Here is a 104391-nt window from a genome sequence, read left to right as displayed (position 1 = left end):
TAACTGGCAAAATCCTGCTACGGTACTAGTAGGGTAAACAACAAAATTTCTAATTCTCTGCTACTATAATCATACAGTTTACAATATTGGTGCAATTTCAATTTCCCGCTACAACAAATATATAGCAGTTTTTACCAAGAACTTTAATCAGACAATACACCATGAAAAAAAATATGTAAAAAATAATATAATTCAAATATCTAGTAGAGCTAATTCAAGCAATTTGATAGATTAAGCCGAGACGTTCATATATCAATGAACTCCTTTCAGCATTTTGACATCCATGCTTCAATACAGAAATCGATAAAATCTGCGATAACTTTCTTATTTCTGAACGTACCACGTGAGCACTTATTTTCTTAGATTATTTCCTATCAGATCATGGTTTTTTATTCAAAATTTATAAATTTTTGATTTTAAGAGCAGTCACTAGAAATAAAAAGTTGGAGCGGAAATATGTTTACTTAGCATTACAAGGCCTAAATTTTAGTTGTTGTGATCATACATGTCCAATTCCTGCATTTACCGCACACATTTAACATAAAGCCACCTCTGGACTTTAGTCAATGTGTGCGTTAGTCGGCAGGGTTTACACGCGCCTGAACACAAAAATAAATTCTAATTACGAGTATTATCAATACAATTTTAAGTGAGCAATTTCATTGATATATTGGCGAACCGGTTCTCTGTCATCTAAAAGTAATAAATAAAGTCTTAAAGTCTGCATGTAAGACATTTCTAGAGCCATCCACAAGACAGCACTGTAATGATGACGGCTGGAAGAAAGCACCGAAAACCGACCCACCAAAGTATATGAACACTGGCATGAATACAAACAGATACAAGGAAATTCATTGATGCAAGCATCAAAGACGCCGCCAAGTGTTGTGTCTGAAGTACATTTATTGCAATATGAGAAATCACCTAATCATTACTTTATTAGTCTGACTGGCTACAAGTTATCAACATTAGCACATAAAACAATATATGTTATAAACAGTTTAAAACATGAAGAATAAACATGATAGAAAAGTTTTACCATGCAATACAAATCCTCTACCTGCAATGACATTAACATTGCGAGTAGGTGGTCCCTTTACATACATCCTGTGAAAAGTTCTTATATGCAGGAGCGTGTGTATGAAGGTTCACAGAAATGCAGTTTGTTGGGAAATGAGGAAATGTTGAAATTATTTCGAAGTTGTGGTACACAGAAACCATTATTTTTATTATCATGTAATGTAATGAGTGTTTTCTATTTACTGATGAAGTTTTATGGACCTTAGTCACCTACATTATAGATTTCAGAATGCAGATTAAACACAGTAATTTACTGTTTCCGTTGCCAAAAACAACCAAAAATTTTGTCCAAGAAAAGAATGATATAACATAAATAATCTCTATATTGCCCCTATTCACAAAGCATGAATCTTTCTTATATACTTTTGAATATCATAGAATTCATTTTTTTCGGACGAACGATAAACTTGAAGTCCTCGTTGAACTGTAAGGTTACTAGGACTATGTCAGTGTCTAGATTCAAATGTAATATTACAAGAAATTTAGCAAGCATAAGAAAATATTTCAATGAAAATGTTTTTTTTTTTTTTTTTTTTTTTTTGTTTTTGTCAGGAATGGACAAATACAAAACTATCTATTAAGGTTTCGATGGAGGCCTTGAGAAACAAAAATCACACAACACCAAATCATAGAAAGAAAGAGTTGTTTGACATGAAAATTGAACAGCATGTAAAACATGTATATTACTTTACGAAACAAGTGTCAGTATACTGATATAAACATTGAATTCCGGAAAAGGGCTGCCTAAAGGGGCTCCACTTCCGGACAGTTAAACGCCTTTAAAAACTCACCATTTTCAAAGAACAGTTACACATGTTTGTTTTGATGTATTTACAATAGCGTGCGAGTGGTGAAATTTCACGTTACAAGGTGGAACATAGTTTTCAGCAATTGTTTATCTTTTTTTCTTTACAAATGGCATTCATTTTCAAAGGGAGACAACTTTTTCTCAAAGATTACTTAAAATAATCGGAAAAAGTTGTTTCCCTTTGAAAATGAATGCCATTTGTACTTAAAATAATCGGGAACAGTTGTCTCCCTTTGAAAATGAATGCCATTTGTAAAGAAATAAAGATAAACAATTGCTGAAAACTGTGTTCCACCTTGTTATGCAAAATTTCACCACTCGCACGCTATTGCAAATGCATCAAAACGAACATGTGTAACTGTTCCTTGAAAATGGTGAGTTTTTAAAGGCGTTTAACTGTCCGGAAGTGGAGCCCCTTTAGGCAGCCCTTTTCTGGAATTCAATGTTTATATCAGTATACTGACACTTGTTTCGTAAAGTAATATACATGTTTTACATGCTGTTCAATTTTCATGTCAAACAACTCTTTCTTTCTATGATTTGGTGTTGTTTGATTTTTGTTTCTCAAGGCCTCCATCGAAACCTTAAATTAAAAACAAAAAAGAAAAAAAGAAGCAAGTTACAAGATATAGTAAAACCAGGGCAATTGACTAGTCATATAAGATCAATGAACATATAAATTCAACAAGGAATTCTATTTTAAAGTCACTGATGCTTTGATAAGTTATGGTCCCATGGCTTTTGATATTTCGATCTAACCACATTTTAAGAAGTAGCTTATTAACTTGTCACTGACAAATTCAGCCAAATGCTCTTTAGCCTATTGCACACCTTAGTTGACAGTGTATATCTGTAAACAATGAGTAGATCTATATGACACATAAGCAAAAAAAAAAAAAAAAAAAAAGAAAAATAAAGAACAAAACAAAAAAAAAGTAAATAGAAATAGGAATTTGCAAAAGTGTGCGCATTCTGAAATTACATCACTTTACCTATCAACAAAAAAAGTAAGACAAAAGGTTAAAAATAAGTTAACAGCGGCACTTCCTTCGTTCATTTCAACATATCTATGCTTATTGATTCCTTTATTTACTTTGTAAATACGTTTTTTTTTTCCAAGGAATTTTTATGCAGGCAAATTGTAATTTTCCATATTTTTTTTTTAATATTCTCTTCGAAGTTATTGTAAAATACACGAACGCTCCCTTGTCCAGGCGATTCACGCGCTGCAGTATGGTATATCTGCGGTGTGTTCTATTTATAGAAAATGAGATAGGTAAGTAGGTCATGCTAAGAATAGAAATAGAAAACTTGACTTACAGAGTAACCTCCTTAATCAATAAATCGGATCAACATTTTTGACGAAATTGTAAATACAAAAAATATGTTCTGCTCTACAAATAAGGAGAGGAAAGACAGACAGCATTGTTTTAAATCACATAATAAATTGCGTTACATACATTTTTTATGTTTTCTTTTTACCATTTTTTTGTTTATTCACTAAAATGTATTGTGCAATATCGTTGATCCTTTTACAAACTATTCACTGTGTTCAGTTTATCACTCCGAAACTATTCATTACCATCTTTACAGGGTCCGAAATAAAAGTGTATCCCATATACTCGACACCGCCTTCAGGGCGGCGTCGAATTATAAGAAGCAAAGAGGTTACAACACACTAAAATAGTTGTTGTTCTTTATTCTATATAAAACTGACCTATAACCAATGACCGCAGCACACATCAGGACCCATTTTACATGTCTGTAACTTATATTTTCTTGAAGAATATTGTCAGTGCTAACTAAAAATCAAAAGAAAAGTGGGGGTCATGTTTGATGCAAGAAAAATAATTCCAGTCAAACACGCAAACTGCAAAATCAGCTAAAAAATGAGTCCCCAAATTATACTGGTGGTGTATGATCTAAGTTTCCATGAAAAATTTTGTCATGTTGTTATTTCATTATGAAAATGCTACCAACATGTCAAGCATAGATCTGTCATGTGATTTTAGCAAAAACATTGCAAAGAAAATAAGGAAAATAGCTCTACAGAGCAAAAAAGCTGAGGACTATTTGTATTCGCCATTATGCGACTACCATTTTTTTTCGCGCCATTTTTCTATTTAGTGTCTGTATGCCAAAGAGCACCTCAAATGCATCGAAAGCCGAGCCACCCATAGATAAATACTGTTATGTAAAAATATTACAGACGGTTGGAAACAGAACACATCCAACGTATCGAAGGCAAGTCACCCACAAGTCAATTCTTTCATGTAGAGATATTACAGGTGACTAGAATCATAGAGCACCTCAAACGCATCAAAAACTGAGCCACCTACAGATCAGTACTTTCATGTAAAGATATTCAAAACGGTTGGAAGCAAAAATACCTCAAACGTATCGAAACCCTGAGCCACCTACAAATCAATTCTTTCATGTAAAGATATTACAGATGGTTGGAAACATAGAGCACCTAAGACACATCGAAAATCGAGCCACCCACAAATCAATATTGAACAGTTTTGGTAATATTATGCAGCTTACGTTCAAGCTTTTTATGTTAAGATATTACAGACGGTAGAGCACTACATATTTGTAGTATTACTCTAACAGACAGATTTTTAATGCTGAAACTACATGTAAGTGTCAGATATCAGTAAGTATAATGACAGGTTGTGGATAAAAAAAGTCAAGGGAGACGGCCCATTACTCATATATTTGAAGGTTCAAAACAAAGTATAGCCAAAAAGACATAATTATAGCAGAGGTCACTGCAACATACTGTGTTATTTTTCTTATTATTTACACCACCACGCTTGAAAGGAAGTTGAAAACAGAACCTAGTGATGAGACATGCTAAGTGATATGGATCAAAAGTAAAACATATTGTCAATATTAACTTTCCTACTATGGGGGTTCCATTGGCCTTGGTTAGGTATTGCTAGCTAAAGTATAAACACAGGGGAAAACGCCATGCACACAAAGATGCGCAATGGAAACTATGTTTCTTTCTTTAAAGAGTCATATAATTTACAGTAACAAAGTGATCTGGCTTGATAAAAATAGTCAAATTCTTAACATTACATAACTGCTATGTACATTCGTTGAGATCTTCTGAAAAATAAAAGAGCTACAGTGTGGTTCTAAAATAACAGGGAGATAAGTATGAAATAACTGATGGAATCATTTTAACCAAAAACCTCCCCAAATATGGTTTTGTAACAACTACTAGTATGTAAGTTAGCTGGAACAAACTTTGCAGGTGCATGACATATTGTAAAGATTTACTAAATAACTGAAATAAAATACGTCTTTGTTTGTTTCCATTGCAAGCTGTTGATACCGCCCTTTGTTATTCCTACAGCCTGTCAATGTTACTTCCTATGTGACATGTACTAGCAGTCATACTGCTAACAGTCTAATTTTTATTTTACTAACTTCTGTGCATTAGTTGATTCAATCTGTTTGTTATTATACCAAACCAGTTCACCCTGTTTTACTTAATTCCATAATTAGATACAGAAACTGTCACAATTGCCAAAGCATTTTCTCAATTTGATCCGGTTTCTATTCAAAACACTGATCCCTGATTTAATAAAGGGTCTGTTCAAATGCGCCTGTAGTAATTATATATGATTTTTCATGCCCAGAAGTAAACCGTGCATTATTTGCAGGAGATTAAAACTGATATTTGTAGTCCTGAAGATATATATAGGGACGTTGTCTCGCTTTTCGTAAATATATCTTGAAAGGATCATTCTTTATTTTTTCGGTTCAAATAACTCTTCTGTACGATCTATTTTCAGATTGAAATTTGACGCATATCTAAATAAATAATGTATTATTGAAGAGAATATATTTAGTTTTAATAGTAAGTGCCACAGAGAAATATCACAACAAGAACTATTTTAATTATCATTTTCTCTGTCTTTTAAGCCAAATAGCGATTGGTGCATTTATAAATATTTCAGTTTTTAAGTTCCAATCTCATGAACATTCGACATAGTTACATGGATAATTCATTATTCTGCTTTAGATTTATAGCATTATAGAGGTAGTAGCGTCCATTCCAGTGTGAACAATAAGGTATAACATTTCACTATAAATTTAATACAATCTAAAATTGCAACTAAAATAAATAAAATCAATTAGTTCTATTTATGTTGAAATATAAAAAGTTGATACAAAGTATGGCAGCCACCTTGTTTCAATGGCTTACGGAAACAAAATAGTTGCCCTTTTTATCAAAATGTTGATATGTTCATACCATTCCTCATCACATGACAGACAAAACGAGCGTGAGAACTGTGCCTGTCTCTTACAGAGATTACTCCGTGAAATGTGTACACGTTTTATATTGCCAAAATAGGTATGACGATTGCATCAAATAAAATATTTTTCAAAGAAAACGCATTTGGTGATAAAAGTTGCAAAGAGGTTGTGAATACTTCGCATGCAGTATAAGGAAGAGAAAGTTTCATAATACAAAGGATACAGCATTCATCCTGATACTCGTTTCTGGAAAGTCTTCATCTTTGAATGGCTATTGCATAATTTTATAGAAGAATTTCAGTCTGCACTTGGAAATAATCAGCAAGTAATTTAACGTACGGTTGTAAAGATTTCACAATGATTGCACCGCACTTATATAATTTGATTATAATTGAAATCTAGAGTGCAATAAAGAAACGCTACTGTGTCTAAAAGTCCAAAAGATGGATCACAGGCATTGGACAACTGATAATACGCGGTAAGAAAAGCATTAATTGAACCTATGTACAACTTAGGTGATTTGAAAATACAACATCAGTGCATTTGCTTACATAATTATATATTCTCCGAAGCTTAAAATAAGATTACAGCACGGGTATGCAGTTTGTATGCAGTTTGTATGCAGTTTAATTTTTCATTTAGTATTGACCTTTTGATTTTAAAAATCGTAACAGAATATGATATTCAGTATATATTTTGTGTGGAAAGAAAAAAGCGTTTATCGCTCTGAAAATTCTTTTCAAAATTGGACACCAAAATTTCAAAAAGAACAATAAATTATAGCTAAAACTATTTTTTCTCACGGTAAAGATCAAAATTGAATCGAAACAGCTACATGGTTTTCACTGGATTTAGTGATATTTTAAAAAAAAACAAGAACTGTATTTTTTATCAGAAGGTGAATTACAATTAAACGCGGTTGGGTCTTTGTGGCTGGTCTATTTGGATGTTGAAAAGATCGATATCCTGACATACATTTTGATTTTTTTGTACCCAGGGAAAGCAAACCACTTATTTCTGTAGCAAGCTACAGTAAAAATGTAAATGTAAGAATTCAATGCTATTCTCTATGCGTTTATACAGATATAAACCACACTGGGACTTAGTGCAAATCATCCGAGAATTACTAGCGCGTTTCATGGATTTGCAAGAAGTGACAATGTGGTTTATACCCATATAAACACATAAAAGATAGCATTTTTGAAATTCTTAAGCATACACAGAAATGTTGTTTAGATATAAGCAACATGCCGTGCATAGACAGAATAGTTCAAGTGACTGTAAACGGCATGTAATGTAGGAATGCTTCGTGTAAATTAATTCACCAAAATGACGGTAAATAAAACAAATCGTATATAACATAGTTTGTAACTTATTTTAACAAATAAAGTCGACAACACTTAAACAGACTTGAAAGCTATATGATATGTTCAAGAACAAATCCGAATATGAGATAATGACAGTTACTGTGTGTAAATGTGTGCAATTTAGTAATAGATTAGGGTACAAGCTGTCCATGTTGTCATGACGAACGAAAATTCCGCTTTGTTCAGAATTCTATAGCAATTAACAGGACAATGATCCACTATCCTAAATTCCTTGAGATTTCTCTGACACAATTCCCATAAACTCTTTTTTGCTTGACATTTTCACTGAACGTCTTCGCCGGCGGCCAAAAAATCTTTGAATGCGACCTGGAACAGATGTACAGAAACTAATATATATTCATTTACATGCCTTTCGACAATACATGAGCATTCCCTAGCCTACATTTAAGAAATAATGAAATATACAGATCGTTTAGAAACGTAAGATCATTAATTAAGCCAAAAACTATGGCCAACAGAGATGAGCATTCACTGCTCCCAGTCGATGGGACACTCTCCCAATGAAGCTGAGGATACAAGTATTACTCTTAAAAGACTGTATAAAATGACCCATAAAACTGTAACTACACAAAACTGTAAACTAGACTTTTAAGCACAATCCATTTACTGTTCTATTTTGATTTGTCTTATTTAGTTTTATGTCTGTATTTGTATATTTAAGTTAATTTATACAGCAGTTTCCAGCAGTTTTTTGTAAAACACAGTTAAACGTTATTATACATAAAAATATAAATATCAGTTTCTTAAAGCATATAATACCAGTAGATTTGGCCATATGAAGACACCACATTTTAATCTAGCTTTGCTTTTTCCTGCTAAAGTGCTTCTATGACAGGTAAATCGACTACCAGCACACTGAGGAGCTAATATTGAAGTTTCAGTTGAAGTTAAACGTTATCAGCTTAATCATTCGAAGATACTGAACAAGGTCAGTTTTGAAAGAACTGTTAAAAGTCAGTCAAGAAATGATATAACACCACAATAGTAATATGTATACCTGCACAGAGACCGCCAACACAAGCTTCGCCTCGACCACACCTTGAGCACCGTCGTCCAGGTATAAATGGGTATTGACCAATATAATTACCACTGAAAAATATTACTTTGAAATACGTAATTGTTTGATCATTAGATGTTGTAAATGATTCATCCAAGATAATTATTCTTGATTTTTATTGAACAGGAAAAGCTTCAAATATACCATTTTCACTTTAAAGTATGACATTTGACATAAAATCAAGTTTAGGCCTCTTCTGTACAACATACGCAGATACACAAAATGTATGAAATGTTTAATAGTAAAATCTATGGTCTTTTCTATTTGTTTTCTTTCGAATGAAAAGTTTAGGTGTGTTTACTAGTAAGCTTAAGGCTATAAATTTTCTATATAAACGATCCTAAATGAAGGCTAATAAACAAAACACTTTATATTCAACACAAATATGTAGGAAACTGCACCTGATACATAAACAGTTTTGAGCATTCAGAATGTCACTCAGTCTAAACACAGAATTGAGTTTTGATAAACAGACAAGAAGTTTTTGTATGTCCAGTTTGACTCTGTGACAAGAACAAAAATTCGTTAGGAATAGTTTGGTTCTATGAATGCAGTCACATGAACACGAATACTTCATAGACAAAAGTCGGACAAATAGACGGAGACAAAATAGACGAGGACAAAACATACAGCATTGAGGACAAATCAAATATACAACGAGGACAAAACATATAGCACCGAGGACAAATCAAAAATACAACAAGGACAAAGCATATAGCATCGAGGACAAATCAAATACTAGTATACAAAGGGGACAAAATTGATAAACAGCGAGGACAAAATTAATAGAAAACAATGACAAAACAAATATACAACGAGGACAAAATTAATAGACAACAATGACAAAACAAATATACAACGAGGGCAAAATAAATGGACAACGAGGACATAACAAATAAACAACGAGGACAAAACAAAAAAAAAAACAACAAGTGGACAACGAGGACAAACTTAATGGACAACGAGGACAAAACATACAGACCACGAAGACAAAACAGATGCACAACGAGGACAAAATAAATAAACAATGAGGACAAAGCAAATAAACAATGGGGACAAAACAACTAGACAGTGAGGACAGAACGGACAACAAGGACAAAATATATAGACAACGACGACAAAACAGATAGACAATGATGAGGAGGACAAAACATATAGCATCGAGTCCAAACAGACATTTGGACACAGCCTTGGAATGGTCAGTGGCATAGACAAGATTGATCAATTTATTTCGGTTATTTGTGCAAAATATTTTACACTTAATTTCTTCCATGACATAACTTGCACAGTTTTATAAAAAAATGGTTCTTGTTCTTTACAATCTGGGAACGTGTAAGGACTAAGAAGTTATTGACAAAAAACAGATATCTCTTACGCTGGTGCATAGAAACAAGCAAAATACATCGCATTTCTTTGAATCTGTCCTCGACCTACCCTCATTACCGGACAGAAACTTAATGAACATCCAACTCTTGACGTTCGAGCCCATATCAACTGAAAAATAAGGAAATCACAATAAGATTACATAGGTAGCATGATACTTATTCGTACGTAAAAGTATGAGATAGAATTTAAAAAGTTGAATGCAGACAAATTCGTCTTTAAGATTAGTATTTACCGAATAATTTTATAATAAGAGTATATTGTTAAGATCTAATTCAATTCAATTTTCTCCGCATAAAGGAAAGGGTAATTTTATTTTATTTTCTTTATTTCGACATCTTCAAGAAAATGCTGTATTATCTATTTATTCAAGACAGTTCCGACATATTGAATATGTTACGCTGATCAAAGTCAAGTTGTTGTAAATGGTTGGTAACAGTTAGATCAGTTTCTTCCTTTGTGCTATAATTGACCTATTGGTATATCCCTGATAGTAGGTTTCACGTTCATAACTGATGTTACTTTTTAAAAGATTACAACTCTAGTAGATACCTGGGTATAGTGACAGGCAGCCCCACACCCTCTAGACCAACGGTAAAGACGTTTCTCAGCAGCCCACAGTCCGATAGACCGCTGTATCACAGATCGCGGAGGGACAGGACGCCCAGTACTGCTAAAGTAAGATAAATTTTCTCCAAGACCGCCTCTTTGATGTTCAAAGTAACACGTTTCACTCCACCTGGCAGCTCGAAGCTCTAAGTAACGGTCCCATCTCTACATACGAGCATTGGAAATATAAAGAGAATTATGCTTTAATTTGTTCATAGCAATTTGAAATAGTTTAACAATATAGGGCTAATTTTCAATTCTGCTTATTACTTACTTTAATTGGGCATACTTTAAGGTTTTATCAATAGGATACGTGGCATATTCTTAACTGTTGCATGTTTGTCAGTGTGAAAAGTTTGAGGTGCCTTGGTGATATCTAAAGATATCGTTATATAAAAATGTTTTATAATTCAACATCAAATCCAGCAAAAATCTTTATTTCTTTTAGGAACGTCTATTAAATTGGACAGTGATGATTGCGTATTAGAACATTCAGTTCTGTACATGTTAAACATTAGCTACAATTGGGTCTGCAGGATGGCAAAGAGCTGCGATATTTACACCTGGGCCAACATCCACCAGTGTTTACAGCGTGCGTTTCTGACATAGACCTTCGGACATTTCCGTCAGTTGTTACTGCGCAACCTATGGAGCAGCGGCCAGTCCGTGACTAATATATATTTTTTCTTTTAGATAAATATAAAGTTAAATTATATTCAGATGATATCTTTTCGCGTAAATGGAAACAAATTGACTGTGAAAATGTTTTAGTCGGTAAAAAGCTAACTGGTCAATTGATATCTAAAGAAATGGCAAATGTAATGTCTATTTACAGGTAAAACGCAGGGAAGTAAAACAATGTAGCCTTGGGTACGAATAAATGAGCCGCGCCATGAGAAAACCAACATAGTGGGTTTGCGACCAGCATGGATCCAGACCAGCCTGCGCATCCGCGCAGTCTGGTCAGGATCCATGCTGTTCGCTTTTAAAGCCTATTGGAATTGGAGAAACTGTTAGCGAACAGCATGGATCCTGACCAGACTGCGCGGATGCGCAGGCTGGTCTGGATCCATGCTGGTCGCAAACCCACTATGTTGGTTTTCTCATGGCATGGCTCAAATACAAGTACAGATGAATTCTTACTCATGTTTAAGTAGGCTTGTGTGTTCCATAAGAAACATGTGTAAAGAACGACTTTTTAATCAAACACCAAAAAGAATGAAACAATGCTGGCTGATAGCAGAGTTATGGACCATGGCAAAAATAAATGAAAAATCGAGAAATATCTAAATATCGCAGATACATGGTTACCCATGAGTTTAATGGTTACTTTCTGATGTACATGACATAAGCTACTTACACAGTAAAAGAAAGAGACAAAAGTTGTCAGTTGAAAAAGATATGATAAAAATAACCATGCAGTTATCCTGTCCATAACAAGAAAACTGGCATGGTGACATAGTATACCCTAAAACAATGCCCTTATAATCGCTGAAAATGATATAGAATACACTGAAGTAAATTCATTTAAAATAAAAAACTCCTTCCATAGAAAATAAATTATAGACCTTATGTCCTTAAGAGTGGAAAATATTCGATTCGCAAGAACTTTCGTATTTATCGAACATAAAACTAATTAATTTTCACTGAGATATCTGAAGTTGTCTAGGGCATTAATGCCAGATGTATGTTATTTATTAACTCGAAATTTCGAGTTACGTATCTCGAAATTTTGAGTAACTAAGTCGAAATTTCGAGTTACGTATCTCGAACTTTTGAGTAACTAAGTCAAAATTTCGAGTTACTATGTCGAATTTTCGAGTTATTAAGTCGAAATTTCGAGTTACTTACTACAATAGTTTACGTTGATGTATAGGTCCTGGCCAAGATTAGGTACCTGGTGTTCCCATAGGGTAGCCCTACAGATTAAGATGACCGGGCAGCGTTTGCTCATAAAAATATCACTATTTAAACCATGTTTAAATCTGGAAGGTTTTCGACCTAATTTGAGTCAATATGGCAAGGAAATATAGACATACCCGACATGAACGTGTAGTAATTAGTCTGACCAGATCTTGATTTTGAGGAGAAGTCATAGAAGGTGACTGGGAAGTATTCAAATTTAGAATATTTCAGTATTTGACCATGTCTTAAAGGTTTTAGACCTGTTTCGAGCCCCTACCACCTGAACATACTATACATGTAAATGAAGGTATATTTCCTGGATACAGTTTGAAATTTGGTTTGACTCTAGAGGCTATGGGGTAGGTCATACATTGATGTATAGTAGTATATATTCAAGTCGCTACATGTTCGATACAATATATGGATGTGCAGATTGATGATTCCACATGAAAAATCGAGAGTTTTCCATTACATTTTTGGCCTTTGACAGACAGACAAACGTTCAAATTTTGCGGATAAAAGGGCAAGATATGAAGTCGAAATTTAGTGTTATTAACTCGAAATTTCGACATAGTAACTCGAAATTTGGAGTTAATAAATAAAACGCACATGGCACTAATGCTCTTCTACGGATGATCATTAGTGCCAGGTGTATGTTATTTATTAACTCGAAATTTCGAGTTAATTTCTATTAATTTTGAGTTACGTATCACGAAATTTCGAATTACTAAGTTAAATTTTGAGTTACTTAACTCGAAATTTCGACGTATTAACTCGTAGACTTTAACTCGAAATTTCGAGTTAATAAATAACATACACCTGGCACTAATGGTCTTCCATAGTCTTGTGTATATTCACCCAATGTTCCTTTACAATCAATAATTTAAATAGAACAGTTACGGAGCAAACAGAAAATTTGGCATTTCTAATTTCGGACTTAACACTTTCATGAGTACGGGTCCCGCATATTGGTACATTGAAAGAATTCGTCAAATGTTGGGGTTTGTTTAATCCGAAAGTTTAATCCAGAAATATTCGCGTTCCTTTGCCATTTTGTGAAAAATGTTAAATGCGTGATAGTGAATCACATTATATTGACAATATGAGTCATCGTCTTATTCTTACATAACCCGGTGGATGTCAAACACCGAATCATTTCTATTTCTTAACAAAGTGGATTATAGTGTAGATGCACATTATGTGTGAAGCTTCAGGAAGTTCAAAGAGGGTTCATGCCTTACTTCATAGTTTTATAAAATAAACAAGAAAGCACTAACTTACAAGAAGTCTCATGTTTGAGGCAGGTTCATTTCGTCTGTAAAAGTTGTGCGCCTGTAGAATTGCCCTTTGAAATGGACGGATGTTGAGCAATACGCATGCGCAATATGGCACCAATGACACAATCAAATATGTCTGTAAAGTCTTCATACTTTAATCTGTTAAAAATCATGTATGTGCTTTTGAATACACAAAAGAGAATGCATAATGTATATAAAATATATTCGTTATTGATATAACTCCATAATATTCCGTTATAGTATGCACGCTATAGCCAGTTATCTTCGGTGAGAAATGGATGGCATTAAAAATCGATTCTGCAGACAATGTTAAAAAATCGTAAAGCATCTTTTTTTTAAAAAATCTATTAAAGAGATTATGCATAGCAGTTTATGTTTAGATGTATATTTAAGCAATACGAAGATGTTACACGCTAGTGGGATGATTTCAAACCCGAGCACGATCGGAGTGTTAAAATATATCAAAACATAGTCCTGCTTCATTTTTGTTTCGATTCTAAAATGTCTTTTTTGTAAGTCAGTAGAAGAAATAGTGAAACACAATTTCATGGCGCATGTGTGGCTCAAAATAAAGTTAGTCCACATGACGTCAATGCGTAGCCATGATGGTCAGAGACCATCAATTCAGAAATGAGCGGGGTACTTACTGGGAATAAGGTAAGCGTATACCTGGGAATAAGGTAATGTTTGTCCGTTCTGATTGGCCAGTCATTTAAACAACCCAGAGAAGTGATTTTTTTTTCAAAATTGAAAGTTTTTACTGCATTTACAGTATTTTATTATACATTTTGGAAAATGTTGCTACATTTTATGTGTATTGAAAAAAAAATCAAACGAATTTCTTCCACAATGCCAACTATGTAAACGAAAATTATTTAGATAAAGTATCACTATGCATATGTTTTTCGTCCAATAATTTGGTAGAACTAGGATAGTTCGTAAGATATACATGTTTCAATTTAAAGAAGGCCGTACACGCCATAATGTTATAATGGGAGTCTATTGGAAACCAATTGGTGTTCCCGCTAAATCATGACTTTTGTCGGAAGCCATTTCAGATAATGTTAGTGGTCATAAATCTGTTTCAAATGATGTTAAAAGCCGTTTTCACACTAATAAGCGTGACCTTTGAATATTTTTTTAAGATTTTGGCATCTGTTTTGGACAGATGTGTCCATTTTTTTAACCATAAAGGCTATTTTTTATCTCTGTTATGACAGAGAATAATCAAAATTGACATGATTTATTTCTATTTCTTGCGGAAATGAAAATCATTTTATGAACCAATGGTAACAGATGAAAAATAGGGTTACAATGACTGCGTGACTAGCTTTCGAAAGTTAAAGTATGAAATTAAAACATCTGACACGTTAAATAATTCCAAAAATATCTTAGAATTTGCTTTAAATGTGTGGATTTCTTTAATCGTGGGCAAATAACACATAGACCTTCAAATCTTATTTCACCATATTACAGGACATATGTTTATTTAGGATTGTGAGAAGTTTCTTTAAAATTCACATCGTAGAAAGAATTCAACGATATCAAGATTGTGATTTTCCCATGGACTCCTATTATGAAAACTTGTGTGAGGTAAATTTTTTTTCAAATCATTCTAGTAAAACAATTGAGCACACGGCCCTATCTTTATTTTTATTGGCTGATTTTTTAAAAATCAGGGTTCAGTAGAATTCTACATTGTAGAAAAAAAAATGATCCGAAAATTTGTACTTGTCTTAAAATATAGTTTCTATTACTTTCTTAATTTTTCAGTAAATTGTGAAAAAAAGAAAACTAATTGATTCCAAACTTTCTACACGTACATTCTAGGTTCACTCAAAAGCATTCCAAATTATGAGATTCTAGAGCTGTTAAGTATAAACGTATAGTACATACCTTATAAACAAATAAATATATAAAAAAATAAATCAAATCTCTATCTGTCCGAAGTAGCTTCTAACAAAACAATAATAGTCATGTTTTCCACCTGTAAATAGTTGTCTATTTATATATCTAGGTGTTTAGGCAAAGAGGTTCTCCATGTTAAGGCTAACCTGACAGCCATATCGTCTGTTTACATGCGGTATAACAACATTTCTGCGGTCTGGTCAAAGATGTCAAATTATAAATTCATTTGAAAGGTGAATATATGATGAACCGTTTGGAATAGACCTGTTTTCATAGTGTACATAATATGTCATACAACTGATATTTTAAATTTTTCAGTTTGAAGCAAGACAACTGTACGTATCAGAAGTGTAATATTGTGTATAATTAGTTTTGTTAAATCGCTGTTAAATGCAACATTATAAGATACGAAAAAAAAAAATATACGAACACGCATTTTAAACTGTAAATGTACAAAATAACATGACTCATTCAGTTCAGAAAAGGGGAAACAAACGTAATAAGTCCTATCTAGCCACAGAGAAATCGGTTTTGTTTCTTTGATCAAAACAGAAGCTGTTATTTTCATGAGAATTTGTTTCGCCCGTTTTATATTTATTCGACTCGGCTTTCATTGGATTAAAAATAAAGAAAATATGAGAAATATCATATAAACAAATAGGTAAAGCTAAGAACCAAACAGTTTTTGTATGACTACGGACAACAAGGGAGAAAGAGACAGACATACATAAAGTATATACATTTTTATTATTTGATACAGATCCATGATTTATTTTCATAAACCATACGAAAAATGTAACTACACACATGTAGTTAAGAATTCAATTTAAAATTCGGCAACATTTTATAAAAATATTTTTGCTACTTTTATGAGAAAAAGTTCACCGTTTTAATATTAATAATAATAATAACTAGAGCTATCACTAAAGGTGATGAATGTACCCCACGCATGCACTGACACAGTACATTGCAATTTGACGCACACAAGATTGCATAATTATGTGGACTGTATGTGTATAGACTGTATGTATACAGTATAGTAACAAAAACAAAGTCCCATAACTATGCAGAATATTTATCTAAAAGAACGTAACATGCACCATGCACAACTAGGATTGGTACTGATCACTTGTGTGAAGTTTCATTTAATTGTGTGCAAGGGTTCGGAAGATTAGGTGCGCACAAGATTTCATATGCAGACTGTATGTACATAGTATGTTAACAAGAAACAAAGTCCCATAACTCTGCAATTTTTGTTGTTGAAAGAACCTAACATGCCCCATGCACAACTACTATTGTTACTGATCATTTGTGTGAAGTTTCATTAAATTGTGTCAAGGGGATGAGGAGAGATGGTGCGCACAAGATTGCGTCTATGTATATAGTATAGTAACAAAAAAAAAACAAAGTCCCGTAACTCTGCCAATTTTTTTCTGAAAGAACCTAACATGCCCCATGCACAACTACTGTTGTTACTGATCACTTGTGTGAAGTTTCATTAAATTGTGTGCAAGGGTTCGGAAGATTAGGCGCGCACAAGATTGCATATGCAGACTGTATGTACATAGTATGTTAACAAGAAACAAAGTCCCATAACTCTGCAATTTATGTTGTTGAAAGAACCTTATATGTCCCATGCACAACTACTATTGTTACTGATCATTTGTGTGAAGTTTCATTAATTTGTGTCAAGGGGATGAGGAAAGATTGTGCGCACAAATTGTGTCTCTTTATATAGAATAGTAACAAAAAACAAAGTCCCGTAACTCTGCCAATTTTTTTTCTAAAAGAACCTAACATGCCTCATGCACAACTACTGTTGTTACTGATCACTTGTGTGAAGTTTCATTAAATTGTGTCTAGGGGATGAGGAGAGATGGTGCGCACAAGATTGTGTCTATGTATATAGTATAGTAACAAAAAACAAAGTCCCGTAACTCTGCAATTTTTTTTTCTGAAAGAACCTAACATGCCCCATGCACAACTACTGTTGTTACTGATCACTTGTGTGAAGTTTCATTAAATTGTGTCAAGGGGATGAGGAGAGATGGTGCGCACAAGATTGTGTCTTCAGACAGACAACCTGAAACCAGTATCTTTGATCAAAACAGAAGCTGTTATTTTCATGAGAATTTGTTTCGCCCGTTTTATATTTATTCGACTCGGCTTTCATTGGATTAAAAATAAAGAAAATATGAGAAATATCATATAAACAAATAGGTAAAGCTAAGAACCAAACAGTTTTTGTATGACCACGGGGCAACAAGGGAGAAAGAGACAGACATACATAAAATATATACACTTTTATTATTTGATACAGATCCATGATTTATTTTCATAAACCATACGAAAAATGTAACTACACACATGTAGTTAAGAATTCAATTTAAAATTCGGCAACATTTTATAAAAATATTTTTGCTACTTTTATGAGAAAAAGTTCACCGTTTTAATATTAATAATAATAATAACTAGAGCTATCACTAAAGGTGATGAATGTACCCCACGCATGCACTGACACAGTACATTGCAATTTGACGCACACAAGATTGCATAATTATGTGGACTGTATGTATATAGACCGTATGTATACAGTATAGTAACAAAAACAAAGTCCCATAACTATGCAGAATATTTATCTAAAAGAACGTAACATGCACCATGCACAACTAGGATTGGTACTGATCACTTGTGTGAAGTTTCATTAAATTGTGTGCAAGGGTTCGGAAAATTTGGTGCGCACAAGATTTCATATGCAGACTGTATGTACATAGTATGTTAACAAGAAACAAAGTCCCATAACTCTGCAATTTTTGTTGTTGAAAGAACCTAACATGCCTCATGCACAACTACTATTGTTACTGATCATTTGTTTGAAGTTTCATTAATTTGTGTTAAGGGGATGAGGAAAGATTGTGCGCACAAATTGTGTCTACTTATATAGAATAGTAACAAAAAACAAAGTCCCGTAACTCTGCCAATTTTTTTTCTGAAAGAACCTAACATGCCTAAGGCACAACTACTGTTGTTACTGATCACTTGTGTGAAGTTTCATTAAATTGTGTCTAGGGGATGAGGAGAGATGGTGCGCACAAGATTGTGTCTATGTATATAGTATAGTAACAAAAAACAAAGTCCCGTAACTCTGCAATTTTTTTTTCTGAAAGAACCTAACATGCTCCATGCACAACTACTGTTGTTACTGATCACTTGTGTGAAGTTTCATTAAATTGTGTCTAGGGGATGAGGAGAGATGGTGCGCACAAGATTGTGTCTATGTATATAGTATAGTAACAAAAAACAAAGTCCCGTAACTCTGCAATTTTTTTTTCTGAAAGAACCTAACATGCTCCATGCACAACTACTGTTGTTACTGATCACTTGTGTGAAGTTTCATTAAATTGTGTCAAGGGGATGAGGAGAGATGGTGCGCACAAGATTGTGTCTACAGACAGACAACCTGAAACCAGTATAACCCCCCCCCCCCCCCCCCCCCCCCAACAACTTTGTTGTCGGGGTACAATAAACAATTTCAGACTCACAAACTTTTAAATTACAGTTTTGACGTCTTTTGTGGACTTATTTTTTAAAACTTTTCTGGACATGATTATATTATCCCTATAGTTTTCTTTTCGAAATTCAAACTATTCCGACTAACTCTCAATGATATCCCAAATTATGTAAATGTTTTATTTACATTTAGTCCTTGATAGATATACTGTACAGAAGAACTGTCCATACTACCCTGTTATATAATTGGTTAATCAAATGAAATCGGCAAAAAAATATCATGCAACATCAATAGATCAGACAAAATCTATTTGTGTTTAAGTTAATAATATAAAGATGAGTAGTTCCATGTTTGACCTAAATCTTCCATAGTTACATACGTTACAACAGCGGGAAAAACTGTGTCAGTATGTTAATAGGTCAATATTTAAACAAAATATAGATTTTAGATGTTTAACACGTGTCTGCCATCTTAAAACATATTTTACAGATCACAAATTTATTAATTTTATGGACTTTACATGAAATTGTAATTAATTATGTACAACTATACAATAATTATATAATTCAATAATAGGAAACTGGCACAGAAGTCAAAATCCATATTGATGTAAAATACAAACAATACATTAATGTCAGACTTGTGTATCTGTTGTTTGTTAAAGTGATCTATAACGCATTTTGTGACATTAAGCACTTGTTCATTGACAGTTCATTCATCTTTGGAGGAAAGTGTATGTAAACAAGTTGACTGTCGTATGCATAGGTACGTAGAACCCTAGTTCGACGCACCTTTCATGTACATTCCAATTAAATATACCAGACACATTTTGACAATGTTCATCATTTTCGCTTCATACTGAAGAATTGGGCAAAAATCGATTCTATTATCTTTCCTTGTTTATTGAGATCAACGCTATACCTTGTTGTCTCCCTTCGACCGTCTAGCTAAATATCGATCACTATCGGATATTTTTTAGATCGTTATGGTTCGGCTATCTCCGCTTATCGTATCACGGGAGGTGCCGATCATAAAAAAAACAAGGATTATAGATTAGAGATCTGCTGTAAAAACGTAGTGGGAAAGGTGATTTATTTTACACCAATTTTAAGTACCGGTAAAACAACAACAGCAAATATAGTCATCAACTTGGTTTAATTCTGTTTTTCAATAATGTAAATTAAGGAGCGGAAAAAAGAAGACACTACGTTATTTATTCTTTTATTTTGCACAAAGAGCTATAAAAAAAGTGTTTTATACTTCTTTGGCATAGTATATGAAAATATGATCAACACTATATTGTCTTCTTTATATTTTACATTAAAGAAACTGAGACATAAAAACAAATATAAATACACAAAATCATGTATATTTGGCGAGCATAACATACATGTACATGAAACTACTATTATCTTAAAAAATAGAAAGCAAGAAAAAAAAATATTTTTTAAAAGTGCTTACAAACTTGACAATTTCATTTTCAGTTATTATAGATAGATGTGAAATGCGTTTTTTATTATTGTTATTAATCATATTTAACTTGATGTCAAAATTAAGTTTGCTATGTAATGAACATTTGAAAAACATATTGTCACACACTGATGAAAAATGAACAGAAAAACAAACTAGCAAACATACTTGACAATGTAAAAGGTATCTTTTTATGACACCAGAGCCTGTTAATTGGAAGTGTGACCTATTTGCCCCCGAGCCAGTCATCGTGTAATAAAGTATGTGCGAATTATGACTTCTCAAGGTTTCTCAAAAGGGACTGACTGACTGATTTAATAAATGTCAGATTTTTAAAATAAAAAGTGGAAAACCTAAGAATAAAACAAGCACACCATAGAAAAAAGTCTTTTAGAAACAATTTATGATAAAGTGACACTAATGTAGTGTAAAGGTTATTCATAATAACTATCACGAATATGTTTACTATATTAACCGGGGATTACAGATTTTTCGTATCTTTTAGCGCGTGCTATACCTTCTTGAGATTAGCTGTGCGTACATTCAGTTCAATTCAATTTCGATTTATTGCATAAATACAATGCCTACAGCAAGTGAAAGCATTATATAATATGGAGCAGAGAAAGTACATAATAATTTTCAGGAGAGACAATAAACCAAAGAGCTATAAAAAATTAAAAATGTATTTTATACTTCTTTGAATAAACTAATAAATCAATAAACGACAATTTTTCACAATGTTGTCACGAAACTTCTATAGTATAATATATTCACTCTTAGGCGAACTTTTAACACGTGTTCTATATATCTATACTTTAATATCGAACAATTAACCTGTATTCAGGAAAAAATACTGTTAATCAAATACAAGTAAATACTCAATCACTGTCCCATTATCTTATGAAAAAAAAATTATTGTGTTCTCGTTCATTAAACATGTTACAATTTTCAAAATGTTCTTACGCAGTCACCGAGAAGATTATTACCTGTGTAATAAAAAGACCTGATCGTCCCTAATCCCCTAATAAAAAGGTGTTGATAAGCAATAAACTTGCAAAAAGCTATTAATTGGTAATAAACAACTATCGAAAAGCGCTTTAATATGGCTGTTTCAGAGGCTCTGAAAACAATTTACTCAAATGTTGCATTATATAAATTCTTTATAACATATTTATGGTTAAAACTTAAACTAAGGGGTATAAGTATAATTAAACGAATCTTTAAAATACGAGACAGTGGTTTAGAAAGAAATATATATAGTTGCAACGTGCATCATGTCTTATATTTTTTTTTTATTTATTAACATATGATACGTCAGCATCTTTCTCTGTAACATTTATTTTGCGGAAAGCTTGTAATTCCCCAAAACTATGGTTCGCCTTAATATAACTGAAATTATTCCCGCACTGTAATGTAACAATCATATTTTCTGTATCATCGGCAGTTAAACTTCGGGCGAGTTCGTGCTTTTCCGCGCGCGTCCGGAAATACCACGGACACGGCAAATAAAGAAATAATACAAAAATCACCAACTTTTAAACGTCTAGGGAAGCAAGAAGACATTAAAATAATTTCAAAATAAAAACATATATAAAAAGTTTATTGTCTGTAGAATACTTCAATAGGATAATAAATATTCTCAAAATATGAATAAAGTGGCTACAGGGAAAAGAATAAGATACGTATCACAGGTTTTTGCTTATTTTATTCAGTAACTATATGCCGTAAACAGAGACTGATAGTGATGTTTTTTAATCGCCAAGGGAAGCATTAATTCTTCATTTTAGATAAATAATTTTTATATTTTTGTAAAGAGAAAAGAATGACGAACACTTCAATAGGATAATAAATATTGTGTGTTCATTCTAATTAAAACAATATTTGTTCAAACTTTTTTCCTTCTTTGTTTCTATTGGAAAATATCAACCAGATGAAAATCGATATCGCACTACCAGGTGATTTCAAGGGGGATAATTTTACCGATAAGACGACAAATTTTACCTAATTGTTGATCATGACTTTTCATTATCAATGAATCAACATTTCTACAAACAAAAATTGTTTGCCTTACTAGTGTGTCCAATTATAAACTACTCTTCGGACAAAAGTTTTCGGCGAAGATTTTGGACTTAACGTCGCTTTATTTAATTCTTCTGAATACGTTACAACTGAATCTGGCTGCATTTTAACCTTATTCAGCATGTTCACTTGCGGGGATGTAGAAACTCCACCCGTTGTTTTTGAGCATAGGCCGCCATTACAAGTGTCGCCATAATCACATTTCGTACATTGTTCTCCAAGAGTATAAGGATATTTTCCAACAAAGTTGCCTCTGCATAAGAAAAAAAACACTATTTAGTTTGTAGGAAAATAATTAATAGAAGTTTAATTTTATTCACATTTCAACATAGTGATGTCATATTTATATATACATGTAGTTGTGTCATCTGGACTACAAGGAGTGGACATGCTTCAAATGCCACAGCGCTGATTTCCAAACGTGTACACGGTGATTATTTCAAACAATGGACAGAGAAAAGATCTTTTCTCGGTGTTAGAAAAATGCTTTATTTTTTTTTATTTGACAGCACATGGTATTGGTGAAATGGAATTTATATTGCCTTCTATCAGTTGGTTTTGTTTCCCTACACCAAGTTTAATACAGCGATTGCCTTACTTAATACAAAGAAATGGTTAATTCATATATATATATATATGTATATAATGTTCATCCCGTAAGTCTTAAACATCGGGACAGTTTGTACGTCAGACTCCTGAGTTTCACAAACTTTATTTTACATTTTCCTGATTAATAGCATATTTTGCTTGCTACGGTATTTATTAAAATCTACAGGATTATTTAAAACTATATAAAAAGAAACAGTAAAGTAATGACGTATTACACCGGTAGGTGAAAATTCTAATTTGCTTCGATGTATCAAGTTCACTTAAATTTTTATGGCATGATATATGATTTCAACACTAATGAACGTAACATATTTGTGGGGGTGTTACCTGTTAGTTTGTCTATCAAAAATTCAATACCATGTGAAACTTAATAAACCAGGATAAAATTCCCCGTTAGGGTTACCTTGACAATCACGCTATCAATGAGATGATAATGAGCCGCGCCATGAGAAAACCAACATAGTGCGTTTGCGACCAGCATGGATCCAGACCAGCTTGCACATCCGCGCAGTCTGGTCAGGATCCATGCTGTTCACTAACAGTTTCTCTAATTGCAACAGGCTTTGAAAGCGAACAGCATGGATCCTGACCAGACTGCGCGGATGCGCAGGCTGGTCTGGATCCATGCTGGTCGCAAATGCACTATGTTGGTTTTCTCATGGCGCGGCTCATATTTTTCAACAGCATTCAAGCGATTACTTATTTATTCATACTTACGGTGGATCGTAAAAGCAGACGAAGAAATCTGAATTATTGAATGACCGCCCAGAATCTGTCCTTAAACTAGAACATTTACTGAGGGCACAACCAATCCTCTCCGTACTACCCCATATCATCTGTAATATAATAAAAGTTACACCTATATGAATAAAATCTATAAGAAGACTTGTGAAAATACGAAAAAAGGTCGAAATGAGGATTGCCTTAATATAAGGAAGTGATATTTGCAACAATTTACGTCTGTCTTAAGATGGCGACAGTTCATACTTCAAGCTAAGGTAGTTCTGCACGTCCGGATCAAAATGTTTACTACAGTATAGAATCTGAATTAACTCTGACTTTTCAAAACTTCAGAATATACTTAGGAAATTCAGCAAATAAAGAAGTCAGGGTCGTGTTTTTGTTTTGTTTTGTTAGAATGATTTGAAAACTTGGACTTCTCACAAGTTTTTACAATGAGAGTCTACGGGAAAATTACAATTTTGATGACATTTTCGTCAACAGAATTTTCTTTAATGTAGATTGTAACGAAAACTTCTTTCCGTCGTAAATAAACATATGGTCTTTGATATTGTAAAATAAAATGTATATTTCCGTGTGTACTTTTTGAGATGTTGGCCCACGACCTAAGAGATACGCACATTTCAGGCTGATTTAAGAGACAAGTTAGAATTATTTGACGTGTTAAACTTTACAATATCATATTTTATCTTTGAAAAATGACTTCGTAAAAACAAAACAGATAATAAAACGCGGTTTTCTTGTCCAGTTTTAGTAATTAATGGTGTCGTAAACAAAACAATAACTCCTTTAACGATCTTGCAACGTGTTTATCTGAATATTACCAAAATTAGTTATGAATTTAGTGGCAATCTGCATAGTGCATGACTTTGGCTGCATTTAAACGAAGATTTATTGCACATATGCATGAATAAATTAACATATGTTAAATTATATCTTTGTATCAAATTTTACAAAACAGTCTCACCGTAACAACCTCTCAAAGGCATTAGTGGATTAAGTGAATAACTTTTTAAGACAAGACAAGACAAGACAAATTTATTAAGACTTGCACAGTGTACATCGTCTAAACACATGAAAATTTTAAACATATTTGGTCACAAAATAATGAATGTATAATAATAACAGGTATCATATTAACACAGTTGTGTGCCTAGATTTTAATGAAATGTTAAGATAAACAATTTTACAAACCAATATTCTGGAGGATAACTACTTATAGTTATGTAATAATATTAAGACAATTGTTTCTTAAAACTAATGCTTCTTTAACAAAGTTTGCTAATTTGACAAGTTCTGATTTATCAGTTGTATTTAACAATTGGTGGAATTTTAAGGTGCCGTATAACCTTTTATGAAATTTTATTCACTGAACTGTTCAAAAGCTTGTTCATTATCATATTTAGAAAGTTTATAATGTTTAAACTTATAATTGTTTAAACATTTTATGTATTGACATACATTTTTCTGTAGCTAGAAGGGTTATGATCAGTTAAGAGATTTAAAAAACTTATTTATAATCGTTAGGTAATTGTTAGAAGTCATTACCACAGTTTTCAATACATATTAAACCAGTGTAAACTGCCGATTGGTTTGTTAGCGGTCTTTAAATGCTAGAAATGAGGAATACCTGTGTATAATGGCAAGCCTGTCCACAGTCAGTTGACCAGTGCCAGTCGTTGACCTCCTTCCACCAGTTCTGACAGGACTTAATTATGATTTCTAGAGTTGATAAACCAGGTCCATTCGTCCAGAAATAAGCCAGGTTTTCCCCTAGACCGTCTCGCTGGTGGTCCCAGAAACAATTCTCTGACCACAGCTCAGCGCGACTTTGTAGATAAGGATCCCATTGCTACGGAAACAGATTAAATAACATCGGTGTTACAACAAACACATTAATAAATTGGCAAAGTTTATATATGTTACCAAATTTGTTACGCATAACAAATTGGTGCCAACTTTTGAAAATGGAACAGGTGCATACTAAAACTAATAGATAGATCAAAGCCCTTATGTGATAGGTTGGTGGTATGCTACCATTGACAATAGCGAATATTTGGGTAACTGCAATTTTGACTATGTTTAATTTCACTGCAGATCGATTTCCTTTTAACATGACCAGTAATGTGCTGCAAAATCAAACAAAACAGCTTAGAAACTGACATTTCATAAATTTCACCTTGCTGTTGTTCATCCAGCTCTTCCATTCAACCTAACAGTGAATGTTGATAAACATAATTTCACTCGATAGCATAAAAATTGGAAAGACTAACAATAATTAAAGATTTAAAAAAGATGCAAAAAAACAACCTTTAAATAAGTCAAAAGTATGAATCAGCTTTTAGTTTATATTACCTCTTTCTTGTATACATTGATTCTGCATCCAAGATAGATTGTAAAAAGCTAACAATAGCATAAATGCCTAAGTGCAGACTATTGGATGGGCCTAATAAGTCTAAATTGAAACAGAAAAGAATGTTGATATCAAAAGAAACCATTATCTGTAGCAAATGTTTTCATTAAAAGTAGGTAAAAGCAAACCGTAATGAAATTCAGAAAAAGTACCCTTCTACTCTATCTGGTAAGCCATACTGTTGACCAAATAACATATACTATAAAAGCCCATATACACGATCATGTTTCTAATTCCTTAATTTCTTTATACCTACAGCTTGCTCAATTTTCCAATTCCTTCGCTTTTACAACACACTCATCAATTCCTTCGTGTCCATATTTATAGCGCACTCAACGAAACATTTCCTTTGTAGCTACAGCACACTCAACTTACTAATTCCTTCATATCCGTATTTACAGCTCGCTCAACTTACCAGTTCCTTCGTATATACACAAATTCTTTTAAATCTACGGCACGCTAAACTTACCAGTTTCTTCCTATCTATACCCATTCATATTTATAGCACATTCATAGGACAGTATCTTCGAATCTATACTAATTTCTTCATATCTACAGCACACTCAACTTCCTTCGTACCTACAAGCCTGCTCAACTTACCAATTCCTTCATATCTACAGCACACTCAACTTCCTTCGTACCTACAAGCCTGCTCAACTTACCAATTCCTTCATATCTACAGCACACTCAACTTCCTTCGTACCTACAAGCCTGCTCAACTTACCAATTCCTTCATATCTACAGCACACTCAACTTCCTTCGTACCTACAAGCCTGCTCAACTTACCAATTCCTTCATATCTACAGCACACTCAACTTCCTTCGTACCTACAAGCCTGCTCAACTTACCAATTCCTTCATATCTACAGCACACTCAACTTCCTTCGTACCTACAAGCCTGCTCAACTTACCAATTCCTTCATATCTGCAGCACGCTCATAACTTCTGTAGAAATTATGCACTGTTGCAATAAATTCTTTATATGTCCTGATGTCTTTTAAAAGTCCTTCCGTTGTAGCCAGCAATACGCATGAGAGGCAATAAGTAATGTATACCTTCATCTATAAGTATATGTTTTAATATGCTTGTTAATATATCATAAACACCCAATAAATCTAAACTAGTACGAACACTACTCCTTATTTATATTTATAAATTACTTTTAAAAGTTCTGCATTCCGTGGTAGATGCACAGTTCATCTGGAATATTCAACACAAAGACTTTAAAGCTCTTTAAAACAAACATTTTTTTCTGTACAAAGACAACATCAATATGTAAATAAGAAAATGTGAGTTACCTTGAGATCTGTTTATCTTATCATTTCATCTCTCTGTAAATTAGCTTTTACATTTGATGCATATAGTTGCCTTTTATTATATATACTACTGGGAACAAGAATCTTGATAGGCCAAGACAATTTTATTGGGTTAGTTACAAGTTTACTACGTAATAATTTTGTACAAATAGGTGACATGCAGGTACTCGTTATGTTTTTGGTTGCGGGTTTATCCCGCTACCAAAGTTAAGTGTATTTCTGACAATCATGTAGCATCTTTATTTGATTCCAAATCACATCCAAAGGAATTTGTTCATGTGCTACACAAAGTAGTCCCATTCATGAACAATGTGGATGAATTATCAATGATCAAGCAGTTCTTATTCATCCTCTATCCATTCACACTAGCCACTTAGATTATATAGGATCTGTCAATAATTAGGTATTCCAGCCCATGGTTACATCACTGACTTCCAGCTGTTCATGTAAGGTCAGGCAGAGTTTATCTTAGATATGAGGCACATTAGTATTTGTTTCTTATACATGTATATTTATAGACTGGCATTTAAAATGAAAATAACTCTAGCAAACCCGCAACCACCAGACATCTCAAGGCTTTGTTTGTTTTTAAGCGACATCTCGTAGCTTTTTTCACATAGGTAGCTTAAGGTGCAAACATCAGTGATGTTTTGTGCAATCATATAACTTCATTTGCCGAGTATTACACACAGAAATGATTAAAAGACATAATCGTATTTTTTATGAATTAATTTGTTGACCGCCACACCTGTGCTCCTTTATGAAATATGGAAAATGTTACTGAATCTGTCTGTAATGATGATTTTGCCTATAACCTACCCTTCCGCCCTCGTTCTCAACCAATTACCAGAGTGGAAATTCCATATTCGCCTTTTTTCTTCATTTTACCGTTCATCGAGTGGTTTCAATGCCGTCAAATAAAACTCCTTTACTGCTTGTTGCTGGATATAACAGAGAACCGTTTATGTTCTCACACTTAGCCATGTAAATGTATATTTCACTTCGGCCTAAATGTTTAGATAAAGCCGCTTTGTAGTTTGGAGCTTTACCGTATCTAATTGACAGATTTATTGATATAATTGTTTTATGTGAAATTTTAATGAGAATGTATTCATTAATCATTTTCAGCGACAAAGCATTGACACCAAGATGTTGCTTTTTCTTTGATTACTGAACACACACTTAGGTAACCAACAGCGCTGTGAAAACTTTATCTCTTTATAGATAAACAACATTTGTACTCTCATATTGTTAAATATATATTCAAGTACGATTAATTATCATGAGTATAATAACGTTTATTTCGAAGTTAATTTCAGTTATGTATTGTAATATATGCAATATGCAAATATTAAAGTAAAATTTAAGTGTAAAATAAAAAAGTGGAAAACCACAGGTCGCATAGCACGACATAAACGAAAATGTTGCAGATTTGTATTGAGCTTGTTCATGGACGGTAGTGGAAGTACAAGCTACCGTCCACGCCCTCTAGCCCCGGGTTGAGCAGAACTCAATATTTACACATGTTATAAGTACCGGAATATAATTTAGAGACATTCGCACATGGAACCTTCAATGATGCACAGAGTGCAATTCCATGAAAAGCGGCGTATGGTCCCCATTTATTATTCAATGATAATCGTTTATACAAGAACAAAAATAAAAACACTTCGCGTTTATTAGCAAAGAAGTCTGACGATAGATTAAAATTACCTGTCGTAGAACGTAAAGAGTAAAAAAAATGTGGAATGATTTCAATCTGCGAAGAAACTGACACATCTATCAAGCAAAAAGAGTTACAAGATATTTCGAAACTACCACGTTTAATTCTTACGTTTCCATAACATTACTAGTTTGATCTCTCAATCAAGTGAAAGCGATCCATGACATCGTCTAATATGAATTTAAAGGCTAGAAATATATCGAAATTTACAGAATGTAATAACGGACTAAATACTTTCCATAAAATGACATTTTTTACTCATTACCTAATACGGAAGACCCGACGTTTGGCTTATTTATGTAAATGAAAACATTACGCTCATTTGAGCAGATAGCTGTTTTGTTAGAAAACTTCTACAAAATGAGAAGATTAACGAATGTCAGATAGCCATATTTGGTTAATTTGGTTCCTAGATGAATGACACTATTCATTATTTTATAGAAATAACACTCTCCCAATTATCCTAACATCACAATAACAACAAATAAAAGGAGCTGCAAATGAAAGTTAACGTTATTTTATTCACAACATACAAGCTGTACAGAATTCGAGATTGGCACCGTTTCTAACGACACATTTTACTGCAATATTTTGCTTTTGTGATCTTCATATTTTAGTAGATTTTCGACATAATGGCGTAAGTATTTTGTTTCTTGAGTACATATGTATGCTTTGAATTCGATTTAAATAAAATTATAACCCGTCTAACAGACAATATTTGACGTTTTTTTGTAAATATTGAGACTGTAATATAAATCTGAGACCATTTCTTTTAAAAGTAAAATATGTGTTTACATTTTAATTATATTTCTATACTAATATTATAATCAATTGGTAACACAATAATGATAATAGTAATATTGTTATTTCAGAAAAATGATTTCATTTTCAAGCTGTGTTGTTGTTTTGTCAGCAATACTCCTCTTGGTGAATTCATTCCCTTTCGACGAGATATCCATTCCTTCAGAAGGCCTGTCGAATGAGTTATGTTCAGTGGATCACTGCGACTGGGTCCTGCACAACTGTGATCTCAGCTGCACAATCAGTTACGGAAAACACAAAGTTGGAAGGGCTGGTCAAATGTTTCGTCAGTGCTTACAGGAATGTGCTAATGATTATATCGTCTGTTTGCAATCGTGCTAAGAAATGCATTTACACCTATTTCATAGGCAGCGCATATGTTGGCAAATCAAGTTGAAAAACAAACACAAAAGGACAAAAATATTAATACATAATGTGAAAGAATAATGACAATAATTCCAAAATGTGCGGAATAATGATACTAAAGATAAGTTAGTATGACTATCCAGTACAAAAGTTTTGTTTCTTGATTTTTTCCACAACATAATTTAATTTCTCACTGGTGTTTGTGTTTCGGTTAAATATGTTGTCAAAAGCTTTACAAAAAGTTATATCTTAATGTCTTTCCTTTGTCTAATGTCTAATTTTGTAAAGGCTACTTTCTACTTTATTACCATACATCAATACTACGAGTTTATATTTAGGATCTGATCAAGTTTTTGAACTTCTTTTACAGTTGTTACCCTTGTACTGATTGACATGAGCCATATTTCTTTAAATTGCATGTACATTGCCTCATCAATATAGTATCAGAAGCATAAAGACACCCTTGTCATTACCATTTTAAAACAGTATCTTATAAAAATCCAGCTTATCATGTGTATAAAAGATGCAAGACACTTTTCTGATATGGAAACGTCTTTATACAAAGTTACCTACATAGGATTTTTCATTTCCTTCATAATAGTTTCGATTCAAGGTTTTGATGTTCACACGATTCCCGAATCGGTTTTTAGCATCTAAATTTTATTTCTTGTAATCATATCTGTCAGACATTATATTGATGTTAAAATTGGCATTGGCGCTAGTAAAGATCTATGTGGGACGCAAGAGGAAGTACCAAGTGTCTCAGGTTACAGTTTTAAATTGTTCAGCTGGCTGCTAACTGGAAGATGTGAAATAAAATCAAATTGTACTTTTATGAGAAACTGATCAAATGTTAAATGAGTTTCGTGTGTCCAGTAGAAAACTTTCTCATATGAATAATGGCTTTGTCAAAAGAAGGTACAGAGGGATTTTGCTAGCAGTTCATAATATTTGGCGAAGTAAGTTTGTATTTCTATCGCTAGATGACTTTTCTTATAAGATTTATGACAATTGAAATTGTTAATGTAAATTTGTATTCTAATTAATATCACACTAAATTTAACAAATTTATTTTAATATGTCACAAATGTACTTAATTTTTGGGTGATCCCCGGAACAAATTATTGCGAAAGGGCACATACAAGGAGACCATTATCGTTCCTCATACGTCTTGGGAGAAGGAAAATTACTTGCTTTGCTGTGTTGCATCTTCTGCGTCGTCTCTACATAAGTAACTATGCATTTTTTATTGCACAGTTATGTTTCTATATTATCATTATTATCCCTACATGAGCTGCCTGTAATATGTGTCCTTCCGCAATAATTTGGTCCGTGGATTACACTTCATTATAAAGTGTATTAAGGTTTCGATGGAGGCCTTGAGAAACAAAAATCAAACAACACCAAATCATAGAAAGAAAGAGTTGTTTGACATGAAAATTGAACAGCATGTAAAACATGTATATTACTTTACGAAACAAGTGTCAGTATACTGATATAAACATTGAATTCCGGAAAAGGGCTGCCTAAAGGGGCTCCACTTCCGGACAGTTAAACGCCTTTAAAAACTCACCATTTTCAAAGAACTGTTACACATGTTTGTTTTGATGCATTTGCAATAGCGTGCGAGTGGTGAAATTTCACGTAACAAGGTGGAACATAGTTTTCAGCAATTGTTTATCTTTTTTTCTTTACAAATGGCATTCATTTTCAAAGGGAGACAACTTTTTCTCAAAGATTACTTAAAATAATCGGAAAAAGTTGTTTCCCTTTGAAAATGAATGCCATTTGTATTTAAAATAATCGGGAACAGTTGTTTCCCTTTGAAAATGAATGCCATTTGTACTTAAAATAATCGGGAACAGTTGTTTCCCTTTGAAAATGAATGCCATTTGTAAAGAAATAAAGATAAACAATTGCTGAAAACTGTGTTCCACCTTGTTATGCGAAATTTCACCACTCGCACGCTATTGCAAATGCATCAAAACGAACATGTGTAACTGTTCTTTGAAAATGGTGAGTTTTTAAAGGCGTTTAACTGTCCGGAAGTGGAGCCCCTTTAGGCAGCCCCTTTTCCGGAATTCAATGTTTATATCAGTATACTGACACTTGTTTCGTAAAGTAATATACATGTTTTACATGCTGTTCATTTTTCATGTCAAACAACTCTTTCTTTCTATGATTTGGTGTTGTTTGATTTTTGTTTCTCAAGGCCTCCATCGAAACCTTAAAAACCTTTATGCTTGATATGCCACTGCATTGAATTTTAGCCTGGTACGATAGTCTGATTGACAGGTGCGGAAAAATAATTTTATGGAACTGAAATTGTCAATGAAATTTTGTGTTAGATATACTGAAAACCATTGTTCACATGTCATTACGATGTATATATGCTATAAACCTCTTCACGTGTTTAGGTGTTTAATAAACAAAGGAAATAATATAAAGTGAATTGTGTTTACCACATAAAGGAAAGGATATCTATTAAATTGTGCTTTCTGGTTTTAATTACAATGAGAATAAAAATTAAAATACGCTATAAACGTACTGATATTCTTAATATGGATGTCAAAAAAAATATACCAAGTAATGGGATAGAACTTATCATGATATTTCCGGTATTCTTCAATACAAAACAGTCGTCATGTATTCCATCAAAAGTGTGATTTATGTGTCATGTCATACATTTTGTCGGTTTAATATGATGATTTAACATGTTCTTTTAAACGAACATTGGAGTCACAAAATAATTATTATGATGAACGATGCTGACGGCAAGTAGAAAATACTAATGTACATGATAAAATCGTCTATATTTTTTAATACTGATTAAAGTGGAACCTTCTTAAACCGATTGTCTGATTTAGAAAAATTTCCGGTGTTGAGAGGCTTTGCAAGCAATACTAAATGTATTATTTATGACAAGACGTATCTTTCCTCTGAATGTTAATTTCAGTCAAAATATTATACATTATAAGAGAAAATATTTTTGATAGAAAAGTATGAATAATTCAACAGTTTGGCACAAAATGTTCAGAACCACCGAATCCCAACATATAGGTAATTAGGAGCTTCGAGTTGCTGAAGAATGATACCAAAATGTCAAACATTTCTTTTACTACAGACAAGGCAGGTAATTAGTTTTTTCTTGGTAATATTGTAAGATTAACTAAAGACTGGCTTGTCAAGTACAATCAGCATATTACAGGCTCATGTATGGATAATAATGATAATATAGAAACATAACTGTGCTATAAAATTACAGAGTTATTTATGTAGAGACGGCGCAGATGCTGCAGCACAGCAAAGTAATGTCAAGGATGTCAGTAAATTTTCTTTCTCCGCCCCACCCCCTCCCTCCAAGACGTAGGAGGAATGGAAACGCTCTCCGTGTATGGCACACGATGCGGAGATTACCCTTAAACTACTGAAGATATTTTTTATAAATATTTACACAATGACGGAGAACATTACGAGAAAGCTTTGTTTGCAAAATTCGTAACTTTACCTTGCTTACGTTTTCAATCATCTCCCTTTATAAAGTTACGTGTCCGTGGCTTAACTTTAAAACTGGCAAAGGGAATTTATTCAAACTGAAGACTGATATAGAACACATTTCGGGAAAATGAAATTTCTGCGAACCATAATTCTCCTTTATCTCAACTTCATTAAATTACTTTTATTTTATCATACCTGTCATAAAGATTATTCTAGAAGAGATTTGATTCAAATTTCTACAGCGTTGGAGGGCATTGAGAGAAAGAATATTGTACAAATACGTAACTCACTTTTGTGTTCTTATTTTTTATCTAAATCCCTTTATTCTATTTCATTATACATGTTCAGAAGAAACTCAAATGTTCACACAATAATAGATGAGTTAACAGAAAGTGAAGTATGCACGAACCATACCACTTCTGTTTGTCTTACATCAGCATTCGCTTTGTTAATGTTCCTCATAACAAGATTTTGAAACACTTCACGCGTGTCACTTCGATGAGGTTCAAACGGATGTAATATTAAGTAAGAATGGAGAGAGAGTTCTTAGTAACACATTGCACTAATCAATATGCATACTCTTATGTACTACAAAATCTATAGATTTGGGTGTACTATTATTTTCTGCAGTGATTTTTCTTGCATTTATAATTATCTTTACGAGTAGACAAATATCGTTCGTATCCGAAGATGGTAACAAGATTTTTTTTCACATAAAATTATTTCAAAAAAGAAGAAGTGGATTACCACAGGTCGACCAACACGACATAAATGAAAATGTTGCAAGCTATGTTTGACTGAACCTTTTCATGGACGGTAGTGTAAATGCAAGCTATAAATCCACACCCTCTAGCCCTCGGGTTAAGCAGAACTCTACATTTACACATACAACAAGTACCGAACTTAAAATCCCAGTCACACATACGTTTAGCCACGGATAGAAACGTAGTAATCCGTATCGATTCGTACCTGAGCCGTACCTCAAAGTAGTAATCCGTATCAATCCGTACCAACACTTGGTCAAAATGTATTCAAGACTTATTCCAAACTTGCAAGTTTCTCCAACTTTTGAACATGCACAAAAGTTTGAGCGATCTATAGCCATTTGAGCGTGACTTTAGTCCAACTTGGTTGAAACTTAGGTAGCAGGGTACACTTCGAATTTTGGCCCCCGTCAATATTTGTAATAATTAGAACTTCGTGATTTTGGATGTCTGTAAATTACAGTGAGAGATAATGATTGCTAATTCTTTAGAAAATTTGAACAGCTGATACATGTAAAATTCTTATGTCAGTTGTAAAACTAACAGCTGCTAGCTTTGTATGAATCGACGAGTCATCTTCGGCGCGGGAAATTCAAATCATTTAAGAGTTCCATGTTTGTTGACTGGCACTCGGGTACATTTTTGCTATTTTGTGAAAAAACAAAACAAAACGAGATGGCTAGGCCGACATTCCATTAATATCCTGTAGTTCAGTAGTGCCTATTGAATTGAGAAATGAAAAAAAAGGACATTGTTCCTGCAACGGGATCATTGCAGGCTGTCCAAAAAGTGCAAAATTGATGATTTTGGAGTGTTATTTTTAATGGATGGGGTACAACTTTCGTTTTGATAGCTTTCTGAATTCTTGTATGAGAGTCCTGATTTTGTGATTAATTAAAAGCACAAAACATGCACGCAATTTATAAAGTGGCCACTTTGATTCTGCACAATAGGGAAGTGCCATATTACGACTCGCTACATGCAAGCCTGACCGTGCCCAAAATGTTCGAATCCAAGTGTACCCTGCTACCTTATTCGTCCATAGTTAAACGTACTAAAACGTAGTTATCAGTACTGAAACGTACCTTGCTGTAGCTGAACGTAGTTATCAGAGGCTGACCGTACTTAAGCATTGTTCAACGTAGTTCACCGCAGACCCGGCCAGGCGAGTTGCCAGGCGCAGTAAAACGTAGATCAACGTAGTACGTCGTACCTATCCGTAATTATTCGCCTCCTGTATTATTTTTTGTTCCTCGTTTCTCACCATTTTTCCTGTACTAAGACGTACTGCTCCGTACTTATCCGTGTCCGCCCCCACAGACCAATCCCATCGGTACCGTACCTCAACGCACGGCTTAAGCTTAAGCTACAGTCACACATACAGATATGTCCGTGCGTTGAGGTACGGTGCGGATAGGATTGGTTTGTGGTGGGGGCGGACACGGATAAGTACGGAGCAGTACGCCTTATACCCCAGTCACACATACGGCGCGGATAGCTACGTTCAGCTACAGATAGAAACGTAGTAATCCGTATTGATCCTTACCTGAGCCCTACGGGGAACAAAAAATACAGGACGCGAATAAGTACTACGTTGAACTACGTTTAACTGCGTCTGGCAACATGCCCAGCGCGTGGAAGGGTCTGCGGTGAACTACGTTGAACTACGCTTTAGTACGGGCAGCCTCGGATAACTACGTTCAGCTACGAATCAATAGGGCAAGGTACGTTTCAGTACGGATAACTACGTTTACGTACGTTTAACTACGGATGAATAAGTTTCAACCAAGTTGGACTAAAGTCACGCTCAAATGGCTATAGATCGCTCAAACTTTTGTGCATGTTCAAAAGTTGGAGAAACTTGCAAGTTTAGGATAGTCTTGAATACATTTTGACCAAGTGTTGGTACGGTCTGATACGTATTACTACTTTGAGATACGGCTCAGGTACGGATCGATACGGATTACTACGATTTTATCCGTGGCTAAACGTAGCTATCCGCGCCGTATGTGTGGCGTAAGACCACAGGTATTTTTACTATATGTTCTATATAGGCACTGGACACTATAGCAATTTTGCATGCATTCCAGCCCCTATAAAAATACCTGAACTCAACAGAACTATTCAAGAGAAAAAATTCCAGCCACAGTAAACATTGGGTTGACCGGCTCTTTTTTCCACCATTTTGAACCAAATCACATGCGTATGAAGAATACTCACTAGATGGCCGCTAACAGGCAAAACAGGCCCTATCGAAAAGTCATGTTATGCATATTCTGACATTTTCATTCTGTCAGATTGTACATGTACCTACTATTTCATATCTCCTCTATTAAATCATGCCATTTATTGCAGGTCTTTCAGTCAAAAATTCACCAATATTCACCATCAAACAGAAGAACTATTTTCCGCGTAACCACTTCCAAGGGCAAATAACTGTGGTCTTGTGCCGTGTGACTGGGGTATTAAATCAATTGTATTCATACGGCGGTGTACATGGAACCTTCAAGTGTACACAGAGTGCAATTCAATGGAAAACGGCATATGATCCCCACTTGCTATAATAACTTTGCCCTAAACGAGAAAACGCACAAACTGGAAATTAAAGGAGATCTGAGGTTATGGAGCCTGCATATCATAGAGACTGCCAAAGGACACAATTAAAAAGGCAACATAGCCTAGGGGTTTTTAAACTGTACCAAAAGCTATTGAAGCCGGAGTATTGGAACCACCTAAACCGAATTGTTCAAGCTAAAATATTGCACAGTACACTAACACTACATAAATGTCGTGCTGAACGATCTGAAGGGATCGAAATATAACAGCTCGGAAAGACTTTTTTACGACCGCCACACGGAACAGAAAACGCTGCTGTGCTAATTAAATAGAAAAAGTGGAAAACCACAAGTCAAATGCCAATATTGGTGAAGTTACATACTTCTTATTTGGTTTCACTTTCCACAATGACATTCATATTTTCGTGACGTTAGTAACATTGATATTTTTGTGACTGTTTTTATTCCTGAGTATTTATCTGTCATGTCTACATCACATTTCGTGTTTAATGACAATATTATAAAACAATCATGAACGAATAGAATGACAGAATTGGGGTATGAATATATAGATAACACTTATTTATTGTACTTCGTGACTAAGTTAATCATGAAAAAGTAATACGTGCTGCTGTTCAAAGGTTTCCATTAATATTTTGCAGTTTATACTTTTCGAATCGTTTAAAGATACCGTTAATTATCAGGTGAATTACGAAGGTGTCTCTCATGTCACAAGTTCTCACATCACACGCTGCGTTTGTTAGCTCAAAATAGACTTATCGCATGAATTCAAGCTTCCATTTTCCGTCGTTAGCTTTTACTTGTCAACACTATCATTCCTCAATACAATTTATGTTGGCACATGATCCAAAAACACTGGCTAAATAAACTGACGGCCGTTTAGCAGCTAAAATACTGTCAAAACGATATTAAACAAAACTCATTGTCAGCTTTCATAACCATATCGCTGGCTTATCGATGAAATTGTCTCCCTTGAAAATACGCTGACGGCGTTATTGATTTCTCGATCCGATTGATTTTGCTACTATAGAGATATATAGGCAATGATTTTTTAAACTGTAGTAACTTTTATTTATTTTTTATAACACATAAACAAAGTATTATTGCAGACACTGTAGTACTTTTATATTTTACAGGATTTTAGTGGTTATAACACATTTTGTTAGAAAATACTGTCAGAAGTATGGGCTCTGAATTGTTTTGTCTAAACACTGTTGCGGACAACAAAACTTGCACAGTACAAGTAGCTATGTATTTAAGTACAAATGCATGGTTTCAACATTAAACATGAGATACCCTATCATTACTGCACAAACATCGTGCTTTTATGACTATACTTTGAAAGCCTACTTCTTAATATTACATTTTACCTCGCCTTCTACAAATTTCATGCATTTCTATTGGTCAATGGACGTAACGTGCAGACAGGGTATATTCCATATCCTTATGAATTTAGATTTAAACGAAATGGCTGCCGCATCGCTGGAGTAAAGTAGGAGTATAAAAACGACAAGAAAATACTAAATTTACTCAAGGAAACGATATCTATAGCTGAAGCTAATAATCTGACTTGATTCAATTATTAACATCCATACTGTTCGTTTATCCCCGCATCCATACTGATCGTTTCTCACGCATGCATAAGTTTATCACGCATCCTTACTGACCGTTTATCACGCATCCATACTGACTGTTTATCACGCATCCATACTAACGATTTATCAATTTCAGCACTGGCTTGGAACTAATAAGCGAACAGTATATAGATCTACAGATATACAGTCTGATCTGGAACCATACTGTTCGACCTAACATTGGTTTACGCACAGCGGCGCTCATTTTCAAAATAATTAAAGAGGATATACAGTAATGTTACAAGTGTTTAAGTATAATGAAATAATAAAACATATAGCTCAATATAAAAAGTAGCCTTCCTTAGCCTTCATAACGGATTTGTTACATGTTTTTTCTTCAGCATTCTTTTTGCGTTATTAGGAACTACTGGATGTGAATTATCAATGTTTAGTTTATCTGGTGCAGATTACGGCTGACAATCAGTTAGATTTACCTTTGTTATAACGTATAAAGCATGGAAAACACGAGAGCTGGGGACAATTATAGCAAAAACTGTGACTGACACACTTTCACTTCATTTTCTTAAAACTACCCTTAAGGATCTTCTTACAGATTTTATTCATAGATACTTTCACGTGTCTAATTTGGAACTTATCTTTCTTTACGTATGTGAACCTTAAAGAAAGTAGAAGTGCTATTAAGAATGTTTTATTGAAATTCGATTTTAAGATATCCAAACTCATCCTTCTATTTGAATATCGAATACTCATTTATTGATTTCATTGATAAAACTTAAGATACCTAAAATATATTGAATGATATCGTTACACAGATCTAGTGATATCACAAAAACAAGCCTTGTAAGAATATCTTTATTTTAATTAATAGCATGTTAAGTTCATTATGTGGTATCATATATTCATTTATGTATATCATACAGATATCATTAATCTGGATATCATAACTTGTAGCATAGCTCGGACGTTTTTATCAGTTGAGCAAATAAGTAAATCAAGCATTTTATATTTTGCAATAACAAATGATTGGTGCGCGGACCAATGAGAGAACATTATGACGTCAAATTACAATACTAGTATCATATTGCCACAGGACGTCCGGTTCATTTCTACTCGGATGAGTCAAGTTCAGCATATTTATATGAAAATAAGCAATGCAATTTTGTGGTTTATCGTCTGATTTACCACGGGTCATGGTTCATAAGGTTTGATATTTAACTACCTGGGCTAATGCCCACATCGTTCAATTCATGTACATTTGAACTCTGAACCGTGGTAAATCACACGATAAATCACGCAAACGGTTTAGTTAATTGATAACTGATTTTAAGATATCAAATAATGGATTCATAGATTTCTATAAATCTTCATGCGATATCTTTTTAAGCATTTAATGATATCACAAATATTTATTGATATTTCAAAATAGATATGTGATATCAATAAATGAAATAATGACTTAATGATGCCTCATATTCGTTAGTAAACTGATGTATGCTCCCAAAATATTATGGATACAGGAAGTGTGCTAAGATTTACTTATAGCACACGGTTGAATGACCTTAAAACAACATAAGAGGTGTGTTTTTGCAACTAATGCTGAGAAGTTGTAGCTTTAAGTGCATTTGAACACCCATCTTTACATCATCATGTTTTATTCAGTCTGTTTCATGAAAAGAAAAAAGTATGCAGTCACATTGATATTTTTTTTCCGAGGAGAACTAGAGCTATCACTAAAGGTGATGAATGTACCCCCCGTATGCACTGACACAGTACATTGCAATTTGACGCACACAAGATTGCATAATTATGTGGACTGTATGTATATAGACTGTATGTATACAGTATAGTAACAAAAAAAAACAAAGTCCCATAACTATGCAGAATATTTATCTAAAAGAACGTAACATGCACCATGTACAACTAGGGTTGGTACTGATCACTTGTGTGAAGTTTCATTAAATTGTGTGCAAGTGTTCGGAAGATTAGGTGCACACAAGATTGCATATGCAGACTGTATGTAAATAGTATGTTAACAAGAAACAAAGTTCCATAACTCTGCAATTTTTGTTGTTGAAAGAACCTAACATGCCCCATGCACAACTACTGTTGTTACTGATCACTTGTGTGAAGTTTCATTAAATTGTGCCAAGGGGATGAGGAGTGATGGCGTACACAAGATTGTGTCTATGTATATAGTATAGTAACAAAAAACAAAGTCCCGTAACTCTGCAAGTTTCTTTTCTGAAAGAACCTAACATGCCCTATGCACAACTACTGTTGTTACTGATCACTTGTGTGAAGTTTCATTAAACTGTGTCAATGGGATCAGGAGAGATGGTGAGCACAAGACTGTGTCTATGTATATAGTATAGTAACAAAAAACAAAGTCCCGTAACTCTACAATTTTTTTTCTGAAAGAACCTAACATGCCCTATGCACAACTACTGTTGTTACTGATCACTTGTGTGAAGTTTCATTAATTTGTGTCAAGGGGATGAGGAGAGATGGTACGCACAAAATTGTGTCTACGGTCAGACGGACAGACAGACGGACAGACAGACAACCTGAAATCAGTATACCCCCACTTACAACTTTGTTGTCGCGGGGTACAATAAAAAGCTCGTGCGGAAAAAAATCTCTCTAGAAAAATATATAAATACATCTTATTGTTACAGTGTCTAATAACTAGAAAGTACGTTGTGTTAAAGATGATTGACTTTATTACTATTAAACTACTTTTGGTAAAATTGCGCATTTCCGTCAATACCATAAATAGGTAAGGACAATGTTGTTTTAACTAGGTCTCTTTAAATATTTAACATCGCCTAATGAGAAAGATATTAACCTTTCTGTGACAATGTAAACAGAATGATGGATTTATTTATTAGCGTATGGTATTTACTTATTTACTTAATTTTGGATAATAATTTATCATTTTTTCCAGCTTGAATAATAAAACTATCAATATTTTATGTTAATCACAAGAGGCTGTATTTATTCACACCTCTGAAAGACTGTTGCTACACAAGTTGCCGTTTTACTATTTATTCGCTATATATTGATGTCCTAAATTCATAATTCATGTTTTAAATATTTAATGCATTTGAAGATATCACAAAATGATGTATAGATGTATATAATTCAGTTACTTCATATCTTACAAGTAATTTTATCTTATAACATCACTAATTCAATTTAATGATATCTTTAACTCTATCTGATGACATCCATAAATCAATATATGTTATTACTGAATATTTCACATTAAACAGAATTAAGAATATCATTAATATTATTAAATAGATTGATTTTGCGATATCACTAGATCTATTTTGATATGATTTAATAAATTTTAGATGTCTTAAATTAGATATATAATATTATTCAACAAATTATTAATATCGATATGAAAGAAAATCTTAAAATCGAATTTTATGATATCATTCAATAAGTAAAAATCATGTAAAACGAATTTTATCTTGCATATTTTGAGATATCATTAACTTTATTTTAGACATCATGGAACTCCAGGACCACAGTGAACGGAAATAAGGGGATTCACATTCCCCTTCTTTGTGTCATCCTGGGTATATGAATACATGTCCTGGTACATTTTTGCAATTATTGGTATTTTATGTTAGTAATGATTCTTAATTGTCTTTCAATATGTTTTAATTCCTAGTCATTGTATATGTGATATTTGAAATTCTTAATTTGTTTTGTACCATACCATGTATTTTATATACTGAAATAAATCAATCAATCAAAAAACTAATTTAAGATATAATTAAATCAAGTTAAGGATATGAAAAAATATTCGCATATATTTATGTATTCTTTTTTTTTTTTTTGTGTTATCTTTATATTAGTTTAAGATGATACAAAATATCATATATCAAAATTGAATGAAGGATGTTTCAAAATGAATTTAGGATATTACAAAATGATGAATGAGTAGTAGAACGGCACCCCATTTTGCTTTACAATTGTGTAGCAGTGTGTAAGGGGCGATATAAAAACACTAACATAACCGACATCATGGCTAGACATTTCCTTATATTAAAAATTGTCATTTTCTTTCAAAAAGTATTCTGCTTTAAAAATATTCCACAGAGTCATAAATGGTTTCTGGGAGACTCCCGAGTGAAATAACGTAGGTCTTAAGTAGCTACTTCACTTTGAATTTTAACTATTTTTACATTGCAGCTGGTTTAAATCATCAATTTTTAGATGTGGCCGTTTTCAGTTTTTACTACAGTAGCACCGTTTAACATTTAAAACAACTCCTCAATAAGGGTATACACCTCTCAAATGTATCATTCAGTAAATGAAGCTATACAAGCTTCTTCCTGGGGCTACAGATGTCTGCAAAAAGTATAAATCATAAAAAATAAAATGTGAAAATGTAAACTTTTTACTTGTACTTGTGCTAAAAATCGCTTCCCTCGTAGACCAAAAGAAGACAAAAGTTCAAACGAGTTTATGGGCAGGAGACAAATGTCAAGCCTGTTATTATGATAATTGTTAACGATGGACAACAACGCAAAGAATCCCTTTGATGAGAATGCATATTACAACTACCACTTTCATTTCACGCCTTTTTATCGACTCATCATTCATACCTATACACAGGATATTATGATTATCTTAGCATAATTTGAATTTTCATAAAAGATATAACGATATATTTTCGTATTTTCTGTGGTCTTGTAAAGGTTAACATTAACTGGATAGACTTTCAAGTTAGTTTAGTTCAACATCAAAGTTTATTACTAAACAGTTTGCTAAATCTGATATTTACTGACCTTTCTTTTGTGACTAGTGCAGCATCCAGGACTGGCTGATGTCGTGTAAGACTTAAATACAGCATGTCTTTTTTTTTATCATAGTCTATGAAGTATAACCCGAATAATCACTATTGTAGAGACTGTAAACTTAGTGATGATGTCATATATAAACTTAGTGATGATGTCATATATAAACTAAGTGATGATGTCATATATAAGCTAAGTGATGATGTCATATATAAACTAAGTGATGATGTCATATATAAACTTAGTGATGATGTCATATATAAGTTCAAAAATTCTGATGACTTTTAAGAGCGTATTTGAAACAAGAGGGCCATGATGCCCCTACATCGCTGTCAAGAATTTTACAGCTCAGACATTTCTGCTAAATTACTTTGAAAACTGGCCTGCAGATTAAGAGATTTTCAAAGTTTTCCACAGAACTATGTAAGAAAATTTCTATTGTTAGTTTTTTGACGAATTGGAATAATTTCAACATTCTTAATAAAGGTTCACCAGAGAATCATCTGTTTGAAATTATCTTGAATTCACACAGGCAGGTTCTGATAAGAAGATTGTCAAAGTTTCCTCATTTTTACTAAGCGTTTGTTAAAGACACATATCAAATAGCAGATATTTATTAGTTTTGGTACCAAAAACTGAGACGATGTCTTTTAATCTCAAAGCTTTTTAGTGATCTATCGTCCAAAGTATCTTCTCGCTGACAAGAAAACAAATTGGAACGCGGTGAATCCTGGTCACGTGGTGGTTTTTCCCAATATTATGAAGTTATTCCGGGCACTTCTATTACTGCGACATACATAGGCCAAAGGAAATTCGTAAACTCAATCAAATGATGTCTTTGACGACTGGAGGAAACTGTTACTGCGGAAGATAACTACATAACAAAATATTTATGTAACGATGCAATAGAAAACAACTGTTATTACATACTGGTTTCTATTCTCCGTTAAGATACAATGGTACCGGAAACGTCAATATTTTTCCATACACTGACGCCTGAATTTCGTATCGGGTGCGTGACGTAATTCAATGTGGGTCTTCGTATTAATTCTTTATTTAGTTCAGTATTGTCAATCTTAATCAGGCTATTGAACAAATTCATAATGTTTACGTTACATCTATACATGTAGATACGTATGTAATAAAAAGGTTATTATCTTTGCATCAGGAAATATGCACTCGTTCTTTAGCGGAAGAATAAGTATTTCCACTGCAGAACTCGTGCATATTTCCCGATACAAAGCTAATAACCTATAATTATTGTTGTTCAATTCTTGCTCTGTTATCATTCTGCGACACTTCCAAAATTGGCTTTAAATATTTTGATGTTTTTTATCATTGCTGAGGTAATCAATGTATTATAACAATAACGGTAGTCCAAATGCCGCTCAAAACAAAAAATCAACGGAACATCGTGTAAGCTCTTAAAGATATTTCCCATGTCTTTTCAAGTTTTGACACCAAACTGTGTTCAGCAAACCTGGTAATGTCAAAAGAAGTGGAATTGTCGAACTGGCATAACGATCTGAATGGTATTTAGCATAAATAAATCTTTTAAACTCACAGAAACTGTTTAATTTCGTGTCAAATGTTCCAAATTTTGTTTTTATCATTAATGTGATTAAAATATTTCGACTTAATTAGTTATTTAAACTAGAAGATTTGATCTTTTTGTTTCAAATAATTTGGATCTAAGAATGAAAACTGAATCCGTAATAAATTTTTATGCAACAAGTATGTGTTAATGGTAGAAATCAGCAAAACTTAGGTATTGTTCTCCTTTTTATACTCAAAAGAGGCCATATTGGACAGCTCCAAACATACCGATACCGTTGCATTTACCATATCGTGGTAACGACAAAACTAGTGCTAACAATGAATACATTCGGTGGCTATCTTTATGTGTTTTGTCAAATTATGTCCACAGTTTGTAACCTCTTTTTCTGGAAATTATGCCATGATTTGTTGTCAGTTTAAACTTGAACCGGTTAGTAAACTCGGATTACTTTTAATGTAAATCTTAGACAAGAGGGCCATCATGGGTTTAGTTGCTTGTGCCCCCCCACCCCGCCCGGACGGGGCTAGTTTTAACCCCATGGGAATAATTAGAACAATCTTGGTTAAGGACTACTACACGGTACTACATACCAACTAGATGCTTATGTAGAAAATCGTATTTCTTCCCCAATGCATAGTAGTAATAGGCAAGAAGTCAATAGGGGACAGGAGCGAAAGTCAAAGAGACACTGATGGTTGGCTGTAATAAGGATCATCTACCCGGCATGTCCAATCATCCCACAAACATTCTGGGCCTATTGGTTCTCAAGTAATGGATTGGAAACGGTTTTCCATGTTCTGGCCCCTGTGACCTTGACCTTTGATCTAGTGATCACAAAATGATTAGGGGGTCATCTACTCTGCCTCTCAAATCATCCTATGAAATTTCAACGTTATGGGTCAAGTAGTTTTCCAGTTATTGATGGGAAAGAGTTTTCAATGTTTAGACCCCTATGACCTTGACCTTTGCTCAAGTGACCCCCAAACCGATAAAGTCATCTACTCTGTACGTCCTATCATCCTATGAAGTTTAAAGGTTCTGGGTCAAATGGTTCTCAAGTTATTGATCGGAAACCGTTTTCCATGTTCTGGTCCCTGTGACCTTGATCTTTGATCAAGTTACTCCAAAAGTCAACAGGGTCATCTACTCTACATGTTCAATCATCCTATGAAGTTTCAACACTTTGGGTCAAGTGGTTCTCAAGTTATTGATCAGAAACGGTTTTACATGTTCAGGCCCTTGTGACCTTGACCTTTGATCTAATAATCCTAAAATAATCGTGGTCATCTACTCTGTAAGGCCTATCACTCCATGAAGTGTGAAGGTTCTAGGTCAAATTGTTCTCAAGTTACTTATTGGAGATGGATTTCCATGTTCTAGTCCCTGTGGCCTTGATATTTGACATATATCAATAAGGGTCATCTACTCTGCATTTCCAATCATCCTATAAAGTCCCTAGGACCTGTGGTTTTTGACAAGAAGATTTCAAAATTTTCCCTATCTAAGTCTATATAAAACATGTGACCCCCAGGGTGGGACCATATTTATTTTTTTTTATATACATAATTTATTTTAGGTCGATTGCGAAGGAAGTTCTACAATTTATATTAATCACTCCCGACACCTCATTCCTGATGGAATCCATCGCCACGAGGGTATGAGAGAAGAGGCCAGTTTCCCTTTTAATGCTGAGCGCCCAGCAAGGGAGGTACTGGTACCATTTTCACGTCTTTGGTATGACGCGGCCGGGGATCGAACCCACGACCTCCCGTACTCGAAGCGGACGCTCTACCACTAGGCTATCGAGTCATTCTAGGATTACAGATTTTCCATGTATTCGGTACAAAATACGGGTTTTCATTAGCATAATAATTATAGAAGTGAACCACATAAAAATTAATGTAGATAAGTTATATTTTGAGTCAGATACAACAAACACTTTTGTTCAGTAAGACATATATCCACGTATATCCGACTTTAAAAAATATCACAAATAAATAGTATATTTATTTCAAATTGTTCCAATTTATTAAAATTTTAGCACAGAATCGCCCAATCGGGCCTGTGGCGCCTGACTCGGAATAATTCTTGGTAGAGGGTTACCTATGAAACATTTCTTTAAAATTATTCCGAAATTTTGTCATTGTTTAAGAAGGAGATGTGGTTTTCTATTTCAAGCACTGTTGATCCAGATGCAAAACGGAGCAGAACAGTTTGCATGTTTTTGGAAGAGGATCTCCGAATGAATATCCAGGTCAAGTTTCGTTACTTTCCAAGTAAAGATTTCAGATGACATGCCGTTCGAAGTAAATGTTGACTGAAACCGAACGGGTGAACAGGAGGATGGACGTCAGGTGTTGACTGGTCACAATAGGTCACAATGAACAAGTTGAACTGTGGTGAGCTGAAACTGCTCATTGTAATGTTTCTTTACACGAAACGCCATAACATCACACCACATGAATTAAAAGTATTTGTCCTTTGTCAGTAATATTATCTATTTCAGGTCATACCACGTATAATACGTAGACAGTATCTCGCCGCAACACTCCCACTGATTTCCAAGGAACGGTCATTTCACATTGATTCCCAATTAATAAGCAAACATGACACTCCCGAGACCGATGAAAAATATCAAAACGGTTTGTCCTATACATTTCAGTGCAAGACGTAATGGAACACCATTCTATAGACATTTAGCCTTATCTAAACAATCTACCCATTGTGTATTCGTACAGTAACCATAATGTCATTTGAACAAGTTATGTATTCTAGTATTGCTACTTCTTTGTTACTTTCCTGGGCGTTTTACTGACGCACAAAAGAAGCATATTGTTCAAAAGCGAGCTTTTCTTCAATATCTGCGGTTGGTGGTTGTCGTTATAAAAGACTTCCTAAACTTCGTCTATGTAAACTATACCAGAAAATTCATATACATAGATCAAAACAACACTAAACATAGGTAGACAACTGAAATGAAGTTTGCTGATTAGTTAAATTAATCATACAACTGTTACACTGTTAACATATTTTATTTTAATTCTGATGTCTTGTGTAAATTACGTATTCTTGTCTTATATCAAACTAAAAAAAGGCTAGGTAACCTATATGTAGTATGTGCTTCGACAATACTATTAATTTTTCTATAGACTTGCATTGTAAACTAGAAATAGTTAAATTTAGGTAATTCATTTCTGAAAAGTATTCGCGCAAAACAAATCTATTCTGATCATTCTTTTATTCAGTTTCAAACTAAAAACATGTATAATATGCAGGAGAGCAAATCAGATATATATATGGAATTATCTAAAAATAATAGTGTTCCAGTAAAACTTATTTTTCCTATTCTATTATACGCGGCATCACATTATACAGTGCCGTCTGGCCCTTTAAGATTGCTTAAAGAATGTAGCTGGAGCCGAAACAATGGATTAATGCAAGTGAAATAGCTTAAATTATGTTGCGACTCAATATCCATACTGATCCACATTATGAATCAATGGTTCTGAAACAGCATTTTTCTTGTTGAGCCTTAAGGTATTAGAGCCCTAATAGTAATGTTTACAAAATGGCATTTTGCTTGGTATATTCTTAAAGGTGGCCGTGCTTCGCACTGTGTTGCAATTTTTAAACAACTTTTACCGTGCCGTTTTTTATAAATTTTTATAACTTATTGTACCTCCTCAAGCTCAAGTAGAGACAAATTTCAGAGTGATGACCACTATCCAAAACGTTTGCAGAGAATTTATTACACCATTAGATTTGATAAAAGAAACATCAAATTATTGGTAAACAATTGTAAAACACAAAATAAAAATGCCAGTATCATTATGTGTGGACGGATAGCACAGTGGTTTGCACACTGGCCTTTCAATCCTGAGATCGGGGATCGATCCCCGGCAACTACTCGGGAATTTTCAGAAACGCTTTTAAGTGTTTCCCAACCAGCTAGAGGTGTACTGGTCAGGAACCCAGGCAATCCTTGCGTGTATCAGTGCTATACACTGGGCACGTTAAAGAACCAGTAACGAGCTAGGCTAAGTTAGCCAGACAAGCCTGTATCTGATTTCTGATCTCTCACTGCGGGCTTTGTCTCACTCTGTCCCTCTGGTCAGATCGCCCTGTGTCTGTACTAGCAGAGGATGAATTATGCGCCCTGTGTGGCTGCATTTGAACTATGCAAAGCGCCTTTGAACGTGAAATTGATCATGAAAAGGGCGCTATATAAATCTGGTATAATACATATAAATATTTTTTCTAGGGTGCCTCAAGTAAACGAATTTGATGAGACAGAATTCTAACTCCAACATTGAAAACTTAAGGTCGAATCCTTTGGTGCTGTTTTGAATTTTGCTCACTTCATTCAAAAATAACCTTGGGGGAGACGTAAAACCTACCTAAATTTCTTCAACAATATGTAATCTAAAGAGTGAAGGCAAAATAGAGAACTTTTACCGCATGTAACTCAATATTTTTAAAGATGTCTAACTGTACCCATTCTGTTTCAGAGGTAAATTCACTTTGAACAGCAAGAAATCTCTTATCGAATTAATTTTTCCCACTTTTGTACAATAAATCAATTATAAGTATTGAAAGAAGTAAAAACTTACTAGAAAAAAAGGAAAATAAGGGGAAAAAATTGGTCTCAGTAGGGGTTGAACCTACGCCCCCCCCCCCCCCCCCCCATGAGAATTGCAGTAAAAAGTAGGTTTATGGTAGGAATTTAATACTCTTCAAAAAGGAAGTACTCTATATTACGCTTCCAAACATTCTTATTATCAAAAATAAGCTCTTCCTGCTGAAATATACACATTTCGCTTTTCTTTACCTATTTAGACCAAGTCAGTTCGGCCAACGTCTCTTAGACTTAAAACGACGTCAACGTCAAAGTTTTGTTACACAAGTGTAATGCAAGCTTTATGTAATGGCTTTATTTCATTTTCAGGACGTCAAACATGTGACGAATATCATTTTATGTGTTACTTCATGAACATTTGTGATAAGTTTATCTATTCTGCAAGTTCAAATGTATTCTTATGTTTAAGCTTCAGTATAAGACATGACTTTGTAGGACCCCCTCAAAACATCCATTGACCCAGAAGCTCATGTTTCCTTTCAACTAATTTTTGCTGTTTCTCTTACTACTGACCTTAATAAAATCTATTTAAGCTCAAATTCACACTTGTACGTATTTCAATAAACTTCAAATTTCAGCATCAAGTATACAACAAGAAAACCAGAAAATATTTCAAACTGCACTTAAGATATTTTCATGATCCAGTGTAATACATTTTAACCAATTAGCCATTATCTTTTGAATCTTACGTTGTTTTTTTTTCAACCAATGAATAGCCACTATTCAATAGCAACATCTGACCATTTATTTCAGTGTACGAAGATATCGTTCAGGGGTTCTTCTATTAGTAAATTATACAGGCTTTCCTTAAAAGTATTCATACAATACTTAAGAAGCTATATGCACATGTTTTGATACTGCTTTATTTGAATTATAAAGTTATAGTTTAACAATTACATGATACATACAGGTTTTGACAATGCCTAATACGTTACCTATAGATATTTAAGTCAAGTAATCATAAGAATGTTACTCAATATGTTTGATCTACTCGTTGTGGCGTCCTTTGACATACAAAACCTACATTTACTACTGATTACAAAGACACAATATTTAGAATACATGACAAATTTTCCTAATAATTTAAAAGTTTTTAGAATTATATATTACGCATTATTAGTCTACACATCACCATCCTTCTTAAGAAGATAATTCATAACATCATTCCTTATTTTCGTTTCGTACCGGGACTTAATCTGGTCCCTGTGCACCACTTTTCCATCATACATTATTTTTATAGATACGGAAATTTTACTCTTGTCCACTTGCTGATTCCTTGTGCTGGAGTATTTCGGGGTGATTACTTGCCCTATTAATTCATCTTCAATTCTTCTTCCTGCAACAGATTTCGTCGAAAACATCAAAGTTTCAAATATGTGAATGTATCGAATGTTTAATAGTCGCGTCATTTTTTCATCGAACATAGTGACGTAACACAATTTTTTAAATTGAAAAAGTACAGACACATAATTATATTAATGGCACACTCGAGGTGTCTTTTTTCATTTCAGTCTTCCTCAAACGGTTCCTGTCTCTTTGATTAGTGCAATTTTAGTGTCTCAAAAGCATTTAACATTTACTCAATGTAAAATTAAATAAAATGCTTACACGTTATTATTGTAGCATTTAACAAAATGTTCATACGTTTCTATTGTAGGCTTCAGCAAAATGTTCATTCTTTGTAGTTGTAGCATTTAACAAAATGCTTACACAATGCTACTGTAGCTCATGTTTTGGTGAAAGGAATATTATAAATAGATTTTATACTTTGGACAAATACTATTAACAAATATGAAAACCATTTCATTGTTACTCAATAAATTACCTGAACACTTCAATAAATATGCAACAAAATAATTACATTTATTATATACCTATATAAATTTTGTCAAAAATACAGTTTGCATTTCACTAGGAAATACGAACAGGCTGAAAAACAAGATGGCCCTAGGTCGCTCACCTGAGAAACACACCATAACAGTGTAAACATGTTTGACCTAGTGATTTCATGGAAACAAATATTCTGGCCAATTTTCATTAAGATTAGACCAAAAATGTGGTCTCTTGAGTTTAAACAAGTATTTTCTTAGATATGACCCAGTGACCTAGTTTTGATCCCAGATGATCCATATTCAAACTTGACCTAGATTTTATCAAGGCAATCATTCTGACCAAATTTTATGAAGATCAATTGAAAAATAAAGTCTCTATCGCATACACAAGGTTTTTCTTTTATTTGACCTAGTGACCTACATTTTAACCCCAGATGACCCATATTCAAACTCGACCTAGATTTTATCAAGGCAATTATTCTGACTTAACTTTATGAAGATCAGTTGAAAAATACAGCCTCTATCGCATACACAAGGTTTTTATTTCATTTGACCTAGTGGCCTAGTTTTAAATCCCAAATAGTCCATACTTAAACTTGACCTAGATTTTATCAAGGCAATTATTCTGACTAAATTTCATGAAGATCAATTGAACAATACAGCCTCTATCGCATACACAATATTTTTCTTTGATTTGACCTAGTGACCTAGTTTTTAAACCAAGATAATCCATTTTTAAACTTTTCCTAGATTTTATCAAGATAATCATTCTGACAAAAATTCATGAAGATCAGTTGAAAGATACAGCCTCTATCGCATACAAAAGGTTTCTCTTTGATCTGACCTAGTGACCTAGTTTTTAATCCTAGATAACCCATTTTCAAATTTTGCCTAAATTTTATCAAGGTAATCATTCTGACTAAAATTCATGAAGATCAATTGAAAAATACAGCCTCTATTGCATACGCAAGGGTTTTCTTTGATTTGACCTAGTGACCTAGTTTTTGACCCCAGATAACCCATTTTCCAACTTGGCCTAGATTTCATCAAGATAATTATTCTGACCAAATTTCATGAAGATCAGTTGAAAAATACAGCATCTATCGCATACACAATCTAAATGTTGACAGACGACAGACAGACAGGCGACAGACGCCGGACATCGAGCCATTACAATAACTCACATTGCTCAGGTGAGCTAAAAATCCAGTACTGTACCTTCCGTATTGTATCTGGCCGGACTATATTCATTAATATGCATAAGCTGACACAGTTATATAAATAGCGCACACAAAAACATCACTCATTTCATTTTAACATCAACAAACATTTAAGATTTCGTTCGATTACAAATAAACAAACAAAACGATGGAAAAAGGTCATTACAACAGTCGCTAATCTGGGATTTTTTATTCGGCTCTCGTAGATTTCTCAAGGACGGACCACACACGGCGCATGCGCGCCTCGTGAGATCCGATCTGGCAAAATCCACGAGACCCGAATAAAAAATCCCAGATCGAGCTACTTGTCTTACTACAAACGATTAACGTAGTGTATATTACCCCTGCATTCCAATTTATTGACACATTTCTATTTGTAATATATAAAAATATCAGTGTGAAATAAGAGTATCTGAAGTCTTACTTCTTATTTATGACCTTACTAGACGATTTCTTGAAGTAAGTCATTAAAAATATGTAACGAAACCTGGCTTAAATTCAGTTTATAGTCGATATTGCTTTTTTTCCTATGGAATAATCATTTTTATACTTTAAGTGTTAACGACAACATGCTCAGTGTCTTAAATAAGTGCAGGTTTTAACTATGCACAAAGAATGTACTAAATTATTTTAATACAAAATCTGAGATACAAATCAGAAAAGTCATCAAATTAACAATCACGCTTAATTCAAGAATTTGATTTTTCCACCAATGAAGTAATTAACAGATGCATTTTGTACACATAATGACACGGAAACCACCACCTCTTACTATAGTAAGCAACGGACTGGGACTGGGACGCTATTCGGTAAAATCCAAAGGAACCTTTAAATGCAAGGTACAGATAAAATCCATATAATAATGATAATAAAAATAATATCGATAATAATAATAATAATAATGATAATAATGTAATAATCATTCAAGAATGAGAGGAAGATATAGCATATTTTGAAGTCCTTAAACTTTATCAAAACATATTTTGTTCTTCAGCGGAATATATTCGAATTTCATAGCATGTGCCTGACCGTTATCAGTAGGAACAATGAACGGTTTAGTACTTCGATTAATGACGTCAAAGAATGAAAATGAAGAACATAACAACAATAAAACGCCATACATGATACTCTTCTCCTCTCTATCTCAGCAACAAATAACGACTCAGTCTCTATTTATTGCAGATAAAAAGGTAAGAACTAATAAAGATTATTCTGGGGATTTCTAATGTTTAAAAGCAATTTTCGTTGATATCGTTGATATTGTTTGTCTGCATTTTAGTCATGCTGGTAATATTACTGTAGAGACAATTAAATATTTGTTTCTTCATACCGTAAATTATAAAGGTTTTAACAGGAATTTTCATAAAACTAACTTTACAAGAATAAGCTTTACGAATATTGAAGTATTTTTTGACGACAAATGTTACAGAATATTTAGAACTATATTATCAAAGATACCATTTGGTAAATACTGGTTATGGTGAGACTTGGCTTGAGAGCAACAAAGACCTTTACGGCATATGTCTGATTTACCACATTTTGTACAGCGTTGTCCGTACCAAAACGGGAACTGTCCGTAGTAATTGCCTCTGTAATACAAATATAGTAAAAGTGTTGTATGCAGAATTAAGCAAATTGAATATGACAAGTCAGTTGTTTAGCTAGATTGTGTCATCTAGACGACAAAACATGGGTACACCTCAACGAGCCAATACAACAAAATTAATGTTGAACATAAATTCAAAATCAACTAGAGCTGCTTTTGAGAAAAGCGCATGTCTCCCACAACTGCCTGATCATCTTAATAGTAAGTCGATCTTTATATACTGTTTACTCACTACAAATATACCTTTGAAGAGTAAAAAGGCTGATTTTGGGTAATTCAAGGGCCATAACTCTGAAGTGCCTTGGGCGATTTGGTTAGTTAATGAACTTGGCCGAGGAGTTATGGTCAAAAACATTTGGTTCAGGTTTGGTGAAGATCAGATGAGAATTAACTGTTCGACTTAGAGCACAGACAATAATAAAAAGGCCGATTTTTGGTAATTCAAGAGCCGTAATTCCGAAGTACCTAGGCCGATTTGGCTAGTTATCGAACTTGGTCGAGGACTTAAGAACAAACACATTATGTTCAAGTTCCGTGAAGATCGGATAAGAAATGTTCGACTTAGAGCGCGGAAAAGAGTAAAAAGGCCGGTTTTCGGTAATTCATGGGCCATAATTCTGAAGTGCCGAGGCCGATTTGGCTAGTTATCAAACTTGGCTGAGGACTTATAGTCAAACACATTTTGTTCAAGTTTGGTGGAGATCGGATGAGAAATGTTTGACTTAGAGTGCGGACAAGTGTAAAAAGGCCGATTTTCGATAATTCAAGGCCATAATTCCGAAAAACCTTCGCCGATTTGGCTAGTTATCGAACTTGGCCAAGGACTTAAGGACAAACACATTTTGTTCAAGTTTGGTGAAAATTTGACATAGAGCGCACATAAAGGACACACAAAAGATCCATATACTACTAATGATTAGTAGTGCCTGGGCCGATTTGACTAATTATCGAACTTGGCCGAGGTCTTATGGTCATTTTGTTTAAGTTTGGTGAAGATCGGTTGAGAAATGTTCGACTTAGAGTGCGGACAAGCTTTGTGACAGACAGACAGACACACTGACAGACACACAGACAGGAATAAATCAATATATCTCCCACACCACTGTGTGGAGGGAAACATGATTCAAAGTAACTGTCGAACAAAGCATTAACATACAATCACTATGCAAAAGGTACGCTGTCATCAATTACGGCACTTACAATACTTAATAAAAGATGCTTTTATATATCAAAGAAGAAGTATTCTGGCTAGAGGTCATATGCATTGCCGGTGAATTATGAGCAATTATTGCCCTCTTGTAAATAATTGTCAAGTGTGTGTATCATTTTACATTCAGTCATACAATTTGCATGTTAATTATACCATCTAACCTTTCTGTTTGATACAAAATGTAGCAAACTGTCAAGAATTAGCATCAGGTTCTATCTTATATCTTTCTAAATAGTTGTTTTCAGACATCAGCGATACTGAGATTAAGTTTCTAAATGAATAACAAGTGGTGTCAGATTTGTCTGGAGAACTTTTCTTTCCCCTCCTTTGTAACAAAATTAGTTTCATATTGCTAATATATAATTGAGAGAGAGTACGACGAACGGTCAGTCAGTCTGTAAGAGACATTGTTCCTAACTTCCAAACTCACCTCTCAAATATCCATTTCTATGTATTGATACGTCTAGCCGAGGTCACTCATTGACAGGAACTTTGATTAGCTTTAATGAGGTTTTGTTTACACTCAGAGTATTCAAGCTAACGGAATGATAGTTGAAATAAAAATTTAAAAACTCGTCAAATGTATAGGCTATGCCACGTAGTCCCCATTTGTTTATACATAAAGGTGAATTTTCAACATAAAATATTCTTTTTGATTAGAAATAATGTAAACTTAAATATGAAATTCCGAGAATTCTGTCTGATTAAAATTGTTGCTTGCCATACTATATTAACTATGTACAAATGTTTCTGTTAGGTTTCGCGCCGTTTTTCAACATTATTTCAATTACGAAACAGCAAGCTGTTAAACTAACCAGTGTACCGGTAGTAACCTTTATCTACAAAACACTGCCAACTTCTTCACGTGAATCAGAGGACTCCAGACACAGTGTCTATCATCAAAGGAGGCAGTAAACAGTTTTCAGCTGTTAGTGTCGAATTGGCCAGGTCAAATTTACAAATAAGAGGCAATTTACGGAATGAAGTGCATATTTGAACTTCTAAATAATAATAATTGCTAGAATTGAAGTTTCCGCGGCTAGAATTGAGTTTCACTTATTTAAAGAAAATCAGTTGAGTAGCTTTGATCTTGATAGTATGACATAATGACTTGCAGGAGCGTATACTTGCTTCCTCTGAGCTAGCTTAAAATGGGGTTGTCATTTTAGCAGGGGCCTCAGGAAAAGTGGAATAGTGAAAAAAACGATACGGATGGCCCATATATTTCAGCTTATTTTCAGATTTTACAGTGTTACTGCAGTATGGAACAGTGTAGCAATTAGGCTATCATTTTCAGGGAATTTTCTGCAGCGATTGAAAAATTGGCAAATTTAGCTTTTTTCGTCATCAGTTTCCGCGACCGGGAGAGCACAAAATTCAGGTCTTGTAAGCAGAAAGCTAGATATTAGAGATGTCTTGCAGATGGTTTGTGACGATAGACATACAGTGATGTTAATGTTGCAATATTTTTATTTCAGGTGTGTGGTTACAGACTTTTGTGTGAGGTTTTGAAAGTTAGGTAGGCGACTCTAGGCCGAGAAGCTCAGAAAACTGTTTACTGCCTCCAAATTGCCACGGACAATATACGCCTTGTCGAACTCACAACTATAAGTTGGTGGGCTACGTATAACTGAGTGCACTTTGAAAATTATTGTTTCAAATACATTAAATGACGCTGAATAAGACATAAGGGAACTCTCGTCCAAACAGACCATGTTGCAAAAACTACTTTTAGACACTGCTTTATGACTAAGAAATTATTCTGACCACAGACATCTTATTTCTATTGATTTTTATAGACATACACTGGTTTCAGTTTTTTAAAACCCGCCAATCTAGAAATAGTTTGGTTACACATCCATAACACATGTATATCTTAAAGACGTTTTAGATGCGAACATATTTGCTGTTTGATTTTATCTTGAGTTTAACAAAATACGATTGTGAAGATCGTTACTAAAATTCACTGCAGAAAACGAAAACAATAGTCATATGCTTATATACAAAATAAACCTCTTTATTTATTTCTCGACTGTGACACTTTTATGGTGTCTTATGACAGGATATACAATACTAAAGCGCTTTCATTGTTTTCTAAATGTAAATTTAAGGACGCTCGCTACAGTTTCGTAATTTTTTTCTCAATAATAGATTTTGATGAAATGTTTTGTATGAAAAGATCATGTTATGATGTATTGAAAAAATGGAATAAAAATACTAGGTCACCAGCTTTGTTTCAATTTAATTTGCCCCTAGATATGGTGCTATTTTAAACATTTTTCAAAATTTCTGTAATCCTAAAATATATTTCAGTAAGTACAATAATCTGCATAAATTTGATTATCTAAGCATATTTATAACGGAAAACAATATATCTATTTGAAACATACTCAGAGAAATCAAAAGAACATGATTCTGTAAAGAAAGGAATACTTGTTCAGCAGACCCAAGGGCTATTTTTGCATATTTTTTGTCAGTTTTAAGTTGGTACTTCTGATTTTTTATCGAGTTTCACATAATAGAACTTAATCAAACTCTGCACATACCTTTGGTTATGTCTACCTAATCTAAAACAAAAAGATAGGTCACCATATTAGATTTCGCTTAAATCAAATTACAACGAGGTGGGGTGTGGCGGGCATTTACACAACGCAGGTTGGTACGATATACTCTTTCAGTGTTTGAGCAAATGACATAGAAATATATATATATAATTATAAAACGGAAGATTTCTTAATAAGCAGATTTTACGGTGTTTCCGAACCATTTTGATGGCATAGAACGATGAAAGTTTCTGCTTTTTTTTAACAAAACCTATAATTTACGAATGTACGGTACGGAATTAGAAACAGCTGTGACTCAGTGCAGAGTTTGAGCGTTGGTATAAATAACAGACTCCAGTATATGTCGGATTGAAGCAATTTGAACTAAAAGTACTTTAAATGTATATATTTTGTAATCATGGTGATACTTACTCTATATTTTAGTCAGTATATTATATATTTTGTACATTAAATGCATGCGAACATACAATATTTGCGAATTTTTTAACGTATGCGACATTAGATAATCACTTCCGGGCATGCGCAGAAGACCGCACCAACCCTGCAGTGAGCTACATCGAAACCAATTTGGCACGGTGTTGGGGTAAATATCGACCCGTCCGGAAAAACTGTAGCGAGTGCCTTTAACTCATTAAAGCTGTGTGGAGGCTGTATGAGATCATAGAGTACACTCAGTTATACTGTATAATAGAGGTGCTTTGAGACATGATCTATATCACTACCTCTCATCTTTCATTTTGCTTCGGTATTCAAAGGATCTTTTATAGCTATGATTATAATTCTAGAAACACGTAACGTCTTTGTGTAGGTCCGTGTTAAATGCTACATAAAATACTTTGTTGGGACAACACTAAGAGTTAAAATGTTATATTAATGATTTAACTTCTTTTGAAGAAGAGGCCGTCCTTTTAAACCGGTATGTTTCAGTCACTTATTGGAAATAACAATTTGAAATAACAGCATAAGTTGTTATTGCTGTCCTGTGATGTTTCTATTTTTTAGTGTAGCTTTCAACAAATTCATAGAAAACAAGCTACTTGACTTTAACGTACTGATTGTAATCAAATTGTGAGCAGAGTCATTATCTGCTGTGAGTAGTTTGACCTTGTCACGTCCAGAAAACAGCCTAAGAGGGCATACATGCTAATTCACAGTGCGAAATACTCTGGATATCAAAGCAATAACCTTTTAATAGGAATACAAATAGAGGAGTAACAGTAAAAAATTCCAATAGGAACAGGTATATGATACTCACGGTGGATTGTAGAAGCATACGAGATAATGTGCATTCCTCACTGGAGAGCCCGTTGTCCGGAGCTGATTACAAATGCTGTAAGCGCATCCGACCTTTGTCGTCTTTGCCCACACCATCTGAAAAACATAAACGTTTCTGGAATATTCAGTTAATACTACATATAAAATACGTTATACATTTCTCTATTATCTTGATGATTAATGTTCTTGTAAACACATTACAAAATGCAATAGTCTGTATTATATATGTTAAAACCGTCAATCGAATGATATTCCTTCTGTAAATGCGTAATACTTTCCCTACTCTTACAGTATAATTTTGTACAATAATTATTCATAATCAGGGTCTGTCTTTTTAAGTTCTGAACATTCAGCATAATGAAAGATAAAACAAACACTTGCACTTGTTTTGCAATGTGATGATATGCTTTTTTACTACTTTATTAAATTGAATATTTTAAAAAAAATTGTTAAAACTCTAAAATAATATTGTTACTTATATTTACTGCCGGTCAGTCTCTAATAGACACAATTGAATATCAATTATTGCGTTCATTTTTCTTTGGTCAATATGTCCGCCACTCCTCATCAAAGATGCACACATGTGAAGTTAGTACAGTTTATGAAATTATCGGGCACATTAATACGAAAAGTTCATGGCAAATTGACTTATTCCATAACTAAACTTTAAATGAATAAAACGTGCTCATAAAAGAAACTATTTTCCAACTGTGAATAATTTTATTTCGAGTATCATAGAAACCCCATAGCTAATGGAGTTGTCTATTTTATTTGGTTGAGGGGGAAAAAAGCGATTTCTTAAATGAATACCTCATCTAAGTTATAACATCAAACAAACCATTTTGGGGGAGAAAAACACTTAAGTGTGCGGAAATGTAGTAGCATGTTTGCGGTAATGTCCACCTCAATGTTGTTGAGAACAATCTAACAGGCATCGATAAAACGTGACGAATACAGATAATGTTACAACTACAAATCAAACATTAGTAATGGAAAACAACTTAACAGCGTTTAAGAATAGGAAATAAAAACATGCTAGGATTGACAACGGTAGTATTATTAAGAATCTAGGCTACTGGCGTTTATTAATGGATATACAAAGGTTGACAATGTTAACAGTTGTATGTTGGTGACAATACATCAATCACAAATGAGGAAAATAATCAGGTCGATACATCTAAATCACTGACATTTATGCAATGGAAATTTGATCAATAGTATGCAAACTAGAAAACGCGCAATAAACCTTTCATGCATTTTACTTTTCCCCCCTATAAATTAGAGAAAAAACTGCATACGACTACAACTTTAATCTTTTTTTATTCAGAAGTGAAACTTATTCAAAGCGATGAATAAAATTCTATGTAATTTATTCATAAACATTTCCGGTTTAATTAAGTTAGTTGCTTTGTTCTATCTATATTTTGTCACAACGAGGCATTGTTTATAGTCTCGTGCTCCGTTTTATTACAAAAATAATTTGACTTATTTCTTTTGCCATCGTTTTCCCCACAGTGCCGCTTCACCATGCACGTGTCAGAAATGTTTATTAAATATATTTCTAATTACGACGCTTTTAAAAATTTTATTATTGTTATCGTTATTATTTTCCATTTTGCTACCTATGTTACGATGCTGTAGGTAAATTACAATGTATTGTAGCTCCCCTTGAGATCATCATAATCAGCATCGGAAATTCTCACAATCACTGTGCTGGAAAAATAGTTATGCTTGTGCAGATACAAATACTGTTTTTCTAACATTTCCAAGAGATTAAATACAGCAAATAGTGCAAACAAAGCATGAGGTCACTCAAATTACCTATGACCTTTAAACTTATGCGCTGATCAATCTAATCAAAAGCAGTTTCCTTTAAGCATTTGAAACCAATGTAAATGTTGAAAGAGCCCCTTCGGTATTCCGTGTATGTCGAATATAAAATATTTCTGACGTCATGATTCTATAATTAACGTCAGCGACCAAGCAACCAGACGATAATTTAACAAGCTGTATAGATTACTCCTTTACTATGATCTTTATTAGTTTAAGGATCAACCTGACTTATCGCGAATACTGAATACTAGCATTGTAAAAATAAATATAAAATGGTCCCCAGAGGCAGATGGTGCTAATGGAATTTTAGAAGGGCAATCAATATTTCGCATTTTAGAAGAAATGTAGAATTCTTTCAATCCAACACTATATTTTCGCAAATAAAGACCATGTTACAAATAGACACTAGTTTCAGTAAATCATTAAACGTCTATCTTGTTGAGGTTTTTGCCTAATTATGAAGATTTAATGAGCATAGAACGGCTTCAACAGATGAGGTGAATAATGGTCTTGCTGAAATTGTATACATAAGTGTTGTAACTGTGAATTTATTTCAGGCGTTGCCTGCGCGTAATTGCTTGCTAGTCGAACTATCCGTGTTCTTCTCATTACACTGGCACGCTATCGTTAATGAAATAACATTTTGGCTAGTTAATATCATCAAATCAATTACCTGATAATAGAAAAGAATGCAAATTAAGAAGCTTTAATGTATTGTTTAGTTAAAATTATATTGTTGTTTGGCTTCGTCTCCACGGCGTAATGATCCTCCCTATAAGAGCTATTACTTAAGCATTTGTGGATTATGGCGGTCTTTTACGACAATGGCCGTGTTAACATATTTTCGTTTTACACATTTATAAAGTTTAGAAATCGTTATAGAGTGTTCAATATCAGAAAAGATATGACAGCATCTGACCACAAGGTTGAATGACTTACTATATCAGAAAACAGCATGAGCAAGTATGCAAGTTTAATAGACTGTTTATATAGTGTTCCTTCTTGTTTATCTTTTATTCTACATTAAGAGTCCTCTCTATTGGTCAAAACACAGTCACGTGATAAAGAATCGTATCGACTCCCCTCCAACAGTGACGTCATAGCAATGTGACATGACAAATGCTGCAAACATTTGGGTAAGTACGCTTTTCGAAAGTAACGTTTGAGTTGTTGAATTTAATAATAAAGTTTCCTTTTCGGTTCGGTCAATATGAGGATATGTCGATCTGGAAAAAAGTGCTACGCCATCGACCGATAAATCATGATATTGTCCTCACTAAAGGCTATAATGGACTTGTTGAACTTGCAAATATATTGGGAAACAAACTGTTTGACCCTGCCAGCCAATAATCGAATCCTTGTCATCTACAGGGACGAGTCTAAATCTCCCTTTTCGTGATAAAAGAATGTCTATAAATAGCTTGCAATTGTGCCAGTACAGCATTAGAAGATTCGATGTGAATCATTGTATCGCATTTAATTTGTCAGACGTACGAGTATTCTATTAGACAATTGCTAAATTAAAGCCAAGAAACGTCATATAACAAGAACAAATATTTCCTCAGGAAGCGAGCTATTAGCGAAGCTTTTAGTCGTTCTATTTTGTTTACTTTTTATGCAGTTCATGCTTTTCGTCAGAGTCACACATTATGTTTAAATGAACTGTATGTAAGTTAGTAATATTTTAAGCTTTTATTGTATTCAAGACTGAAGTTAGATAACTACGAATAATGACAAAAGTTAAAGACTGATTCTATTTATTAATTAGAATTGTAAAAGTGGTAACAAAAGAATGAAACATATTACATTTCTTAATGTTTACTGCAGACTTCTACAAAACAACAATATTAAATTTAATTCTGTTATACATGTAAAAGAGGAATCAATTTGCATTGTAAAACAACATAAAACTTGGAAAACCACAACTTCTCTTAAAGATATATTTTTTAAGCTCAAGTATTGACAGAAAAAATCTCAAAGTGTAAGATATGCAAGAAAATAATGTTTGAAACTAAGAGGAATCTTGTTACATGCAAACGAAAATCAAAAGTCAATCTGATGACGTAGAAAAAGCTAAGGAGTTGAATTACCTATTTTTTACAGGAGGCGATAGTTTGGAAATGCCTATTCTATTATAAAAACATATTGACAATTCTATGAGTGATACATTTGTTATTGAGGATAAAGTCAACCTGAAAGCTGAAATTAATCTAAAATCATGAGGACCAGATGATATGCACCCTAAATTTCTTAAAGAAACTGTAAATGGTATTGCATTTACTATTACTATTCTGTTTAACATTTCTATTTCTACAGGAACTATTCCAAATGAGCGGAAGTCAGGTTATATTGCAAGTTTTTTTTTTAAATTGGTGATAGAACTAAAGCATGTAATATTAGTTTAACTATCATTTTATGCAGACTCTTCGAAAATATAATAAAGACATCTGTAATGCCTCAATGTAATGACAATATTTTTAACTGACTCTCAGAATTGTTTTAGAAACGAAAGAGGGCACATACTGTAATTGTTCAAAGGTTTTGATAATTGATCGAAATGTTATTTCCATAGATATACAAAAAGATATTTAATATGTTCCATATGGAAGGTTTAATTTGAAATTGAAATAGTTGGATATATCTGGTAATATATTGAAATGAAATAAAAACTATTTTATAAAAGATAGAGCATCAGAATGGACGGAAGCATCAAGTGATGTCCTTGTCACTTTGTTATTTATCTTATTTACCAATTGCCAGATAATGTACAATCTTACTGCAAATCATTTGCTGAGGATGCTAAGCTTTGCACAAATTTACACAAGTTTAAACAATTTTCAGGATTTTGAGACAATTCATGATAATCTGAATGGACATTCAAATAGCAAATGGCATATGTTTTTCAACAGTGACAACTGTAAAGTTGTGTACATTACAAAAGATAACCCTTTCTTTGATTCCGAAATGTCAGTCAAATAATACCATTTTAGACACCTAGCAATTGTTGATCATGAAGACAACTTGGGAATCTATCATGAAAACGATTTGAAATTTAATATTTAACAAACACATAAGCCTTAATGTAAATTGTGCAAATACGTTAGTAGGTCTCGTTACACGATTTTGTTCTTACTAGATAAAGAAACATTTCTGATTCTGTACAAGACACTAATTACACCCTTTCTTGATTATGGAAACATTTTGCGACACTCTACACTTTAGCAGGATATTAAAATAATTGAAAATATTCAACTAGGCTTACTAAGACCGATTAAAAGGATTGAAATTGTACAAATTACTATACAGAATAAATTGTATGGATTTAAGTTTTTAAGACAATTGAAAATATTTATGATAATCTAATGGATGTCTTGTTTGAATTTGCTGAATGTCAAACTACACTACAGGTCATAATAAAAAGTAAAAAAAAATCGGGTGCTTGAAAATTCTCCTTAAACTCGTCTGTGTTTGAACAATCGGCAAGTCGAACGATTTGCCAGAAAATAGTGTCAATGCGAAAAATGTACTACAATTCGAAATGCGGTTTGATAGATATCATAATGACACGGTACTAGTTTTGATTCTACTTGTATATATCAATCACCCATCGTTATTTGACAATACAGTTAAACTTTTCTCAGAAGTGTAACATTAATGACGTATGCTGCAGTTCTGGGTAAAAAAATTCCCAATAATAGAATTTGTTCAAACTTTGTATATGAACACAGTGTCATGTTAGACAGAATTATGAAAAGAATCGAAGGTCACCATGCTTGTTCAGGTGTTATCTGCCCTTGAATATACAAATTTGTAGCAGAATCCAGTTTTAAGGGCACGATGACCTCCAAAAGTTTTTGCATTTTTCTGTTTCTAACTTGAAACTGTGTTCATATACTAAGTTTGAACATATTCTATTATTGGGAAACGATTGCCCCATCTCTCATACAAGAAACTGCAGCAAGGTAGAAATCATAGTTTGACATAGAAGTCTAGCTATTCGGAGCTCAAGAAGATTCTACAAAACAAATACAGATACAAATACAGACAATTTAATAAAACCAGATTGAAAACGTAGAAGGGATCAAGCCAGACGCATCGCCTTTGACTCTTAATAATTTAGAATATGATGTAATATGAAGTATTTTTTGTCTTATTATTAAAACAAATGCCTGTGTCTTGTTTATTTTTGTTTTGTTAAGAAAGAAAGAACCCAATGTTACTGAACATTGTTTTTAGCTTGTGTCAAAGTTTTAAAACAAAGATGATTGTTAATTATTCTGAGTGTTGAACACATAATACTCGATCAGTCTGTATTCAGTTCCTCTTATTGAATGACAACATTATGAATATTTTTGCTAAGTGTTTTCCAGTTCAAAATATTTAAAAATTATATCTGACACATGTATCAGTGGAAATGAGGTCGGATTCCTAGCGCCACATACCTCTTATATAAATCAAAGCCCTGAAAGGACTGATAGCCAGAGCTTATTGAGTGTTATTTCAACCGATACACCTGAAGAATCAACATTTCATTGTGCATAGACCGGTAATGATTTGAACAATGTTGGTAGAGGTCCACTAGACAATGCTACATGCCAAATATCTAGGCTCTGTGCATTGTGGTTCAAGACAAGAAGGTTTTTAAAGGTTTTCCCTATACAACTCTATATTATAAGATTCTTTCACTGGTTGTAGGTGCAGATGTGAATATCCGGCCTCGAGGGTAACTGTTTAGGCGGTAACGAGGCTCCCTGCCAGATTTCCAGAAATAATAATAAAATAAAATCAATCGAACGGCTTTCTTTTTTAGAACTATTTCTTATAGTAGTGTATTTAAACAAAGCGCGGGAAACCAACGTCCGTAAACAGGAAAGACGTCTTGACGTTTCAAAACAAATAACAATGTTTAGTTCCGGTTTTGTTTTATCAGCTGCAGTGTAACGTTATGAATTTTTGATAAAATAACGTGATTTGAATCGAGAAATATTCTATCAGGAACCAATAGGAACTGTCAAAGTATTGAATTTTTATTCCGTTTTTTTTTTAAATAAAATATAAATTACTACATAAATCTTCTACATATATGTAGTTCGTAATACGTCATTTACAGCACGAGAGTCATCTAACACCCCGGGGTGTAAGATTAATTTTTCCAGCACCGGTAAAAATACCAGAAATCCCCGTCTGGTATGCAAGAAAAAACTAGGTTTTCCCCAGAGTGAGGCCAATTTCAAATCTAATCCTAACCCTAAATCCTAACCTTAAACCCTAACCCTAAAGCTAGAGCGGAGTGATTCCGAGTATTTCGAATGTGAATATTAAGTTCATAAATATTCTAGAATCCGTAGCTGATTGTATTTGTTGTTTAAAACAGTAGCCCTCAGTTCCTCCCACACTCACACAATACCAAGATTATAAAAAATGAATATGGGACTATTTTTTACACGTCCAGAATATTTGTGTGATGCGGTCACATAGAAACAAAGGAAAACTCAAACGACGCGAGGTTGAAACTTGGTAGTTGATTTAAAGCTATAGCGAGTTGCTAAAGCACTGGCTAAAAACGGACGTTAAACTACATAATTTATTCTTTAACAAAGTCGTTAATATTTCTGTGAACTCTAATTTGTACAAATTATAGCTGAATATATAACCAGCTATCGATTTAAATAGGTCCTCTCTAACCATTCTCATCAGTTCTCACGTAAAGAATTACATTGCTTTTGCAACGTTATCTAGATACACCTCAAATATTATAATAATTGAGTGGAACTACAGTGTCCGTTTTTTAAATAATATATAGATGCATTACAATACCTATGCACAGTAGTATGTTGTTGTACATGTATTACAAACCTGAGTGTAGTGGCACGCTGCTCCGCATTGTGTTGACCATCTCCAGATAAACTTCTCGTTATACCAACCCTTTATAGCTTTAATGATTACATCAGACGGTTTTAGGGTCCCAGTACTCCATCGATACGCTAAATTCTCTCCAAGACCACGTCTCTGATGACCCCAGTAGCAATTTTCTGACCATTCAGCAGCTTTCCTTGCCAGAGTATTATCCCATATCTATTCTTGAATATAAACATACCATATGACATGATTTAATTTGTTCGGTAATAAAGTTTTAAAAATGTATTTGTTGACCTTTTGAGGCGGTATTTTACAATTAAATTTATGACATTTTGATCGCTAATTGTTAATAAGTTTGTATCTGTTCATTTTGTTTAGAAAGTATATTAACTTATAACACTTTTGGCGAGCCCTCGAAATCTCTGAACAGATAAGATAAAACTGATCATAGCACTTATGACAGAAAAAAAATCGGTGCCTTATGTGAATAAAATCACTTACTTATCATCAATGTTTGAACACGGCTTGTAGCTAGGGGTGACCAAAGTTTAACTATATTTCATACACTGTTCCCTGCTATAGAGAACCATTCCACAGATACTTGAAAAACAAATGTGTTTCAATTTGATTACTTTTTTTATTATTAAATCTATATTTATAGTCCTTTCCATTGGTCTAGATGTAGTCTCATGACCAATGATAAAAAGTCGTATTGACACATATTGACCGCCAGCTGTGACGTCATCACGGTTTGACGTCAAAACACTGCGACGTCGTACACAATTTACCGCGAAAAATGACCAAAGGTTGCAGATATTTGTATTTAATGTTTATACTTATTAGTAGGCTGGATTTAATAATAAAACAATTGTTGCCTTTTAAGTTCGGTCGATATGTGGATTTATCGACCTGATAAAAGCGATATCAACCTCGGGCTGCGCAAATAATGGCATAAAATTAATTTGACGACATATATAAAAAAAATATCGATACGGTTCCCTCAAGGAGTAAGCCTTATTCAAAATAGATGATGAGTACTGCATTAATTTCATTATTGACCAATATCTTTGTGTAGTCCACTGGCGCCAGATCAGAAAGAAAATGCCTCTGTACATGTTATACCCTACCCCTAGGTATTCTATAAGAACCATGGTCATGAACGGGAAAATATACTAACCCATTTCAATCGCGTATTTCATACCTAAAACACGCAGGTCAGTAAATGTGTACTACAAATATTAAACAAGCGATAATTTATCTTCCATCGTGCACCAGTCACATTGTCTCAATATTCCATATTGCAGAGATGCTCCATATATTTTATGCTTTAGTCAACGTTACAGAAAAAACTTGCGTGAACTCCCCTAATGAACATCCGGTCTAGAGGTCACGACAGTGTGCACATGTTAAGCGAAATGTAAACAAACAAAAACAGAATGCAATATATTCACAGTTTTACGATAAGACTCGAAATGATGAATGAAATTCATCTTGTATATGGTTTTGAATTTGAAATCATACATTGGTATACATCTATTCTGTTTATTTAATTCATTTTGCACATTTATGCTGCATATAAACATTTTAGCGTACACGTGTAGTAAAATGACGACTGACATACATTTTCACATCAGCCAATCAGAGTGTGTCTGTAATCTAGACCGGAACTTCACAAGGGAAGTTCAAGCAAGTTTTTTGTGTACCTGTGAAAAAACTGTAAACTACACGTTGTTTTTCTAAGATAAGAAGTATTGAAGAAATGTGACCGGTACTCAACGGAAGATAAATTACCACTTGTTTAATATCAATAGTACACATTTACTGAACTGCGTGTTTTAGATATGAAATACGCGATTGAAATGGGGTAGTATATTTTCCCGTTCACGACCATGGTTCTTATAGAATACCTAAGGGTAGGGTATAACATGTACAAAGGCATTTTCTTTCTGATCTGGCGCCAGTGGTGTAGTCATAGGAATTGTGAACCTGTTTCGAAATTAAAAAGAAAACCTTCAAATATGTATGTTTATATAATTAAAAGGTACAGACTTTTGAAGATGTTAGTGATTTATATCGAAATTATTAGTGGGTTGGCTATTAATCTGCATTTATAATTAGTTTAGTTACATCATAGTTCAGTGTTTTTGAAACAATGATGCATGAAATAGTAAAGTACTTTTTCTACAAAAAAGCACAGTGGAGCCTGGCAACAAGTTATTTCAGCATCAGCATACAGCCTCCATTGATCGGCTAAAGGGGTCACGTAGCTGAGACATATTTAGACAATCTTGCTTTTAAGAACAACATCTTAAACGCTTGTATGGAATAAATAAAATAATAGTTTTCATTCGCGGTAAACAAAGTGTGCAAAGTATGCAATATTGTGTTTGTAAGGACCATAACTATATCAAGGCCGAAACTAAATGAAGTATTTCCTGTAAATAAATACCATGGCTCAAAATACACATGCTCACAAATTCAGCTTAATGCCTGTTTTTATGTGTACCAGAGTGCGAATAACTTGAAAGCTCTACACAATCATTAAATTGTTAGTCTCCGCAAAATACTTCCAAATGCATCCAACCAAGACTGATACAAAATGTGGTCTGTAGAACCTCACTACGCAGTTACATTTTCAGCTCGATAGTCGCTCGGGCCTATAAAAATTTATTACAATTTCTACCGACAAACTGACTGAATAGTCCACAGTTTGTTTTAAACATATTCGGTACTGAAGATCTTACCAACATTTGCATGTTAGCAGCTTTCTCCTGATTCCTGTATTTATTATGTATCCGTGTTATCCCGGCGGCATACCTGTCTATAGCTACCAGTCTTGCTTCCGCCAACACAACCACGCACACAGACATTGCTGTCAGACATGCGACCATTGTCATAACGGAGGTCATCTCTAGAATAAAAATATCACTGTTAAAAACACTGTGCTCCTTTTTATGTTTTTTTTTCACATTATTTCAATAACTTTGTCTTTAACATTTGGTAATAAACTTGAACAAAATTCTTACGGATAAAGAAAATAAAGTTTTCTGTATAAATGGAAACTTTAAGAAGGATTTTGATTACCTGAATTAAATAAATTCTTTTATATAAAATATATAGGTCAGTTTTGCTAAATAGGTCACAATTACGTATCATTTCTAATTTGTGGTAAAAACAAAGTGATGTATTAACAAGGATATACAATATCATTACATATGTATTTTCAACCGAAACATTTTAAGCTCAGCCATTACATTTAGTTCAGGAAATATAGGACCTAGTGCATCAGCCATTGTGTTAGATAATGTTTACGGTGGGCAAAACATGTTTCACCTAATGTCTCCATTTCCTAGATCTTTTTCAAGAAACTCTTGTTCAAACAACATAATTTCAATTTTTAAAATAGGATTCATTACTTCATTCCTAACAATTAATTATGTGCGAGAAAGTCCTGTTAAAAGAAAATGCTATATATACTTTATTTTAAAATCGGGTTCATTAACTCATCAAAATCTGTTATATGATTTAAATAAAAACGTCGTTTATATAATACAAACTGGAATTGATATTCAAAGCATACCATTGGCCTACAAGCAAGGGTTGTATCTGAGACCAAAATCATTGTCTAAAAGTTTCCAAACTGAAATAGAGGAAATTAGTTTATAGGAAGTGGAATATTTACGTAAGAATGACAAGTACACCAAGTACACAATATCTCTTATTCTTGAAAATTATTCAACAATTTGATGTTGGTTTCTTGTAAATGTCAATATGAACATAGTATGTTTTGAAAAGAAGAACGGCTGGGACAAAAACAATCAAGTAGAAACGGCTAGAACCTCACTTCTTTCAACTGAGGAGGAGAGGTAATAGTTTTTTGTCAGTTTTGATCACGTGCTGTGGCTAAAGTTTGTTCCTACTAATACATTTCATCAGGCATCTGAATAGTAAATTGTCCAATGTGCCGATTTTAAGCAAAACAATCTTGTGTCAGAAATGTGAACAACAAATGCTTCACAAGTTTCATTTCAAAATTGAAGCACGAGAAGGGAACTAAATAGTGTATTGTAGTTTGTTATACACTGCTTGTTTGAGTCTGAAAGACATTATTTTCAAAACTACACAAAGAATTACTTTATAAAAACAATCATGGTTACTATTTAGACTCAAAGTTTCAATGAACTGAAACTATTAAGCCAAAACCAATCTTTTATGTGTTATACAAAAAGGAAACAACCAAATGCTTCAACTAGTATTCTTTGTTATTATTGTCTTCAAGAAAATATTACGCAATAAAATCGAGACAGATTGAATCACACAAAAAAGTGATCACGGATCTATACATAAATTCCATCAGTGTATTTTTAGTCTGCTTTAGAGTTACTTTATTGCTTTTTTTGACCTTGTTTTCTTGTCCTTTGGGATCATGGAGAACATTCATTTTTATATTTAAAAAATTCCGCTTTAGAAGGTTCTATGGAGCGAGCGTAAGAGATATTGCATATTTCATTACCTCTCATGAACAGACTTAACCAATTATTCGAGTCTGCTAGTGTGTTGCATGACTGCGTTATATGCTGCCAACGGATCTTTTCACAGATTTTATTTTATTAGAATTTTAATCGACATTCTGAACCCAAGAGGAACGATGTAGCTCTAATTTTGATGAAAGGAAGGTTATGTTCGGCAAAGAGAGCTGTGATGCAAGAGATGTTATGTATGGAACAAAGGGCTGTGATGAAAAAGAGGTTAGAGCTGTGATGCAAGAAATGTTATTTACGGCGCAGAAAGCTATATGCAAGAAAAGATGTTTATGGCGCAGAGAGCTGCGATTTCCATATATTGATGGTTCAGATTCTCAACTTGCTGTTTTCTGTACAGTCAAATAATGATGTATCATCTCCGTCACAGGATTTTCTGTCTTTGTTCCGCTTTCACTGCTGGATGATCAGCGTTCTAGTATATCCACTGAGCTGTGTTTACGCGTAATATAACTTACACTACCACCAACTGACAATGTAACTTACATGAAGACATCCCATTCATATGCATTGGCTACCGCTTAGAAAACTTAGAAAAAATACTACTTTTTATAAATCCGTGCAGTGATAGAGTCAAATGCGCTTTAATGTATAGCTCTGCCTATTCTGTACAACTCTTATTTTTCTCTCAATAAACTTTGTCACAAACTGCTTTTCAACTGTTTGAAGACTCCTGCAGTTGATGTGTATTCAATATAGATGCGAAGCTTTTGCAAAGTTTACACGGTAATTGCTGATTAGACAATTTCTAAGATAGCATATCTCGTACACTTTTCCATCGGCAAGTCATATTTTTACTGACTTATCAATAATTAATGATTGGTTCCTCATTTGCTGACATCTGACGAAATGCCAAACATTCAAAATTGCCAAAATTATTTTCAAAGCATAATCAAATTGCAATCCAAGAAATATTTTTGAGATGCTCAATTTAGAAGTAAATGGGGAAACTACTATGAACACCAGTGGCACGTATACAAAAACAGTGAAAAGAAGGCCAACTATAGCCTATAACGGACAGGTTTTACCATTTATATTTTCTTCAGTTCTAGTGCTTTGGTACAAATCTCTTGCAAAAACATGGAATCTATCACAGACAAGTTTTACAGTGATAATGTTCCTTAATCTATTAAAACGTATAACAAGTTAAACACGCTGGAATATAATTATGATCCAAAGGTTTGAATTGCTATTTGCTTTTCCATGACAATACCTTAGCCCATTAAAGTCCAATTCTGTAGTCTTTCTTGCATCAAGAAAAAGGGTTTCATCTAATTCTCCTGATTTCCCTGTGACCATTTTATACTGCAGAAGAATAAACGCTATGTAAGCAATAGTGGCTTTATGTTTACTTATGTACGCTATACAATATTCCAATTTTGCTTGCATTCCAAACCAAACAAGTATTTGTAATAAAAAGAACTATTCAACAGAAGAAATTTCAACAACAATGGGGTTTCCGCCATCTTGAACCATCTTAAAAGCGTAAAATGAACAATACCTAAATGGCCACAAACAGGCGAAACTGGCCCTATGTAAAAGTTATTTTAGCATATTCTGGGCATTTTTATTCTATCAAATTGCACATGTACCTACTATTTCATATCTCTTTTATTGAATTTTCAAAACATCATCAACATTCGCCATGAAAGACAGAAACTATTTTCCGCTTAAACATTTCCTTATTGTGGCCTGAAGATCTGAAGAAATGTGTATTGTTATCAAGTAAAATTAACTACAAGTCGAAAGATTTCCTGCGGCCAGAAGTTATACAGACCAAAAATTGTTGATAACTTATGGGTGAATAACGTACTTGTTTTGTTTTTAATATACCATTACGCTTTAATGTAAAAAATATTACTCCATTCTACATGATGTACAAGTAGATATATGAACTATGTATTTCTTAATTCTGAAAGTTATTGTTTTGAGCAAAAATAACTATATTTCCCTTTCATGTATAACATAACTTTTAGCTCAATTGGTCGCATTCCTTGACTATTTGAATACTTTACTAGAGCTTTCACAAATGTGATTCATGCCTTCACCTGGACTTGCTTGACAACACAGGACCATAATCTAGGAAAGTGAAGAGCAATTAATATATAAACCCTTATGCACAACAAGGTATCAATATTGATCATTGCTGAAAGTTTGAATAAATTATATGAAATAATGAATGAGGAATTCAGGTCACAAACATTTCTCTATATATCATATAGAGTGCTAGCTATATTGCAAAAACGGCGTTCCATAAATGCGATAAGCCAATCGCATATCGGTAAAAAGTCACGTGAAATCACCCAGTCCCCATGTGCTATACTACTTGTTGTATTCCAATATACCTGCGGCCTTCAGGTAATAATATGAACTGAATATCCTCACAGGGAATACAGTTTAGTGCATATAACCATGTCCAATTTCATGGTACTTGTTCATACTGAATGTAATCTCAATTCCTAACTTGCTTCTAAAAGCAGTCAATATGGAAATACTGGCTGAAATAAAGTTACTCTGCAACAATTATGTTTTCTGGCTTTTTTTCACTTCCCATTGCAATTAAACGAAGTTTATTAAATTTTACAATATCACAGACAAATACATAATTTTGAATTAGAATATCTACCTAGCAATTATTTACCAATTTGCAATTTCGGTCAGATCTAAGATGGGGTAGACTTATTGATCCATTCTATGTTTATTAACCATTCACTGTAAATATTACAGCTATTTAGAATGAAAAGTAACAAAATTATTGACAAGTGACCTTTCTGAGTTATCTGACCATGTCAGGCCTAAGACTATTGTTATTTTTACTATATGTTCTATATAGACACTGTACAATATCGCAATTTTTCCTGCTTTCAAAATAAAAAGATACATTCACTTAGCAAAATTATTCAAGATAAAATATACATGCGGTTGACCAGATCTTTTTTTTTTTACCATCTTGAACCAAAACACATGCGTATTAAAAATAGTCTCTAAATGGCTGCAAACAGGAAAAACAACCCCATCAAAACATCATCACATTCTAATTCTATCAAACTGTGCATGTACCTAATATTTCATATCTTCCTAAATTATTCCATTTACTGCAGGACTTAAACTCAAAATTTCATCAACATTCACCATCAAAACAGAGCAACTATTTTCCGCGTTACCGCTTAATGATTCTTTTCAATCACGGGCAAATAATTGTGGCCTTGTGCCTGGTGACCTTAATACACGGATATTTCACAGGAGAGATTCTTTTGCAGCGTGAAAATCAGTGATATCAAGTCTTTGAAAGTGTATATCTGTTCAAGAGTAATATTATAGACTGGTATAAACACTGTTCAAATATTTCAGCCTTGCTTTTCAGAACACTAATGACAAAATATGCTGACTTTTCCGCGTAGAAAAAAATAATCAAAGTTTTTTTTCTACATTTACACTCTTCCATACCATTTCTGACAATGTGAATATTTGACTAGTTATATTGTCATACATTCATTCATAATGCCAGCTCAGGGATGTAGATATTATCCTGATAAATGAACTAAGTGTTCCTACATCACTCACACCGCCCACTTATGGTATCATTAAATACTCAGAAGCGCGAGGATCAAAAACGATTGACTGCACAGAAAGATCTTACATATGAACTTTCCCATGGCCCTCATAAAATATATCATACTAATTTCATTGAGTTTGTGCACGTCATATACAAATATGAATAATTCATATCAACGTACTCGTATGAACTGTAATATGACATGGCGTTTCCTTCATTCATATAATTGTATGGCATTCGTTCTGAAATCAAGACAAGCAAGCGGAGCCACGACATGATAACATGATTTTAACAGTTAAATAGTGCCACAAACGTATATATTAGTTACCGACAATATTCAGCTCCACGGTACGCTTGTCTTTTTGTTTTCTTTATCATCTATTATCCGACAGAGAACGCTTGGTCATAATCAAGGACAGTCTTATTGTTATGTCAAATAAAGTAATAGCAACTGCCATGTCAAGAGAGGCGGACACCACGTCGATATCCGCTTCAAGATTCTAAGTGTCCTATTAAACTCCATTACACAAGTCTAACAGGAAGGTCACTAATTGCTAATAAGGTGTGTGTGCTGTATTTATTTTCGGACGCCTTCCATAAAAACTTGTGGATTAGACAATGTAAACGTGCTATATTTGATAATATACATATTTGAAAACTATACATTTCGCGGAGACAGAAAATGACAACCACATTTAAGTCGTGTCAAACAATAAAAAGTAAACTATCAAAATTAAAAACATATAATCCGCTTGAATAATTAAAATTTCGACAAAGATATCGTATTTAAGATTTCAAGACACGTATGTAACTGGTGATTTAGGTGAAAAAGCATATTTTCAATTATTCGCAGATTACGATGCTGGGAGCGGTGTCACACACTTCAGTATTTAATGCAGTTCTGCACGTTCGGATAAAAATGCTTTCTACAAGATTAAATTTGATGAAACAGTGAGTTTTCGAATAAAAAGATAGAATCGTGTGCTTGATTTTTTGCTTCACATAATTGTAAAATATGGACCTGGCGCAAGTTGACATAATATGATTCTACGGGGAAATTACAATATCGATGGCATTATCGCATAATTAGAATTTTTTGTAATGTATATATATAAATGAAACTTCTCATATTCGTAAGTAAACATATCGTTTATAAATTGTGAAATAAAACGTATAGGTCTGTGTATCTAAGCTAAAGGCCTTAATGTTTTAGAGTTTTTCGGCGTAAACTGTATAACATGGATTTTGACCTAGATTCCGTAGTAATCGGGATACGGAACAGGTGCGCACTGAAAAGATAAACCATTTATTAAGACTTAAATGACATTGAATATCAGACGGCACGTATTAAACGGAAGATATTTAGCAATTTTGTTACCCAACACTAAAATGATTTATTCTAATTTCAAAGATTTTAGTAATTTATCATCGCAAGAGAAATCGAAAGTAAACTTCTTCCCCCGTTGTATACCTTGCTTACAGATGAATGAGTGGTGGCTGGTTGTAACTGTAGTCAGTGCACCCGGTTTCGAACTGTACGCGGTTTCGCACACACGGCAAATTAATGTTCTTCGTGAAAATAAAGGATACAATTTAACATTTCTTAGTTATCATTTCACGGAAAGAAAGTTATTCCTTACAAAATTTGACACCAGGGATCGTTCCTCACTAGAGCCTCGCTCTGGTAAGTGCACAACACCAAAGGAAGCCAGTAGGTCAGCTGAAAAACCTTAGATTTCATGAAAATAATATTATACTTTCAAACAACAACAATGCGCAAATTAAATTTAAAATCACCTTTTCATGATATATTATGTAGGTTTTTACCTATTACTTTACCCAAATAAAAAATATTTCAACATTTACTGAAGGTCTCCCAACACGAAATTATTTCAGAATCAGCCAAGGACGTCAATAATATTGACCTTCTGTCACTGGAATTATATCTATTGCTTGCTTAGTTGAAATATTTGCAAATGAATCTTGTGTTCATATATGCATATCCAAATATTTTCTGTCTGGTGGGGCGGGGTGGTGGTGGTGGTGTTGGTGTTGGGGGCGGGGGGGGGGGGGGATTTAAAAAAGTACGGCGGAGGGCCATTCTCCGATGCTACATGCCAAATATCTATGTTCTGTACCTTGCGGTTTCAGATAAGAAAATCTTTTAAAAGATTTATTCTTATATAAGTCGATGTAAAACAAGCGCATCCAGGGGCGAGGACAATTTTAACACTAGGGGCATTGGAAGAAGACCACTACACAACACTAGAAGTAAAATATTTAAGCTCTGGATTTACGTTTTTAAAGAAGACATTTTTTAAGTTTTTCTTATATAACTCTATGAACAATAAGTGAATCTAGGGGTAGGGTCAATTTTGACCCAAGGGGCATTATGTGAATAAATTTGATTGAGCGCTACTAGACAATGCTATGAACCAAATATCTAAACTCTGGATTTTTGAGGAATTTGTTAAAGTTTTCCTTTTGATTGCCGTAGCAACAAGAATTTTTCAATAGAAGACTCAGACTTCCTCCAAATGGTTTCAGAGGAGATATCGTTTTTCGTGCTCGGGTGAGATAATAAATGATGCAAATCTACACACATGTGCGCGTACATGTATGACATTCAACCTCATAAATACTTTGATATATTCCCACATGTAATTTAGATACTATTATTCCCTATGAGTTTGTCATAAATTACTTATGTTACAAAAAACCCGTAATTTTCTAGGGGAAAGGGGACATGTACTGATTTTCATCTTAAAAAGTAATTTAATAATCTGAGTCATTCGCAAATTATTAAAATATTGTTTTGATTGCGACATATTTAACACTGAATCCGTAACGGTAAAATAATTTAGGCGGATAAAATAATTCATACGATGGGTGTGCACTGTAAGGGTCCTTTATTGTAGAGAAAAAGTGCAGACGTTGATGAAAACTGAATGCCATATTGAAGCTTCTATTCTTTTACAAATTCAGAAGAATTACGATCAAATACTGTTACGCGTGACGATAACAGCAGACCGAAAATAACTTGGAATATCATGTTTTCAAAACAAACTCATAAAAGACAAAACATATACATAATACATATAACGGAGAAGACAAACAAAAGAGGAAAATCACATTGCTGAGTCTAAAATCATATTTCACTCAATTCATCATCGTACAATTTCGAAAAATCAAATGACGTTTATTCTAATGGACCCTTAGAAGAAGTGACAAAAATTGCCAATTATGTTGTCTAGTATTATTGAGAATTAGTTTTGACGAACATCAATATGAGCTCAGATTTCATAGAAATTGCAGTGTAACACGTGATATAGAATGTTTGAGATATAAAGCGAGGTCTTGCTATGACCTGGGATTGGCACTTAAACGTCACAGAATATCTTTATAAATTGAGGCAATTCCAATAATGACTTTAGCTTCATTAGAAATTGTCAGGGATCACAGCTGACTTCGTTCTTTATTTCGGATTCAGAGAATACTAAAATATAGGTAAGAGTTTTAACATGATAAATATGTATGTTTTATATTAAAACTAAATTATTTTTTGTTAGATGATTTCATTTGTTTTGTCTCTCTTTTCTAAAATATTTACTTTTGTAGCTAATGATTGAAAACATAAATATTGTATTTGTGGTTTTAAGTATATAGGGCATTTTGTTTGTTCTGTACCTAGTTAACATAAAATGGCAACATTGTCTTTAATTTTCATCTCAAATCATCTTTAGTTTTATTTCAAGTAGAAATATTTTCTGGTCAGTACACTGCTTTTATGTAAAAGCTTGAAACTTCTTTTTTTTCAATTTAAACTCTGCGAAATACTTAAGTTCTGTTATGGCACATTTTCTCAATCTGCTAAATGTGTAAATGAGCCGTGCCATGGGAAAACCAACATAGTGGGTATGCGACCAGCATGGATCCAGACCAGGATCCATGCTGTTCGCTAATAGTTTTTCCAATTCCAATAGGCTTTAAAAGCGAACAGCATGGAGCCTGACCAGACTGCGCGGATGCGCAGGCTGGTCTGGATCCATGCTGGTCGCATACCCACTATGTTGGTTTTCTCATGGCGCGGCTCAAATAGTTCATTTCTACTATTATTTGCTTTTATAATAAATTTACATAGATTATGTAAGATGGATTTGTTTTTGGACTGTTACTATCGTGATAGCTACCTAGCTATCTCGTGAAAGCTTCGAGCATTAACGCGAATTTTTAGGCTACTACATTTTCAGGACATAAAAATATCTGGGAAAGTAGTATTTACATGTTTATTGTTGTACTTCTTTCAGAAAAAGTACACATATCATCGTGATAGCTACCTAGCTATTACTGGCAGAAATGTGCCACTATACCAATCTTACATGATAGATAAAAGGTGGTTATTATACTTTTACAAATTTATACTTATAATGACTTTTAGCTAAATATGCATTTGTCAGTGCAAGTCTTTGACAGATATAATACAAAAAAATCTACTCTTACTCATATAATTTCTTACGTTAAGTAAGTTTATTAAATTTGCATGCTAAAATAACTCTTATTCTTTTGGTCGATTAACCAGAGGAAGAAAGTCAAATTTTAAAAATACCTCCAGTGAAAAACTTACATAAATTTAGCCCTAAGTGAACACAAATCAGTGTTAATAATCATTTGTACAACTGTTGGACAATTCCATTACTCGATTAAAGTCTGATTTACCGCCTTTAAGGTATTTGTTATAATTATAATAACTGAAACGTTTATTTAAATGTAATTATTTCCAGCTCACATCGTTTGATCATTTATTAAGTTAGTTTGTTACTAATAAATTATCATGGGGGTTCAACGTAAATCTTGTGTCCGTTCAGTGTCGATCCGACGAACCTGGATTAATAATTCACTAGTGAAACCAATGTTAGATTTAGTGTAAAAATTGTATGTAACGATCAATGGATCTGGTCAAATTAGTGATTTTATTACATTGATACTTACATCGCCGGTCTATAGTTTATGATATAAAACTGTGGATGTTAATTTCTGATGATGTAATATAATAAAATACTTCTTAAATGCCTTGCTGGTCAATAGTCAAAACTATTGATCTTTGCCTTTCATGCCTTGGGCAATATATTTGACTATTGACTGGCAAGTCATTCGGTAAGTGTATAGTATATCGATCGCTGATAAAAGATATACAAAAACTTGTATTTTTGCGATGCTTGCAAATGTCTTCATATACGTTAAATGAAATCATTTCTGTGAAATATGTCATGAAAAACATTATTAGGCGAAGCTGTGGATTACAATTACAACAGCGGGCTTTACCTTGAAAGTTCAGTTACTTCTTTTACATGGGCTCCATTCCGGCGTAGCCATGCCTGATATCGTAGAACACCGAAAATACTCACTTTTAAAGATTTTTTTTTAATATGTATGAAAAAAAAATGAATTTACGTGATCTAGCGTTAACAACTTTCTGCTCCAAAGAAGAACGAAGTTTTCATCCTACAAAACTGGCTGCAGTACATGCAATAATTTTGTACACATTTACTGCAAAAGTCATTGCCACACTCCTGATTTATATAGCTGCTTGCTTTCAAATCAAACTAAATCATAGAAAACATTGTTCAAGGAACGAAAAAAAATATCTATTTTTTATTATTACAAAATAATTTGCATGGAAATGTTGCTGAATCTGATAGCGCAAACATATATAAAAATCATTTAATCGCACGTGTTTACTAGCAATTCTAATATGACTAACAATGCTTTAATCATCACAACGATATTATGTGGACGTCACGTCGACGTGATATTTAGCGTCATGTACGCATCGAGAAATAGCGCTTTCAAATTTGATCAAATATTTGACTTAAAAACACGTTTATAACGAACTGTCACATAGCATAACTGTCTTAATTAATTTACACATACACGGTGTTGCTTATTAGCTGTGCAGAATAATTCGTCAATAGAACAATTCCGCAAGACGTATTACCATTTCCGGTCCTGGCATGTATAAACAAGGGAGCGTGACGACCTACCATTTGGTGCCATACATGAGCCAATAAACGTTCTATCATGTTTTATCTATATTTTACAATAAAAGATATATTAGAATCGAAATAATTTATAGCAAAAGAGTGTTTCAACACTATTTATACACTCGGGCTGTTATACCTCGTACAAATAATTTCACTCGGGATGCGCCCTCGTGTAATTATTACGCTCGACGTATAACCACCCATAAATAGTGCATAAATAGTGTTAAAACACTCTTTTGCTATAAATTATTTGTTAAACATAATATACCTTACAGAAACACGTTATTTCAAGTGAAGTTCAAAGGGTCTTATATGCCCCAAAATTATGTTTGATAAATTGAAACCAACTTCTTCTGTCATAAGACCTTTGTACAGTTATATCTTATCGGAATGCCTCTATACTCGAAGATGAGTTAATAAGTAACAAAAATGTTCTTTATGAATCTAGAGAAAAATATATTAATGTTAAACATTTTGTCCAGAGCACCTAGCAGTTATAACAAGAAATATATCTTTAAAAAGGATAAACAGCGCATTTACATTAACAATTTGATCATTGATTAATAAAGGTTTATTGTTGTCATTCGCTAAACCAAACTGAGACTTGGGATTTCCAAAAAAAGACATCCAAGTTTACCATTAAACTTTATCTGTACACATCGTAATTTCTATACCTTTCTTTTCCATTGACGTGTCGCAAGAAAGTTTAAATTTTAAGTATACATTCTAAATATCATTGATTTATAATGTTTTTAAGCCATAGCGAAATGTCGCGCAGTAACACATCAGCATCTGTAACTACATTTGTGACGTCACAGGTCACGAGGTTTTTGTGTTTCGACCTACGTCAAGTAATTTTGTGCTTTTGCTTCTCTGCCTCGATATATCCATTCGACAATTTAATTGAAACATTATTTTCGCGGATCAATTAAGGCAGAATTCTAACAATAAATGAGCAACACCCACCTTTAATCTCCTGTATCAGTTGTAAATGTGTTAACTCAGAACTTTAAAAAAAAATATAGCTTGCATGTGAACCTAACAATATTTTACATATAAAAATATGAATCTTAAATCTCGGGGAATCCCACTTTCGACAAATCGGCACAGACATTACATGTGATTTTTACTGGTTTTCCGGCTCGTTCTTTCCATAGACGATAAGGCGAGTTCATATTGGTCCAGGGAGATATGCTTCATTTGCATATTAAGTGAAAATAAATAAACTTATGGATATGGTTTACGGGTTGTATCACTGGAGCAAACTTCAAACAAACTCCATTCATAATTCATTTCCTATCGAAAATGATTGATAAGAAAGAGAAAAACGTTACAGAATTCTTAAATCGAGAATTTAAAACTGGTTTTTGTTACGTCATTCTTTTTGTGATATTACTCAAAATTGACAAGAACGGGTTGTAATGATTGTAATCAACTTAATATGAGCCGTGCCATGTGAAAACCAACATAGTGGGTTTGCGACCAGAATGGATCCAGACCAGCCTGCGCATCCGCGCAGTCTGGTCAGGCTCCATGCTGTTCGCTTTCAAAGCCTATTGCAATTAGAGAAACCGTTAGCGAACAGCATGGATCCTGACCAGACGTCTGGTCTGGATCCATGCTGGTCGCAAACCCACTATGTTGATTTTCTCATGGCGCGGCTCAATTATTTACTTTGATCTTTATATATCACTTCTAATATCTTGTTATCAAAGAACATATTTGACATGTACTTAAAGCTTCCACAAGTTGTTATGCACTTCAAGATACAATAGAGAGGTGTCCAATATTTATGACATGCCTGTAAATTTGAAACAATAATGTTTGCGAATATGTGGTTGACGATTTACCATAGAAAACTGAAATTGTATCTGTTAAAGAAAACAAAGTATACTCGTGAATACTATTAGTTACACTGCTCTCTGGGTACAGGATACGGGATATACGCTGTCGAGGAAATCCATATCAGGCGACATGAATAATTTCGACGCTTCAATAGCAAAGTAGATATTCATTTAGAATAAGCCATTAATCATTAGGTATTTAAAATATTTGTTTTTGGCAATAATAAATGCAAACCTTTTATCATTTAATGATATCTATCTACTTGATGGCATTTTCCATGCTTAACATGCCTGCATCAAAAAAGGTGTTTCAAATATTACGTCATAGCCTCAACATAGTTTTATAACAATGGATGCTATTTTAATCACTATTTCCTGATGTTAAGCTTGGCACTTTTCACATGTTTTGCCGGCTTGTGATAACAAGGTAAACTTTTCAGTTAAGTTCGTGAGAAACAGAACTATATAAGGTACAAGATGCGTGAATAGTTTGAAATTTCAAACCTTTCCGTGTAAAAGTTTACATATATATCTGTTTTTACCTTTGCTGTGACTGGATCATTACCTTGATATCTTGTCATTAACATTATTTACCTAAAGCCATCCTGCTTTGTGAAAAATTGTTTACTGAAAGTACACAAACATCATATATCGTACAAAACCATGTTACTTTTATGACGTTCAAACCTTAAAATAGGCATAAATTAATCAGCAAGAACATAGATTTCTATTTATTATTTCAAAATAACCACGAAAATGGTTCGCACTCAGAAGAACTACATTCTTGTTCGATACTTCATTCGAGACGTACGCTGGTATAATTAATACCCCATGGTAGGAAAGGCTGACCAGTGACGACACTTGAGTACGCAAATATATACCGAGCTGCGGTGGCCTAATGGATAAGGCACCTGCCTCGCAATCGTGGGGTCGAAGGTTCGAGCCCTGTCAGAGGCAAGTCTTGTTACTGAAGAGAGACCGGTTGGTGAGCCGCCAGCTAGTTAAATAATGGTTACCGATTGCCTACCTGCCTGGTGCCTGGCATTTAAAAAATAGGAATCGGGAAGTAATGCTTTACAATGTATGTAGGTGTCTCGTAAGCCAAATTGGCTGGCCCTTTCAGTAGGGGTGACACTATAATAAAAACAAACAAACACTATACACCAGCCTTTTCGGCATAAAAAGTATATTTAAGCAGCTTAACTACGTGAATACTAGAGTCTGCCTACATTAACTGCACCGGAGAAATTCTAAGATTAACAGGCAGACAGATTCTGTCAAGTTCTCGATACCACATAATGGCAAAACCTTTTCTCACTGTAGTGAAAATTGCTTCTAGTATTTTTTTTGTCTCAGACAATGTGATGCATGTTGTATTACTACAATTTAGCACCGGCAAAAATGAGTATATAAATGGCATTTAATGGAAGTGGTGGTAGAATATCTCATGTTACCATCGCAGGGCACGGTACAATGTAACAGCTAAGGATATTTTATTGAAGATTCATATAAGGTTATTTCTATATGTTATATAGCAATCTCTGTGTAAGAATCAGATTTTGGTTACGTTTGAAACTTTGACTTTCATCATTTAGACTTAATCATGATCAGTGAGTGTTTTATACATGTTACATTTTCACCAGAGTTATTTCTAAAATTGGATTTTTCTTTCCCGGTTGTCCAAACCAAATGAGCTTTTAGCAAAAATAGGAATGTTTTGAACATTCTCGAGGAATGTTAGGAATGCAAGAGCTATTGTATTATATTGATGCACATTTTTGTGTGTATATATATATATATATATATATATATATATATATATATATAATATATATATATATATATATATATATATATATATATATATATATATTAACCGATTTTTGTTAGAAATGCAATTTTGTAAAATTATTATTAACTCCATTTGCCTATTGCTTGCACAACCAAGACAAATTGAAAAAAAATGAATAAAAAGGAGGAAGATTCATGCGGTTTTAAAATTTGTCTTTTGAATCTGACTGTTGAAATATCTCTATCAAATGCAAAGGAAAAAAATAGATTGTATTGAAATTAACATGACTGAAATACTGTTGAAAAACGGCGTTAAACCCAAAACAAACAAACAAACAAACTTAATCGGGCCGAGCAGCTGCAGTTCGAATGACGAAACCATACGTGGATTTCTTTGTACTTTTCAGTGGTCCTTCCGGTCTGTTCTGTAAAAGTCAAGAGACAGAATAATAGTATTTGATAGACACATATATATCAGCCATCTCATTTTTTTCTCTTTTCAGAAAAAATGAACAGATTATACTTTTTCGTGCTTGCCGCAGCAGTGCTTCTCGCCTCAGTTCTTGCCTATCCAAAAAAGAACACGAAAAATTTGTGTATAACTAAATGTGACAGAAGACTCGAATTTTGTGAGTACAAGTGTACAAGATGGTTTGGTGAAGATCGCACTGGGGAAGACCCTTTCCAATTCAAAAGGTGCCTGGACGATTGTGCAGCTGTTTATCTGTACGACTGCTTCAGCGGTTGCGACCTCACAAAATATTGACTACATCAATGGTTTAATCAATAAACATTACAAAAGAGATCAAATAATTTTAGAATTTCACTTTAAATTTAGAATTTTATGTTTGACGTTTCGCCTGTGATAATATTCCGCAACAAAACATGCCTATTCTATTTCGTAGTACTTTGTTTATAGGCTCATGCGTTTGCGGTGTTGCAGATATTTTATAATTATTCTGGGTTCACCCTTAGAGGATGTATGAAACATTCATTGACACAAAGAATAAAATGGCTTAAGCTTTTGTACTCAGGATTGAAAAAAATGATTAAAGCTTCCCCGAAAGATATTTTGTGAATTGTTGCTTTTTCAATAAAACCTAAAATACATTTGTACTGTCAAATATGTCTTGAAATACTAAACAATGGATTAAATCACAGTCTATTAAGCAGTATTCAGCCCCATTAATCTGTTTTTCAAGTTTTCTTTACTGGTTAGGAACCATTTTCCGGACAGGACCAGTTTCCGGACACATGCAATATCCGCTTTATTTCGTTGTTATTCATGTTATTGTTTTATCTAGAACATTTAGATGTTTGTTCTTCATGTCTACAACAAACCATTATTTTATAAGGCTGTATAATGTTTGGGTTTTTGATGATAACTCACCTGCGTTTACGAAACAACTTTCTGTCTTAACGGGGCATGAAGATAGCATTGCGCATGCGCGGTAGTTCACACATGCTGAGATATCAAGTGTGGAAGAAATAATCAAACTATATAATGATTGTCTGCTGATAACTTGTTCTACTTTTAATTTCACGCTAAATGTTACGTAAAATGCAGGGCTGTCGATTTTTGCACTAATTTTATTCTATTTCTATTGGAATTAAATAGGATTCGTGTTAGACGAAATTCGAGTTTTTTATAGTCAACCTCGGTTTGCTTTCGTAGCTGCTATTGAACGTCGGGTTATGTTTCAAGTGCAATTTTGAAGAGATGAATGATTAAAAAATGTGTAGAAATAGTTTAATTACTTATTTTGATATCAAATTAACAACAAAACACCGTCAAAATATTTGTCCGGAAATTGGTTTACCTGACGGGAAAAATACCTCATTTTAGTGACCCCATTTGAGGCCCCACGGAACCCATATTTTACGTCACAACGCGATGCTGATTACAACATCGGATGCAGAAGGGGCTGAAGTTTGTGCAGTATGGACTTCATTTATGTCAAATATTTTTTTAAGAATTAATGGAGCCGAAATATGAAAATGTGTCCGGAAAATGGTTCCCAGCCAGTATACGTTATCCTATTAGATTGTAGACATTTGGAATGGAATAACAAACAAATTTATTGGCACCGATTCACGAGTTTTTCGAATTTTTTCTGTAACATATTTTTGCCATGTATTTTATATTGTCTTTTTCAGTAGACAATACACATTCAAATGATACCAAAATTATATGGGCTTACCAGGCATCAATAATTGATATATCTTAATAGCATTGTTATAGTGAACTTGATTATTGGTGGATCGGATACCTTAAAAATGAAGACAGAACAACAACCGACGCACGTCGTAACGTCATTACAGTTAACCACATGTAGCGTAATGTTCATACCGTCTCAAAATACTCCCTGTATGATCAAAACACTTTCGATGGCCGAGGAACCCATTGCATAAAGACATGGCACAATTCTGTACAATTGTGTAGTGTTAAAGTTGCATCCTTCTGCAATTACAGATGCCAGCTGTCAGCGTTTATGATTTAAAAGATCCACAGTTTGATAAATATTTTGACATTAACTCATAAATGTTTTTTGTTTCCGTATGCCAAATCCGGATAAATATTGTACCACACAGAACAGCCTTAAATGGATTGATGGTGTTATTATGCAGATTTACGGTTTAAAACAAACAAAAAATCAGTTTTCAAATTAGAAAAAAGAAAACCTAAATGAGACCCAAGGTCAATTGAAAGCACTTTATCATTATAAAAAAATGATTGCCTCTCAAAACATATGTATAACAAGGAGCTGCGTTCAATAAACGCTTGATGCCCCCGGTGGCATCCTTGTCGATACAAAGCAACCTAAGTCCAAAACGAGGTCAAGTTCAAGGCCAAGGTCAAACTGAGGTCAGGTGATGTCTGAAGATGAGGAATGGTCACAGGTTACATCTGCATTAGTATCAAATCATTCTAGTTAGGGGTATTGATGCTAGACGAAACGGTCCCATTTGGTTAACCTCGTACGGACGGACGAACGGACGGACAGGACAATCACCATATGCCTCCCGCATCAGTAGATGCCGGGGGCATAAAAAGGCCTACATAAGATTATTATTACACCACATTGATATAGCAATCTTTCCATGCACATGTACACGTTTAATTGTGGTTTTGAGAATACATTGCAAAAAAATGCCCTTTAGGCCACACCAAATTGAAAAGTTATTCATCGGATTTTTTTCTGAAAAAAATTGAAGCGGCGAGCGAAAAAATAATTTAAATATTTTTTTGTTTTTGAGAAAATCAGGAACGAGCGAAGAGCGAAGAAATATATTTGTCTTGGTTTGGCTCTCGATTAACTAATAATAACTTTAAAATAGAATGTACAGCTCTTTTACATTAAAAATAATTCACCAGGGATTGAGAAAACATGGGTACGTTTTGACCTGCAGGCGTACAACAGAGCAAAGGTAATAACATTGGCATACAGTACAGTGTAATCCGATAATGTATGCGTTTGAGAATGCTGTTAGAAAATATGTAATATACAACAATGCATAACCTGAAACCATAATCATGACATAAGTATGTGACTTGAATATTTACTGCTATTAGCTCGACTTTTCGAAGTTTTTGATGAAGTCAAATATCTCTGTTACTATTAAAGCTTTTGACTTGAAACTTAAAGTAATTATTAACTATCAAAGTCTACACCAGGAGAAACAATCCCCATAACTCTGATTCGAATTTTGACAGAGTTACGCCCCTTTTTAACTTAGAATGTTTTGGTTAAAGTTTTATATAACGTCCAATATCTCTGTTACTTTCAAAGCTATTGACTATTATGACCCCCTTACTGGCAAAGCTCTAATTCAGAGTCAAGCTCTGAGAAAAGTCGAGTGTGCTGTCTTACGGACAGCTTTTGTTCTAAATTTAAACTTTCTTAACGGATTAAATTTGTTGAAACAAAGTTTCAATTCAGGTCTGAAATGAAGATTAACGTGCATTAACATTATTCTACTCGAGGATTGGAAAATTTGAAGATCTTAACTGGTCTGAACACAACTCATAATGTAAATTCCTTACCCCACCCACTTTCGTATGCAAATGCTAATCATTAAAACAGAAAAGTGACATGCATCAATAAGTAATTACCCTTACCAAAATAATGTAGATTGATGTTATCAAATACATTAGTATGTTTTTTTCATCCAATTTTCAATGAAATAAATCCGATTTTTGTAGCAACATTCGAAGAAAATGGCGTAACTGCATAAGGGGAAATAACTTTAATGCAACTAAATTTAAGTATCATGATATGAGAAAACCAACATAATGGCTTTGCGACCAGCATGGGTCCAGACCAGCCTGCGCATCTGCGCAGTCTGGTCAGGATCCATGCTGTTCGCTTACGGTTTCACTAATTGCAATAGGCTTTTAAAGCGAACAGCATGGATCCTGACCAGACTGCGCGGTTGCGCAGGCTGGTCTGGATCCATGCAGGTCGCAAAACCACTATGTTGTTTTCTCATGGCGCGGCTCAAATGTTATAGACGAATGTATTTATTGTGATTAAAGTCCAATTTAGGACAATCTGGGACTGGAATTATAAGCATTTGTACACTGTTACGTAAAAAGTAGGGCACCAACAAATTTCGGCTTGATGTTTTTTCAATGGGGCGAGCGCAAGCCAAAAAAAAAAATTGTGTTTCTGAAAATGTACGAGTGGCAAATCCGATGAACAACATTTTAATTTGGTACATTAATATAACATGAATATAAAACACATAGATATAACCAAAAAAGACAAAGACACTGTTCCACGTTTATGTGTCGGTCAGTTTTAAGAAGTGGATTTTTAGTAGGCAGCGTGTAAGCCTCCCTAGTCATGACGGCAAGGGAGTTCCAAAGCTTGTCAGCTGTCAACGAAAAGCTCCGATAGCCAAACATCACGGTTTTAGTTCTTGGCACAACCAGTGACAGCGTTTTTTTGTGATTTTAGGTTTCTTACCGTTCTACATAAGTCTGTCATATTCCTTACATAGGCAGGGGCTTATCGTGTAGAGCCTTAAAGTTGTGGATCAGAATCTTTTACTGTACGCCGTATTTCACTGGTATCAATGGAGCTCTTTCAGTACCGGTGTATTATAATTGTGACGGGGCGTCCTAGTGATAACGAGAGCTGTGTTCTGGACATATTGCAATTTGTCAGTTTAGCTGTTTGGTATATCTATAACAAGGCATTACAGTAATCTAACCGTGAGGTAACCAGGAAATTGTCAAGGGTCTTTATGGCATCACTGGTAAGATATCGTCTGATCTGAGTTATTCTGCGTATTTACGTAAACCCAGCCCGGCATACACAGTTGGTTTTCAGTTCCATCGATATTGATGTGTAATACTACAACAAGATTCCTAACACATTTTGCTGCTTTTATCAGAGTTACTGACTTTCACCGAGACGTCTGCAATGCACTTGTAGTTATGCTTTGATGTGAATAACATTTCCTCTGTTTTATCAGTACTGATCTTCAAATATTTTGTGACGAAGAGCTCCCTCGAAACTAAATTAAGAGATATTAGTTCGATCTTTCAGGTGTTTTAGAAAACAAAATGACAAAAATGTTTGTATCTATGGACATCTATGAGATATAAGACTGATATAGGTCTGTATGTACTAACATCTCCTGTCTTTCATTTGGAGAGAAAAGAAAATCGTTCCGAGGCCACATTTCCTTTGAAGAGCGCCACCTAGCGTCACATATATTTTTCAAGGGAAATCGCCGTTTTTCTGTAATAATCGCATTAAAATTAATGTTATTACATTTTTTCAAACTCAGGAATATAGCTAAATTCAATGTTATTGTTTACATGTTGCGTTTTGTAAATTATTTCATTTAGAAAATGCTTAAATAAAGAGATATCCGTAGTAGGGGTGGGGGAAAATGGCGAAAATATTCAATGTGTTTCATGGCCGTTTAGCCGAAATAAAATAAAACAGAACGGTCAAAGTTCTTGATTTTCATATATATTCTTCTTTAATCACTTCTGAACAAGAAAATAAGATAAAACTAGGGGGTTTTCACGGCAGATTTTTTGTAAATTTACTTTTTATTTGTTTTGGTATTGTAAATACTGTGACGTTGATACGTCATTTATAGTGTTAACGTCACACAAACGTTTTGTTCATTATGTCCTTTAAAGATACTTTTTTGTATATACAGGATGATGAAAGTACACAAAAATGAAATATTTTTACTAAATAGATTCACATTATTTACAGTATTAAGTAATTTACAATCTAAGTATATCATCTAGAAATATACTTCAATGTCAGTTCAACAATTTCCTTAAAGACGCTAATTATTTTTGTTTATATTATTATGTAAAATGTCATTTAAAAATGATGACCACGGACACCCTTGCCGTTTCTGTCAGGGTATTAAAATTTCAGCCTGTCTCAAATTCTATTAAACTAGCTGTCTGCAAGAACAGAGTCTACATTCACATGGATTTCTGAATACTGGCGTCGTAATTTGCATTGCGTGCAACCAATACGCATCTGCTAAATTGTTTTATCCATTTTTGAAACAGTTTTAGAGCTAACTTAATGCATGATGACTTCACTGTAATCAATTCATGGCACATTTTTAAGCCGTGGATCTCCAACGCATTGATCACAGTAATTCATTAAGGAATATATTCAGTCGGTGGTTGCTTGTAGACTTCACTATAATCATTTTAATTATGATACATTTGTGATCCATGATATGCAAAACTGTGAAAATAAAATCAACAGAAAAATCTGACAAGGCGCTTCAAAACGCATAAATGTAAAATCTCCATTTGATGCTTGCATAACGTAACTTCTGTTCACTTTGCGCTCAATGTCACGGACATTCTTTATGCGATGTTGCTCATTGCAGTCTGTCATAGCTGGAGCGGTCTTTTGCGCATGTCCTGAACTGATAATCAATCAATCGGAGCGCACGGCAAAAATACGCAAATTATTGTACGACAACATGCATTTAGTGTATAATATGTATAATATACTGACAAAAGGTTAGGGTTAGTATTACAATGGTCACAAAATATATACATTAAAGATAATTTTCATTCAAATTGCTTGAATCCGGTATATACCGGGGTTTATAATTTATACAGGCGTTCCAGGTCTGCAGAGAGTTCCAGTCCTGAAATATCCGAATTTATTCGCATCTGCGTCAAAATGCACTTTTACACTCAATACCAGTCAAATATTTTGTTTTCAGCATTTTGGCGAAAACATTTCAAAGTACATGTACATGGTGGTTTTATTTAGTTCTTAACTTTATCCGTCTTTTAAAATTTTTGAAACACCAAAAGAAATGCACGAGATTAAATCATAGTGGTTACTTTTTTGATATTACATTCAGCACTGGAATACCATACTTCGATTTTGGAATAAAACCTTAATCAAATAAGAATGATCCCAATTTGCCGCCAAAATTCTATAATCGAAACTATTTGTATGTACAACAGTGAACCATGTCGAACGTGCGTTTCCTTGAAAACATCTAACAGAAACAGCGGGTCTGAACAATGAACGCATGCCTCTAAACCTTTTGCAAGAGCAGCCTCAGTTAAACCACCCTTCTCCCATCTTTAATCCTAAAATATCGTCTGCGTCGACTGTATTTGTTTTATATTATTTTCTGAATGTTTTGAAGTGAAATGAGTTTTATTTTTGTTCTGTCATTTTGAAGCAAATTTTCCCTCAATACGGTTTGCGTTGTGCATTCACGTTGACGTTATAAATTTAATGCACTAAACGGCACCAAAATGAGCTTTATTCAAGTAACGGTTTCAAGTTCACAGACTAAAGTACATTTTTACCGTGAGAGGCATTATCTCATTTATCCATAATCTGCTTAAGATTCCATGATTTTATTTATTGAAAATATTCAATATAGGTTTAAAAAACAATAAATATAATACACAATTAGAATTACATTGTATAATGAATATCAAAACATCTAAATAAAGTTACATATCATAACAAAAAAGAAACATATTGATGTTTTAGCCACCCTTCAAAATGTTCATTTTCGTTAAAAATGTATTTCATTTTTGTCTGGAAAACAGTTTCACCACATTTCGTATCTTGTATCTTCATTGTTAGCTAGTCACTTGAAATATTGAAAAAAACAACAACAAAAAAAAACAGTAAGGAATGTCGTTCAGTTTCGCACTTAAACATTACATACAAAAGGTAAAATAAGCCGCGCCATGAGAAAACCAACATAATGGTTTTGCATCCGCGCAGTCTGGTCAGGATCCATGCTGTTCGCTAACAGTTTCTCTAACTGCAATAGGCTTTGAAAGCGAACAGCATTGAGTCTTGACAAGACTGCGGGCAAGTAGCTTTAACTGACTCTGATATATATTACTAGATAATATACTTTGACTGCAAAATACGCAACAATGTACATCATGTGAATATATTCAAATAAAAAAGATTCTAAAGATTTTTGCGAACTCCGAAGGTCCTGTTTATATCAATGAAAGACATAATGAAGTCAGCGTTTGCGCGACGTTAACGCCGTCATTGTGTATCAACGTCACAAAATTTACATTACCAAAACAAATAAAAAGTAAATTTGCAAAAAATCTGCCGCGAAGACCCCCTATTTTTATTTTTTTTTTCTTGTTCAGAAATGATTAAAGAAGAATATATTTAAAAATCAAGAACTTTGACCGTTCCGTTTTATTTTATTTCGGCTAAACGGCCATGAAATACATTAAATATTTCCGCTATTACGGATATCACTTTATCTAAGCATTTTCCAAATGAAATAATTTACAAAACGCAACATGTAAACAATAACATTAAATTAAGCTACATTCCTGAGTTTGAAAAAATGTAATAACATTAATTTTAATGAGATTATTACAGTAAAACGACGATTTCCCTTGAAAAATACATATGCCGCCAGGTGGCGCTCTTCAAAGGAAATGTGGACTCGGAACGATTTTCTTTTTTTCTCCAAATGAAAGACAGGAGATTTTAGTACATACAGACCTTATATCAGTCTTATATCTCATACTTCGAAATTTTCGTAGGAACCCCGCGAACCACCTTAAATGCTGCGGCAGTTTAAAGGATGTATTTTTTTTTAGATTTTATTAACCTATTTCATTTAATATACCTATTATGCACCCCTTTTAATTATAAATGTTACTTTCTATGATACTAAGACACTAATGGTATTACTGACTAGCCCGGGGGTTAATTCGTTGCAAAAAAAAATATCCGGGGCCTTTCCTGACTTTTATTACTTGAAACGTACTTTTGCTATAATTTTATGTTCCTGCAAGAAAATGGCAATGGTCATAACAGTGCACTTGATATTAATTTTCTGTCATTAAAAGTGTATATACACATTACTTCAGTTTTATATTTATTTTACAATTATTATATGTCGAAACAACTTTTTCTTACGATTTACATTTGTTTATGAAGACAAACTGTAACCTCTGTGCGGGCTTGAAAAACAGACGAATGTGTCTAAATGTACATTAGGTAAACTGTCATTTTTAGCCAGTGCTATAGCAACTGGCTATAGCTCTAAATCGGGGTCCTGACCAGAAGTATCTGTGGTATTCATCACTAAATGGACGAAATGATGTAGAATTAATATCTGATTTCACTAGAATTATCAGACGTAGTTACACGAACTTGTCACTGGATATAATAGCAGAGTAATTATCTGTCTCGAAAGTAACATTTTGGGTGTTACCTAACCAGAGAGAGATATCCGTGTTCGCACATTCAACCAGGGATTTATTCCTTTTCTTTGATACTTTATTTTCGGAAAAAATCTATAAGAGACGAAATTATGTGACTCATTTCCTTCCATCCTCTATTTTAAGATTATACTTTAAATTTAACAAAACATGATTTCTAAGTACTTCAAATTACTAAAAGTTATTGTTAAAATATTCATTTTATTAATGTTTCTTTCTATATAAATAAATACTTTTAGAAAAGAGATGCTCCTGGAAAACTCTTGTAACGGTTATTATTATTATCTAGATTGATTTGACTCGGGCTTTAACTGTTGTCCAATATCATCATCGGACATAATTCACTCAAGTTATATCCCCAGTTTCCTAGATATGCCCTGTTTTACTTTCAGCATCTAAATAGCGAGTACAGAATATTTAGATGTTACATTGAAATAACTCATAGTCTGTATCTGAATTCTACTCTATAAAGTTTTTCATTTGGGATCAATTTTTTTCTTTCAGTTTACATGAACATATTAGCAAGGTATTTATTATTCTTTCAAGACAATACGCCTGAATCAAATTTCGTGCAGTTACGGAATAATCTCATAGCTTTGACGACTTTTAAGGGGACGCATACTTTGAAATTAGAAAAAGTGGGTGGGGTATTATAAAATTTACCTGCAAAAAAGTACAAGGTTTTGGTAAATGAAATGAATACTGTTTCAACTGTTATAAGTACACAAAGGATTGCTCACTAAAATAAAAATGAGAAAAAAAGACTGAAACAAGAAAGTTATTGTTGAATTACATAAGACTTCTTGTGTACATTCAAAGTCAACAATTAAGACTTTTTGGTGCGAAAATAATAGTGCTTCACTTTGTCCAAACATTTATCAATGTCCTACAGATTCTAATTTAAAGAAAGAATGTGAAATAAGTTCACTGTCTTGCTTTTCATTTCGCATATGTAAGCTAAAACGCATTATTTAGTTTGTTTACAAGGTAGTGCATAAGAAAAGATACGGTGGTCAAGGAATGCCACATTACAAAACTAAAAGAGTATATTCCCCTTAATACATTAAACATTTATCGTTACAGAAGTGTAGTGGCTTACAATAAAAGCCTAGAAATGTTGCCATTATTAATTTTTAACTTGGTATTCATGAACTACAATGCACTTAAATATTAAAACACATTCAACAAACTTTTGAATTGTATTGTCTTAAAAATCCCAAAAATAAGGTATGAAATTTGGTTGAGAGGTCCAATCAATGTGTATATGTGCAAAAGCAACATTCTAATCTTGTTCACAAAAGTTACTAATAAACAGCAGGAATGTCAATGATCAAAACTGGACGAATATACAGTTATCCTCAGTTTAATGTCATTTATAATTTGTCCTTGAATTCTCCACCATACTTTTCATAATTCTGTTTGCACGAGAATGCTGTCATTCACGTAAAAAAACGGGGTCAAATAAGTTGTAACAACAACTTTACTTACACTGATTTAAGTAGCAGTCGGTTTATAAGTGACTTTATTGATTCATTTTGTGTTTTGTTATTGTTGTCAAAAAGTATAACGGAAGTGCCTCACAACTGAAGCGGAAACCAGTTTGATGCGCAAAGTAGTCCAATGTAAGTAATATTATTTGACAAATGTCCACAGAAATTAATAATTTTCTAATATTAAAGACGAATATCTAATTAGGATTCATTATTTGATAAGAAATTATACTCATCGACATTTTTTTTAAAAATCGTACACGTGCTGACACCTAAGTTGTCTCCCGTTGTTTATTAGAGTTACCTTTCGTCCGGCGCAGTAATACATTTGCAGTGAATCGCCGAGAAGTCGTGGGAAAATTAAAAACCATGTAAACAAACTAAAATTAACCACCTTTTCAAGATGAATTTCAAGTGATCGACATTATGCATTTAACCCGCCTGACCTGTGTAGCATCTTAGATATCTGTTCTAAGGTATTCATTGTGTAGAATGTCATGTTATGCCCTTGCAATGCTAATCCCACTCTGATTTTTTTGTTTACATTTTTTATCAATGACAAATATGGCGTCCATCCCGAGATGAACAGACGTGGCGTTAAATTTTTACATGTTTAAGCAAACCTGGTGTGTTAGAAAGAAAATCTCATCCCTTCAACATTATTTGGAACACTGTTATTGTAAAAAACCTGTTTTTTCCTTATACAAAAGCTTAATATTTTGTGTTGAATGTACTTTCACAAAGACCTCTGTTTTCCTATTACATTCATAGTACCACATCCTTATCTACAAAATACTGAATATTACAGGTGTCCATCAGTATTATATCAGTTTAGGAATATGTTTTTTATTTTCCCACCATCGATTACTTGAATATGCACCCCTTCCGCATTGCTATATGAACTGTGAATGTAGCAATATGCGTCCCCTTAAGCATGCACCTTGTCGTTAAAGTTGGAATTAATGCATTACATTCCCTTTTTTATTGATGTATCAAAAATAATACTTAACACTTGGGAAAACCTTGATAGAGAATCCCCAAATTACTCATTTCATTTTAAGTGGATCAGCAGCATGTTATTCAGAGCGTTACTGTAGATTAATTTCAGGTTTAAGAAGATACTCAGAATATCTGAGATCAATAGATAGCACAGTAAGATTAAATTGCTTGTCGTAACAGATTGTAATTTAAGCTAATAGAACTATAAAACATCAGCATCTTAGAAAATTCACAACTTTTATAAATAACTCAATGAAACCTCTGAATTTTAGCCAGCGGTAGTAGTTTGCGTGAAATGGATGTATAGGTCCCATAATCTATGTATCATGGGACCTGCCATCCACACCCATGTCACTTCTTGGAAAATAATGATACGGGTGATAGCAATCACAATAAATTTTGAAAAATACTACAGTGTATATTCTCATATATATTGCTATATACCACTTCGGAATGTGCATGACATATACATGTACACGTGTCATTGTTTGTGACCTTGGAGGTACGTCTGACTCATATTCCCATCATGCTTTACATTCGTGCGAAGTTTTAATAATTTAAAACGTCACACACAAAACAGTAACCGTGTGTGCAAGAAAACAATTTGTGAAAATGTCTTTTACTTTTACCTCAAAAATACTAACCAGATATTCTTGCAAGACACGCGTTTTTTTATGAAGTTCGAAGTTGATGTGAAGTTTAATAAATATCCGCGTAATACTTTAATGTTTTCTTGTGCTTGAAAACAGTTAGTGATAGTGTTCGCCCTCTCAATCTGACTTCCGTAGTCATTTATCGAAAGCAATTTCACTTTTAACACTCGAGGCTCAAATTGTAATACGACTGGGTCAATATGTTTGTTTAAAAAAATGTAGGACGATTTGAAACTGGGTCAAAACTAAATTACTAGGCCAAGTCATAAAATAACCTTATTTCAAATGCCAATTTGTCCACTAGATCTACGTGCAATCTGGGATCAAAAACTAGGTCACTATATCAAATCATAAAAAGCCTTGTTAACGCTTTAATAGATTACTAGAACAATTCATGGGAAAGACTCGCTAAAGTTTCAGAGGCAATATTTCCAACATAACCTACCTAAAACGTAGTCAGAATATTTATCCTTCTGAATTCTAGGCCAGATTCAAAGATGTGACACCTTAGGTCGAAACTCAGATCACCATATCAAAGGTTAGAAAATCAATGTACTCGCCCACAAAGTAGTTCCGTACGTCCAAGGACAATGCCTGCAAGGTCAATTACTGTTTTCATGCACATTTCTATATATTTTATTTCGTGTCTCCAAACATACCAGTAATAATTTACTTAGACAGTCATGTCAATTGTTTATTAAAGATTATTTCAGCTAATTGATGAATCAAAATATAGGGGTGGGGGACAATATTGTATATATATCTTTGAGCATAAGACTATATCACTTATAGTGATGAATGTAACTTTTAATTATTTGGAAATACAAATACATGGTTGAAACTGTTTCCTCACCAATTAGTAATTGCCATCTCAGAGTTTTCGTTCGACAGTCAACATAGTCAATATTTTACATAAAACATTTTGCAATTGGTATTTAGTATCAACTACATTTGCCAATTCCTCTTGACAGTCAATATTTAAAACATTTTACAGTTAGCCGGACTTCCTAGACTTACAAAGTCTGTTGAGATTAGAAATCTTAAATATAGAGTTATTTCTTTTTACATCTTGACTTTGACATTTTCTGTGAAAACTCCTTTTCTCTCTTGGCTCAAGGATTATGTAAAAAGTAGGACTATTCAAGAAGATTTTTTCGCAGGGAGATTTATTTAAAAAGGATGCCTTCAGTAATACGTCGTACGAAATAATTTCACGAGGGCTGTGCCCGACGTATAACCATCCATCGTGTATAAATAGCGTTAAAACACGGTTTTGCTATAATGCATCAAAACAAAAGATATATAACAATTCTTTGAAAATTGTGAGTTTTTAAAGGCGTTGAACTGTGACAGTGCTTATGCAGACCTTTATGCAGTTTTATTGCGGTTCAATAAATTGGCATTTTTTTTTTTAGAGTTATGTGTGTGTGTGTGTGTGTGTGTGTGTGTGTGTGTTCGGGTTTAACGTCTTTTTCAACAATTTTTCAGTCATATAAACGACGGTGTCTACTTGTAGCAGTGTGCACAATGCCCAACTTTATAGTGCTGCCTCACTGGAATATCACGCCGCAGACACGTGACATGATACCCCACACAGTCACATTATACTGACACCGGGCTGACCAGTCCTAGCACTACCCTCTTAATGCTGAGCGCCAAGCGAGGAAGCTACTAGTACCATTTTTACGTCTGTGGTATGACGCGGCCGGGGATCGAACCCAAGACCTCCCGCTCTCGAAGCGGACGCTCTACCACTAGGCTACCGAGGCGGTCGTAGAGTTATATACATGTTTTATACGTTGTTCAATTTGCATGATAATCAACCCTTTCTTTCTATGGTTTGGTATTGTTTGAAGTTTTTTTCTCAAAATGTCAAGATTTAGATCCAAAGCTGTGGGTTATTTGGTGACCATAAAAATAGGAGAAATAACAGTCAAATCACGGCGGGTAGTCAACATGACGGCTTTATGTCCAGTCGCACAGTACCTGTGGATGAGTGTATATCAAAATCCCCTTGATCAAAATCCCCTTCACTGAAAAATGACAGGGTGTTACAAAATCCCCTACATACTTTTGCAGGGGGTATCATAATCCCCTCTGTGATTAACATTATAGATATATAGATATCAGTGCTCCAAATTAAATTATGTTTGCTAAAGGCATTGTATTTACGTGCTTTATGCAATAGACTTTTAAATTGTGTATAGTTGTATTTGAACCTGATGAAATAAGTAAAAATCACAGAGGGGATTATGATACCACCTGCAAAAGTATGAAGGGGATTTTGTAACACCCTGTCATTTTTCAGTGGAGGGGATTTTGATCGTCTCCCCCTGTGGATATAATACGAAATATACTTTCAGTTGCTATTTTTTACTTTTTAAGGAGTTCAACGATGTACCCCTTTGTTTGCTTTGAAACATTTTTGTTAAATGCGCATTATGTATTGACAAATTATTTAATGAAAGAACTAATTATATTTCACGATATCTGTTATTCCAGCGCTTATCGACGGGTTGGTATCACGCCAGGGTTTTTGTTTAAAAACAAACGACTAGGAACAAAGCTTTCGAATCCAGAACAGGCTTTTTAACCTTGCTTTCTGTGCATTGGCTAGCTGAGAACAGGCCTTTTAACCTTGCTTTCTGTGCATTGGCTAGCTGAGAACAGGCCTTTTAACCTTGCTTTCTGTGCATTGGCTAGCTAAGAACAGGCTTTTTAACCTTGTTTTCTGTGCATTGGCAAGCTGAGAACAGGCTTTTTAACCTTGCTTTCTGTACATTGGCAAGCTGAAAACCAGCTATTGCAATATATCAACCCATACAGACTCGTGCAACTGCTCGATGGTATACCAGTATATTTATTTCAAAGATTTTTACTTTTAAACGGGCCGCTGACTAGCTTTTACAAATAGCTAACGTTGTGTAGATAACGTTGTCGTTGTGTAGATATCGTTGTGTAGATTATGACACTTAATTTATACTAATTCATTTTAGCTCGCCTTTGATGTAAGCTTCATGCTTATTTGACGACTTCCTGAAAAAAAAAAAACATTACTGGCGCCATATGAGAATGCGTGGTCGTGACCCCGGTGAGGCTGGAACCCACGAACCCCTGTTTGAGTGACCGACATCACCGCTCTCCTTTTTTCTTATGACACTTGGTGTATTGTCGTTCTTTACAAATGACAAAATTCGTGACGAGTTTTTGTACCAGCTGAGACAGGTCTAATGCAAAGATCAATAACATGCATATAATATGACATTATATTGCAATTTCCGTTACAAACATACTGTTGTCAATTAGCATGCAACAATGTCATTTTCATTAGTTAACATACAAAATGCATTATCATGTCTTGGCGGTTTACTCTTAAAAATAACTCAACATGCATTGTAGACATTTTAATTTATTACGTAATAATAATCAGGAACTCAATAGTGTACTAATGTTCTAGTAACCTTTGACACCAATGTCGTTCGTGACACATTGTGTTATGTTATTAGGCTGGAGAAGTTATAGGTCTATAATTTATTCTAAAACCTTTATTATATACATTATTCCCTATGTCTGCATACAGTTTGGTTGTATAAATTTCGAAGTATCAGAAAATTATTGAATATAATTATACTCAAAAACTTATCTAACTACACAGTCTTCTTTCTTTTGTTTATTAGATTCCTTATATTGACATATATGACTACTGTAACTCGCTTCTGTATGGAATTTCCAAAGACACACTGCAAAAACTTCAATGTGTACAAACCACAGCGGCCCGCATCATAACCAAGACTCCGCGATAAAATCACATCACACCAGTCTTGAAGGAGTTGCATTGGCTTCCGGTTCAGCACCGAACTGAGTTCAAAATCTTGACACTTACACACACAGCCATGCACAATGAATCTCCCAAGTACATTGTCGATATACTGGACGTGTACAAGCCTCGTAGAGACTTAAGGCCGGCAAATGGCCCAGTGTCTTTGGTTGTTCCGAGGAGTCGAACAGTAAAGTATGGTGACAGAAGTTTTAAGCATGTAGCTCCAAAGCTTTGGAATGCCTTCCCAGCAAGCATCAGAGATTCAAGCTCACTGTCCGCATTTAAAAAATCTCTGAAAACGCATCTCTTTCACACATGTTATATAAAATAACAAAATCTGAAATACTGTTGAAAAATGGCGTTAAACCCAAAACAAACAAACAAACAAACAAAAATAACAAAGTCATGACAGGTTTGTTTCGTGTTGAGAAAGGGATTGTTCTCCTTTAATAGTGTATGTAATGTGATTTTAACGTTGAGAAAGGATGATCTTATTTTAATAACTATTCCTTTTAATCTTTTACCAATGTATTTACATTAATATATATATATATATATATATATATTATATCTTTAATTTTTAAGATTGAAATATTGTATAATATATAAATTATATAATATAATGTATGAATTGAAACAATGTAAAGTTTTGTAACGTGATATCAAGTTTAATTTTCATGTAAAGATAAAAATAAACACAACCATTAAAAATTAAGTAACATTAATATATTGACTGACGTTTACGCAATACTTGACGGAAAATAAACATATATTGCGTTAATAACTGTTAACATGCATAGCCGCCCTTTTCGTCTGTGTCAACGTTAATATTGTAAACGTCTCAGATTTTGGAAGTTTCGGTTAAAATTCATGAAATAACGTCTCTGAATAACCTCAGCTGAATCATTTAATATTGACATTTTCAAAACTGGCAATATAAATGACTGACGTTTACGAAACATCAAATCTAAATACGTACTTAAATGGTAATTTCTTTTTGATGTTTTATTTTATGGATATAAATCAGACACACTAAATAAGAGATGCGTACTGCAACAAGACTTCATTTAAGTATCATAAAATTTTATGCCTGTAAACACGTTTCCTACAAACTAAAATTTTTTATAACATTTTAGATGTGTTTTCAAGTTACCCAATAACGATTTCATTGATTTAGTTTTAAACGAACTTAAAACTTATTCGTTACAAATTAAGTTTGTACAACTTTAGAAAAATTACTTGCTGAGATTTAATTTAGATCGCATAATGTAAATTTGCATGGGTTAATGACTAAACGCGTTAAGACAAAAAATGCACTCCTGATCTGTTTTTTTTTCTTATATATTAACTTATAAGATATACATTCAAAGATTTAATATGCTTACAATGCAGAATATACCATAAGAATAAAGACTATAAACCAAGTGAATGGTGGCTGGGTAGTAGTAATGTGTGTGTGGTACATGAGCACAATTGCAACAAATAGTAGCTCGCTAATATAGTAACAGTGGTATACCACATAATTAACTGACAGGTGACCAATTCGAAACACTATCGTTTGACAAGTTTTGTAAAGAAGAATAATCATAAAGCACTGTGTCCAATTTTCCATGTTTGGCAGAGATAAAAATAAAACACAAGCCTTGGAGTTAGAAAAAATGTTAAGTATATATGAAGTATAAATTTGAGTGACGTATTACACCAAATACTTGTACCGAAACATAACATATACTTTCGTTTAGTACACTGTTAGACATGCATGCCGGGTCGCTTTTCTCTGTTGCATTAATATTTTATAACTTACTCATGACCTTGTGCTAGGCGAATGTTCTCCGTGACAATTTGATAATAGACATTGTCTCTGAAATAATTCGTCCTCCACGTCTGAATCATGTTGGGAAGTTATTCCGTGCATTTCTCAACGATCTCTGTTTTGCATATTAAATGACCTGCACCTTAACCGAAGCTTTCAACTCGTAAATACGTACTTAGAATTTGTAATTATTGTTAGAAATTTTTATTTTATGGAAATATAAAAACAGACAACTTTTAGGCTAAGATCATTTTACTTGTATGAGTTATTGCGTACTGCATTAAGACTGTTCAGTTATAGTATATAAAATTTTATGCCTGTTGTATACTACTACAGTTTCCGCTACCAAAACAGAAAACTAGTTTTTATAACATTTTGAACTGTGAAATTTTCAAGTTACCCCCATATACATGATTTCATTTGATTTAGTGTTTAAACTACTTATAACTTTTTTCTGTCAACATTAAATTTATGCTGAATGTACTTTAGAAATTAATTATTAAACATTAGCTGAGTTTTAAT

At 33.7% G+C, this 104391-nt stretch overlaps 3 protein-coding genes and 1 long non-coding RNA gene across 5 annotated transcripts; 1 reads left to right on the top strand and 3 right to left on the bottom strand.

Moving 5' to 3' along the window:
* Window positions 1-7623: 7623 nt before the first annotated feature.
* On the bottom strand, window positions 7624-14003 carry LOC123523626 (cysteine-rich secretory protein LCCL domain-containing 2-like). Its single transcript, XM_045301285.2, has 5 exons — window positions 13784-14003; window positions 10541-10762; window positions 9981-10099; window positions 8546-8637; window positions 7624-7854 (listed from the first exon to the last, which is right to left on the bottom strand). Exons 1-5 carry the CDS (start codon window positions 13928-13930, stop codon window positions 7751-7753), a joined length of 684 nt encoding a protein of 227 aa, XP_045157220.1. The 5' UTR covers window positions 13931-14003; the 3' UTR covers window positions 7624-7750.
* Window positions 14004-22709: 8706 nt separating this feature from the next.
* LOC123525340 (cysteine-rich secretory protein LCCL domain-containing 2-like) lies at window positions 22710-27951 on the bottom strand. Of its 2 annotated transcripts, XM_045304307.2 has the most exons (5): window positions 27829-27951; window positions 27442-27591; window positions 25749-25970; window positions 24095-24213; window positions 22710-23021 (listed from the first exon to the last, which is right to left on the bottom strand). In XM_045304307.2, the coding sequence occupies exons 2-5, from the start codon at window positions 27589-27591 to the stop codon at window positions 22760-22762; spliced, it is 753 nt and encodes a 250-aa protein (XP_045160242.2). In that variant the 5' UTR covers window positions 27829-27951; the 3' UTR covers window positions 22710-22759. The 2 variants fall into 2 exon arrangements, with proteins under 2 accessions (XP_045160242.2, XP_053393919.1); XM_053537944.1 differs by lacking the exons at window positions 27442-27591; window positions 27829-27951 and adding an exon at window positions 27001-27129.
* Window positions 27952-51024: 23073 nt separating this feature from the next.
* LOC123523627 (peptidase inhibitor 15-A-like) lies at window positions 51025-70618 on the bottom strand. The gene is made up of 5 exons (XM_045301286.2): window positions 70321-70618; window positions 67574-67792; window positions 59865-59980; window positions 54688-54818; window positions 51025-51513 (listed from the first exon to the last, which is right to left on the bottom strand). Exons 1-5 carry the CDS (start codon window positions 70483-70485, stop codon window positions 51299-51301), a joined length of 846 nt encoding a protein of 281 aa, XP_045157221.2. The 5' UTR covers window positions 70486-70618; the 3' UTR covers window positions 51025-51298.
* Window positions 70619-78907: 8289 nt separating this feature from the next.
* Window positions 78908-86459, top strand: LOC123523628 (uncharacterized). Its single transcript, XR_006681147.2, has 2 exons — window positions 78908-79180; window positions 85853-86459. It is a non-coding gene; the product is annotated as an uncharacterized LOC123523628 (long non-coding RNA).
* Window positions 86460-104391: the final 17932 nt, after the last annotated feature.

The sequence above is a fragment of the Mercenaria mercenaria genome, chromosome 3 (assembly GCF_021730395.1).
Source record: "Mercenaria mercenaria strain notata chromosome 3, MADL_Memer_1, whole genome shotgun sequence".
Taxonomy (NCBI): domain Eukaryota; kingdom Metazoa; phylum Mollusca; class Bivalvia; order Venerida; family Veneridae; genus Mercenaria; species Mercenaria mercenaria.
This window is presented reverse-complemented; position numbering and strand designations above follow the sequence as displayed.

Bases quoted from the DNA above. Each gene is read 5' to 3' on its own strand.
- LOC123523626 (XM_045301285.2), bottom strand. From the start codon at position 13,930: ATGAAGACTTTACAGACATATTTGATTGTGTCATTGGTGCCATATTGC. The intron at 10,763-13,783 runs GTAAGTTAGTGC...GCTCGTATGTAG, and splicing joins CCTCAAACATGAGACTTCTT to AGATGGGACCGTTACTTAGA. The intron at 8,638-9,980 runs GTAAGAGATATC...AATATTTTTCAG, and splicing joins GCTTGTTTCTATGCACCAGC to TGGTAATTATATTGGTCAAT.
- LOC123525340 (XM_045304307.2), bottom strand. From the start codon at position 27,591: ATGAAGGTATACATTACTTATTGCCTCTCATGCGTATTGCTGGCTACA. The intron at 25,971-27,441 runs GTAAGTTGAGCA...CTGTTTCCGTAG, and splicing joins CTGCAGATATGAAGGAATTG to CAATGGGATCCTTATCTACA. The intron at 24,214-25,748 runs GTATTCCTCATT...ATTATATTACAG, and splicing joins AGGCTTGCCATTATACACAG to ATGATATGGGGTAGTACGGA.
- LOC123523627 (XM_045301286.2), bottom strand. From the start codon at position 70,485: ATGACCTCCGTTATGACAATGGTCGCATGTCTGACAGCAATGTCTGTG. The intron at 59,981-67,573 runs GTTTGTAATACA...TATGTTTTTCAG, and splicing joins CAGCGTGCCACTACACTCAG to ATGGTGTGGGCAAAGACGAC. The intron at 51,514-54,687 runs GTATCTTTGATA...AATCTGTTGCAG, and splicing joins TAACCAGTATTTACCAAATG to GAAGAAGAATTGAAGATGAA.